This window comes from Corvus cornix, chromosome 3 (assembly GCF_000738735.6).
Source record: "Corvus cornix cornix isolate S_Up_H32 chromosome 3, ASM73873v5, whole genome shotgun sequence".
In the NCBI taxonomy this organism is placed as follows: domain Eukaryota; kingdom Metazoa; phylum Chordata; class Aves; order Passeriformes; family Corvidae; genus Corvus; species Corvus cornix.
The window spans coordinates 90646576-90790754 of NC_047056.1; the positions used below are offsets into that span (position 1 = coordinate 90646576).

At 38.3% G+C, this 144179-nt stretch overlaps 1 protein-coding gene across 3 annotated transcripts; it reads right to left on the reverse strand.

Moving 5' to 3' along the window:
* Positions 1 to 30658: 30658 nt before the first annotated feature.
* Positions 30659 to 87317, reverse strand: FAM83B (family with sequence similarity 83 member B). 3 transcript variants are annotated; one of them, XM_039569338.1, is made up of 5 exons: positions 87060 to 87317; positions 81904 to 82407; positions 51676 to 51840; positions 42113 to 42237; positions 30659 to 40043 (listed from the first exon to the last, which is right to left on the reverse strand). In XM_039569338.1, exons 2-5 carry the CDS (start codon positions 82345 to 82347, stop codon positions 37685 to 37687), a joined length of 3093 nt encoding a protein of 1030 aa, XP_039425272.1. In that variant the 5' UTR covers positions 82348 to 82407; positions 87060 to 87317; the 3' UTR covers positions 30659 to 37684. The 3 variants fall into 3 exon arrangements, with proteins under 3 accessions (XP_039425272.1, XP_039425273.1, XP_010404427.1); XM_039569339.1 differs by having other exon boundaries at positions 87056 to 87317; XM_010406125.4 differs by lacking the exon at positions 87060 to 87317 and adding an exon at positions 82757 to 82875.
* Between the last annotated feature and the right edge of the window lie 56862 nt (positions 87318 to 144179).

Genomic DNA, 144179 nt, shown 5'->3' on the forward strand with positions numbered 1-144179 from the left:
TAACTTTGCATTTAATATCCCTATTAAAAATGGAATATAATTTTAATTTACTTAATGAAACTTGCCTCTAAACTTGCAAACTAAAAAGTTATGAGATTCCAAGGCTAGCATATGCATGCTATTTATTAAAAGTCACCATCTTCTGGAAAGGAGGTTTGGACTAGACTAAATCCCAAATTTTGGGAAGTACTTGGGAGAGTATTATTGGTTGAGGCTGCCAGGTACAGTTATAACAACTAAATAGCATAGGCAGTCGAGTTGCCATCCTGTTCCTTTTACCATTACCTAATTTACTAATATAGAGGTAGCAAAAGGGTTGAATAGTCCCAGCAAAGTAAATCCCAGTAGGTAACATGGCAAAAGGAAGTGTTTAAAAAATTTTTAAAAAAAGAAAATCTGTAGCCCAGCACAACTTCTGAGGTGTAAAATCTTTACATTTATATGTAGAAAAGAATTTTTTATTTATTTGTGTTTTATGAACTATAAAAGTGTTCTGGCACGATGCAACAGTTTCAGGTCATGACATCATGTGACCCAGACAAATTACACCTAATGGCCTTAAAGAAAGGAGCCAGAAGGCTCATATAGTTTAATGATTTATATATTAGGATTTAATCTTTGAATATGGAAAAAAAACCCTCTGGAACACATCTGCTCTTATATTTCCAATATTTAGATATGATAAAGAGTGGAGCATCTCTTCTAAACAACATAATAGCTACTTCAGGGCCAGCAACAGTGACTTTGCACATAACTGACCAACATAGAGTGACTGACTATATACTCACATTTCAACCCTTGTGAGGAGTTCAAAGCACAGTCTTAAAAGAGGGCAGATTCAGAAAAAAAAAGGAGCCTTGTGATGCAAAACTTGCAAAGCACACTCTATCCAGCTATTCAGAGAGAAGCTATGGGCTATGGGGGTTACTTGTCCATAACAATTAATGTATGCTTGTAATTCCCATTGTAGGAGAAATAGAGAAATATTTCAGACCTACAGAAAAGAGCATGGGCTAGCACAGCTGCTGGAAGTTGAAGTCAGGCCACTTCCCTGAGGATGAAAATTAAATGTTGGAACAGTTCATGAGAAGAGGTGAGAGAATGTTAAGCTCTTGCAGAGATATTGAATTGTGTTTTAAAAGCCAGCCGTTGATCCCTCTCCTGGGAGCAATCCTGTAGTCAGTGTTCAGAACAAGCCTGTACAGATCACCATGTGGTCCCATGGCATCACCTGAGTTTCTCTGTGCTGAGCTGCCCTGATATAATGCCATGACACATCAGACTGGGTCAGAGTCCTCAGTGCATGTCCTGTCATGTGCTATGCCCAGATCTTGGCTGGGAGTCCAGTATGGACCAATCTCTCGGGAGTGACCAGAGCAAGCTGAGTCCCACCTCGGGACTCTATGCACTGTGAGTCTCAGCCCTGCAGGGGGGATAATTCCAGCCTGTTTCAAACTCTTCATTTGGAACCACTGTAGGCTTGTTTTGAATTTCCTCCTATCACTGTTGTTCACATTAGTGTTTGGACAAAAGGACCTCTCAGATTGAGAACCTCACTCAAATCTCCCACTGCATACATGGTAAAATGATAACTGCTCAAATTAAATGTTAAAAGCAAGAGACCCCTTCTACCCTGTACTGACAGAATGCTTTTGCAGAGTTTTCATGACTGACTGTTGGAAGGCAGCTGAAAATACTCCTCCTGTGGCTGTGAAAGGAGAATTAAACCCAACACTTTAATGATAATTAGGAAGATTAGACAACAATAACAAGGAATAATTAGCAATAATTTAAAGGGCTTGTTGCTATGAAATGTAATTCCCAAATCCTGTTCTCTTTCCTCTATTTTGAAGCAATAAATATTTTCTGGCTGTCCATGCCTAAGCTTCCCACCAGCTCCCAGCACATTGCGGCTATGCTGGGACATTATTGATACCATTAACAATCTGTTAGTCGAGGTTCCTGGCAAATGGTTTTGGCAAACCTAGGGGTTGATAACATGGACAGACTGACATTGCATGCACTGAAGGCCAGCCAAAACACATAGTTCAGTCCGTATCTCCATAAACCCAGGAGATGGACACATTTGAACTACACTGTGATGGATCTATGGCATGCACTGATTCCTGAGCTGGGGCTGGGACATTGCTGTTACACCCTGCTATTTCAGGCTCAATGATGAGAAATGGATGTTGAGGAAAATACTGCTTGGGTCTGTCCTCTAGCCTCTTTAAAGAAATAAATGCAAATGTAGGTGTAGGCAGGATATCTCAGCAGCACTACACTAAGAGCATCAACACAGCTCTACTAAATTACGCTGCTATGAAAATATCCAGCGTGACTTTGGACTTGAATTCTGTGGGTTCAAGAGAGGACCAAAACTTAAAATGTTATTCTGGACAGAAGCCTTATTATGAGGGAAATATGTGTTGTGAACATAATGGCAGTGCTACCCAGCTGTTCCTTTTGCCTTCATCTTCCATTCTGTAAGTGGTTATATAGTAATATAACACCATAAAATACATGAGAAATAGCTTAAGAGTGTGACTGGTAAAAGAGTATGCCAATACACCAATTTTCGATAGTAGAGGAAGGCCAGAAATAAGAAAAAGAAACAGAAGGCTAAGCAGAGATTTTTTGACAGTAGAGCCCATGCTGCCCTATCAAAACCAAGAAGTGAAATATTATTTTGGTTTAGGTGCCTTTTAAATAAAATAATTTCTGGGATACTGAAAACCTGGGATGTCCAAACAATTGCATGCCTAAATGAGTAGAAAAACGGTAAAGGATTCAGCCAAAACCACATGCAAGCAAACTCTGAACAAGGACATGTGAAGTAATTTCCTACAGCTCAGGAATCACAAAATAAAAGCAGAACATATTGACATGTCTCTGTGATTATTTCTGTCTACCATCCTGTTCCAGTTTGGCCAAATTTAGAAATATATCCTCTGAGAGAAGGCAGGTCACCACCCCTCCCCCACCAGGCTTGGGAGAAATAGATTTTCCTCAAAGGAAAGTGAAGGAGATAAAAACTATTTATTGAACAAACACACAGAGAAGGAAAATAATGCTAAATAATAAAATCTTTCACTGTGGAGAAAAAACCTGGGAAAGCGTTAGAGGCCTCCCTTTGGTCTCCTTGGACCTGGGGCTTGGCCCAGGGCCAGGCCCTCTGTGCTCGGTGGAAAGTCCTCCCAATGTGCTCTGATGTTGAAGCAGTCCAGTAGAAAAGGGAGAAAATCTGAAATTCCAGGGAAGGAAAAAAAGTTTGACTCTCTGTCTCTCTCTGGAGAAAAAGAAACTGAAACAACTGACCAGAAACTGACTGGGCAGTAGCAAGCCTGGTGCTTCCTTGCTCCCCTGCTGCAGATAGGAAAAAAAAAGTCTCTATCTCTGTGTGACCTTGAACAAGCTGCAAACTGCTTTGAAAAAGTTTTGCTCAGTTTTTCCTTCCCCCTCTCAGGCTCAATTTAATGGCATAGAAAGGCACAAAGTTAATTTCTGGGCGTAGAGCAGCGATAGGGGATACACATCATAAAGTCACCCCAAGACACATCCCCAAAGACTAATCAGCCTATGAATACCTCACATGCTCATCCCAGACAAAGATTTCAACCACAATAAATATGAAAATCAGCTTGAGATGGTGTGAAGGTTTAACACCAGCTGGAAATTAGACTCCAAATAAGCCACTCCCCTTTCCCCTGCCCCTTCCGATAAGAGAGGGACAAATGCAGAGACTATGGGTTGAGATAACAACTTACTGAAAGCAAGCAGCCTTGGAATAAGGAACACACAGTAATGGCAGCAATATTAATAACAAAAGTATACAAAAAGAGAAGGTGCTTTACACACAAAAGCTGTTCATCACCTTGACTTAGTTCTGTGTCTCTGCCGGGACAAAGGCAGAATGGTGGATGCTGCCTGTAAGTTGAGTCCGCATGGCCCCCAGGAAAAAGACAGGATGGCAGCTGTTCCCATACAACACCACATGGTTTCCCCAGATAAAGACAAATGGCAGGCGCTCCCCACAGGTGATTTTCCCATCCCTGAGCCCAAGACAATGACAAAAAATGATGGACAAACCCCCAAAAAGCTGGACTGTGTGTGCTGTGCCACCTGTTGTTTCCCGGACCGCTGTGCTCCGCTGGTTCAATTCCACACAGTGCCATTGCTTTGCACCGCTCTGCCCCACTCCACCTGGCTCTGTGTGGCTCCTTTCAGCTGGGCTGGGATCAGGCTCACCTCTGCTGCTCTGTCGTCCATGGATACTTCCCATACCAGAGCCACTTTTCAACATCACTCCTTGGAGCTGTGTCTTAGAGGAATGGGAAGGGTATAGGCAGTGACAGAGGACAAGGTCCACAGGGCTGATCCTGAAAACCTCCCTGATGGAGAGAGGGAGGCAAAACATCGCACTTCCAGTGGTACATTTGCCATTTTTTTCCCCCAAAAACCACTCCCCCAGCGATGATGTGGGTATCATAGAATAGCACCCTGGCAATGCCCCCTCTCTGCACCCAGAACAGGTGGGTATCTATGCAGTGATACAGTCTAAGATGAAGATATCTAAATTAATAGGTGTCTGTAGGCACATCAAGTGTCTCATTCTTTGTCAGGGTCCATGGAGGTAGAGCTGTAGAGAAAGCAGCTCATCCTTCAGCAGTGACCTACAATGAAATTCAGCTGCCTAGATATTAATGTCAAGAATTGTCTCAGCTGGTATATAGTACAATACCTGCTCCCAGTTGCCTTTTCAGAGAGATGAAAGTATCATGTAATCTGTGTCCCTCAGCAGGTATAATGCACTTCCCAGTGTGTCTGAACTGGCACTAGAGGACTACACAGAGGCAGCTGACTCCTGTCTATATTACTTGTTAAACTAACTCACTCCGCTTGCTGCAAAGCAAACTTCAGCACATACAGCAAACCTAAATACCTAAATGGGAGGCTTGAACAGAATCCTTCCCCCAAAAGCTGTTACAGGAACTCTGTATGTGATAAGAAGCATGTGCTGTACAATAGACTCTTTGCTATTACCTGACATGGTAGATGAATTATAAAATTACATTATTTCAGCTGAAAGATTAAGACTAACTGAGATGCAAATGCATAAATAGTCGTATTTGGGATATATCCCATGTTTTATTTTAGGTGTTAGAGGCTTTAGGTGTTCAGAAGCTTTTAGATTAAATAGAGTTGATGTAGTAGAACAAAGTAGGATAACTGAGGTTGGAGAGATCTCAGGAGTCTATAGTCTCATATTCTGCAGGTCAACTGAGGTCTGACCAGGTTACTCATTCCATTATTTCGTCCAGGTCTTGAAAATCTCCAGGGATGGAGGCTGCTCAATCTTTTTGGACAATCTGTTCCAAATGAAATATAACTGCAAGCAGAACTCGCATACTTTGTGTGCACCTTTGAGAATGTTATTTAGAGCTTAATTTTCAGGACCATGTAGACATTGCATGCAGTTCTGAAGAGGCTGAGTAAGAGGAAGAAAAGGATTTAATTAGACATCCACAGAAACTGGCAATTTATGAGCAGTTTTGCAGTAAGTATCATTAATAAGATCACTCTGGACGCTGTGTTCCTGTTTCAGGACAAGAGATGAGAACAACCTCACAACAGATCACTATATGTACAGTGATCAGTACATGACACCAGAGTCCACCTTTGCTCCATAAGCAAAGGTTAGGACTGCATGGTGTCCATCCAGCTGCTCTCAAGAAATTAGGTTGCAGATACAGAGAAGTAACTTGGGGTTAGAAGAGTGAGAAGGAGGAAACTAAACACAGAAAGAGGAAACTAAATTCAAAAGATCTTACCAACAATATTTAAACCAGACTGCATCTTGGACTCTCTAGAGCCAACTAACACAATCCATTTAGCAAAGAAGGCACTATACCATAACTGGAGAACACATGTGGATTTACAGTGATGTCCTCTTTAATCATCTGCAGGTGTATTAGATCTTTTTTATTCCCAGTAGGTTTGATTAAAAATGTTTGAGATGTGTTTTCAACAAGGACAGTGACACTTAACCACTACCAAAAGGCTTTCTGAGAGAGAAACCGGTAGCTCCTATCTCATCATATACCTGTCGTGTTTAATTCGCTCATTTATGAGGTCAGAGCAGTATATGCATAAAAGCCCCCAGTACCAAGAAATTATACTCACATGCATCAAAGTAGTTTAGCCAGTTAATGAATTGTGGAGATGTGTTCACGACCAAATAACAAGGAACTTTAGAAGTAATTTAGTCAGTTTGAGAAACAAATTGTGTTTGGTACTTTACACAATTGCGTAATGGAATGTTTAATTAAAAATTAAGCAACTTGTCCAACCTTTGTATTTCCTGGCTCTGATTTAGCTAGGTTTGTTATATAACCTTTCCTTTATGAGAGCAAATTACATTCTGTCTACTGAACTGTGGAAACTTTTCCCACATCAGCTGTGAAGACAGAAGCAAGGTCACCATCCCCTACCCTTTCCTAATGGCCAAGTGTCAAAGGAACATGGAAAACATAAAAACCCCCAGGTCATAATCCTTTCTCATCTGCTACAACACCTTAGAAAATGAAGGAATTTTTTAGTTGAAAAATTGGGGGAACGTTTGTGTAGAGCATGATAATTGTCAACATTCAGTAGAAATACATTTCTTCTTAATCCCTTAAATCATACACAAGACTCTCAATTCATTAAATCTGATCTTATGACTTGCAAAGTAAGCTACAAATATTCAGATCAATGTGGAATCAGCAGCTATTAGTTCTTAGAACAGTAATTAGCATTCGTACTAGAATTTCCAACAGGAAGAATATTGTTGCTGTTTACCATTTGGGATCAGTGGATTTTAAGTTAATTTTCATATGAAGTGATGCAGTACCTTGCTGCAGGCAATACTGATTCAGTACACTAGAGTTTCTTTAAAGCTGTCAATCTTCAGAGCACAGAAAACACACCTCTAATTGAGATACAAGCAAGCATTGATTTTGGACATTAGTTCTTGATTTCATAGCTGAATTTGTTAGCTGAAGTAAATGAGGAAGAGCAAAGAGAGAAAAGGGGGATAAGAGCTAGGGATAATGATAATAATATGATAAAAAGCATCTTTTAAAATTAAGTTTACTATTATTATATGAAAACGGCAGCTGGCAAATACAATCAGCCCACAACACAAAATGAATATGGAATGGGAAACTGTTCCTCCAAAAGGTGCAGCATCTGTTTTCTCATCATCCATTCTCAACTACCAGCTGGAGCAGAGAGGTGTTGCAGCTTGCTTCCTGCCACTGTAAGTCTTCGGGCATTATAAAAGTTTGTGTACCCCTACAACTCCAGCAGTGAGTGCCTCCTTAGAGATGCTGTACCTACTTTTGTTACTTTCAGGCTGCATTTTAGTGCACCCAGACCAGGCCTTAGGACCCAACAGAGGTGACTGGGAAGAAGAGGGATTAGGTGAAATAACCTAACTCGTATGAGAGATTAAAATACAAACAAATAAAGAATTGCTCACCGTGTCTTCCAATGAAAGAATAAGGGCAATCAAATAAACCTAGAGGGTGGCTGGTCACCCCAAAAAAGTAGGTAGTTCTTCTCAGTGCAGGTGTAAGCTGTGTTCATAAAATACATATCCACCTCTTTATCAAGAGATTTTTGACGTGCAGGGTGCTGAACATTCAAAGAGTATCCTGATGTCCTGGTAATCTGGACATCTCCCAGTGGCCAGCGGTGACAACGTGATGCAGCATCAGATGGACCAGTACAGTCATCCTTTCTATTCTCCTTGCCTGTGTTTCCTTCATGTTAAAAATTGCTAACAGCCTTTGGATTTCCTCCTTAACAGTCAGATAGGTGATCCCTAGTAAGTAGCAGAAGATGAAGAGCAAATATACCTCCTGATTCTAATTTTCCACTGTAGCTGCCAATAGGAGACACAATATGGCCCAGTATTTCTCCCTTAAGAGTAAGCAAAAAAAAATGGACACTCTGATGAGATACATTCTCCTGAAAGCAGAGAGCTTCAGGGCTTGAATGAATACTGATGAACGCTGAAATGTTCCCTGAAATCAGCTGACTTTTCCTGGGGAAAATATCCTGGGATCTTCTATGGGAATGAAAACAAAGAGATCATGGCAACCATGAATGCATGCAACTAAGTGAAAAACATTGAATTTGAAGAAAGTTTAGCCATTTAAGCATCAGCATAGCACTCTCAAATAACTTTGTGATGCCTTGAGAAGCCTCCTAGAAACAGAGACTAGACAGGAGTAAGGCAATAAAAGTAGGTATTTATTTGAAAGGCCTTCAAAAGTACACCCTGGGGAGCCAGAGGCTATTGACAAGATGGACCCCAAGATGGACGACAGGTCACGAGGTTTATAGGTTTGGTTCACTTGCATATCAGGGTTAATTCTCCAATTAAAGCCTCCCTTTAATGATGTAATTCCCCTCAGCTTACCCTCCCTTAGAGGCTCTTTGGTTTACATTTTGGGCCTAGGACAGTCTGGGTGTCCTTGAAGAGCAGGCCCAGAGAGGCTTTGTTACATCTACCTAGCATGAGAGAGCAGAAATTAACAGGCTACAAGAAACTTCAGAGTTACACACTAAGCAGTACAGAATTTGAAAAATATAAAAGTTAAAACCTAAGGCATCATTTGAATGAAATCTTCAAATATTTTTCTGAATATTTTCAGTAAAGATTTCAGTCATATCATGGAGACAGCTAAACCTTAGCACACACGCTATCAAACAACAACTGAAATGTATCTAGTAAACTCAATCAAATCTAACAAATGTGAAAAATCCCAGGTGGAAAAAATACATTTATGCAAATGTTCCAAAACAAGATGATTTTGCACAAAATGTAAAGATATAATTATGGTTTTATAAGTACAGTACCCCATTGAAGAAATCTTTGTACTTGGTAAATATGTTCCAGTAAATTGGATCATTTTCAGCATATGGATAGTTACATGTGAGATCCTACTGCATTAATTTAAAGGTCTTGGCTTCAGCAGAGAAGTGATTTCTCAGCATGTGTCCTCTGCCCTTGACTTTATTATGGTTTGCTCATTCTTAATATATCTGTTTATCAGTTTGGTATCCTTGCTGGCTACATCATGCATTTTTACAGCAAACATTACAAGTGAAAGGATAATTCTTCAGAAATGAAAATCTGAAAGTTTGAAAGATTTATTGACTAAGGAAAAAAAAAATCACTAAATATAAATTAAAGGGTATCTGGCTATTACTATTTAAATGTGTTTGCTTATATCTAGCTGTAGGTTGAATCTGGTTAGAATATTTCATTTGGCCTTGACTAATTTTTCATAACTCTCTCCTTCACAGAAACACATGAGAACTGTATTTATAAAGATTTAATCTTCTGATCCAACAAGTAAAGTAGCAATCATGAGAAAGAAAAAAGCAGCTATTTACACAAAACATAAGAGCATCTTAGTCTGTTGTGTACCTGCATTTTTAAGGATATTGATATTAAAAGTACATAATGTAACTTTTAAAAATGTCAACCTCTATAGCATGTAAGTCAAAAACCAATAAAGATATTTGCACCAGTCTCAGAGAAAAAAGCAAGTGAGGGAAGACAACAAAGGTATATTGTCACATTTTTAATAATAAGCCCTTTTTATTCTCTAGATATTGGTGGGCTGAAAACTTTAAGGCAAGGCCTCTACTTTTTCTTTTTTTTTAATAAATCAAGAGATATAGTTAAATCTCTGCTACTCCTTTTATAATTGTATATTTTGGAATAAAAAGTGTACCAGAGCGGTACTTCCCACTTCTGTTATAAATTGATGTGAAGAGGTCTTATTGTTATAAACTGATGTAAATTTTAATGGTTACAGGGAGAAGAAATTTATGTGGTTATATGGCGTTTTATGCAATTTTGTGACAAAACCAAAACTGAACAAACTTACCGGATTTCACCTGGTACTTTCATTCTGCAAATGGTTTAGGGCAACGGAAAGGAAAAGCAAGCAGACAGAAACAGTTCTTAAAATTAGACAGCTCCTTAAATCCCTATTTAATTTGGGAATTACATTTTGACTCTATGTGTGTATATAGAATGCATGATATGAAGAATGATAATAAATTGGGTAGTCTAGACTGAACCGTTATATAAAATGCACTAGGCAGAAGGTGGTTACATTCCTATTTCTGCCTCTGAGTTTAGTCTTAGAAGTCATGTATTACATTTTATTAAGATGTCAGAAAACTGCAGACATGCTTCTAGGCTTGCCAAAAAACTGCAATTTGGATTAGCTCACCAAAGAGCTTAAGTGAAAAGAACTGGAGATGCTCTGTGGTCTTTTTTAAAGCTCATAAAAAGTTGCAAGATGAAGGTTCTGTTAAGCAGGAAAAAATAATGAAAAATGGACAATCAGTTAACTGTAAAAGGAACAGACAGTACTTGTAGGTGGAAAGTGTGTAGGAAGAAGGAAGAGGGAAGACTACCATAAAAGTGGGAGATTAAGTTCATGATATACTGACTAGATTGATTAATTGTCATACAAAAAATGAAAAAAGGTTGTTGATGGTCAGAAGACATTCACACAGCTACTACATCAGGCAGGTAAAAATCCACCATTCCTTTGTACTGACACTTCAGCGCTAAAATAAATAAACAATAAAAATGAAAAATATAATCTATTTGTAGGAGTGAATTTGCTCAGTTTGAACCAACTATCTCCAATGTCCCTTCCAACCCAAACCAATCTATGATTCTGATTCTTTGAGACTCCTATTAACTGGGAAGAAGTGGATTACCTTCTGAGTAAAGTGAGAGAGGGTGTTTTGGAGGCTGATGTTTTGGGGGCTGACTTCATCTCTATACTTGATTTTCTGTGTGACCTTGAATGAGGTATCCAGGTTCAAATGTACTTCTTACTCTTCATTCACTGTTTTCATTAAAATGTGTCTTTCCCTTCAGTAAGGTAACGAGATTTGTTTTCCCCTTTTTCAGGCATTAATTCGTTTGGTTGAAATAACTTTTTATTTTCTATTAGCTCCATTATCTTAACTAAGTTATATAAAATGTAAACTTAGATGCTGCTAGGCTGGGCAAAATTTGGCTCTCTGCATTGCAGAATTTCATGCACAAAAATGATGGCAGAAATGGCAGTCTGACTGGGAGAGATGCAGCAAGACTAATTCATTGGAGCCATTAAAATGCAGTTTAGAAATGAGAAAAACCTGCTGGATCTGGTTTCAGGTAGATACAGTAATAGTCTCTTTGCCTCCTAGATGGAGCTAAAAGCACTTGTCTCCTGTATCTTGGCTTGTGGGATGGAGGAGAGCAAGTAACATGACAAACATAATTACCTGCAATTTTTACATTCCTAAAGAACACATTTTACAGAATAAAAATTAAAAAGCTTGGTCTCCATTTTGCAAGGACAATCTTTTGTGAGTCAAGATAAAGTTTACAGAGCCATTTTCTGCTTCTCTGCAGGCAGAGACAGTGCTGCTCACTAGACACATGCTTCAGCAAGCACTGCCAGGTACCCAGTTCAGCTTCCTGAAAGATTAATGTTCAGTTTTCTTCCCCCTAGTCCTCATGAAGGATAGATAGGGGACTTCTGCCCCTAGGACAGACTGAACATACAGCCTAGATGAGACCTCCTCAGTGTTTATAAAGGAAGAGATGCCACAGTGTTGAAAGGGAGGAATTTGAAAATAGAACCCACAAAACAAGGTACCATCATGAGCTGAGTATAGACACAAAAGCAAAGCAAACCTTGCAGCTTTTTTAAATATGTGAAATGTGAACAAACACAATTCTAATAAAACATTGCAAAAACCCCACAGGAGTGAATGCAACAGTGCCATTCAAATCTATATATTCTGTTTCTGGAAAGGTCATACCATGTTAGGAAAAGGATATTCCTCTCAGAGTTCTAGTAAAACTTAAGTCATGAGCACATACATAGGTCTCTGTGTCTGTCTATGCAATTCAGTACCAATCAGTATACTGAGCCATTTAATTTTCACAGCCTCATTTGTGGTGAGTATCAGCAACTCAGTCTTCCTACCCACATTTTGGGGTGATGAGACCAAAAGAAGAAATGGAGGAGGCATATCAAAACAACTACAGGGTGAAAGTGGAAAGGGAATAGGAAAAAACACTTCACACTGTACAGAAATACAGAAGACTCACAACAAATATGATCAGTCTAAGAATATTACAAAATAAAACCACCATACCTAAAGAAGACTTTTAGGTTTAAAAAGAGGAAGAGGATGAAGATGTGGCTGGTGTCCAGTGCCCTAGCTGCAGCTCAGTGTCAACTAGCCTCTGGGAAAAAGAGCCTGGCTATCTGGAATACAAGGTGATTAGTGAAACTGCTATAGTAAGTTGGCAAAGCAGAGCCATTGCAGAAGAGAAGGTCAGACCCTTTCCTCTGGGTTACTGGGCTGCTGTCCATGCTTTTGGACTCAGGAAACAAGCAGATCTGAAGTGCAGCCAAATAGCCACTGCCGAATCTTTCTGCCTGGCATCTGGCCTGTCTGCATTGCTTATGATTTTAATGGCATTAATTTATTGCAATATCTTATGATGGTTGTAAATTATTTAATTTGATGCGTGAGGTAATTATTAATTATTTAATTTGTATTTGTTCCCTTATGTTGCTGCCTGTAATAATCTATGACACTGATCCTATAATGACTTCCTTATTGGTGTACCTCTTTTCTACTGTGGACCTGCATAAAAGGTCTATGCATATGACAAGGAATTTTCTCACTTCTTGTAATTAAACAATAATTATTTATAAAAAACTCTATTTTTATTTTATTCTACATCTTATTCACAATCCATCTAGAAACCATTGGAAAACAGGTTATTTTAATAATTTTTGACCGCTAATTATTACTAGAATCTGGTCCTTGAGCCTGTTCTTTCAGAGCAATGTGCTCTACACAGTATGTTTGTTAAGTTAATACATCTGCTTTAAAACCAGACCAGACTGATATTTGGAGACTGAGGCCACAAGACATAGGATTTTCCTGTAAGAGTCATACCTTACTCAACTCCAGACCTCCTAGTTGAATGTTATTATGTTATAAAACAGCATCATGTGAAAGTTGGGCTCCCCTTCACTTTTCAATATTTTTACTTCTCCAGGATGCCTAAGTGTTGCAAATGCACAACACTGATTAACAGCCACATTCTGTAACAGCACCACAGTTTATATACTGTGGAACTCTCTGAAAAGTTACTTATCAAATATGCAAATATCCCATGGCCTCAGAAACATGTTAATGTTCTGTAATTGGGTATTTTATGTTTTGGCATGGGATAGAGTATAAAGCAGACTAAACTAAGGAGTATTATGTAAGTCTTTAAAGAATATCTACATAGGCCCCATTTTGTCATCCTCCTCTGGCAAAATCACTACTGAATTCTTGGCCCAGTTCTCAAACACAGCAAATGCAGTTCATACCATCTCACAGACCTGGTAACACAGCTGAGAAAAACTCTTTTAAGTTGTACCCTCATGTTTACATCTCTCCCAAGATCTGTGCTTATGTATGCCCAGATGTGCCTGAAGGATTAAAATCGCATTAGTGCATTGTATTCATTGGCATTCAAACAACTTACATGAAGAGATATTTTGTCCCTGTGCATTGACAGAGCTGCCATGGAACCAGTTTACACTCAGGAGTGTCACGGCAGGTTGAAGGCTCAGCTAGGAAACCAAGCTCATGTCTAATCTATCGCTGAGCACAGCTGTAAACAGATGTTCATTAAACTGCAATTACTTCAAAACAAGACTTGAATGTCAATTGAAGATAGACGGGAACAATATGAAACTGATGGCCTGGATCATTGAACTATCCAGCCATAATGTCCCAAGGATACAGAGCCAACTGGCTTTGGTATTACTGCAGCCTCTGTGAACTAGAGCATCAAAATCCTAATGGAGGCAAAAGTAAGAGGATATTCAGAGGCTTTTCTTCATGACTGTTACTTGAACTTAAGCTGTAGCAAATTGACATTTAAATAACACATCTGTTCTCATGCTGAAAGGGATTCCTCATGTGCTATTAGCTAGCTGTTAGGCATCACACATTTTAGCTAGACCTGCAAAAAAGGAAGTGTGATCCATGAGGAAGCCAGACAGCTTTGAGAAGCAGAGAAAATAGACAGATTGCAGGAAATGAGATCAGTGAGAATACTGGTTTTTCTGATTAAAATGCTGCATGATCTTGTGAGCTACAAACCCTTCTGGGAACACAGATATGCCCATGGAAGATAGAAATCAGCAAATTAAGTTTAAAAAAGTAAGTAACATTTTAGAATCTCAGGAATGATGCTAGGAACACTGTAACAGTGCTAAAAGTGTTTGATGAGAGAGACTGTAGAGAGATAATTGGGTGAATGTTTTGCTTTATCTTTTAAAACTAAAACCAAGAATCAGCAGGGACAGTAGATATGCTGCAGACTTGGGCAATCTGGTATCCACATTGAAAATCAAGGAGAAAATCTTAATAATAGGCTTATTTTGTGAGGTATAGTAGTCTAGTTTGTAGGACAGTCTGTTGACAAAAAGTGAGCTGTGCCTCCAAATGTTAAAGAGAATTGGCAGGAAAAGATCAAAACCATGGTCAAAATTATGATGCTGTTAAAACACAGGAAAAATATATAAGGTCAAATGTGAAAAAAATCCAGGACTAGAAGACAAGAAAACTATATTGTATTCAGTGAAAAAAATAATAAATATTTAAGGTCAATATGAAAATATTTTCAGAATTTTTTTGGCCCCTTTTTTTTTCTTTTTAATAAAAGAGGCATTTTCTAACTGCGTCAGTCACAGAGGGGACTGACGAAAGAAGTGCTTTTGGAATAGGACAGTTCCACCAGCTCACAGTGAAGACAGACAACTTAGTCACAGACTGCCAAAGGAGAAAAGAAGAGCTCTTAAATAATTTTTGCTGAATACAAGGACATGAATATGAGGCCTAATTCTATACATCATAACATACTGTGAACAGCATTAATTAATAAACTGCATTGTATTTTTACCTTTGATGAGCAGTTCCATGCAACACTAAGAAGATGTGGTATGACACACAGTAAAATAATTCCCAAACTCCAGAGCTGGCCAGAACCTAAGATATAATAATCACATGAAGTTGCTTTCTTCTGTCAACAAAGTGCTGCACTATGGGTGGAAAAGTGTATCTTTAAAAGGATCCAGACAGTAATAATATCAAATTTAAGAGGTGACAACATTTAATTGATGTATATTTCATGCCTAGAGATAAAATAATGTCTAAAAGGAAGGAGACAAGCACCTTGCATTTTGTCATGAACACCCATACAGGTAAAAATACAAAGTGTGTAGAGAATACTTTGGTCACTCATAAAAGCAAACTTTTCAAACTTGAGAAATCACAGCCTGTTTTTTAGAAAAGGTTGTGATAGACCTTTACAGTTTTAAGGTCAAGAACTACAAGGTCACAATTATCAGCCTCTGAGAGCTAAATCATGCCAGCAAGAACTATGATAAGTATCGACAGCAGATTCTGCAAGTTGTAACATGCTGTTGTTTAGCATATGAATTAAAGGGTCACAGTACATGCCAGCATATTCAAATGTATTTAGTACATAACTGGATTTGAAAAACAACTTATGACCACTCAGGTTTCCCTATCAGCATCAGTGGTCCAAACTATAGACTAGTGTTCTGAAATGTGTATGAAACTTACTGGCTTCCTTCAGGTTCCCATGATGCAACAAGTCCTAGTTAGGCTTGACCCCAGGAAGCACTATGGAGTCTGCAATCAAATAAAGGACAGGAAAGGTGTAGAAAAACTGGATCCTGGAGGGAAGAACACAAACTGCAGAAAGGAAGAGGCTGGAAGTGTCACTATGACATCAATATGAGTACACAGGGCTAATGGGAACCTACCTGCATCCACACCTTAATTTGATTTTACAAGCACTGACTCCTCTGATGTTATTATTCCCTGTGCAGCACATGAAACAGGAACACTCTGCCCACGTACAGAGAGACAAGGAAGTCCAAATAGGATACAAAGATCTGCGACCTGGCCCCGATAGGGAAAAAGAACTGGATATGAACAAAAGTTCATTTTCATCATTGAGATGGAAGACAATGGCTTCTGAGGTACAGTGGCTTCACAATAAATACAGTGGTGATCCAGCTCAAATGGTAAGATTTTCATAAGTGCCTTAGTGAATACAATATATAAAAAGTCCCAGATTAGCCCTAAGTGTTTGCTATATAAAAACAGTGCACATAGGGCAGCAGGGATGTACCAATTACATGTCAAAAATTTCTATAGCTGCGTTTGCTCCACACTGCATCCTAGCAAGTAAATACATTCAATAAGGCTAGTGCATACTGCCTTCATGCATGTGTCATTCTTCCAGCCCTGGAGCTGGCCCAGCCATTTCTAGCTTGAATTCACTTAATTCACTTTCAGAACAAACTTTACATTTCTAAAATCCTTGTATCTTTCCTTTAAGAATTATTGGGGCAGACTTTCTCATAGCTATGTCATGTAAGAAATGCTAAAAACTGAGTGAAATAGTAAATGTACCTGTTTTTTGTAAGAAAAGGATATTGTGTTTTCATGAAAGATGATACATCATTCTCCTCTGCCGATTCATTATTGAGAAAGAATCTTATTCTTATGTATTGCCCTATGTAGACATTAGATTTTGGCACATATTTAATGGGAAATATAATAGTAGACTACAGTGATTACAATGATTAGAATCCTAGAAAAGGGTTTGGTATCTCCAGGCTCTAGGCCACAAAGCACTAACCTAACATGAGACTATTTGAGCAAAACCTTCAGAAATCAACAGCAACATTAAGAACCCTTCCTTTCTAGGCAATTTATAGGACAGGGCAGTGCTACACCACGGCATAGAACAGTATATGCACATTGCAACAGCAGATCCAAATGGCACGTGTCATAACCAAAATGCTGATGGTCACGTGAAATACCGTTAGACAGATAACAAGAAGCACTCACATATTAGATGTGAGCACCTATTAAAGAGAGATTATTTTACATTCTGACCTACAGTCTTCTTCTGGTGTCATAAAGGAATTAAAATAATTTTTGACAAATTTCACTGATGTGAATTGGCTTTAAGGGCTTTTCTCCTTACTGCATTAGTGGTGAGAGAAAATAGGTAAGTGATTTGAGAGAGGGCCACTCACCACATTGGGACATGTACCTTTTCTGCATCAGTGAGCATTTGAGTTTGAAAAATACAGATCTTTAGACTCTTGAATCTTTGTGAAAACTGCCACATGAATCCAAATTTTTAGCTTGAAGAGAATTATTTTATTTCGTGGCAGTTAAGTTGGTGTAAGGTAAGCAGGAAATGTCCTTCAAACCCATCAGGTGACTGTTAGATACTTCTGCATTGTTCTGATTTTGAAAATTGATCTCCAGATTGCAGTGAGAGCACTTGTTATTTCAATGTCATCTTCTACTTTTCTGTTCTGAATCAGTGTGTCCTTTGTTTCTGCCCATCCTACACATACTAGTTATATATATATGTATCTACAGAATTCCAAACACTGTAACACAGACAACTATTAAAAGAATCTCTTGATTTTGCCTAGAAGTTTCCTGAAGTTGATGGCATGCTATTTGAATGCCCCTGTTAGCACATTATGTTCTAGAAAGGACCTTGTTTCAAGAGGTGATTAAATTAAACTCCAGATATTTTCTATTGAAAGGGCATTTTGATTCATCTAGGTATCTTTCTGGAAGAAAGGAAATATTCAAGAATGGGCAAAGAAGGAGCTTATCTGGAACAAGTATAGTATAACAAAACAAGTAAAGGGGCTTAGGACTTCAGTCTGCTCTAAAAGGTTTCAGCTATCCCTTTTAACTGTGATATCTGGAGTGTCAGACGTAGATCATAAACAGAAAGAGACACACAGAGATAAAGGATATGTCTATATCCATACAAGCCAAGTTTCAGCCATGTTACATTTAATATTTCCTGACCGCAAACAGGTTTTTTGAGCCCAAATTCATAGGTACGTACACAGATTGTCTCAACTCCAGAGATCTCTGAAAAGTGAAAAGCTGAGGACACTTGGCACCCCATCACATATCTATTATTTCCCTTTGTAAATACATGGATAAAGCACAGGCAAAGTCATCAGCTTTTCTGCCAGCATCTACCCAAAATCAGCTCTTCATAGGCATAATGATGGTTGTCTGACTAACATAGGAGCTAGTCAAGAAGATATATGAAGCTGAAAACATGCTCACACATGAGTAGTAGGACTGTTGTTACATGGTGAACATCTCTTCCCACCCCTCCTTTCTTAACCCCCACAACTTCTGTATCTGTACAAGATGATTTTTTTAAAAGAAAAAAATATGTATTTTCAGATTTTTTATTCATGTTAGCTTGCTCATTTCTTAAATTAACTGACAAATGGCTTAACAAGCAAGTTGTATGTCATTTCAGTGGCACAAACACTGAATGGAATGGCCTGAACTTATGTCAGGGGAGCTGTAGGTTGGATACTAGAAAAAGCTTCTTCACCCAGAGAGTGTTTGGGCATGGGAACAGGCTCCCCAGGAAAGTGGTCACAGCACCAATCCTGACAGTGTTCAAGAAGCATTAGGACAATGCTCTCAGGCACATGCTGTGACTCTTGGAGTGTCCTGTGCAGGGCCAGGAATATGATTTTGATGATTCTAGTAGGTCCTCTCCAGCTCAGAATATTCTGTGATTCTGTATGATGGTAATCAGTCTTCATTTTACTAGAGCATTCATCATTTCAGAGATTCCACTTTAAAAGTCACCTTGATTCTTTAATCAGTAAGACAAGAAATGTTATGGCTTATCTCTTTGTGTTATCCTCATGACACACCTTGGCTTGAGTTTTATGGGCTGATGAGTTAATAAATCAAATGAAGAACTGTTCAATGCCTATCTGTGTTGTTTTAGAATCTTGCTGCTGTATTGCATTATATCTTTCCTTTTTACAAGCAGAGCTGGAATGAGCTATCACACCAGACAGGGCAACCTTGTCTCCAATTTGGTTGCTACTTAGAGTACAGCTTTCTCTAAGTTGGGAATAATACAGTTTGGGAACAATTTAATTATAATTAAGGATGGTATTTACACATTCCTTCCTGAGGTAGAACTGGAGATGAACACAGTCAAGAAACAGCATGTGCTAAGTTCAAGAAGACCTTTAGTAAGGGACTAAAACTTTTAATATTCATGAAGGACTATGTATTTTCCCGTGACATCAGAAAATAAACTCCCTTCTTTGGCAGAGCAGGCTTGCAGGTAGGGAGAGATACACATATGCCAATGAATTACAGTTCTTTCATCTTCAGTAATAAACATGCCTGAGAAGTATTGCAAAGAGCTAACTTAGGTTAGATTTCATACCTCATGACTTAATTGAAGGCCTGTTTTTCATTCTGCACTAATCTTACATCTATTTCCATGGAGATGAAGGTTTTGAATGCATGCATCCCTGAATGACTTCCACTTCTTTGTTATTAGGCAGGTGTGCAGCATGCAAGACAATTACCCCAGAGAAATTCTGCCTGTTCACTTTGCTCCAATGAATATGAGCCTTTCAGGACATTTTGTAAGCTGCACTTTCAGGTGAGTCAACAGGGAGTATGCTTAAGTGGATAGTCATACCCATAATCAAGAGGCTTGACTTACAGACCTCAGAGTCCCCATTGGGTGTGACATCTCTGAGGAGAGCCTAAGAAAGTTCAGAGCAGATGAATAAAAAATGTAAATGTAAAATTTTATTTTCTGCAGTCAAACGTTTTCTGTAGCTGTGTTGGTGTCATTACTGTGGGCATGTTCTTGATTCTTCCTCTCCTTAGAGCTAAACATTTTGCAGTGCGGAAACCTCCAGGTCCCACTTTCTGTTGTGAATATAGAAATCTACTAGGTCATTTCAGGGTAGATTCAGAGAAGAAATTTTAGAAAAGAATTGAGCAATATCCACTTTGACATAATTTGCATTCCTTTAAGAGTTTATCTTACAGATTAGTTATTTATTAGACTTTACTGATATTTGCAGTTCAGATCTGAGCTAGTTGTTTCTAAGAGAAGTACTGTGATTCAAATAAATCAGTTCAGCACTTTATAAAAAAGATCAAAGCATGTATTGAGTGTCTGTTCATAAACATGAAGATGTTATTACAGAGTACACAAAATTTCCCAGACAGATGTGACAAAATGAAGACTCCCAGCACACAATAAGCCATATTTTCTCTAGGGTTGAGATATTCATGACTGAGAGAACAGCAAGAGGGTATCTAGGTTAGCTGTAATTCAGAGGGAAACATGAAATAAAAGCTAGATCAGTGGTGCTCTGGTCTCTGCTCCCTCCCCAGACATCCATACTGGAAGGTGACCAAATTGAAGTAGAAGCTGATACTGCTGAGAGTAGAAGGAACACCAAGGAAATGCTCAGTTTGCCATTTGTAGCCGATTACCTGGGACAAAACAGATGTCTAAGGCCTAAATCTTTTCTGTTGGCCCAACTGAGTCCTCTGAAGTATTGGTAGGACTCACCAGCTGATAGCTCTAAGGCATCTCACCTTTACTCCTTTAAAACCACCTCACTGCTACACATTCGACAGCTATACCTTAAGAATACTGAGTAGCATTTTAATTGTGAATATTAAATAATTACAACTTCACACAAAATAAGAACATTAACAGCAGTAAAAGCATATTTATGGATTATGGCTGTGAGTAATGACTTCAGTGTGGGTGATCCTGACTTACACAATGGTACAGGAAATTTGTAAGGCACAAACACACATGAGACTTCTGTCCAATTTCACATCACAGAAAGTCAGGAAAATCACTCTGAAGGACAGTGGATTTGTTCAGATGCAAAAACTAGTAGGAAGAGAAGCAGTTTTCTCCAGATCCTGTGATAATAATTAATATGCAATATTCACAAACAATGCCTGGCAAACTTTGCATAACTGTTGCACGTTTAAATATAATAAAACACTTGTCTTCACTATTTGTCTTCTTTCCTGCATGCTGTTTCTAAGAGGTTCTGAAGGGTTAACCACACAGTCCAAGGCAAGGAGATGCAGGGAAATGTAGCCAGCTGTTGAATGAAGCATCAAGACATGAACAGGACAATTACTTGAGGCAGTTTTCCTGCCTAAAACAACAGGAAGCCTCATCTAATGGATATGAATTTTTAAAGGAGACCTTTGAAGTGACTTCAAAGGCATCATGTGATTAAAACAGATAAAGGGAGCAAAGGGAGAGGCTGACCCTGTGCCATAGGAGAGGCTGGGATGCAGGGAGGAATGGGCTGGGGTTTGCACACAGAAGCCTGGCCAGCTGACATGCTCTCCAGCTAATACCATGGACTAACACACCAGCCTCCCTCCGGGACAGTACTATCCACTGCTTTCAGGCAACAAGTACACACTGCTTTGTTTCATAGAGAAATATGTTCTCAGCTGCTGATGGTCTTGATCTCGTGAAAGTGAGCACCCTGACTTGCCCTGCTCTGAGGCCACAGGGTGAAGGAAGGATCCCAAGGCTCTATTAAAACCAGGTTTAAGAGAGCTTGCTCATCCACTGGAACTGCATCTGGGGCTAACTACAAGTTTTCTCTGAGGATGCATTCATAAGACACTAGCTGAAAGCAAAAGTATCCTTCGGGATAAGTGCACAACACCTACCCTTCACATCCCCTAAAAGTTATTCTAAGACATCTTTCCACAGGATGTTCTTAACATTGACCTGGAAAGGAGCAATATTTTCCTTCTATTTCAGACGACAAACTTTAATACAGCTGCTGTATCATAACTGGTTATTACAAAAACATTAGAGATAAAATTAAAGGAATTTTCTGAAGGTTTCATCCATTACCTCACAAACTTGTGAAAAATATCATTATTAGCCTATTTGGTATTATCAAGCTAAACTTTTGAAAAAAACACTGCTTAGAAATTTTAAATGCCCAACTTGGGACTATGTTGTGGCTGGAATATCACTGAAGTGCAAAAAGACTTTCAAACTATCTAAAACTAAATGCAAAATAATTTTGTTTAACTGGCACGTCCAATAAGTTATTTTGTTAAAGGACTGTACTATTTGCAGAGAAAAAGGAAGGACTAATTCATAAAGTTCCAGCACAAAATTATTCTTTTCAACACAGAACAGCAGCGTAAACTTTAAGTCCTCATTTATTATTTGATTTCACTCATGCTGCTTCGCTTTGTACCTGACTACACAGGAGGGCTTTTTGTAGGATCTTTTCTGGGGTGGGAATGAAGGAGAGTCTGAAATAATTTTGTAGAACACCTGTGATGTTCTGTGGAGCAACAGCAATTCACATGTCACAAGCGGAATAATGCTAAACTAAATTAGGAAACACTGAATCTGTTAAAAAAAGATCCCAGAGCAAACTTGTACCCACAGAGATGGCTTATGTCGACATAGCCTGCAGATGATCAAAGAGAGTTATAAAACCCACAGTGCAGCTTGCACATTAAACCCAAAGGTTACAATAAATAAATACTGTGCGTCCCTTGAGGATACTCTCTCAAGGAAAAATGATTGCCACGTGAGAAGAACAGCAAGAGCTCCACGTGCAGCAGCAGTTTCAGGCTTCATGTAGGAAGGGGGAAACAGGTTTCCCTCTACCCAGACTGCATGACACCTTTGTGACTCCTGTATGACATGCCAGGGACATACCCAACGTGGGGGTTGCAGGCAGGAGTGAGAATGGGACACAACACACTGTGTTGCTGCACAGAAGTGCAATTTACAAAGCTCCAACAGAGCCAGAATCATGCTGGGCTGCCATACAACAGTCAGCTGTTGTAAAATATCCCAAATCACAGAACAACAGACAAGAGATGGGACCATCTCAAGATGATACTTAGAAAGTCATTCCAGTCCATCACATTTGGCTGTTGTTTATATTTACCCTTTTGTACATGCTGTCTTCTTTGAAAGTAAGTGCTCCTTTTTGAACAGGTTGGGCTGGAATTTCCAGAATGACTTAATGCAGTGGTTAAGCTGCTTTTGAAAAGTTTCTCTAAATATTTTCAAGTCTAAAAATTCATAGAAATAGCTCACTCTGAAGGGGCAAAATGAAAATGAGAAACAACAATGAGGAACAAAATCCTCCTTAAAACATTGGGAGCTACTGACAGAGATTTGGGGATTAATTTTATATCTTCTACCCTCCTTGCTGGGTGGTTGGTCCAGTAGCCCCCATCATCCTGCTTAATTCCATGGGAATCACCAGCAGCCTTCTTCCTCCCTACAGCACTTGAGGAGAAGCAGACACACAGATGCGTAGCATTTGTCAGCTCATTTTTCCATCTCAGCAGTAAATTGTGAGAAAAAAAAATAAACAGAGTGGAATTAATTCTACAGTTGTTAAGTAATGTTACCTTAAAAAGCAACAAATTTAGAATTGTTGTTTTGTTGCCATGGTAGATTTCTTAAACCAAAATCAAACATTCTAGTTTAAGAGAACCATTGAAACAAATACAGTTATTGCAAAACAAGTCATGTAGAAAACTTCTTAGTAAAAATTTCAGAAATACACATATTTATTCATAGCTATACTGCTGCAAATGCTGCAAATTGCAATGATCAATATTAAAGATATTTACACAGCACAGTTGTTTCTGTCTTTTTCACAAAGCTGTAAAGTTACACCCAAACTATTCAAATAAACCTAGTTGTAAGTTACAGAAGTAGATTCACCTAGTGAAGAAGCAGGAGAAACTTATTCATCACTCTCTTCTGAAGGTTATAATGAGTATAATGGGCAGAAAATTTTAAAAAGGGATACATTAAGGAGCAATTTAGGATTTTTTATTGTCTAGACAGAAAAGATATGAGATTGCAGCAGCCAACTGTACCATGGGCACAGGAGATGTATTGCATTTTGTCCCTGGTATGATGCAGACAGGTAAAGGCAAGAGAGTTTTGGTTTTTAGTGGTGTTTTGGTTTTTAGAGGTGTTTTGGTTTTTGTTGTTGGGGTTTTTTTGGGTGTTTTTTTTTTTTTTTTTGTCTGTTTTGTTTTGCTTTTGTCTTTTTTTCTTTTCTTTTTACAGTGTAGTTGCTATGTACAGGGAAGGGCAAAAATGGACCAGAAACTATACCAACTAAAGTACCTCCAGCATAACACCCATTTTACTCACATTGATCTAAATTATTAAGCCTCAAAAGCCAGCCTGGTTTCTTCCAGACTAGAAAGTCACTGCAGACACATAAGCTGTCAGTATTACAGTTTTCTGACCACCTAAATTCTGCTTTAGTCACCCCTAATGGGCCCAGATCTTGCTGGCAGAGAGACAGTCACCTCACCTTTCTCACATCTCTGCATTTAAAGTTTCTCAGTTAAGCTTTTCTCCTTGTTTTGCATTCAAGGTACCTGATTCATCCATCTATGCCTGGTCTTTGTCCCTGGTTGATACAGAAAGTCTGCATGGAGCCGAGGGAGAACTAGTAGCTCCCCCTGGATTACCCCTGTAGGAGCACCACTGATGAAGATGAGCAATCCGGTAGTAAAACAGGTAAGGACAAGAAAAGAGGTGTCTGTTGATTGAGAAATTAGGTCAATGAAAGAAGGAATCCTGCCTTTGGTCTTTGTGTCTGTCTCTGCTTCTTTATTTTAGAGGACAAACAAAAGACAGAAAAATAGGGTTGCATAATGTGTTTCGAAATCAAATCCTACTTGGCTACGTAGGAAACCTGTGTAAGAGCTGCTGAATCCTTATCTCCCACGTGCTAGTCCAGTACTTAATTTAAAAATATTGCCCATCCTGAAAATCAGGACTTGGAACTGCCCTCTCTCAGGTGTAAATCAGCATGGAAATTGTCTCAGTGTTACTTAGATGTAGCAGCTGTGGGCTATAGTATTAGCTGGAAATAATGAATATATTATTGACTATGTTTTACAGCAAGCAGAATGCATTCATTCACACTACTTTTACTTTATGATTGGTTTTCAGTTCTTCATCTATACAGGGAATATGCATCATGTACACAAAAAGAAAATCCAAACTAAAAGCAAAACCAAAAAGATGCTTGAAAAACTGTGTCATCAGGTTGTGGTTTTCCGTACCCATTTTTCTGGTGCTGATCCTTTTACATCTGCATCACCACCATACTGAAAGCAAATTAACGGCGTGTTTCCTAAGTATCATTTCCTGTAATTGATTACTAGCTAAAGTAAACCTCAAAGAACACTCCATTCTTACTTGAAGGTCAGTAAGGAACCATCTGCAAAATCAGGCCTGTTTAATAATATGCACTTTATTCTGGGCCATTTTACTACCTTGTTAGATCGAACAAATCAGTATTAAGTATTGACTGATTATTCATTTAATGATATAAATATGATATGTATAAAATATCATGAGATATAATCGCTTATCATATGAAGACTACTGTCACACTGGGACATTGACACTGAACCTCAGAAAGTGGGGGTGGTTTAAATGCCAGCTTTGTCATCTCTTCAGTAACTGTGTCTATACTTTTGCCAATGCTAAAGAGCAGAGATATCTGAGCAGGCCGCGAACTGTGGCACTTCAGATACTTTAGCAGTCTCATTATACCTGCAAAATTGACTGTAGCTTGCATATTTCTCTGGAGTATCACTATGCATTGATGCTGATGCTGTGCTGGACCCATAAATGCATGGGTAGCAGTGTAAGGAGAGAAGAAATTTCTTTCAGGAAATGAGGGAAAAACTGAAGACCAGGTCCTTTATTGTGATTGTGTGTTTTTGATCTGTGAAATTTTCATCAGACAAGGAACACCACAGAACAGACCTGCTTGAGATTTCTCAGAAGTGCTTACAGGAATAGGTATTAACTCAGTGTACTGATGAGGTCAGATTCCTGCTTCTTTTGGTTTTGTGTCACTTTGTGTGCTTTCCAACAGAGTAGTAACAAATCACATCACTGGCTCCTGCTCTGGCCTCCTCAGCACTTCTCCCTGCCACAACAGTCTGCTTCCACACGAAAAGGAACATAAAAAATATTGATGAGAGAGACTTTTTTTGCTTTTCCCTTTTTGTGATATTCAGGAAGATTGTTTCAGTTTCTCGAACAGCCTCCCTGCCAGTAACAGCAATCTTGCTGAAGCCTGGTGTGGTCATTCATCAGCACCAAGAGAAAAGATTTTGGGACTGAATTTTCTAAATGTTTAACTTGACAGTGCGTGAGTCAGAACAGGATACGGGTCTCCTATCTCCAGGTTTGAGCTTCACACTCAAATTAAACATTAATACCAATTATAGGGAGGGTAGGGGATACATACAGAGCATTTTGACAGGAGTTCATGCAGTTACTGGGAAACACTAAAAATGCCAGGTGAGGTACTCCATCGCACTGTGTGCTGAGCACCCTGCTGGGACAGGCTCTGCCCCATCTCTGCTGCTCAGTGTGGGCAAACTCTGCTCTCTGCTCATGAAAATAACAGGTCTAGCTTTTGTAATTTTCTAAGATTCATGCTTAAAGACTAGAGGCACAGGTAAGTGAAGCGCTCTGTGTGAAATGGTAGCCTGGGCTTTATGAGATTTTTAGTTGTGACCTTGTTTTGTTTGTCACTTTGAAGCACTGCTAATTTGGCTTGCTGCTGGCAGGGAATTAAAATATGCCAATGTACATTTTGGCTGCCTCAAGCAAATGGAGGGACTAACATCTCTTTCTGCCCTATGATTCTTTTTCACATTTAATTAAGAGATTTACAGACAAGTATTATGATAGAAATGCATTGACCCACATTTCCTCTCACATTAAAAGTATTTCTAAAGAATTCAAGGGCATAATGGCTCTTGTTTCTCAATAAGAGGAGAAAGCATTCCATTATTTGTGAAGGAGCATGCTAAAATATGCTTAATGATATTCCCCTTGAAACTTCAGGTACATAAAATTTGCAAAGTCATGTCTCTTGTGTTTCTATAATTTTGGAACCCAAGACAGTCATGGTATTGGAGTGAGTTATTTAAAATTCAAAGGAAGAAGATCTATTAATTAATAAAATACTTTTGATTTTAGGAAATTAAAAACTAAAAGTAAAAAAATTAGGATTTTATTTACAAAAAAATAAAGAAACATACAATACTTCTTGCTCAGGGAAATGCAGGTGAAGTAAATGTTGTTTGAATTTAAACTGCCAGCTATAAACTTCATTTATTATTAATCTCTCAAGGTCATGAGATTAACATTGTTATAAATAAGTGATCTGAAAAATAATCCAAACAAATTACTGGCTTGTTGACTGAATAAAATATTCCCTATTAACCTAAAGATTATAGACTGTAAATTTTTACCTACTGAGAAAGTAATCTCTTTTGAATTACAGACCATTGTTGAATAAACTTGTCTATAGAACTGATTGAGATGGAAAACAAGCTCATGTGAGGATGTATGCATGGATGTATAGAAAACTCTCAAAATAATAGCTCTGTAACAAGTAATACTCCTCAGAAAAAATATATTCCCATGTAGAAAACGCTTTTCTCAGAAGGGTGAAAGAATATGATAAAAGCAGTACTAAACAAGTCTGTGAAAAGTGGGTTTGACGGGCAGTGTAAGAGGAGCTACATGAGCCCACAGGTTTGCAGCAGAGGCATAAATTCAATAGATAGCACAGAAGTCCTGTTAGGAAAAAGTATGAGCAAGTATGAGATATAAAGGTGCCTTCTGGTTTACTCTTATTTTCATGGCTTTTTTTCTCTCTGGCCACATTTGTGGTGCGGTGGGGAAAAAAATGTACAAAAATGCTTCAGGCAAAACCTTAATTCTGCTTATAATCTCCTAAAGTTCAACACTTTATTGTTTGAGAAGTTTTATTGCTTGAAGTCTGCACATTGTGCATGAAAAAAAAGGAAATTCAGTTAAAAAAAAAATCTAGATTGCAGAACATCTGTTCTTGAAACCTGCAGAGCAAAACAAGCTTCCCTTTCACAGCTGACATCTTCCCAGCAAGTGAGAAGGATACTATTCTAGATCCATGATTTGTGATCCTGTCTCTGCCCAATCATGTGAAGCACCAAGGACGATGGCACAATCTCTTGGACAATGGCGTGATCCCTTGGACAATGGCAGAGAGACACCACTGTAAGTAACCCGGCTGAAAAGAGGCTGTATACAATGACATTTCTCCAGAATATTCCTCCCACCACTAAGAATTTGCAGGGACTGTATACGCCTGAAATGGGTGTCAACGAAGTAACTAAAACCCAGCAGGTTACTTCTTCAAGTGTCAAGTAACCAGTGACAGATGCTGTCCTCCTAAAGGCTTTTTATGTGGCGTAAGAAAAAAAATCTGCTGCCAAACAGGCTTCTGATCTTCCCAGATCGCTTTTCCTCCAGTTCTTGCGTTTTTTCCCCCAAACCTCTGCTCTGATCAGAGGAGGAGGAGCAGAGGATATGAATCTTGAGATGTGCATGACATCTTTACAGCACTTCTCTGGCTGTTACAAGTGTGAGAATAAGCATATGGCAACCATCTGCTTCCCTACGGCCTGTATTGATTGCTGTAATGTTCTTGATTAGGGAAACAATCATGAGGGGGTTCTAAGAACATCCTGACTCCAAGGCCCATCTGCCCCATTGACATCCACTCACAGGCTGAGTCCTCTGCATCACTTTGCTGTAGGCACACATGGACTTGAACAGACTTAAGAGCCAACTGCCTGTCCTACCTTAGAAAGCACCGAGATAATTTTGTTTTGATAAGCAAGTTAAGTAGAACAATTGTGAAGACCATGGCTAACTGATTTGAAATGGGCCACTGCACACACAGAGTAATGGTTAATCGTTTTTGTTGTTTAAGGGTTGTCTACTTACTGGCATTTATCACAATAGAGTGCTCCAAGTACTACTAGTCACTACTTCAAGATAAAAATACCTGTGTGTCACAAATACAGTGTGAAAGTTTGTAATTTTTGAGATACATGGGGAAAGGCCATTTAGTATATACGAAAAGATCTGCCATTTTACAGGCACTTAATAGAATCACAGAATCAGTTAGGTTGAAAAAACCTCTGAGATAATTGAGTCCAACATATGGATACAGACTTTAGCAACATTTTAGTTTGTAATGTGCTTGTGCTAAACAAGACCCAATTTGCACACCTGGAAATGGACTCTCCAAGTCACCATATTACTGGTAAATTCAAGGCAGTGGAACTGAATGGAAGTAAAACAAGGAGACACCCATGTCTGCACCCACAGCTGCTCTGGCACGCAAGAGCAGTGAAGCCTTGGGCTTCCCATCTGCCAAAACGGGATGACAGCTCTTACTCAGCTACAAGGCATTCTTGGATAATCAAGTAATTCTGCCATAACTCTAAATATTCTCATTTTCAAATAAGTTTTGTCGAAAAGTGTCACATTTTAACTTTCAGTAATGACTGGCATGCAAGTACTTTCCTGCCAGAAATCCCCTATTCATACATCCATCAGTCTTGTCCTCATTAGGATATAGGCACACCTCCCTTCTCAACCCAATTGATATGCCCCAAAAATGAAAAAGGTTTTGTTTTGTTTTTTATATATTTACCTAGCAATGCTGAAATGCTGCATGCAGACTTGCTGGCAGGGTAAGTTTGTATTTGTCCTAAGTGAGGAAAGGAGACGAGGTAGTAATTATTATAATGACTTTTGTGTGTGGCAACTGAGAAAAGACTTGAGCTCAATGAACCACGATGAGTTTTACTTAAATTACAATGTAAGTGGAAGTTCCTGTACAAGTAGGAGCCTCAGTATTATGCACACAGGTATGTGCATGGGTGCCTGCAGACACCACAGCCCCACAAACTCTTCATATGTGGTAAATGAGTAATCACCTCAATGTTCTATAACCTTTTATAACTGAAAAAGTTAAAACTTCTCTTTCTCTTCATCTCCTTCGTCCATTAAGTCTAAATATAGATCATAAGCTGTTCAGAAAGGCTACTATGTTTTCTACTGCACTGAGCAAATATTCAGGATTCAAAATCGATTTCTCATGAGCTATCCCATTGTACAACTCATGCATGCAGTTGTCAGAAGTTAATTCTCACGAGCCGTGTGATGCAAATTATTTTTTCAGTAGCAAGTACAATGCAATAGATAGGCAAACAGATTTCTGAAGGATGTTTCATTTAAATAGGGAAGAGGAAATTAAGGCAGAGCTAGGAGGAAACAAAAAACACTATTGAACCTGACACTACTGGCAAGGCAGAATTAACAGGAAGGCAAACAAACCCAAAATATTAGAGCAAGGAAGTGATAGAAGGCTCTGAAAGAAAACATGGACACTAACACTGTGGACCTTACCCTCCTACATTTTTGATTCCACTTACTTTCATTATATTACAGCAATATTTTATTCCAGATATTTTATTTTAGTGATAGCTTTGGTCCTTTCTCTGTGGTTTGTGTGAGCTCCAGGTCCCATAGAAGGCGCAACACTTCTGCAGAGAGGATGCTACCACAAACCAGCTTTGAGACCTCAATTTGTAACATTTCACTCAACATTTCTGATGTCAGCATTTTTAAAAAGATGTTCTATATTTTGAATGAGAAATGTTAGTAACAGTATGAGTCAATGAAGAATTGAACACAGAAATGAGCTGCGCTTTAAAAGAAACATTTTATTTGGTAAAAAGTAAAAGTAATAAATTATGTCAAGGCAATTTTTGGGCTGTATTTTTACATACACAGTATATCCATAACATAGCTGCTATGTAATACAGGAATTCCATCTTAGGAAAAAAAAACCTTTACATATCAAGTAGTTTTAAATGAAACCAGCACAGTCCTTTACATCTGTCAGTATCGAAACCAATTTGATGGAATTCCTTTCCCATGCTCCCCACCCCCCCAAAAATTACTCAGGAAAATCCATTCTGGGTCTTGTGTATTTGTAGCATCCCTCATTCTTCTTTTGCATTATCTAGATTAGTGTCTCTCAGCTTTTTTTAATCAGAGAGCATCTGATAATTGTGTTTCCTGCCATGTTGGTGCACCAGCTTTCATTTTCAACTGGTAAAATGTTCAACTGGTAAAACATTATGAATATTTACTTGTGATTTCATCTTCTGATTTTACTTGTTTCTTTTGCTGTATGTGAAGATATCTGCATATACTTTTTAGTTTTGTCTGTTTTTTTAGTAATTCGAATTCACATCCATATCCTCTTTTGAAATCTTATGGATCATCACAGATCCACACACTCTGCTTTAGATTAATCTAAACTCTGAAATCAGAGTAATATTTTCATACCAGCACATGTGACATTTGAAAGAAACATATCAGACATGATGCCTAAAAGTGGTGTTGCCATGGGTCAATATTACACATGACCCAAACAAAAAAATGAAACTACACAGTCATCAGTTACCCACACTACATCAGCTGGGATTGCTCTGAGTTTCACACCAAAATCTAACAAAACACATATGCCTGGTACGCTTTATCCTGGGATAGCCTAGTTTAAAAATCTAAGCATGTTTTTAATGCCTCATTGGAATAGTTCTTCAGAGTAATATTCAAGAGCTTGGGAAGCTTTAGACGATCAGTCTGAATTTTGAGTACGGTGATTGCTAAATGAGGAAAGAACAGACGTAGAACAGACATGTAGGAGTCCAGTGTTTGAATGCTAATTAACTAGTTGCATTCATTTCTCAAACAGAATAAAATATTCTCACTGGTGCTCAGTCTTTCAAATATTTCTACTTCAACTATGTTCTGGAAAGAAAAGAAGTAATTTTTCTCTCAGCTGTACTTACACATGGAAGCAACACTGTCAAAATAAGCATGTATCATGGCCCCTGTATCAGAAATTATTAGTTTTCCCTGCAACTATCTTTTGCACTTAACCATTGAATTTTTAGATACTTTAACATATATGGTAAAAGATGCATAGCCTTCACAGAAGCTTCTTGTGAAGGGATGTCAAGTAATTTTTAGCAAACCAGATTCTCCTCCAGAAACACACAGAGAGATTTTGAAAAAATCCGCAAAGATATATATGACAAAAAAAATTAAAAAAAAAAAGCATTATGTCTTTTGGAAGAAGGGACAGGCAACTCAGGACAACTACAAGGATATTGTGAAGCTTTGCAGGGAGAAAAGTAGAAGGGCCAAAGCCCATCTGGAACTTAACCTGGCCACTGCCATAAAAGACAATAAAAAAGCTTTCTATAAACACCTCAGCAACAGGAATGTTGAGAAGAATCGCTATCCTTTCTTGGGTGTGGGGGGGAAACATAGTCACAAAGAATGAAGAAAACGCTGAGGTACCTAATGCCTTCTTTGCCTCAGTTTTTACTAGTAAGTCCAGTTGCTCTCTGGGTACCAGCCCCCTGAGTTGGAAGACAGCGATGAGGAGCAGAATGAAACCCCCATAATCCAAGAGGAGATGGTGAGATACCTGATACACACACATGTCTATGGGGCTGGATTGAATCTACCCAGGGGTACAGAGGGAGCTGGCAGAAGTGCTCACCAAGCCCCTGTCATTTACCAGCAGTCTGGTTAACTGGGAAGATCCCAGGTGACTGGAAGTCGGCAAATGTGAAGTCAACCTACAAGGACCAGAGGAGGATGCAGGAAACTACAGGACTCTCCACTCTGACCTTGGTGCCAGCGACACCATTTCCCACAACACTCCCCTGGGGAAACTGGGTGCTCATGGCTTGGATGGGTGCACTGTTCCTGTGGTAAAAAACTGGCTGGATGGTCTGGTGACGAATGGAATTAATTCCCATTGGCAGTCTGCACAATGGTGTTCCTCAGGGCTCAGTGTAGGGGCAAGTCCTGCTTAATATCTTTATTGACGATCTGCATGATGGGATCACATGGACCCTCAGACAATTTGCAGATGATGCCAAGTTGGCTGGGAGCGTTGATCTGCTGGAGGGTAAGAAGGTTCTGCAGAGGGATCTGGACAGGCTGGATCAGCAATAGTGCAGCCAACAGGACCAGGGCAGCGATTGTGCTCCTGTGCTTGGCGAGGTGAGGCCACACTTTGAACACCTGTGTTCAGTTCTGGGCCTCTCACTACAAGAAAGTCATTGAGGTGCTGGAGAGTGTCCAGAGAAGGGCAATGGAGCTGGTGAAGGGTCTGGAGCACAAGTTTTATGACTTAAATTAGTCAACATCACAAAAGCAAAAATCAGAACTACTAGGTTTGCTTAACAGCAAAGGAGCCCTGTTCTGAGCTCTCCAAGAGCAAATGTTTTCTTCCATCCTGTTTCCAAGTACAGAAAAGCATTCTCAGAACATGCAACATCTTCAGCATCATATCAAAATGTGAAAACCGTAGACCTAACTGTAACTCTTAGAGTTGAAAATTATGAAAGATTTCAGACCCTATATAAAGGTACCCAGACATCTCTGTAAGCACCTCTCTGAGATAGGAATGAAATGGCATGACAGTCTTTTGATCATTGCAGTCTCCTCTCTTGTCACTGGGGTTCCAATGGAATATGTACTTACGCAAGTGAAGACAAAATGGGAGGAACATGCTTCAATTACCCATGAATTACTGCAGCTCTATATTGCTCTAACTATCCTGACTTAGATGAAAACAAACTAAAAAACCCCTAAGTACTGTACTGTGCAATACAACATTGATATAGGGAATAAATTACACTGAGTACCATAGTAACCCTACAGATCCCTCTGCATTACAGTTGCAAAGCTACTTGTTGGCTGTAAAACTTACCCCACATAATGTTACAAATGAAAAAAGATATGTATTTATCATACAGCTTAGTAGAGTCAATCTAAATTCTATTTTTATACTGCCCTGCAACAGGTTTTGGTATTATTTTTTTATAATGTCTTATAAGCCACAACATTTTTAAATACATTTCAGAAAGCTGAAAAATGATCAAACAGTTGTTGTCTTTGAATAGCAATTTTTCACCTATGCGCAAACATGCAGTGCCTGATAAGCTTTTTGTTTCTCTCAAGGTTTGTCACAAGTACTACTCCCCTCATTTATTAGACAGCTGGCAACTTACTTCTTCTTGATTTATAACCTTTCTTCACATCTAGTTCGTGTTTGTTAGCATGAATAAAGAGTGCAGTGCAAGGTCATTAATAAGAGAACAACCAACAATTTTGCAATCTGAGAAGCAGTAAAAGCTGTTTATTAGGAGGCTGAAGAAATGAAGCAAGTTATTCACTGTGTATTATGACTGTATGCAGGGGTGGTTTATTTATGACAGAAACTGAATGAGCACTGTATGAAGAGCCTGCATCTCCCAGCTGCATTTCCCTCTGCTCCCGACAGTGCTCCTGAGGGCCACTGTCAGCACTGCCTAACTCTGACCAGCTTTCACAGAGCTGCCCTCAGAGATGTGTGACAGTGCTAATGGAGTTTTATTTAATGTGGGAATGACTCGACATTTCTTCTGGATTTCACAACTCCCAAGCCATGTGGCCAAGTGGCCGTCATGCATGGCAACAGCTATTACTTCACAGCCTTACAAAACTGGGAGTGCATTGGGTGTGTGCAGGGTGGAAAATTTTAACATGCAAAGCACATTTAGGACACACTGAATGAAATGCATCTCCTTGGAAAGGCAGAAACATCAAGACAAGCTTTGGGAAAAAGAAGTTCAAAAAAGCAAACTCCAACTTTTCCCTCCAGAAATCTGCACATCCTTTTTCTTTGCAGATACAACGCGTTTTTTGACCCCTATATTTTCCTTTTAATTTGACAGACAACTGGGTTCCCATGGAGACGTGAGGCAAATCAGACAGTACTGGTGAACATTTTCCCACAAACACAGGTTCTGGAGGGAACAAATGAACACTTGGTCCTTGCAGCACCTGTGGAGCTCCCCAGTGGGCTTCCCAACCTTCAAAGCTGTAGCTGCAGGCAGGGCATCAGGCTGCTCTTCCCATGGTGTCAAGCAGAGCCTTATCCTCCCCAAGCAGCACTGGGTCTTGTAACATTTCTAAAATAGTGATGTCCGTACATTAAGTGTCTGATCCTACTTCCCCTGAGGTCTGTGGAATTCATGTCAATTAACCTCGGATCAAGCCTTAATGCAGACCATTCCTATGTGGGAACTCTGAGAAGAGATCTGAAAATGGAAAAAAGCTAGTTCTACCAAGATTTTTTTTTGCACTATCAAGTCTACAAGCAGGCTCTTCACTGAAGGCTCTAAATCTTCTGTGCAGATAAAAACCAGCAGTATATATCTACAAACACAGATGACTTGGTAAATTAAAATATCTGCCTTATCAGGACACTTCAATTAGCAATCTACTTTGAAAAATACAGTAAAATATTTCCAAATTGCATCAGTATAGATTTCCCAAAGTTTATGACAATATGGAAAGCACCGTCACTTCAAAACTCGTCCCAAGACCCTTGTTCTCCCTCTCATTTCCTTCCCAAATACAGGTTTGCCTACAAGTGTATGTCAGAATAGGAAGGAAAACGAAAGATCTTCCTAAAACTACTCCTATCATTTTTAGCACCACTTGCACTTCAATTCAGATACTATCCTGGACAAATGTCTGACTGACTAAAAATTATTAAGTGTTTTAAAAAGTACAGTATGGCATTGCTGTTGGCTGCGTAGCTGTGGAGGTACGTGTGCCTATGTTGAAAACATGCCTCAAGTACTAAGACACTCCTTGTCTTGGCTATGAACATGCTACCTCTGTTGGAACAGAATATTTAAGTATAAATGTTCATTTGGGAAAAATACTAACTATGGCATTTCATCAAGAAGTGAACAGTTACCAGTGTTCACCAAGAAATTTATAACATCTTTTGTGATCACAGGTAACGGAAAGACCTAAACTTTCAGCAGAGGATTGACATGCAAGTCTTTGTCACTCTCATAAATAATAAGCACCCCCACAATGAAACAGTTACTGCTATGATGCATGAACCCTAATAAAGTTGCCTGAGAAAGAATAAAAAGCTGCTTAGTTGAAATCACCGATAATAACCACGGTGACTTCATGGGAACCAGAGCAGATTCTCAGCGAGAAGTAGATTTCCATGTACAATCCATTCCCAGGGCCACAGGTGGATAAGACAAACGAACTTCATCCAACTGGTGCATGAAATGCCTTTTTGGTATTTCTTTCTAAAGAATGCCAAGCCTTCATGGTGGACTCCTCCATAGAACACTGTGGGACCTTTCAGATCTAAGACTGAACTTGTCTCCTAAAACATTCTCCTGAAACATGAAGATCTGTATAAGAATTCTAAGCTTTCAGCAGTGAAATTTCAAAAAATTCTGAATTTGGAACAAAACTGTCACAGAGAATCTTGCAGCTAAATGATTATGGAGTCCTTCTATGACACAAAATTCATACCCAGGATGGGGTAAGCCAGTTGGATGTTCCGTACACTGCAGATGAGACGTGGATGCCATGCTGCTGCCCAAACACATCACCACATCTGTTTTTATAAGCACTAACATGCAGTCACCTATTCTCGAGAAATTTTTTATGACACAGAGGATCAGATAAACCAAACGTGTCCCTTAGAATGCAGTTAGGTGTCTCAATCCCATCACTTAAGTTTAACATTTTCTATCACCCTTCACTGATACTCTCTTTGGCTTAGGAAAGGTGCCTTGTTTGATGTGGTGATTATTACAAATCTTACTTTTAGCTGCCTAATTCCTTGTGGGCTTGTAAAAGTCATCCTGACATAAGGCCTTTAAAGCCAGAGTTGCAAACAGATCTGGCAACATTTAAAACATTTAAAACTGCTGCATGTGAAACTCAAAAACTTACCTGAGAAGCGGAAGTCCATAGAAATTTTTTTTTAAACACCAAATAGAAAAATGTAATAAAAAAGCTTTTTTAAAGAAGACATTACAGAATACTGGCACGCTGTACAAATGTAATTAATCCACTGAAATTTAAACTAATTGTAGGTTATGTTCAAGGCACTTTTTTTTATAAATCATTTTTTTAATGTTCATTCTACATTCACACTAGTTTAACCATGTAAACAAGTCTGTGAAAACTCAGATTAAGGTCACTTTCAAATCTGTATGCCAAATACTTCAGAAAAATATCATATTACACGGAAAATTCAATAAAGTAAGATAGATCCATCTGCTGCCCAAACAGTTCAATAGCTGCTATGAGGTAAACTATTAACAAGATGAAACCCAAAAGAGGTTTTCAATTAAAGATAAGAAACATGCAATGCATTAACACTTGTGTTTATCATTTGAAAGTGTACATAAATGCTGAAAAATACAATTCACTATTCCTAGTGCTATCCTATTTTTGAAGGGAAATCTTTGGAAACAGTATTATCTGCAGTTTAAAAACATCCCCCATCTTTTTTACCCCATGCTTATTAATCTTACAATATGCTAGAATGTATTTTCTTCACAAGGAAAATGTATAAAATAAATCTTACAATATCAACACTATAAACAACTGCCTTGAGACATCTTCTGGACACAGAATTTCTGGAAACATTTAAGTATAACAATTCTAGAATAATTATTTTTAAAAATATCTACATCCATTCCAAAGTCCTAGACCGAAGAAGAAATCCAAGTAAGCTCTCCAAAAGTTAGCCACAAGTCTTTGTCCAGTTAAGATCATGGCCAGCTTTGCCAGTCTTGCTGTATTTCAATATAATCAACAAAATTTTTACTTGTTTTTGTGTAGGAAGTTCCCAAACTTTTGCATAAATCCTCTCAGCTTATTTTCATTAGGCTGCAATGGGTGGTAAGCAGTTGAGTTGTAGGTGACCATGTGATTACTCCTGCCATAATTATTCCCTAAGGTCTTGCTTTTGATATCTGCTAGATGTGAACTGCTGTTGGCTGCATTTCCTGCAGGTGGGCTGGCATTTTCCATCTTACAGAATGGCTCAAAGCGACTATAAACACGCCTCTCACTCAAACGAGATCTCAGCTCCTCTTGGTGTTTTGAGCCTGCCAGCTGTGATGTCATTGAACTTGCTCTTTGAAGAGCAGAAACAGGAGCACTTTCAGAAGTAGTATTCATGGATATTTCCTTTGCATCTTGATACTGAATCTGTTCTGTATTAAATCTTGGGGTAGATGCATCTCCTGCAGTTTCTATGAACTTACTTTCAAGGGGGCACAAGAGAGGACACTTTTTATTGCTCTCCTCAGATGGAGGTTTTGGAGATTTTGGCGATTTTGGAGACTTCGGAGATTTTGTTGGACTCCCGGTGACATCTTCTTTACTTCTGTTCAAACTACCTTGAGAATTTGATGATGAATTTCTTTTTCTCCTTGGGGAAGAATCTGCCTTATTTTCAGAAATCTTTGGTTTTTGATTCTCATCTTCAGAAACCAATGTGTCAGAACTACTACACATTCTGTAAAAGGCAGGGCCTTTGTTTTTTGACAAGTTTTCCTTCTTGTCTGGCGTGAGATTAAGAAGCGACCGCAGTTTCTGGGATCCTTTCTTCAGAAAACTTGGGGAATTCTTACTTTCTTTCTTCGATGTGCAATCCTTACTAGACTCCTCCCTGCTGGCTTCAGTGAGAGCCGCCATGGAGATTGCCTTGCTAGCAGTCGGGCTAATCTTTAGCTCTCCTTTCATGTCCTTTTCCTCCTGTGGCAAGTGGTTGGTCATACTATGCAAACTTTTAGCACTCTTCAGCATTTCTCCTGGAAGTTTTGGACTAACTGGCTGCTTAAGTCTATGCCTAGTCAATGTGCTGTAAACATAATTGGATGCATGTTTGTTGGTACCAGGATCCAATATGGACTTTGAATTAAACATGGGAAAACTTCTCCTTTTGAGCATATTTTCATTTTGAAGGTTCTTCAAATTTTCTGCATGTTTGTCTGTGCAGAGTGTTGTGTACAGATACAGTGATGAGTCACCAGCTGCATTTGAATTTACACTAGGTTTTGTGTTGTCTGCAATCTGAATTCCGTGGGGTTTTGGTGCATCTGATTTAAGAGGAAAGTTTGTGCTAAGATCCTCTAAAATATTATCCACTCCATTTTCCACACTTGGGGCATGGTTAGATGTCCCTTTAGGCGTTGCACTTCCTTCTGACCCAATTATAGTTGAATTTGAAGAACTTGCACAGCTGCTTACTTCCTGCTGTTCAGGTAAAGTTGGCTGAAACACCAACGATGATCGCAAGCGAGAATGAGAGTACAGTGCATGAGCTTTAATATTTTCAGCTGTGTCGTAGCTATCATACCTGTCACCCAAGGCTGACCCATTAGACTCTACTGGATAATCTGACTGATCATTCAAATATGACTTTATTCGCCAGTTACGTAGGAATGATTTTGTTGTGTGCTCAAGGGTTGGCATCCTCTGCTGCAGATGGCGGATATGATTATCTGTCCCATTAAAAGACCTCCGCACAATTGAATTTCTCTCTGCAAGATTTACCTTTGGTCGTGAGAACTGATCAGCAAAACTTTGCTGGGGCATATTGTAGTTATTTGCATATCCTCCTCGTAATGATGACACAATACTAAGGCTATCAGATGGCATCTTCCAAGTATTTGGTAAATTGTTGGTTCTGTTAATAGCTCTGTTGAGCAATAGGTAAGGTGTCCTTTCTGGCTTCTCCCCAGCATAACTATGTCTCTTCCAGTGCTCATTTTTTTCACTAGGTTGATACTGCTGGATTGGATTTTGAACATTAAAACCTGGATTAAATGGTTGCTTATTATAGGCTTGATTTCTCAAGCCATATTTATCTATTTCATTTACTGCATATCTTCCACGAGTTTTCCAAACAGGATCTATTTTGAGAACCTTGTCTTGCCTACCAAAAAGGTTTCTTTGGCTAGAAACTGAAGCCAAGGAAGACACTGAGTGTTGGTATGTATCATTATCCCAGAGTGTCTTGCGACTGTTTACTCGCAGTAATTCTGGGGCAAATGAGCTAGGAACAGAAGAACGGGCATACAGTGTCCTGAACTCTTCATCAAAGGATTCCACAAGCTGTCCTGTGATAACTTGAACCATACTGAGGTTGGTTTTTTCAAATGACCACATGAAGCTGAAAGAAAAATAAATGACCATTAGATACAGTTCTTTTGAGCTGAAGTATCACACTAGTCCTTCTTGATAAGAAAGCTTTCACACAAACCTTGGGTTTGTAAAAATACCTTCTAAATAAATAAGTTGTGGGCATGATTCATGTAATTTGGACTCAGAAGGTCTAATCTAATACCAGTTAAACTCAGCTGGAGATTTTCCACTGATTTCAGTGGGAGCGGGAATGAGTCTATAACTACTCTTATAACTGCCCTTATAAAAAGTATCCTAAAAAAGTATTCACAAATGTAGAACAGTAAAGTACAAATACCTAATGGAACAAAATCACTTCTACAAAGACTACGGCAGGACTAACTATACCCACTGTATTTACTCTTCAGTCAGAGAATGTTACTGTGTGATTATGTTGTGATAACATGCAGGAGTGCTTCAGCAATTTTGAATGCACTTCATTCTAAACACTTTCAGAAAGATCAGCTCAGAATTTTTAAAAAGTTTACATTTTCTAGTATGCAAACTGGATTGGATATGAAAATTTCTTTTAATTGCAATGATAATGCTTTGATGAAGAAAATGTTTCTCTTTCCTGCCGTAAAAGACTGAACACAAGGTCAAAGCTAAGTAGATGGAATTATTTTACAGCTACAAAATGAGATAAATTAATATGTACATTAAGGATGCTGAAACAAGACTAATATCATGGTGTGTAAAGCATACAATTTGTAGATTACAACAAAGAAAAAATCTGTTTTGAAATCCTATTTTCATAAAAAAAGGAAAAAATCAATGAATTTATTCATTTGCATTTTTCTTCTAGATGTTAGAAAATAGGTTTGTTTTGTTCACAAAACCAGCTTGCTGATTAAGGGGTTTTTTTGCTGTCTTTGTATTTTTCAGGAAGTTATAGTGTATCAAGATTAAATCAAATTGTGCTGCGAATGTTTTTTTTCCTATTAATTCTCACAATTAAGAATAACACATAATATTTGAAAAAAACCCTGAACTTAATTTTGAGTTCAGTGACAGAGTTCAGAAAGACTTGTTTTTCCGGTTACAAATCACTAGATTCTTCCACAAAGAAAGCCTGATTTCTACAGAAATTGATGATTCCAGCCCCTGTGGTGCAAGGTGTTCAAGCAGTGTTGTTTTTCAAAATGGAATGAGAAAACCTATCACATTCTCACAGATCATAACACTGGGTGCAGATGTCAAAGCATGCAGGCCGTCCCTGCAGTTGCTTAACCTGATTCATTTATGAACTTGTCACTTACCTCACTACCATTTATATGTGTCAGTCTGAATTTAGGGCTGGCTGAGTCTCGGAGGAAATAAAGGGTCAGATTTTCAAAAGCTTACGGTGGTGGTAATCTAGAAAGGCAGTAGCTGTGGATCTGGCACCCAGGCACTATGCTGGCAGAAACTAACTCAGTAGGACAAATGGGAAAAGTGTAGCATGAAAATAAGAAAAACATTTAATAATGTGTGAGTTAAGACTGTCTCTGCTTTAACTTAGGTTTTTTCCAGCTCTGCAAGGCTGTAAGTTCTTCCAGCCTATGTCTTGCACACATATACTAGAAATATAAAGGAAAGCAGAATAAAGAAACTTAGCCATACATAGAGAGAGACTTAACTTGGGCAATTTTGAATTTGACATCGTATACTAGAGAGACACAGAATCAGTCTCTAACGTTACCTTTATAAGATTTATTAGATGGAGGAACTATCCAAGACAGTTTATGAAATAATTTTGACAGCCTTTTCTGGAGTGAATATTAAACAAGAATAATTCAGACAATATAAGACAAATCAGGATTTTTTTCTTTTTAGCAACTCTCCAGCTGTAGCAAAACCTATATCCTTTATTTCTTCTTTGTGAAAAATGAACAGAGGACCTCTTAGGCTAGTTAGCAATAAGTATCTATTAAAAACCTGTTAAATTACAGAAAACATAATCAAATTTACCCATGTGCTTCCCTAGAAGAATTTTCACAAATAGAAAACCCCCAAATTTGCTATAGCAAATACCTGAGATGACAGGTTTGCTACAGACACTTCAGTGATTGATCTTACCTGTAAGAACCATATATGACTTTCTTACAGTCAACAAGAATAAATTTTTGTTCCATTTTTCCATGGAATTTTGCTCCTGTTTTAGAATAGTAATCTTGTCCTTTCACTGTCCGCACCCTCATATTCTGAAAAAGACAATCAAAATACTTTACTTGGTCTACTATAGTCCATGTTTAGCATCCAGGAGGCTAAAATTCAGAGGAACAGTAGAAGAAAAGTTACATTATTGCATATTAATAAATTCTGCAGTGAATGAAATGCTTGTCAAACTTGTCACCTAGGGACCCAAAATGGCCAGTTACTGTTGTCTTCAAGACTGATGAGATTCCCTAGGCCACAGAAAATGAAACTCCACTTTTCCACAGCCACCACTTCAGAAATGAGGTTCTGACACAAGATGTCTTCAACAAGGGAAAGAGGTTTATTACTGTAAAAAAAAAATTCATTCCATTATCTGATGCGCATGTTTGTAAGATTTCCAAGTATCTCAGCTAATCATAGAGAACACTAAAAGAGCCAGGATCGCTTTTATTTTAATTGAACAAGGCTCCTGTGTCTACAAATACATATACCATACTCTGAGATGATCCACTGAATGATACCACTTGGTGCCAGAATCCCTTGCAGTTCTACCACCAGTAAGATTTTTCTATCAGCTTTGCATCATGAGATCAATCACATTTTTAAATTCAGAGACGCTAACACCACGTGCATAGGTAGCACGAACTCAGTGCAGCAGTTAATTCTGAATTCTATTAAGCTTTGTGTTTTATTCATGCAAACTCAGTAAATGGCACTTGGGAAATTTTCCATGTTGGATCTCAAAAATGTGGTCAATTTTTATCCCAGACTGTTCGGGAAGATGAAACAGGAAAGCCTTATAAATATGATTGCCTGACAAAAGATTTTGGGAATATGAAAACTACAGGCAACATCGAAATGAAAGCCACTTTTGAAATACCAAGTCTTAGTTACTGAACAACTGGAAAACAATGGTATGGCCGACTGAAGGTAATCCCCTCTTGATGGAACAATACCCTTTGATTGCAAGCAGGTCCAAGGGTCAGAGCAGACCCTACTAGCTCAGCAGAAGGGGTCCAAAGAGGAGTTTTTAGAAGTTAAGATGTAACACTCTATGGTAATATAAGAACTCTTATAGGCTGTATGTAAATGCTATAGGATTTGTATCTTGTATTAGATTGGTTAGTGACAATTAGAATATTCAGTACAGAAGATGATTTATTGTATTGTAACCAGGACTTCAGACTCTCTTGCTCTTACTTCCACTCTTGCTCTTACACTCTCTCTCTCTCTCTCTCTCTCACCCGCTTACTCTCTTGCTCTCTTGGGCCTGCTCAGAGCTGAGTCTGGCAGCTCTGAGCAGTGCCCCTGTACCCACGCCCTTTGCAATAAACCGCCTGTGTCCCAAGACCTGCCTATAGAGATCTCTCGTCACCGTCCGTCCGAACCCGTCCGAAACCTACACCAGACTACTGATGAAACAGATTCAGCTAAGTCAGCATCTTGTATTTTTTCTCTCCCCACTGTCCCTTGTTTTTTTATGCTCATAGAAATAAAAAAATTCAAAGAAGTTGTTACAACACCTTATGGACTGTACTAGTAACAATTTTCAGAAAGTTCTTATGGGGATATAGAAAAAAAAGCACATTTAACAGAAATTGTTACACAAAAGGTGCTTACTTATAGAAAAACTAAAATTTATACTCAAAGTAAACCAACCTACAAGCATCTACCTCATTTAACTGTGAGACACAAAATGCTTCACAAGACATAAAAGTAGCTTGGAATATAACTGTGAATAATCAAAATATTTACTGTGGTTTCTAGCCTTGGAATAGTTTTTCTACCAACCCTAGGTTTTCCAGTGGGAGTGAAATCCATAATTTAGCATTGGCAGTAAACAACAAGAATCTCTATGATTATTACATACTCTGTACATATGGAAATGGTGGAATGTAAGAGCTGTAAAGAGACAAGAATGTCTTGCTTCGCAGGGCTGGTACACGGCCAGGTTGCAGATCACAGCAGACTTGCTCTGTAAAGGTCAGCTATAGGTTGAAGGGCTGTCCATGAAGCAAACGGAAAAGACTGTGCACATGGAAAATCCAGCAGAATCAGGAGGATCAAATAAATAGGAAAGGATGCGATAGGATAGGATAGGATAGGGTAGGATAGGATAGGATAGGATAGGATAGGATAGGATAGGATAGGACAGGACAGGATATGATAGGATAGGATAGGACTGCTTCAGATGGAAAGGATGTACAGTGATCATCTAGTCCAACTACCTGACAAATTCAGGACTGACCAAAAGTTAAAGCAAATTATTAAGAGTATTGTCCAAATACCGCTCAAGCACTGGCAGGCTTGGGGCATCGACCACTTCCCTAGGAAGCCTGTTCCATTGTTTAACAACTGCCTCAGTAAAGAAATGCTTCCTGATGTCCAGTCGAAACCTCCTGTGGTGGGGCTTTCAACCACTCCCATGCACCGTGTCACTGGGTAACAGGGGGAAGAGACCAGCATCTCTTTCTTCACTTCCATCCTCAGGAAGCTGTAGAGATGTTTAAACTTACAAATTCATTTAAAATTCCAGTCTATAAAGTATGACTGAGTTTGCAATACAGTGACATAAGCATTCATTATCTATGGGAGCACGTCTACATTTACCTAAAACATACAAAGTTCTAATAGATAGAGCTTTAAGGATAGAGCAGTAGTTTTAAGGATAAGATCTACTACAATCCAATGAACTTTTATCTTTCCAAACAGAAAATTCAAAAACTTAGGAGAAAATATCCATGAAATGAAAGCACATTTCCAAATAACACATGCTTTCTAAATCAGTGCATATTTAAATGTTGGTATCTTGAAACTTTTATCAAATGAGTTACACTTAGAAGTTGCAGAGTTGGCAAATTATGGTTTGACTGAAGCTATTCAAGTTCTTTAAATTTCATTCACTGTTAGGTGAGTTTTTACTTACCATTTTTGTCAAGCTGTGTTCAAACACAAATTCAACTTAGTTAAAATGTACGAAGGCAGCATTTAAGAATTACTTTTGTTTGTGAGCTATCTGCCTAGCAAATGTGCTAAAAACATAAAACATAAAGTTTATCTCTTAATTAGATAAATAAAAGAACTATTATCTAGAAGTCCTGTAAAATTTTGAAAGGCAAAAATTTTAAAAGTGAAAACACAGGTGGATGCTTGGGTCTATTTTCAGAGCAGCTACAAAAGAATTAGTAACAACCCAATTTGCATTACTGAATGCCAGGTTAACATAAATTTGCACCTCTAACTGCTAATCACTTTTGCTAACCTAATGTTCAGTCTTTAAGTTTTCTGCATTCCAATTAGAAGTTTTCTTATTGATGAAAGTCAATTTTTGTGCTTTTCCAAAGTGATTTTGTTGAACTTTTAACAAGTCCACTGAAGAAAATAATTTTTTCACCAGCAGCTATTCAAGTTTTAACTAATTATATTAAAAGCTTTTATTTGAAAGATAAACACCATGGAAATAGTAATTCCTGAAGAAGAAGAAAAGAAAATACTAAAATTTACCCATTCTAAAGATAATCATAATATTATCTCCTTATTTTAAAACAAATCTTGTGAATTAATAATGAAATTTGCATTTACTTTGATGACTGTTTTGCCCAGTTCTATATACCACATAATTATATGTGTATCTCAGACTTATATTTAATTATATTTAATCATATTTATGTCATTATAATTTGAAAAAGGTAACTTGAGAGCAGCTTACACATTTTCAAGTAACCGTAACAGTTGGCCTAAAGACATGCCAGTTGAACACATCAAATCTTACTGAGATAAGGTCTGACTGGCATTGGACAGGATATCACTTGGGAATCAATGCTGGAGGCAGAACCAAGTCTAACGGCTTGCAAATTACCATACTATACACAAAAAAAAAAAGCTTTGCCTTAGGTACACATAAGTTGAAATATAACTTTAAATAGGCATTATGTAAAAAAGGAAGAAGATGATTTACATTAAATTCCTGGGGGTGTTTAAAAAAATTGTAGTCACTAGAGTCACTCTGTTCTCCTTTTTTGTTTTCCCTCTCTTCAGTATTTTTCCTCCTGAAACTTTTCCATCCTATTCCCTGATCCTGAACTCTTTTCGTCCCTTGGTGGGTCATCCATTACCAGATGGGACCATGACAAGTACCAGAGATCATGCCCACCTTTCTCACACAACATTTCCTTTTCCTGTGCAGTTCATCCAGCATTCTTCATCAGCTTCAAAGCCTCAAATTAAGGTGCCAGGAATGCACACTTTTAATAATCACCCAAAATACAAACCATATTTGAGGATATATGGCAACAATGCATTCCACTTGGGGTTAGAAGCAGTAAACATATACATACTGAATTACAAGCCCCATCTGGTATGAAATGCTGGGCTTCACCCTCCTGCTGGGTTTCATCTTCAGGCTATAGGACTCTCCTCCTAACAGCAGTGCGCCACTCATGTCTGCATCACTGCAGGTAAAGCAATCATTCATTTATGAATGGAGGGTTTCAAAGTCAAACAGATGATCTCTCTTGTCCAAGAGGAGTTTACAGGACACTCTGGAACATTTAAAACATCCAGTGGCTGCAGTTTAATGACAGCCATCAGTGCTATCCAGTTAAATGACACCCAATAATGAACAGGAAACAAGCTCTAACCTCTTTTTATGTACATTTTCTGTATATTTGCATTCCAGAGAGTGCCACATGACCATGATTTAAAATTCTGAAGTATTATTCACCACTACACATTTATTTTCATTAGTAAAATCTCTCCAATATGATAGGTAAGTACAGTGAGTATACCGGTCTCAAACTTTTCATTTCAGCACTTTTTATTCGTAGGCTTTTATCAGTGTTCCATTACTCGTCCCATACTTGCTGTCAAGAATATGCACAAACAAGAAAATGGATGTCCACCTAACAGTTAGCCTAACAGTTTTAAAGGAAAAATAGTCACATTTCTCATATTGTTCCTCATTATTAATATTATTTATTATCCTGGGCCTCTCTTCTCTAGTAAGATAAAATAGGTCATAGAATCATAGAATACCAGATTGGACCTCGAGGATCATCTGATCCAACCTTTCTTGGCAAAAGCACAGTCTGGTCAAGACGGCCCAGCACCTGTCCACTTGAGTCTTAAAAGTGTCCAGTGTTGAGGAATTCACCACTACCCTGGGGAAATTATTTCAATGGCTGATTGTTCACTGTGACAAAATTTCCTCTTGGAATCTCTCCAGAAGTAACTTGTTCTCAAGACCCTTTGTTCTTTCCATGGGACTCCTTGTAAAAAATGAGTTGCCATCCTCTTTGTAGCCTCCCTTTCCATACTAGAACACAGTGACAAGGTCTCCCTTTCTGTTCTCAAAGCTGAAAAAACTCAATTCTCTCAGCCTTTCCTCATATGGCAGCTTTCCAGTCCTCAGATCATCTTTGTGGTCCTTCTCTGGACCATCTCCAGCCTGTCCACATCTCTTTTAAGTAGTGGGGATGAAAACTGAACACACTATTCCAAGTGTGGCCTGACAAGTGCTGAGTAGAGTGACTTCCTTATCTCTGCCGGTGATGCCCTTGCTGATGCAGCCCAGCAGCCTGTTGGCTTTCCCTGCAGGAGCAGCACACTGCTTGCTCACAATGAGCTTGATATTGACAGAGCCTTAGATCCCTTTCCACAGAGATGCTCCCCAGCTGGCTACATCCCAGCCTGTGCTGCATTCCTGGATTATGCTTTCCCAGGTGCAAGACTTTACCCTTGTCCTTGCTGAACTTCACAAGTGTCTTGTTAGTGCACTCTTACAGCTAATCCAGGTCCTCCTGCAGGGTGGCTCTCCTTTCCAAAGTGTCCACTTATTCACTCCGTCTGCTATCACCAGCAAACTTTGTCAGGGTACACTTGATCCTCTCATCCAGATCACTTATGAGGATATTAAACAGCACTGGGCCCAGTATTGATCCCTGGATGACTTCAATTGTGACAGACTGTCAATTTAAAAAGTAGTCATTGACTACATATGTGCTGTAGGAATGCTAAGTAGTTTTCAAGTTTGTTTCTATTCTGACTTTGAATGTGATTCAACAACCACTCAAGACTTGACTGGAGTCTGATCCTTATCACAGAAGTTTGCTCACAGATACAACATCATGCTGTGCATGGCTATTCAATAACCAAATTTGCCTTAGATGTGGAAGTACTGGAAAACTTTAGATGATTTTGCTAACACTGGTAAGAAAAAAAAGGCTGCCAGCAGGTCTCAAGAGCAGCTCCTACTATGCATTTAAACATGCATATCTGGGAGTAGACTTCACTGAAGGAAACTAAAATCAATTCATTAGTGGTTTAATATTCTCTTTCCTGCAATTCATTAAAAATACTGAGAGGATTATCAAGTAATAAACAGGTCCTGCCAAATTGCTTTCAATATCCTCCTGTAGCAAAATGATTCTTCATTATTAACAGAGGAGTAAAAAAGAAGTTTCTCCAGAGCATAGAACCTCTACCATGTCTCACCTCATATCAAATAAAATACAAAGATCTGTGTCAGATCTTTGTCAGGAGCTTGGTTGCCTTCTTGGGCATTAAATAACATTGCCTACAACATCAGTTTTTTATTTCTAATCCAAAATGCATTGAGCATTCTGGTGACTCTGGGGATTGTTGTCTTGCTGCTGCATTCTGCAGTGCAAATCTGTTTCACAGTTTGCTGAGGCATCTGTCAGTAGCAGGAAAAAATGTCAAAAAATTTACCTATCAGTTTCTGAAAAATCACCTGAAGAAATAGTTTGAATCTGTAACAACTCTTCATCTTTCTATGCAAAGGAATTTTTGACCAAGCAAGTCAGATCAGTGACAAAACTAATCAAAAGAAGCTTAGGTAGAGCAAAAAAAAAAAAAAAAGAAACATATTAATTACTGAGGACAAATGTACAGTCAGAAAACTAATGAAACTGGAAAAGAGAAAAGGGAAAGTATAGGAAAGGAAATTTGAGTTCCACTGATGGATGTGATGTCAAGATGAATATTAAGTAAGACAACAACCCACATGAAAAGATGCTGCAGGAAAGACTAAAAATAATCCTAGTAACCCCCTGATTTCATAGTTTCCTATATAGAATTCACAAAATAACGACAGAATATATAGTCCATCCATTTTTTCAGTTATATGTTTCAATAAAGAGGGAAACGCCCTGATTTGGAGTCAGACTACAGATGAGAAAAACTGTCTGCACAGACATTTAATGAAGATTTATGAACAAAATCCTCTTTTTTTTTCCATACAGAAGACTACTTAGTTGTAAATCTGAATTAAAAAATACAGTTTTGTTCATCATTGCATCTTGTTTTTTTTACTGATTCAAAGGGAGAGAAAAAGAGACAGAGGTGTTGAGTCTTAGAAGCTTTACAGAAAACTCATCCCGAGTGTATGGACTAAGAAGCATCATCCATACTCCAACAAGACTGAACCAAATCATGCCAGAAAATAACAAGACCAATGCTGCTGGTGCTACATCTTCAGGAAAAGAAACAGACTCATACAACTCTGTTCTCTTCTTGCCTTCACTGAACAGAAGGGCAAGACCAGAAGCCAAAAGTACAAAAAGTTGAAGATGTTTATTTTTTTTCTGAACCTTGAGTGATGGGGAAAAGGGAAAGGGAGAAAACATCTTCAAAATACTGGCTGTTCTTTCATAGTCACCTGCATTTCCCTTTCACCTCTAAAAAGGCAGAGGAGTTAATGCAGGAGTAGTAAACTGCTATTCTCAGAGCAACAGTCACTGGGAGTAGCCCTTGGATGAGAAGACCATCAATTTGAACAGCTTTATTACAAGCTAAACTGGAAACTCAGCACACCACAGGATTAGTGCTTACCTCTTTGGCATATATTTTATTTTCTGATAACACTCAAAGTATTCTAAGCTAACCTTGCAGAGTGAAGATGTATTTTATTTCTCCTACCAAAACCCAGAAATGTATAAAACACAATGTCACTGAACAGGCCGCATCCAAACCTCTCCAATCCACACTAATCCATGCAAAATCCACTCTAATCTATGTATGTTAATTCTTTCAACCACAGTATAAATACCTACAGGTCTGTAAAACTGCATTAAAAAGACAACCTTGAATCCCAAGAAGGTAAGCTTTTGAAACAGCTGTGGGTACACACTGCGTGGAATTAATTTGAAAATGCATATGGCGCTTTTAAAATATCACTTGAAAGGCATGGTCCTAATTGTTTTTATTTTGGAAGGACAAAACTCATTCCATATATAGACACAGGCCATTTTTGGCAACGTCTATGGTATAATTAACCTAACTAATCAGCAAATGGTGGTATCTCAGGTTCCAGAGTATGGAAGTATTGCCAAATACTGACTTCATGAAAGCAGTCACTACCAGTGTTTATAGAATCACACCACAGTTTTGGTGTCTTTTCCCAGAAGTTCCCGCAGATCTGTATGTTAGGACACCAGACAGTGATCCCACACACACTCATACACAAGAAACAAGCATGGAAAGTGGAGTGGGAATACTTTTAAGGACTTAAGTCAACACTCCAGAGTAAAAATGGGTATAAAACAGAGTTTCCTTCAAACAACTACCAAAAAATCCTCTTTATCCTCACAAATACATCACATCTCTATCTGATTCTTGGACTGGGTTCTTAAAAGAGGCGCTGCTAAGAAGAGCTTTTATAATACTTTTGTCTGGCATGAACATAGCTTAACTAGTTACAGAGGCAAGGAATTTCAAATGGAGTTATGAGCTAAGGCAGCGCTCAGAACTTTGCAAAGAGACTTCGACAACATCCTTGGAACTTCTTTAGAACAGCAGACAGTAGAGTAAATCTATCAGTATTTATGAAGCATTTATGTCAGTTCAGTGCAGCTCGTGGTTTATATTCTAATCCCTGATAAACATTTGGGCAGTGCAGGAAATCTTGTGAAGACATAAATGGTAGTCATCTTGTTATCTCTCTTACAAGATAAAATTACATATTTAATGTCTAAAAGCAATAGGATGAAGTACAGACATGATAATATGGATTTTCAGGAAAACACTAATAAAATAGAATCTTGGGCCTCTTAAAAGTATTTTAATTCATAACCTTAAAGAAGATCATAAAATAAAGTACACACCTTATTAATTTATCTAAGTTTTATGACTTTATTTACAGGCAACTATAAGAGAAAGGGAAAAAAAAGCTTAGTTTTGCAAACATGCTGTATTCCTATACATACAATAATGGAAAATTATTTTATAAATAATATATGAAAATTGTCATTCTATCAAATACTCTTGTTCTGACACTTGAAAAAGGTGCTTTTAAAAAAATGTATCCGTAGAGAAAGTTCTGCTGAGAGCTTACCTATTTACACCCGATTGTTAATTTCAAAAATCAGTATTCAATAATCACGTTTTCAGTAACAGTCGCTTTTCAGTGGGCTGTGGAGGAGTAAGCAGTGAATGTTCATGCAAAGGAAGACAGGATGCCTTACCCTGAGCCTCTGAACTTGACAGCCTTGTTTCTCTGTCATCTTCAGAAAGTGACTGAAGTTCGACTCATCAAGCAGGATATACACTGCGATCCCTCTAGCAGATGCCTCCACGATTTCTCTAAAAATATCCACGTCTGTAAACATGTCCATAACAATGGCAATGACCTGAATCAAACAGAAAAGACACAAATCATTGTATTGTATAAACTCATACACAGAACTCTTCACTGAAGCCTGCACCGAGCCCCTAACACATTAATATTTTTTACACATTAAAAGGTTCTATTTCCTATGTTGTTCCACTTAAACTGGAAGGCTTTTCAAGACCACCAGATGACCCATTATATGGGTGTGTGTAGTGATTAGTTTTATGAGGAAAAGGAAGTCCAGTAAAGAGAGAGGGAGGAAAAACAAGCAATATAAATGCAGTGGAAAAACCCATCAAAATAGAACTGAAGTACGCATAAAAAAAATTCAGATGAAAGTTTTTGTACAAGGGGCTTCTTAATCTCTCATCATTTTCTCTAAAGCTAATGGCTCAAGAGCTTGAAGTAGCCAATAGGCAGACACTGAAGAGCTGGAGGCACTCTTACTGGGACAACACTTCCTCAGCTCGTGAGAGCTTGGCTCAAGAAGATCAGAGTGCTGAATACCAGCTACCAACACCCTTCAATCCACAGGGATAAAGTAAGTATGTCTGATTTGGAAAAGCAATGTCCCTCTAGTGGTATTTTGGAGAGATCTATATATATGGAAATGTTGTACTGTTGACATATCATTAGTAATTTGGGAAGAACTACTGTTGAAATGTGAAAGGAAGTAAGTAGAAGAACCAGTGTCTGTGTAACTTCTAATGATAGTATTTTTATCCACTAGAGGTCTCATGAAAAGTTCCAGTGAGATGTCTCAGGTTCAAATTCAAACCAAATAAAACCTTTCACAGGTATCAAAGCAGGTTTTACCATTTTCACTAGTCTTTAAACTACCTGTCCATCAACTTTATAGGTGTAATTGTTAAGTTGCAAGCACTCATCTTATTCTGGAACTGAAATATTTACCTCACTCACAAAATTTGGTAAATGCTGTTGTACACACCCAAGTAAAAGTTATGTCTCCTGTCAGTTGCATGAATTACCTTTTTTGAATCCCACCTGCTTAGAACTAAAAGCTTAATTTATGCCAAACACGTATTTAAATCACTAGAAATATAAATGAGATGACTTACATAAAATAAAATAACAATGAAAACAATTAGAAAAGGTAAAAAGACAGTTCCTGAAAAAGAAAAAAGGAACAAACTTGGCCTCTTCATTACATGTCACCTGGCAATAAACAGTCTTTACAAACCCACCAGCCAGAGAGGAACTAAATAGCATCAAAGAATTCAATTCTTTCAAAAATCTTAGGTAATATGCCAATGCACTACCTCATTTTCTTTATTCATTTTTTTGAAAGTAAAACCTAAATGTGTTTTTCTTCAGTACGGAATATATTTCTTTATCTAAAGATTGAAAACACAAATGTTTATCTTGACTCCATGGAACTCATCACTTTCAGACTGCACCTTCTGCTTGGTCTTGACATACACAATGTTAACTGAACATGGCAGCCCTATTTATCCACCTGTCTTGTTTCACTTGCTCCTGAGAAGAAAACTGCCAAGACAGATCAAGTACAGTAGGTAAAAAGACCAAAAAATAATCTGTTCTCAAATAGTCTGTTTCATTACCTGTGTCCCCACCCCTCTGAACTCCCTAATTTATTCCTAGACTTTCCTTTTCTTCAGATCTTCAAGAAATGGGTGCTCATTACGTTCTAGAATCAATTCAAATATAAGAGAAAAATCCTGAATGGATTCATTAGTGTACACTGATACGAATACATGAAATATTCAAAACCCACAGTACAGCCTTCAAAACTCATTCTAACACTTTCCTATGGCAGATATCTAAGATACTCACACATTTGCAGCATTTTGTGGTTGCAAAGACTGCTAAACTGGAAAGATGCAGAAAAAACCCCACAAGAACATGTAATAAAAACTAAAACCCAACACTGACTAGAATGGCCATATCTATCTTTATGAAGAGGAAGGTAGAGAAATAAACAAATAAGCAAGCAGGCCAGTAAGCTGGTGATTTTAGAACTATGCATGTGAACTACTGTGAAGATATTTCACTTGGGGATGAACAGGGGACCCTCTTTGTCCTCACTAGCAGAATTGTTCTTAAACCATTTAGCTTATTAAATCTGGAGTAATTCTGCAAAGCATCAAGTAGTCTTTCAAGAAAATGTAGGTTTCATTTCCAGAGTTGGAATAGGGATTATATTTTGAAACCTGAAACTTGTGCTGTCTGAAAAGTCCTTACCAGAATTTGAGTACATACATGCAAAGCCATAGTCATGATTTGACAACCAACTAGGTATCCCTTTTTGTGTTCCCTACAGACCAGAGGCGACTCTTGTTGAACATCCTCATTAGGCTGCCCATTTACTCTTAGCGACACTCAACTGATCTATTAAACACAAACATAATTAGGCTCGTTTGCTGGATAAGAGTGCCAAATTTGAACAATGAATATGATATACATGATACATACAATATGTAACAAGTCATTAAAAGTGGTAAGGTAATTTTTGCATACCGATTGCCATAAAGCAAAAGAGATGTCTGACCATAAATTAAAGATTTTGATTCAGAAAGAGTGGATTCCATAAACGTCATGGAATATTCTGGCCTTTAACTTCCTTTTTTTTTCTCCTTTTAATTGGCATGTGTGTACATTTCCCCAGTTTGCCTCCTTTGCAGCAGAAGGGAGTATTGCACATGGGAAAAGACAAAGCAAATATGGTATTCAGGGTCCCAAGTTTTGATTAATTAAGAAGACCAAGATTTCGAAATTACTTAAGTGAGGTATTCCATAATGTGTACCAACCTTTAATTAAAGCTGCAACAACAGCTGCAGGATTAGTTACTTGCTGCATCACTGCGGAAGGAAAAGACTTCATGACCGTGTTTTTACATTTGTTTTTGCAATTGCAGAGCTAATTTCCGCCCTGGTACTTACAAGACGAATTCAACAGTCAATTCCAGCAAGGAAGAAAAACTGATACAATTCAAACTGCAGAAAGAGATCAGAAAATTGCCTATCCCATAAATTCTGTTTCTTTTGGGCATAACAATACTATCCTGAGCCAAGAAAACCTCCTCAAGGCAGAAAGCTCTAGTGTCATACAGAAGGCTTCCTTAAAAACTGACATTTTCTTTCCATAACGTATTTGTTTTCCACAATGCAAAGGTCTTTTTAAAAGCAACCACACATGCTTTTGAAGCAAATACAATGGCCTTCCAACCATTCTGGGAAAACTGGATGGGTACAGCAGTTTTTTGATGACAACACCAGAATTTTGGGAGAACTTTCCAAACCTTGGCAAACTGGTTATCACCCTGATCAAAAATGACCCTCATTTGAGAATAAATAATTAAGCATGTTACACTTTCCGGGAGGAGAAAATAGTTGGTAGAGCAGACACTTGCTGTGCATAATATCATGTAACACTGAAATTATGCAAGAGGGAACTACCACCACCTGGATGGGTATTATATAGAAGAGCACATTTCAATGATCAACTAAAAGTGAAGACAGCGCAGAAAACAGTTTTTATGCTAGTTTTCTTCTCCCAAAATTAAACTTAAATAATCTTTGATTGTCACTACTAGTATTTTTATCTTATCTACCCATTCTTTTTTTTTTAAGTGATGAATATTTTTAAGCTTAAAATTTGGCTTCAATGACATCCTTACAGAAGAAGAAAATCTGCTGGAGTCAATATGCACAAAATTACTCCTAATAAATCTCACAGTATGCTCACCTGAACTGAAGGCAGCAGTAGAGCCATATGCAATCATTCTCCTTACTGTCTTGACACTAAGACTATGCTTTGCAACAGAAAAGTAAACTACACACACTACCTCGGCATTTAAAAACATGTAAGTACAGACAGGAAAGTATAATTTTGTTGAATAGCACTACTTTTACGCAAATATTCTAAACTATATTTTTCAGTAAGCTGATTTATTTATTTTGCACATTAGTGAGGAAAGTACAATTTAAAAACTCATCTCTAAACTATCACCACTTTAATACGGAGTTCTTTTCATTCTTTCAAAGTTCTTAATCTTCAAGTTTGGTAAATGACTGACTCCTACACAAAGTACCAGTGACAAGGTTCATATATACACATACACAGACACATACACATTTGTTCTGAAGGTTAAAAAAAACAGCCATAGCTGAAATATCCTGCATACTCTTGCTAAACAGGAGATTAAGTACACAGTCACATGGCAACACAGTGGATATTACGAGACTGTAAATGGAGGCCAATGTCCAGTTCTGTCGCATCTATTATGTCACAGGGTAAGTTACTGCTGGTTTGGGCCCATTCATGTGCATTGTATTTGCTTTGATGGTTCTCACTTTCAGAAACTAACTCTATTCAGAGGCTTATCTAGAAAGAAGTTGCCAATCCAAACACTTACACTTATCACTAAACATCTCCTGAGCATGTCCAGGGGAGGGCCACCAAGAGGGCACTTGCCCTGTGCAGAGTACATGAAGGAGCTGGGTTGTTCAGTCTGGAGCAAAGATGGCTTCAGGGAATCTTACAGCAGTTCCTGGCACTTTACAGGGAAGTTCTCAAGGAGACAAAGTCATGTTCTTTGCAATGGTGGCAGGACAAAAGACAATTGGTTGCAGACCAAGGCTGCAACTCAATGATTCAGAGATCTTCACTCCCATCATTGTCAAAATGAAAGCAAATTTTGCCATGTTTGGTAGTAATTATAAACTTTGCTGTGAGGCTTAAAGAAAACAAAGACTATAAAAAGAGAACACTGAGAAATAAAGGAGTTTTTCTGCTTTACTTCTCCCATTTTTGATACAAAAAAAATAAGCGGACTTTAATCTTCATATGAGTTTTAGGACATCAAAATCAACCTTTTAATGGGTTTGTGCTGAAATTCGAGCATAAGTGTAACGAAAGGTCTTTACTGCTAGTGCTCAGTAAGTCTATTTTGTGAACCCCTGACAGTTTCACTATCTCAGCATTATCACTTCTTTCACAAATACAAATTATGATTCTCTAGGTTATATATAGCAGTGTGTGTCATTTAACAACTCCTTTGCTATAAACAGTAAAAATACAGCAGTCCTCTACTAAAACTGCTTCCTTAGGGCAGGCTTTACTAGAGACACCTACCAATATCAATAACTTAGTAAGGAACGATGTTGAAGACCTATCCTACACTGCAAGAGTATTGATTTCTTGTAACCTACATGCGGCTTACTTTGGGCATTATATGACAAAAATCCATACTGCTGTGCAGTGCTTTTGAATGTCACCACCCTTTCTCACCCCAAGAACAAAAGACCGCATCTCTGACAGAATTATTAACTCTATTTTCATTGACCTTTTCTCTGGTACTCCAGTCCTCTTTTTGCAGATCTCTGTTTTGGGGAGGATCTCCTTGTGGCACAGGCTCAGTGCTATCTGAGTCTGGCCTTTCTCAGACAGCAGGCAATTGCAACAGTGCAGAAGGAGGATGCAGTGCTGTGTACCATGCTGTTAGGAACTGGAGGCAGGCAGCAAACTGACTGGATGAGTTTCCGGCATCGTAAGAGACAAATTTTGTGATCAATGCAGACAACCCTCCCTCTAGTAAGCTATATAATGTGTCCCACAAATTACTGTGGCTTTTTTCAATTAAAATATGTTGGTTTTTATGGTTGAGGGTTTAGATCCAGCTTATGTTTGCTGCAATTCATATTAACAGCTCTGTAAGAAATCATCTGTTATCCTTACTTTCTGGCACTGTTGCTCTCACCAGAGTGCTTCTAAGATGAAAGTTCATTAATTTGGTATTAATTTTCAAAATTGAAGACAGCCCTGAAATGCTTTGCACAACACATCCTTTCATCGCAATGTGTACTTTGAAACCACTGTGAGTTGCACCTGAATATGCTGGGTCACCTTTGTGCTGGATGAATTGCAGAAACAGATGATAAGTCTTGCAATAAAGTGCCAAAGAGCAATATAATGAGGGGAGCCCTGCTCTGTAAACACAGCCTAATACAATAATATAAATAGTAATCAACCATCTGGGTATTATCCATTTTCGAACAATTTCTATGGCAATATAATGAACAAATACTGAGATGATTTATACCTATGCAACATTCATGAAATTAATGTCACTACTTGTTGCATTGTCACTACTTGTATTATCATCATAATTGACCCCCTGAGATCTTATTTAATATATTTAATTTGGCTCTACAGACACAGAGCAATAGCCAATAACTATGCAGTGTACTTGGAAATGTTCTTCCATTATTGCATTCTTTAAAAGCAATTTAATTAACTACAGAGTGAAGTCTGGCACTTCATTATTACTGGCAGCTACACCACCTCAGAATCAGCTCTCCTAACCCTCACTACCCTCTTTTCCTCCTCTTGCTCCAAAATATTTCTACCATTTATTCTGAGGATAGAAAAACAGAGGCTCTCAGAACCAACTACACCTTCTGTTCTGATCACCAAGCCTCATTTTGTCATGTCACGTACCACCTATAAAACCTAAGAATTTTAAAGTAAAAACTAAGTTTATATGGAATAAAAATTAACTTCCAACATGTACATTAGCAGTCTTCAATAACCTCAACAGCTTCTCTCTGCAACAGGACATCAGACAAGTTCAACACCAACAAAAAATACATATAAGTTCACTGCCCAGAAAACATATACTAAACTTCTAGCTATCTCCTGCAATACAACAAGAAAAACCAATGCAAACTATTAGAAAATTATGAAGGCAGGTAACCACATAAGGCAAATTGTTTTATCTGTGTTTACCTCTGCAGTCCACATGGTAAAGCCTTATCTGTTCTGTCCAAGAAACACACACTGAAGATGTGCAGGAGGGGAACTTTCTAGCTATCAGTAACAGGGGAAAATGTTCTGATTCTGTCAGCAAAGAATAATACGACAGTCATAACAGGAGCTCTGAAGAAAGATGCAGTTTTACTTTGAAAAACCCTGGGAAGATCAATTTTTTACAATGAACAACCTTCTTGAAACTACATGAGAATTCTGCCTTTTGCTCAATTTGGCAACTTTTGTATAGCTCATGACTACAAAAACAGATCAGAAAACCAGCACTAGCTCCTCAACAGGTGAAACTAAAACCAACACAAAAGTAAAGCTCTCTGAAATGTAAATACGACTGTTTTCTCTGAGAAGTGAATGTACAGTAGCCTTCTGCATTACTTTTCAGAAAGCTATTGCAGACCAAGCTAGCAAGCCATACACACACCATCTTGAAGTGACGCCTTCTGTGTTACCTCTTCAAATTCACACAACTGGGATTTTTATCTTGCAAAACTTATGGGATTGAGATACATTAATTCTATAAATATGATCTTTATCTATGGATTTGGTAGTTGTTATTCTGGCTGAAGGATTAGTAAGAACTCATCTTGAGCTGACCAAATGACAGGAGACACCACCTCACTCCAGCCAGCAGCAAAGGCAATAATTCCTCTGAAGCTTCACTTCCACACATGCAGAATTGAGTGTCAGCAAGTCATGGCAACGAGAAGATGGAAGGGGATATTCCAGGAATTCTTCATGGGGACTTTCCAGAAAGCATTTACAAACCTAATCCTTGGAATGAAGGATTTGCAAAGAAACAGCTGCTGCTCAGTGCTGGCACACCATAGACAAGAAAACATTTACCTAAATTTGCAAAGAACTGTCATGTATGGTTAAAACAACAAGCGTTTACAATGCTCAGTTTTAACACTTTCCTTCCTGCTTGTAATGCTCCCATCAATAACTAAAATGCTTTTGGTATTCAGCAAGCAAGCTGTGTTCCGTCACTGAGAACAGAAGCAGGCAGAGGCCCTACAGAGAAGCACATAAGGCAGCACAGAGAATCCTTGGCACGACGGAGGGAATGCATTAGGGACCTTACTCTGCCCTTTCTTCTCTTGCCATTGATATTGCTGCTGTATTCCCAGTGCCAGGTGGGCTGCAGCTGGTTGGGTAGCAAGATTCTAATATTTGTATTTAGCTCTTCAGAATGTTCATATTCAGTTGTTATGTTCAGAAGCTGCCAAGCTTTTCCTGAAGAAAGCAAACAGAAAGGAAATGGCAGGATTTCTGATGGCCTATGACTCTGCTATACCACAATGGAAAGTCATGACAGAAATAAAAGGTACTTCTCTAGCCTCCGGCTTTCTCTATGATGAATTTCAAAGACTTGCTGCTTGGGAAATATTTTTTTGATTTAAAAGAGAATTAACAGCTTTAATATGTGGGTTGTCATGGGATCCTTTAATATTTAGGGAATGATTGGGCTACTTGAATTAATATTATAATGTTATACTTTTTATTTTAAATTTGTTTATAAGTAGAAGCACTTGTTTATTCATGTGTGCAATATTTAGTGACTGCACAAAAACAAACAATGCGCAACAGTGTGATAAGCCTTAATTATTTTATTTAGAAGTGCCAGTAGTATGAGTTGACCACTGCAAGGTTAAAAACTCTTTCAATACCTGAAATTATTAACTCACACCTGAGAACAAGGGAAAGGGACACCTCAAACGCAGGGGGGTGAGGGGAAGGCAAAGGAACAAAAACATTTTTTAAAATGTACTAAAATTGTCATTTCAAATTGCTCCTGTTTAAAAATGCTCCTCATGCCATGGTAGATTGGACACTAATACTTCTACGGACTCTTTCTGTGATTTCTTTCAAGAAATATTAAATCAATTGACTGCTTATCAAAGAGTCAAAGTAAATGTATGAGATTTCAGCTAACCTAGGTAAAAATTCTAGAGAATATTTTGGGGGTTTGCCACCTTTAACAGTACATTTTGGTGGGTTTCTTAGATCGGGAATGGACTGATGTTCTGAGTCAGTCTGCCTTCCCACTGCTTCACTTGGTTTCCTCAGGAATCCCGTATAAACACATTTTCAACACTAAACCCCCTCTTCCTGAGAGCTTATATATGGAAAAACACTTGACAGTGTATGAAACCCCACAATATTAATGAACACTTACAGGCTGTAAATTTTAACTTACATGACAAAAGCATTTCTTAAAGTACAGAACTTTGTTGGCATTTGTTAATTAGACACTTGGAAACAATGAAAGATTCTCTTTGTCAAAGGCAGGTTTATAGGAAGAAGAGATGGTTCAGACTGACTTTTCTAGACCAGGAACGATAATTTTGCTTTTAGGTTTGCTTATGCAAGAGCTGTGTACTGTTTTGAGATCTTAATAGCAAACTCCAGAGTAAACTTAATAGTAAATAGTTTCTGAAACTAAATGAAATAGGAAGAGCTGAATATCTAATATTCATATTTTATAAATAAGCTACATATTTAAAATATCCTGCATGAGTTTCAATGCTTCTGCTAGTATATATGTATGTTTTAGACAAAAAAAAATTCCAGTAAAACATAACTATGTAGTTCAATTCTATAATACTGCCTGAAATTCCTTGCTCTTACTTACAAGAATAAGTAGGTACAACAGTTACAATTTGCACAAAAGAAGAGAATCAAAAAAGAAAGGCAGGTACATAACACAGGGATGGAAACAGTGCTGACTGACTCCATAGTAGATGCCGGAAAAGAATGGAGTTAGATATAAGTAAGTGTCTCAAAAGCAGGAAACACTTATTTTTGCATTTCTATGCATGTGAAAATTTTGGTGGATCTAAGTCCGCAGACAAACCCAGTATGTTTCAGAGTGGCTTATGATTTGGAAAGATGGACTTTGGAATGCCTATATGCAGTACGTTAAGCACAGTCCGCACGGATGGCCTATCAACATTTTTAGCATGTGGAAAAATAAAAGCATACAGTTCTGGAAGACTTGTAAGCCATGCACTGTTAAGTCCATGAGTCTTATACCACGGTAACCTTGCATCAAGTAAACACAAACTAATATGAAGGCTAATATTTTCTAACATGAAAGACATTGCATCCAAGAGAAAACAAATGTATTTTCATAGGCAGTGCCCAATTAAAAAAAAAAAGTTAAATCAGCAAATTTCAAATCAGTGAAAGCTTACAGACCAGTGAGCATGACCTGATGATATAACTGACTTAATCACCTTAATACTGAGAAACAAGTCCTAATTAGTTCATTAATTGTTGCAGGTTAGTCCTCTATAGACAGTCGAAACTTCTACCAAAATGTAGACTGCATAATCCGAAGGAACACTGCTAGAGAAAGTGTTTCGGAGACAAATGTAGAAGAAAAAGAGAAATAAAATACTGGGAGTCCTTGCAGAAGACATTGTTATATATCCATAGAACACCAACTAAGAACTGAACCAATTCTGGTTAAAAAACCTCCTCTAGTTCATGGTCTAGAGAAGGTAATATCGAAGTGAAGAAAGGAAGCTTCAACAGAGGCTCCAGTTATTCTTTGGAAAGTAGCAATAATTTCTTTAGGTTAAGAAGGTTAAGAGGAACATTACAGTCTACTTCAATAGACTATACTTGTTGCAGCTACAATTAGCAGACCTGGATAGTTTAAATCACATATTTAGGGAAGGGTAAATTGGAAAACACCTTTTCAAATATTGCTTATTTCATCCTTTTTCAAAATACAGCTTTCGTATTCAGCTTCAAACGTGACTGAGAGTCAGTAATAGACACACGAGGTACACACTTAAGGACTGGTCATTGGCTAGATGTTTAAAGCAGTTGTCCAGTGAAAACATTTTGATTGCACGTATTTCTAGCACCTTTTAAGGCTCAATGTTATTAAAGATTTTTATACTGCTGTCACAAAAGTGGAAGCAAACCCACTATAATTTACAGACTATTATGGCCTACTTCTGTTACCACCTTCCCTTCCTTCTGTGACTGCCTTTGCCTCACTTCCCTCTTCCCCCTCCTTCTCCTCTACCACTTCACTCCCTTAATTCTTGCTTTCTCCCTTCCTGACCCTTCTTCCCTCTTTCAAGGGAGGAACTCCAAAATCATTTAAATTTGCGACTGCAAAAAAACCCTGATATTGGATACCGAATGTGGGCTTAAAATGGGTTCCTGCACATTTTATACAAGCTTAAAAATACCTCCCTTTTTATTACACATTTTATGACTATACCCTTATGATATTCACAATAAAGCTTTTGCTTCCTGCTACAACTACTATTTGCTTAAATGCCACTAATTTCAATTTTTATAGATGTACCTAAATATGTTTAAGGAGGTCAACTCAAGCAGTAATATGGTTAGGGTAAACCAGAAAAATACAGAATGCAGGCTGTTTAAAATTACTGGTCACAGGTCAGTGATGGGTCACTATAGAGGAAGGCCAGTGATCCTCTGGTATAAATACAAGAGGATGAATAATAAAAAGTTTCTGCAGGTATTAGTTCTGCCAGATTCTCTGTTCACATTTAAAATTTTTCCAGTTTAGCTACATGACATAGTAAAATGCATTTATAAGTAAAAATAGCATGCCTGGACAACACCTGTAGTAACATTTATGTTGCAAAAAAAAGCAACAGCAATGATGTCAGATCAGTATTCTGAAACATATACTAGAGACATAATGTATGCCTACATAAGTCCATATGGCACATAGTTACATCTGAATGCCAGTAAACAACCCAATCAGATGATTTAAACTATTTACTTTTTAAACATGCTGCCAATTGAGCAGGAACCTTCCCTGATACTCATGAGAAGCAGATTACACCACCTGCTCACAGAGCAGCCACAGCGACTTGTGCAACATACTGCTAATGACTGTGTGCTGGCAGACTGCATTTCAATTTCACCTATTTTAAAGACAGGTTTTGAAACTAATTAATTAATTGTTGTCTGCAAATCATGTTCAGATCCTCAGGTGAAATCCATTACCCTGGCATGCTAGATTATTTACTATAGATTAAACGAAAAAATAATTGCAGACTAGTTTGAAAGCATCAGCAGAACGTCCTAAAGATAAGAATAGATTAATCTTGTTAATAAGTAATTATGTGCAGCTTTTCAGGAAGAAAACAGATTCACATTTTTATGCACATTAACATATGGAGCAAGATGTCTGAAATAGTAGGGAAGCAATTATAAAAACCCAGCTCAAACCTCCTGTGAAGCAGACTGAAATGAAAAAGATAAGTAATGCTGCAATTCTTGTAGCCCCAGCGGAGTGAACAGTGAATTGGAACTAAACAAGGTACTAAACAGAATTTAATTCCTGAATCAAATGCAGCACTTAAAAAATAAAACAATAAAAGAATTACAAGTAAAATTATTACTAAAGAGTTATAATTTCAGTACCAATGCTATGCTTTAAAAGCATCATATTTATAAAAATTATTTCAATTTTTAAACCCTCTAAAAGCTTTTAAAGTGAAACCTGACAACTGTTGTTCAAGCGTGAATCTTCCACAGGTAGTGAGGTATTTGAGGGAGTGCAAGTCAAGGGATAAGAAACGGAATTAAAAGACAGAAGTTAAAAAAATTTAAAGAAACATTTCTTTCTTATTCGTTTCTGCCAGGTTTTTGCTCAACTGATCTTTTGCCTCTGTGTGAGCTGACTTTTGCATAACCATCTTTGTCAAGCAAGAAGTCATACAGCTTAAAAATTATCTTGGTGACACTATTATTTTGTAAATGCCGTTAGCATCAGCTTCCACTGATCTGCGTACAGCTCTTCCACAAGAGCACAGAGGTATTAATTCATCACTTGCAATTTGATACTGCAATTACGCAAAATCAGAGAATGATTATTTGATCTTCGCGATAAAGTCTGATCAGGTATTTATAATACTCCATCTTTGCTATTTAATACTCTTTCCATTTAAATGTAAAAGTTTATTTTTAATGGTTAAAAGCTTACTAAGTGTATTCATAATGTTTTCTTAAATCAGAGCCCTATGCCACTTCCAGGACACATCTGGGGAGGAGCAGACACACAGCCAGGCTGCAAGACTTCCTTCCACGATCCAGATTCCATCTGCCTCAGCCACAGATGGGCACTGTCATCCCATGCTCCCCTGCTCCTCTCATTTTTCTCATTCTCACAAGGACAGGATGCATAATGAAGCACTCATTCAAGAATCATTAAAATGAACAATTATTCAAATAAATGAGTTATCACTGTGCAAGCAACTGAACCCTTTATATTCAACTGAGCTAGTGACCAACATGGCAAGTTAATAGGGGTTTTTTAATGAGTAGAAAAGAAACATGTTATCACAAATCTTCCACTGTACAGCTCCATGTATGTGAGAGCATTCCCCTTTCCACAAAATATTCCTCCTGATGTGCATTGCATGCCAGTTCACACACACACCTAACCTCCATTTGGGTAATGATAATCAGAGATCTAATCAGGAAGCCTGCTGAACATCTGCAAGAAATGCAAAACCCCTTGCTAGAGCAAGGCAGTATCCTCCAAAACATCACAGCAGATACCTGGATTTAAGAATGGAGGAAGAAGAAAATCAGTCTCAGGGGCACTTACTGCAGCTCTTCACTAGCTTTCTTTGCGAGAATCACGGCCTATTTGTGTCAGTGAATTCCCTGCAGCCACAAAACATTCCTGTGTTGAAAAACTATGTACCTCAAAATTACATATGCTAGGAAACATGAGGGGCGGAGAGGAAAATTCACTTTTTTGCCATCAAAAGCAGAACCTTCTCATAATAAGGAGCAAAAGCAGAAACACCACTGACCAAACCACCCATGGATTTACATTAAGCTACATTCTGTTGGCAAATTGGCTCTGTTGGAAAATGTGCCAAGCATGCTAACAGCTAAATATACTAGATAACTTTAGTTGCTTGAAATAAGAATGGAGATGAGAACCTGCAATACGTAGAGGAGAGGTAAACATTTTATTCCAAGAACATTTTGTAAACTGTTGCTTTTTGATTCAAACTAGTGCCTTTCAAATAAATATTTGTTCTTACGAAGTACCTCTCAGATCTCAGGAAACATCTTCCCTTCAGTAAGCTCCCCACTCCGTGTTAATGCCAGAAAGCCTCTCCCCATCCCAGACTGCTATGCTCCCTGTGCATGTCTGCATGCCTGGAATCCACGCTTCTCTGTAGCACAGTGTGTACATGTGCATGTAGAGGATTGCACGCACATGCACACACATTGACTGAAAAAACGAAATTTTATTATTTGCCTCTTTCCTTTGGATAAAAAGTTTCAAACCAGCATTGCATTGATAAAAAAAAAAGAGTAATCATTTCAGATGTAATAACAAGACACCTTTTATCCTTTTTACTTGCTCACTTAAAAAGGTGCACATCTTTTCTCAATCTTCAGAGTCTTTCCCTGTAATTCTGAATCTGCTTTCAGATGTTGGTGCAGTACGCACTCACATGAGATTTGAGGTACAGCCATCAGGAAGGAATTTTTCAGAGAGTTTATTATAATTTTTGGTTAACTGTGACCAGCAGTTGGTAATTAAAAGATACTCCAGTCTCTTTTCAATCTTAGAAATGCAATATACATAATTTTCACTGACATAGGAACAATTTTTGCAATGAAACAAGAGTCAGGTATGCAAAGGTAAGATTTTCATGACACTTCTGTGGGTGACTGTTTGCTGAAATGCGACCTAAATTAGAAACACTATTTCAAGTGAACAACAAAAAGGTTATTTTCTTGTTTCTCAGTATGCATAGAGGAACATTGTGAGAAAAAACTAACATCAGAACATTGGCAGGTAATGGAGAAGCAAACAACTCTGTTTCATATTTGGATATTACTGAAATATTTCTGCTTGAATGCTCTATAGCAAACAAACAATCTTATGGACAAAACAAATACACAAAAGGTTGATGCAAAACATAAAGTTTTAAATCATTGCAAGCACCTAAAAAAGGGAGATTTCCCTTAAGCTCTTGAAACTGTGTTCCCTACCCCTAGCACGAGTACCCCAAACTATGTATATGTGTTCACAAATTACTCTGAGATAATATTCATATTTATAGGTGAGGAGTCTATGTTCTACAAGCAATTTGTATACAAGTCTTCCAAGTCCTAGACCAATGTATTTAATCACAAAACTTTTATATTCAGCAAAAACATACAAACAAAAAAAAATTTTAAAGGATGTAAAAGACCTTTGAATGCATACAAATGCAGGAACTAGAGAAACATGTAAATCACTCCCATTTTATCCAGTTCTAGAAGATATTAGCATAGAAATATATTTTTAATAGAGTAATGTTATTTACAACCTCCTGAATCATCCCTGGCACAATTAAAAAACCAAAAACTTACTGAAGTCTGCTTCTACTACTTCTCTGTCATAAAAGACTCCGGAAGAATTACCAGAAAAAATAAGCATCTTTTTAAATTCCTCATAAATTAACATTTAAATGCACACAGAGAGCTCATCTCTGTAAAGCACAAAGCATTCCATAAATGTGGGAACATAGCACCTATTTTTATCTGGGAAACTGAACATACACAGGGCATGTGTATGTGCATGTCATGCTGCTGTCCTGTGCAGGGACACCTGAGTCAGCCCATTGCTAATGAGCTTTGCTACTGGAAACAGTCTAGTCACGCTAAGGTGATGCTCCAAGGAGGTGAAGACACCCTGCTCCTCAGGAGTGTCCTTGTGCACTGATCCCTGCTGCGTGAGCAGATTCTCAGAGGCCAACAGCCAGTGCTTGTGGAGAGGCTGAGCATCCCAAGGTCCCTATGAAAGCAACCCCTGCAGCTACGAAGCAGCCCGAGCCTCACCTCACCCTCCAGTCCTGCATTTAGAAGTCTCTGCACCTTCTCTTTTGGCTGACTGTCATGTTGAGTGATGAGATACAAGCAGGCTTGGTCTGGGCTTGTAATACGGGTTTCCTCAAGCAAATTCCATCATTTAGAGAAATGTGGTTGTCCTAAGAAAAAATTATCTCCTGAGCAATTACAAATTAGTTACCCAGAAGTGTTGACGGTAAGACTAGCACCCACGTGTTTTAAGGTCAGATTTATTCTTAACATCAGCTCTTCGAAGATGCAACACCATCAGGCTTGTGTTGTGCAGGGAGTCAGATGTCATCATCATAAGGGTCCCTTCTGACATTGAAACCTGTGAATCTCTCAGTTTTATCAGCCTCTGCTGATTCTGCAGTCCAGAAATGGCTACAAAGGTGAATAGGGAGAGGCCAAAAAAGCTCCAAGTTTTTAAAGGATACAAACACTCATCACAGGCTCATGTTTACCCAGCTCTTTTTCAAAACAATTCTCAGTAAAATCAACTAGAAAATCGTATCTGGAAAGGAAAGCAATGACAAGGCTCATGAAGAAGACACATGAACACAGTACAAGCAGCAGCATATAATCAAGAAGGACAGAAGATTGCTTTATAGAAAAAAATTGCATTTATTAAAATACCAGAATAACTGCTGGTCTTGAGGGGAGACTGTGTTTCTATGAATGAGTTCAAAACTAAAGCCCTGCCACTGGGATTTTGGGGGAATGAACCTGGAGCATAGGAATTCTCACTAGACACAGTGCAATGAGCAACTCACTTCAAATTCCCAGGCACAGAGAACCCCAAATCATGCCTAAAAAAACCCAAGGAAGCACAAACTGCAGATTCTTTGAAACACCAAGGAATATTTTACAACTTGAAAACAAATGAAACATTTAAATTGAGATTTTCTTGGTTTTGTGGTTTTGAACAAATTTGAGAAAGGAAGGAAAAAGGAGTGTACAGTTTTATTACCATTAAAATCCTTCCTGGATAACCCGCTGACCTTCAAGAACCAACCATGACTTTGAAATTAATTAAAATGTCCTAAGTAAAACACCATTCTCAATTTTCATAATGCATTCATTTAGTTAACTATGTTCATAATTACAATTAAAGATTTTTGGCATACATCATATTTACAGGTGTTTTGCATTTCAGCCTGTGGCAGCTGCTGACAGCCAGCTATTCAGTGAAATTCCAGTGTGTGTGTCTGTGTATTTATTTATATAAATATTTTGTAACCTGTTAATACAGATTATTGAAAAATATTTAATGTCAGTTTTTTCTTCTTTTTTTCAACAGGCAAAGAGATTTCTCCTATTTGGTATATATATTTGATAATCATAAAATTGATCCAAAGAGGATGCTTTACATTTTTACTGTTTCAGGCCAAAATCCAATTTAGAGCCACAGATCAGCAATTTAAAAACAAAACCAGAACAGTTCAATGCTTATTACTTACACTGTAATGGCTTCATTCATAGCTGTTGAAAAAGAAAAAATACAAGCCAGTGTATTTTTACTGTAATTTATGACAGTCAGTGGAAGTCACTAAATCAAAAAAACCAACAACAACAACAACAACAAAACAAAACAACAAATTACTGGATTATTTTTAATTTTTATGTTACGATGCCTTCTATATTTCCACATTTCTACTCACTAGAGAAGTAGCTTAAATTCTGGTCAAAGTGATTTCTTTCATAATCTCCAAACACGAATATATTTAGCGTAATTATCAGAAACATCTCCGCTGTTAGGCCAGCAATGCCTCCAATAGGCAATGATAAGAAGCTTTTTTGTACCATATCAGGGATTTCTTTTCTTTGGGGAAAATTTCAGATTTTTGATACACAGTCAGTCAAGACTGATCAAAGAGACTGCCCAAATTTATATCTACTGAGCAAGGAAAAATTATGCTTAAACCTATGTCTGTTTCTTTTTGCATGCACTATATGTATTATGAATCCCCCCACACTCTATATAACAACAAGCAGCTCTGACCAAGTTCCGTTTGAGTTTTTAAAACTAGAAAGTCTGTGTGAACATCGGGGTGAAATGAAAGGCAGCCAACAATGCCACTGTTACTTCTTTGAAACAAGCCAGAAAGATTTCTGTATTTGGAATTAAAATGCCACAGCTTTTGGTTTCTCATTCAGCATCATATTTCCACAACAGATAACTATAACTGTGCTCCTAGAATGTTTCAACAAATGTACCTAGCTGAAAATCCCCAAAAATCTTTAAACACCTACCTTTTTGTGGTATTTTGAAACTAATTACATTCTGTGGAAAAAAGTTTGACAAGATCATCTTCTAATGATGCTTTCAGATAGAGTACTCAGCTTTTTAACTTCATTAAAAAAGCCTGCATTAAAATATTATTATTACATATTTCAGAAATTAGATCTTTTTCCCTTTTCAAATTATATGTATTTTTGTTATGTGCAGTCTACTACCTTAAAAATAGATAGCTGGGTTATGAACTAAACAGTAAACCATTAAACTGAAATGCTTTCTTCTTTTACTTTTTATCTCAAAGGACTACTTTGTATAATTAAATTCAGACAAAATGAGCAATGTCTCTCCACAGAATTTAGCAGATTATAAAGTTCTGATCCCTAGAATTTTTTGAAACACCGCTAAGAAAATTCAAAATAGGTACACCTGTGTACACACTATATTGTATCAACATGTCATAACTGTCCATTTCTTGAGGTGATTGTTTTAATTTAAGAATACAGAGCATTAAAAACCAAAATCCATAAACTATTTTGGACAGTTCTACCACAATAACTAAATTCCAGATGTTCACTTCTTACTGGCTTTTCTTTTGTTTTTCTTACTTCCATGCCAGCATGCATGACAAAGTGCACGTGTGCTTTTTGCAAAACATTTTGAAATCATTTTTAAAGCCTTAAGAGTACAAATTGAGAAACTTTTCCATGGAATTTTCCTTGCAGTGTACATAAGCTCAGTAAACGTGTAATGTTGGCAGAATATAGTAAGGCCTGTATCCCCGGTATAAACTGTTAGGGTTAGCTAGCAGAGGACTTAATCATTTTGGTTGAGGCCTTTTACAGCAAACTATGGAATAAAATGTTCTTTGACAGACATTCTATATTTGCAAAATCTGATCTTGCTCTTTATGTATCAACATGGTAAGTCTCGCTCTTGTATTTCTTTTGAAAGGACCAGCCTATCTTCTGTAACATTCATATGTGCATCCATCCTGCTTCTGCAGGACCTGGGCCTGAATGCAAGGATCAGTAAAGGGATAGAATAGCATCTGGGGAAAGGAAAACATTCCATTGGTTTCATGGCTTAGCTTGGCTTTCAGATATTCAATTATTCACCACAGTTTTTATTTAGAATAAAAGAATTACAGCAATCTGATTGGACACACATTATTCTTTTTTTAGTTGCTAACAATGAATGCAATCACCTGAAGATGTAGCTCATTTTGTACTACGAATGTACTGTGGCATGATTTACGAGAAAGAGATTAATTAAACATTCAAAATCAGATCCTTAATGATATATGGCCATATCCCTAGGCATCAATCCTGCAAACATATGCATGTGAAGTTAATGGAACCTCTCATGGGCACAAATTACAGTATTTAAATCCTCCCAGAATAAGGGATCTAATTTTGCTTGAAGAAAAAAAGTGTCTTCTTTGAGCAGATATTATATTTCTGTCTCTCTGCCCTTTACTAAATATACCCCCCAAAAATTCTTGTCAAGTTTTATTAGATGTATTGTTTGTTAAAATGAGATGAAAATCAAGTGTGTATAGAAATCACGGTTGTAATTCAATAGCCTACTGTCATTTCTGATACACAAGTGCTCGATCTCTAAACTTCGTCATTTTTGCCAAAAACATCAGTAAGACAGTCCTGTTCAGAAAATCTACCGCCCCAATATTTAATGTCAGATATGCAATTTATAATAAAAATCAGAAACCTGGCAATGAATTTGATTTGACTAGCAATTCAAAAGCATTGCTGTGTTTCTAACATCATGTTGGTGTTTTGTAAGTTCTCACTGGAAGTGACAGAGGATGGGGAAAAGACACAAACACTGTACTGCAAGCACTGTCTTCAGGGATGCTGACTGGCATCGTCCAGGGCAGCCACATTTCTTTATTGACCTAAGAGGGAGATTATTACTCCCAGATGTCACACCTGGAACTGCCTTCCAGAAAGATGCCAGAAGTGTCTAGAGCAGGCAGCAAATGTTCACCTCTGTCTGAGGTGCAGAATGAAAGGAGAAAAGACAGAGGAGATAGGGCTGTCCAAAGGATAGAGCTGGAGACGGGGACAAAGAGGGAGGGAAAGGAAAGAAGAACTAAGACCAAAAATGTATGTATGATGGTTTCCTATCATACTGTAAGTATGGTCACTTCAGTATGCACAACTTTTGTGCCTTACTCCCACTCCTTTGATACAGATTCTCAGGGAGTTACTTCTGATCAATGCTCCCCACCACAGAGTAGAGCCCAGCTGATTCAAACATTGATCCATCTGTATCTCTTAAGCTGTCCCCTTCCACATGATGTTCTAAGACTCCAGTAACCTCAAGCTGCCAACATTTTCACCCTGGGTGCAGGCTCCAGAGTGTTATGGTCCCTCAGAAGGTCTAAACAGTGTTTAGTTGCTGCACTGGTTTCTATTAAGAATCAACTGAAAGGACTGCCAGGGATCCCTGCTCCTCCGACATGCCTTTCTCAATACCCAAGAACAGCAAATCTTTTCCTTCATTTTCCTTCCTCCAAAAAGCACCTGGAGCTCTGGCTTTGAAAGGCTCTGACATGTACACACAAGAGCTTCCTGAGCTCTAAAGAACTCATTGCAAAGACACTGTTTAACTCCTCTAACTTCAAGACAAAGTACAGAGCCTTTACTTGGGACAGAAATCCTGTAACAGGAGATTGCAGTATTTTATCATGGCACTTCAGATCTGGACTGAACTTTCATCATTAAACTTATGCATAAGAAATCAAATCATCTGACTAATGAGATTTCTGGCACAAGTGGCTTACTGATATTCCATACTCTAGAGTTCATTAACAGAATAGATGATGATATTACTGCAATCGTATCATGCATCATAAAATCCATTAGAAAATACAGTGATATTACTGGTGCTCATGTTATGCTAAAACATGAAATAGGGTGATAGCAAATAAACAAATAGAAGAATCAGTCATAGTTCCCAGTTTCACCACTATGCTTGGTCTTCTCATTCCAAAAGTATATATCCTTTGAGCAAAATAACATAGTTTTTGTTACATTTTAAAGCAACTTTCTGTAGACTTGTTAAGAGTACATACTGCTGTAAGAATTAGACCTTTAGATGGCTATATTTTTAGGCCCATCCTCAGAAAACACAAGTTACTGATCTGTATCAAACATACTCCATGCAGCCACAGAAGCCTTCCTCTTACTTAAAAAAACCCCATGCCCTTAACAGGGCTTTTCAGGCAATTACTGCGTGCCTGAGCTAATCCACCATTAGTCAGTGACAGTAAATTATCAGAACAGCAGACAGCTTCAGATATTACTGTGCTCTGTCATGCTGGATGGAGACCTAGTTGCTTTAACAAGCAGTATCTCCCTGGCATTTGAAGCAAATCAGTTTTGCTGGCTTGACACTGTAACTTCTGTTTGCTGCCTCTGATGCCTCTTATCTGAAGGCAGAGCTCACTAGCAGGGAATTCAGCACAGCTTAAGAAGAGCTTAGTCCCTTAGTGGGCATTTCTTGAGAAAGGTCCCACTGGGAATCATAATTTTCTTCTGCGCTGGTTATTTCATCTCATCCTCAATATTATTTCTGGCTTATCAAGCATCAAAAGCCTAAAGAAAAACACTAACTACAATTCTGAGTGGGCTGATGCCACTCAGAGTCACCTGAATTCAAAGGTGACGTCTTAGTGCTTTACCTAGTGCTTAAGCCATAAAGGGAGTTTATTGAGCTGAAGTGCAGCCTTCTTGGCAAAGAGTGCCTGCAGCTCCAGGAAACAGCAGGAAAATAAGGCTGAGATGTTCTATCTGCCATTTGAACTGAAGGCACACCTATTTGGCCACCTGAACACACAATCCTGTGCTACTGTTCAAGCCTGATTGCTAGTGGATGATGCAGATCTCAAAGTTTTCTTTTCATCTCTAAGAGATATGGTGCATAACTTCTCCTATTATCCTATCACCCAGCTTCGTCTCTGACAGAAGGATCACTGGCAGATGCGAAAAGGCCTGAGGAGATCTGGTGCTGCAGTTAGCAAAAATCCCCGGTAAAAAGAAGCACCAGAAAGTTTTTTGAAGGCGGTTACAAGCCCACATGCCTTGCTGGGGAAAGCAGCGATCATCATGGACCCTGTTTTTGAGGAATCTGTTCTGGTTCCCTCACACCATACATCTTCTGGGCAGTCAGCACAAGCACTCCAGACCAAGAGACAGAACTGGTTAAGATAACCTGCTCCGAGATAAGGTATGAGAACACCCTGTATACATCTTAAAGATACACCCTCCTTATCTGAAGCTAAGAAATGCTTCATGCTTTTACAAACATATTTGAAAAGTAAGCATTACAAAGCTATGGTTTGCAGCTTTTATCTGGGAAGTACTGATGTTCGTCAGAAATTGGCCTGCATAACTACAAATGCACAACTGTAATTTTTATCATCAATAAAACCACAGAGGCAAGAAAATAAAAAATGGCCCCTACTTGTTCTGAGTACTGTTTGCTAATGTATAATACTCTCAGGCTTTTTGATTTATATTCATTTAATACTCAATGTGTCTCAGTAGTCTCATCTACAAAACTGCACACACTTTGGCTATGTTCTTTGCTAGCTAAGAATAAAGGAGAGCATATCAATTCTGAATCTCCTGTTCATATTTTAGTAGTGGTATGTCTGTACTGACTGGCACCAATCAGGAAGACTATGACACCAGTAACATGTATGATATATAGACAGGCAGCAAAACATAATAATGTTTATTGCTTCAGAAAAAAAACACCTAAGATATTGGAAAAGATGACAAACAAGGGCAAGGAAAGCAGACATAGCCAGTTTGGTTGCTTATAATTCTGTATTTATAATGCAAATAACACTACTATAAACTCAGCTGGCTTACTGATCAGTGGACTGTATACTGAAAAATTATTTAACTGTTGATCAAGCAAGCCACGGCCAGATCTTGCATTTATTTATTTTGAACAGTTCTATTGAGGTGAGTCATTTTATGGATGTCCGCAGATCCTACGGTAAAGTAGCAAGCTCAGCACCAGTTACACCCTGTTATGGTTGTGATGGCCAACGCTTTCTTCCTTCCAAAGGTAAATTACCGTTGGGTTTTACAGAGCAAAAGCCCTCTGAGGTCTCAGGCATGCTGACAGCACTTCTGAAAATGTGGACTTTAACTTCTCTTACAATTTTGTTGTATCTTTATTAAAAAGTGGTTATAGACATACTCTATTATCAGGCTAAAATGGAAGGCATGATTACACAGCTATCTGTGGCGAGGTCTGCACTTCTTTTAAGAGGTAAATAAGAGAAGTGTACTTTGACCCTTCTATTATCTGTACTGGAATACCTGCAGTACTCCTCAAGGAAAATAATGCAGCGTTAAGCAAATTGTTCTGAAATAATTACAAGTGAAGTAGATGCTTGCACTAAGATCTGATATATGAGAAAACTTAATACATGTAACTCACTGGCATGCAATCCCACTCCTTCCAAACAGAAGAATGGGAAATTTTGAACTTCTTTTGTTTTGTCAGTACTTCTCCACTTTCTATGTAGATCCTATCACACCGTGTTACACAAATACTGCTGCAGTATTGCAGGCATCTGCACACCACGCTATGTTCATTTAAAATTCTACCACATATAATATAATATTTTATTTTCCAAATTCAATATATAACAAATTCAAAGTTTAAAATCACCCTAAATGTGTCCCCTCAGAGCATCACTGGCTATGTTGGAAAGCTATCATGAGTTCAAAAGCTACGCTAAAACTGCAAAAGATGAAAAAAGGCTTATGGATTTATGAATGTGAAGTGATTAAGGCTATAGTTCTTCAGGCAAGATTGTTTCCTGGCTGAAAAAAAATATAGAAAAATGGAGATCTCTCCAGGAGAGGAATTCAGATGAACAAAAATAGCATTTCAACATTATCTGTATTTTTTTGACAAGCAAGAAAAGGAAAGGGACAGAACCCAAAGACACTAGTCTGGGCACTGAAAGAAGCATTCTGCCTGGGCAAAATTATTTTAAATCAACAGTCCTATATGTATAGCATATTTTGATCTGTAATTGCTTCAGCATAATGTAGTACAAAGTTACTGTTGAATATGATAAAGAACACTTTAATCTAGTGAATGTGCAAAAAGCGTAAATGACTTCTTAATGGCACTTTTGTTTTGACTGACAGAGATTAATGTCAATGACAGAAAATGCTTTAATGAAAGGAACTGCTACAACGCATATGTGTACGCTTACTTCTCATATGTATGTGAATGAGACAGACATTAATAAAGAAATACAGCTGCCTGCAATATCTGGCCTTTAATCTTCCCTATTCCATTTTTAAATTCATCATGGAGTGTGGTACTTTGATAACACATTAGCACAGCTATGACATAAAAATGGCAATACCTATAAATTATTTAATTACATCTTCTAATATGAGTATTGAAGATGTCAAAAGTCTTGCAAAGATAGAAACCAATGAATAAAAAACTACCACAACTAATTAAAAATTATGTTCTCAAAGATTCCCACTCCTCAGGCTCTGCACTGTGCTTGCTTTTCAGTTTTGGATCCTTCCCACGTAACAGGAGCACTAGCAGGAAAAATTGCCGGTTTCATGTTTAGAGCAACTGCACGTAAGAATTGCATTTCACAAAAGCCCCAGGTTTTCCAGATTATAAAACTGCTTGCAGATGTGTCCCATCGATGGCAGTCCTCTCTGCCTGCACTGTGAGTGCTCTGCTGTGCCTGCTCTAGGACTACCCTTACATGGGGAGAACAGGACAGCAGGGAGAGAAGAGGACAGGCACACAAAATAGTGTGAAGACTCTGCAGGCAAATCCAAGCAGAGAAAATGCCTGAAATAATTACTTATTGTGAGCAGCACTACTTTGTGATGACAAAAAATTGATACTGGGTCACACGAGTAAGACAAGTCCTCTCCCAACGCATGGCATGTACTCTTGAGTGATTAGAAAAGCTGGGACACGATCTCACTTTCTGAAATAAATCTATCACAAACTAAAAACTATGTTTCACCTGGGAATCATACACATGGCTGCCATGCTGATTTTCAACTATCGGGAAGTCTTTTAACAGAAGCTGAGAGGAAGTTAATGATGAATTCACCCTTCAGCAGAGCACCCGAACCAAAAGGCACCTTCTGAAATCCTTGTGGGGCAGAGTATCTTGGCAGGGAAAATGCTGCCTATATGTTTTCAGCTGGAAACTGAGTACTTCTATGTCTTACTCTCATCTTAAAAAAAGATATCTACTGATTATCAAACACTTTATAGATAGTACAAAAAATGTCTGCGTGGGAAAACTACTGCATTTATCTATTCTGTCTCCCTGAATTCAGCAGATTGCTCTGGTTTTTAAGTGCAGTCCCTCTCTCATCTGCCTGAACTGATGCAATTAGTGAACTAAGACAAGTATTGCCACAAGCACAATTCATTATCATTGTTCCAGTCTGTGTTCAAATTATATTTAAAATAGCTGGCAAAGAGCATTGTTGAAAGAGTAATAAAAGATTGCTCAACATATCCATATTCTACAAGTTTTTTCTGTATAGGAACATCACTCTTCATGTAAGTATGTAAGAATTTGATTTTCTTTCATACTAGACTGCAGCCAGTACTAGACTATTATTATTGTATTATACACATGACCAAATGAGATCAACAGTAAATAATAGTGAATTAATAATGAACAAAAATACTAATTAATAGCCAATAATAATGAATTAATCATGAAAAATTTTTTTCTGTTTCAGAAAACACATTTTACTCTTGCCTGAAACAATACAAAATAAAATTAAAAAAAAAAAGTAAAAGAAAATATTTTCCTTTTTATATATTTTTAAAATGAGTCAACTGTTTTTATTTGACTAGGTCCACTGCTTTAGAAAACAACGCAGGCATTACATTTAGTACATAACTCTCTCTCACAAGAATTCAAAGGAAGACATTTTGAGTAGGTGCTTACCTACAGTGTGTCCAGCAAGACTAATAACAAGTTACACTCATTCACAGTGTATAACATAATTCTTTCCCAAGGGTCCAAGTTTTGCAACTTTTCTCATTAAAAACCCCAATCATGAGTATTTCAGCAAACAAACCTTTTCAGCAAACAAACAAAGCCTTTTTTAATTGTCCGAAATGGTAATACACTAACCATCTAAATTTTTATTTAAGCTTCTAAGCAATTATATTTTTAAAAAATTCTTACAAATGTCACTGACTTCATGAACCCAGGCTTATGACTGCTAGTCTATCTGAATAAAATAAAATCAGTGAAAAGTATTGTGTATATTGTGAATAATGTGTAACTTCAAACATTCCATCATAAATCCCAAAAGTATGTCAGGAAAGTCTTTAAGTGTTTTCTGGCCTGTGCTACAAACCAGTAACCCTTGGGGTGTCTATACAACATGGTTCTTTAAAAAACAGGTTTTAATTCTCTCTAGGAAGAGCAGATCCTTATTTGGATATTAGTCTGAACTGTGCCTTTTTTCTAAAACTGTGTAGGAACGTCTCCATGGTCGAAAGAGGAATTTAATTACTGTATAAGAGAAAACTACACTGCCAGAAGGTCCCTTTGGTACTCTGTCCTGTCCTTTCCCTGTTGCCTCACCCTGTCAATCACACCTGAGAAAACAGTACAAGGTATTTCTTGCACACATGTACAAGCCTCATGACTGATGGTTTTGAGGCAACTCTTATGAAAAGTCACAGAGGGAGAGAACACCTAATTACTGATGTCTCTGTGTTACTCTGTACTAAAAGAAGGAAGTTTCATGTTAACCAGCATCTACCCACTACAACCTGACACAGATGAGTAATGATCTTGATAAAATTTCCCAGATGAATAATCTTCTCAGTAAAAACTGCTAAACATTATCAGTTGCTGTTCAGACAGCCCAGCCATGATGAGTCAGGCTGTAGGAGCACCTGAAGCTTCAGAGAAGCCGGAAACCTGCAAGTGATTAAAGGCAGAAACCTCCAAAACATAAGAGAAATAAGGTTACCAGCTTGTTTACAAAAGTCTCCATCATTAAGGTCAGGCAGACCTTGCAGTGCTTTTTGCTCACATGCTTATATCAACATGCGAAAAAGACTCATGTCTCCCCAGTCGACACAGTCACGCCACACAGCTTCCTTGTGTGAGCACAGGTTATGTTGACAGAGGAGGGTGGCTGGCAAGCTGTATCATTTAGAGATGAGGTCTAGTTACACCAACTGTAAGCCCATTTTGTTGACATCTTGGTTTGACCTAAGGCACTCTGCTAACATCACATCTATCCCACAAAAGTGCTGTAGTATATAGATGACAATGTAATGCCATGCTGTGTACAATAGTTTCTCTGCTCTAACATAACTTCAGAAACATGTATCACAAGCATGGATTCATCTCTTTTAAACGGTTCGCTCATTTTTCTAGGATTTAACAGTCTTGATCCTTTTCTGTAAGAATTCCATTATTATATTGTACTTTACAATGTACTTTACAATGAAGGCGATGTCTGTAATTTTTATGCTGATTACATATGCAAGAAATATGTGACAAGATTTTATTACAACACTTTTCTATAGTCACAGGTTTTAGTCTAGTGTAGCATGGTCTTACAAATTATTTTCCTCTTTAGTCAGGAAAAAATTCAGTCAGCAACCAAGTTGCTTAATGTTGTTTACAACATCTTCTTAAGGTCAAAATTAACATAGGTAATAATCATTTTAAGGAGTGACACTGTGATGCATCAAGCATGAAAGAGGTCAAGACAAAGTCCACTAATAGTGTCATCTTATCCTTATAGATCTCCCAGTATTCAAAAGCATCTAGGTTTCAAGTGGCTCAGTCTCCTTCATGAATTTTTGGGATAGTTTATACATATAAATACACATCAAATGGGTTCCTTCACGGAGTGAATCAGTGCAGAAACATTCTCTGCCTTGCCCTGATAGGAGCTGGTTTTCTACTACACTGAGCTCTCAGGTAGCCCAGGGAAATCAATGCCTGAACTCAGCCACTCAGGTTTGGAGCTTAAATTTAGGTGGTATGAATATGCCCACCTCCAACAGCCTGTTTATTTTCACACAGAAGTTTGCTGAAATTACCATAGATTTGGCTTAGAGATGTGTTGGCTGAACATGATTTGCTGATTTATTCTTTAAAGCTTTCTGTTTTCCATGTGTAACATTATCCTATTGTCTTTCAGTATTCTTAAGACTACACATCTCCACTACTACATAACAAAGAACCCTGGTTAATATAACTACATTTTTTAAGTGGCTTACGAGAAGTGTGCTAGGCTGTTTACAAAGTGCTTCCCTACTGTAAGTATGTTTTAGATACTTCACTTCCTTACTTAGAAATACTTTAAATTTTCTATGCATCTGCAGACAGAAGAGGCTGAACAACACTACATCTCTTAGATTTAATTGCTGGTCCCTGAAGCAACCAACCTGTATCACTTGTATCAAAAGTGTTATGGTTGTTGAGGTTGTGCTGATCAACTAAACAAACCTTTCAGCTGTCAGATTTGACAGTGACACACATAAAACATCCTCTTTATAATGTGGAAGCACCACAAGCACATCAGGGAGCCAATATACTATGCATTCAACTTTCTTCCAAAGCAAAGCAAGCCACCAGAAATTCCAGGCATCAGATAGGGCCAATCTAAGTCACACCTAATTTTTTTCTATAGCTGCATTCCAAGGAGCAAGTAAGGGGGAATGGCCTAAATTCATGGTATTTCAAGACCTTGTAGCAAAACTGAACTAGCCTTCTCAATAGAGTTAACAGTGGTTTTGTTGTTTCCCTTACAGCGGATACATTGGTAGGTCAGGAGCTGCCATTGACAGAGTTATTTTGGGTAATTCAGTCAAGTCTCACTGCATACCAAAACAGAAAACACCAAATCTCACTCAGAAAGGGACAAAGAGGGAGGGAATTAATTAACTCTTCCTTGAGCATACAGTCATACCAAATCATAAACTGTAGGATAAAAGGCTTAGTGATAACTCTATTATGGCAACAAATTGTACGCGTTATCTAAATATAGCAGAGACATTGTAAAAAGAGGCCATCCTTCCCTGCCCTGCCCTGTTCAGTCCATTTCTACTGCACACATTTACACGCATATTTCAGCCCCTGAAGTGTTTACATATGTATGTGAGCTAGAGCCCATTCTACCAATTTAAAGCTCATAGAGTCATGCAGAACACAATTGTATTTCATGGGGAAAATTTGTGAGTTTGACATACTTGCTAGAAATACTTCTGAAACTCTGTTATACCTGTTAAAGAGGTATTATGCCCCTGTGTCAAACAGATCTGCATATTAATACATTTTTTGATATTTTTAAATGACATTGTTTTAAAACTTAAGATGTTTTAAACCGACACACTGAAAGCAAAAGCGGTTTGTACATACAACATTCTGCCACTAAGGTGTACACTGGGTGTGCTGTAGGAAACTCAAGACATAAGTCCCCTTAAATGGAGACAAATATATTTGGAAAAATGTCCAAATCTCTAATCATTAATCAGAAATGAAGGCAAGATACACAAGTAAAATCTATTTCCTTCTTTCCTAAGTCTAGTTCGTTTTTTTCATTCTGAGTTTGCTTCGATTTCTGCAAGGACATACAAAAATCACAAAACCTGACTCTCAAAATACGTGAGTCAGATGTACACCGAGGTGTTGTTTCCTTGTAACTGTCTGCCATGCCAAACCAATGCATGCTCCCACTGATGCAAGAGAGAAACATTAGAATAAATCCTGAAGTTATACAGAATTGTATCACTTGATGTATATTCAACTGAAGGCAAAGAAGAGGTGTGCTCATTATCTACAAAATTCTCATGCACTGGTCAGCATTACAGTAAAAGGTAATTATTCATTATAATGGTAGTATTAATTAATCCCTCCAATTAACCCCTGATCCCTCTGAATTAAGGTGAATAACACTGGTGCATGTGACACCAAAGGACTGATCTCAGTCTGGGAAAACTTTTCTGACCGAATTGTGAGCAACCAGGTAATTTTTTCCTGCCAGGGCAAAAATAAAAGTAAAAATCCCCCTGTAATAAAACATGAACTAGATTATTATTATTGCCACTTTTTTCCCAATATGCTTTTTCATGTTTACCTTTCTTGCATCTCGTATCATCTTCCGAACAGTTTCCTTTATGGTGTAAGGCTGTGCTCGTGGTGGATGAAAAAGCAGATCAATATTTGTTCCACCAGAAATTCCAGGCATCAGATAGGGCCAACCTAAGTCAAGATTTGGAGCTTCCACATCTGATTCAATGGGCCAGTAGGTTCCCGAGGAAGAGGTGTCATCAATGGAATGGTTAGAGGAATAAATTGTGTTTTGGGGAAGTTTGTGAACATTGTTCAAAATATAATCAATTTCCTCATCTGCTAGGAATTCTGAGCATCTCTCTTTGGAAAGAAATTCTTTGTAGGCTTCTAAACCTCCTTCAATCAGAGCATCAATAGCTATTCGGTACCACTCCTTGTAATGAGGTTCAATATAGTTGTCTGATCTGCATTCATCATGTAAGGATGATAGCAAAGATGAAGTTTCCATTTTCACGTATATTTTGTATAAAGTCTTCTAAGCTTCCATTAATGAGCTGACGAAATATATCTGCAAAGAGAAAGTAAGTAAGAAAACAATCAGAATATTTCTAGATATCTATGATACACACACAGTTATTAACTAAAATACTTTTCTGGCAAAGTTGCTCAAGTTTTTCTAGCATCTTCCAAGAATTTAAAAACATTTTGAAAAGGCTCAGGGACTAGTATTACCAAATACTAAATATTAAAGAGATAAATATTAAATAGAAAGACAATATATTAGAGAGATAGCCAACGAGCTTTTACATAAAGTAAACTGAACACATAATTCAGTGATTTTAATAAGTTCTGATATTACAAGCTATGTCAGAGCTCATAGTACACCGAACACCTGTACCAGTAACACCAATACATACCCAATGCATGTTCCAGTACACTATCATAGGCCGTGTTCCAAAACCCCCTTTGTAACAACTGAGTACTGTTCAAACAAACACTTCAGAAACCAATTAAATTTCCTACTTTTTGATGCATTACTGTCTCTGCAACACATCTCTTTTCTTTGGCTTCCTTGAAACCACAATCATTCAGGTACTTCTCCTTATCTATCTGTTCTCCCATGCTGATCTAATCCATTTGTTGCTCCCAAGCAGGACCAGCCTACCTCATTTCAGTGAGTTATGAGGAACTCCAGAAAGATTTATCCTCCCACATCTGGGATCAAACTCTGAATCAGCAATTTGATGTCTAGTTTCCACCCTGCTCATTCCTTCTGCCAAAAGGAGCGGCTGCTTTAATCTTAATTTTTTTTTCAAAACATTAATAACAAGCTGTTTACTGCTGATGTTTTATAAACTCATACTTTTTTTATTTCATTTAACAGGGTCTGAGAGGGTTGCTTTGTGCTGCACATTTGGGATTTAAGATATAGGGAGAACAAATAGCCAGTGTTTCTTCCTTCATGTTTCTGCAACCCTCAGTAAGTCACCAGACAACGGTGGGGAGGTGTTTCCTGACAGCAGCATCAGCATAGCCATGTAAAATAGAAAGATGGGCTTCCATCTGTCAGGGCTAGGGCATGAAGCTTAAGAAAAAGACTGCAGAAGTAGGAAGAACATGCAATGAAGGCAGAATAGCTAGAAAAACCTTGACAGCTTGAAAGTTAACGTTGGGTTTCCCTACAAGCCTAATTAATAGTATAGAAGTATAACAGCAAATAGTCATAGGAAGTCCTGATTTCGTTTACTGGCATATAAATGTAACTTAATTCCCTCTTCCCATCAAGACCTTCCTGATATTTTTGCAAACAGTGCAATTGCTTTCCACTGTCGGGAACAGTTTAAATCTTCCCAAAAGGAAATGTAAATTAGCTGTATTAACCTAAAGGAATGACAATAAAAATCTCCCTAACTACTCATACTTCAAAAACCAATTAAATGTTCAATTAAACCAAGATTTATAGGAAACTTGGGGAGTCTGAGGTTAAAAAAAAAGACCAAGAAACACAAATCCAGATCTGAAGCTGGCATCAGCATGTCATATGGAATAATTCCATTTGAATCCTGTCTCTCAGCCAAGTAGCAGGGCAGATCTTCCCAGATAGGATTGCTTTCGAGCCTGGGGGAAAGGAGTGTTCCTGGCTGCTCCAAGAGTAGCTCTTTGTGGTGAACTGGAAAGCAGAACACGAAAGGGATCTGACTGCTCTCCCCCCAACTGAGAACTACATGTATTCCTCTGACAGCCACTCAGGGCTTTGCTCTACACTGCTCTCACTAACAGAAGTGAAATGTTATAAAACAGGAGTGATACCATTTCCCTTCTTACAGATGCAGATACAGCCTGTGGCGGAAGGTGATCGAGAACTTAGCACACAGTACAGGCAAGACAGACAAAGATTAAACTCTTAACATACTGTAAAATTAAAACAGTCACACATCAGGACTGGCCCAATCATCTGGACCAGGTTTTCAAGACATTTTAGATAAAGAATGAAGAACAACCGAGAGTACAAAATGCAGGTACTCAGCTGAGTTGTTCTGAAGAGTCTGAATGCTAATACAGGTGATTTACTGAGATTCCAATACAACCTTCTTTTAGGGCCCTCCAGGACAAGTAATTCTCTAGTCACTGTGTAGTAACACAGTCAGTCTTAAAAGTCAGTCTTATTATGATATTTAAGAATAAATATGATTTTACAAAGACAAGTGAAAGATATTTCTAAAATTCTTACTACTTTGGAATGGAAATACTTCTAAAATAGAATTTTTTCCACTGACTGCATATATACTGCTGAGAAAGATGTGTTTATTTCAAAAGCCTGTCTGAATTCATTTTTTCTTTTTCCCATTCTGTTCTTTGAAAATAACTTAAGGGAACAGGACTATACTTAATATGTAACATTGTGCAATATCAAATATTGAATGCTATGAATAAATAAAAGGCTAAAAATGATTGCATGTGTGTTCTGCCTCACATGCATTTCTTTTATTTGGTTTGGTTCTTTCATTTGTTTTTCACAACAGTACAGTACATTGCTTGACTTTTCATTGAATATAATGAATTAATTAATTGTGGCAGAGGTCAAATACAGCAACTTATGCTCAGACTTATCCTGAAAGTAGTGTATACATATAAGTAACCATGGAAAGGTGAGACTTCTGGTGCAGCATCTTCCAAACAAGAAGTCATTTTACAGTGAACGTCTTTGAAGTTGATGTTTGATTTACAAGTGCTGTTTACAAAAAAGCTTAAAGCAGTGCACATTAATTTAAGAAAGTAAATGTAAAATTTGCCAGCATGGAAATAAATCACAGAACACTTGAGACAAATGAAAAAATTTTAATCCTGTTTTTTGAAATTAAGGACATCAGCATGAGATACATTAATACAAAACAAAAGAGAACTCCCAAACTAAAACAATGGCTTCAGATATATTTGACAAAAGCTCTAGATGTCTTGACATAGGTATTTTCCTCCTTAAAAGGTAAGAGCTACTTTGTAGAAACTGAAGCTATGAAACCATATTACTTTGCATAAAGAGGCAGAGATTTAGACAAAACTCTTAAATAAACTTTTTGGTGTTTTCTTCAACTATGTATTGTGATTTCTGCATAATAAACTTGATTCTTCAAAGGTCCTCCTCAGGTCAACAATTATATTAGCAAGGTTGTGCAGAATGAGGCCCATCTCTGGAGGCTTAAAGATCTTTATCACACTTTATGTACATGATTACAAATTTTACCAGCACCAGGAAAGTTGTTGTTTAGCCTCTGAGAAATAACCTTAGCTGTTAATGCCAGCCCAGCATATCAGCCATCTTCTCTGTTTGAACACAGGGTTCAATCACATAAAACTTTTTTAGTAAGTGCCATTAATGGGCTTAAATTGAATTTGAACTCCAATGGAGCTGCTAAAACTGAAACTTCTGCTGAAGTACACAAATTCTGAACCCGGCATTGATGTGATCATCTTGTCCTTCTATTAACAACATGCTCAGACCTTTCTAATGCCATTGCCAGGAACCTAGCAAGAGAAGACCTTTTTTTATGAGAAAGATGTAACTGTGCCTTTATACAGAAAGATCTGGAGAGTATCCCAGACTTCACAAATGCAGCAGATGACAAATGTCCACTAAAGAAAATTATACAACATTCTACAAGGGTTCCAGGCTAGTACTAGAGACAAGGAACTTCCCTGCCATACTAATATTCACAGGATTTGAAAAATTTCCTATTCAGCAACTTTAGGGAGCAGCTCTAACCTCAGGCTCGTACAGCCAGTCCTTGGCAAGGGCCTGGTCATGGTGCTCTCCTCAGGATGTCCTTATCTCTTTTCCAGTGGAAAGATGGTAACTTTGACAGTTTCTACATAAAGTTTCAACCTTGCCATGAAATTTAAACCTCGGGAACACCTTGCTGCAAGCTGTTGCGTACTCTCAGGTATCGTTTTTGGGACATCCACCTGAGCACGTCTGGCCCACAGCTCTGTCAAGGAGCCTCCCCACGGCTTAAGGGCCTGGCATGACCAACCTTTAAGAGAACAAACAGGCGTTTTATGACACCTGCCTTCCACCAACCTATTAAAGAATTGTATCAAGAATAAATAATAATTACCTTACATTAAGCAGTGACAGGCAATTATTTAATTATTAACGAAATTACATTTTCTGTGAATACAAAGGCCATCAAATCCAAGTGAAAAACAACACCGCAAGCGTTCCTGCTGCTTTCCTTCTTTTTCTGTTTTTGTTTGTTTGCTTGTTTTGTGGCGCGTTTGTTTTTTTTGGGTTTGTTTTTTTTTTTTTTTTTTTTTGGGGGGGGGATGCCTTTGTTCGTTCAACCAGGAAGTTAACTTTCCAGCCCAAACAAGGGCAGCGGGCGCTCCGCTGGGCAACACCACACGTGTGGCGCCCCCGGCCCGGCGGGCGGGGGCCGCTTGCGCAGGGCGGCCCCGGGAGGGAGCGCGGCGTGGGAGCCGCGGGAGCCGCGCCCGCGGGCCGCCCACCGCGCCCGGCCCCCGCCCGCCGCCGGCCCCCGCGCCCGCGGCCGAGCCGGAGCGCCCCCGCCGTCGCCTGCGCCCCGCGACCCGCGCGCCCCCGTTCCAAGCGCCCCGCGGCGCCGAGCGGCATGTTGGAGGGGCGGGGGACTGCCCTGCCCTGCCCTGTCCCGTCCCGTCCCGTCCCGTCCCGTCCCGTCGGAGACTGAAGGGAGACCCACTTACTGCGCCGGTGCCCCGCGTGGGGTCTCGCCTCCGGAGCGGCGGGGCGGCTCGACCGGGCTGCTGCGAGCGCGGCGGCGGCGAGTCACGGCGGCGCAGCGCTCATCGCAGGTACTTCCCGTCGCTCTCAGGCGCGGTGGGTGTGGAAACCAGTTACAACATGTCAGGACGGTGTCGCACCAAACCCGCCGCCGCGGGAGCGGGGCAAGGACTTGTCTGAACTGGGGAAGCCCGGCCCTCTCGCGCGGAGCGAAGGGCAGCGCCTTCCCCGGGCCGCGCCGGGTCCCCCGCCCCAGCCCTGCCCTCCGGGCCGGCCGGCAGCCGCGGGAGCCCGCGGGGCAGGGGCGGCCCGAGCCGAGGCATCGGCAGCCCCGCGGCGGGCCCGGGAGCGGGGTGTGCGTGGGAGATTAAACTCAAAAGTAAACGTTGGCTTCAAGAAAAAACAAACCCGTCAGCCTCGAGTCACGGTTTCCAGGTTAACTCCGGTGGAGCGAGTCCCGGCAAGGGAGCGATACCCGTTTGAGACCTTCAAAGTAGGATATATGGACAAGCCCCCTTTCCATAGCTAGGTGGCTTTGAGAAGCTTTTCTTCTTTTGCTCTTGACGTCTCGGGTGAGAGAAACGGACCTGAATGTAGAGCCCCCATCCCGGCTGCAATGCATCTGGGCCTTCCTGCTTCATTCTTTCCAGCAGCAGGCTGGGCACGCCGCATGGCAATCCACGCGTTGAAACCTTGGAGAGCCCTCCCTGAAAGGCTCTTTGAAAACGCGATCATCTCTGCAGCAGGATCTTGCAACCACCAACAGATCAGCGCATCACATGTGCATAACAAGCACACTTGAGAGGGTTTTGTAATTTTAAACTTTTTATAGGCTTTATCCATATCTACTTTGTGGTCCCTAACTAAAGGCAGCTTTTTCTTCAGGTGTTTAAGACAATGCAGTGTAACCCTGGCAGTTTGTGCTTAAAGCCAGACTGGATAAGTTATTGCTGATAAAGCCTAAGTCGTTTTCCTAACCTTTACTGCCTAATAGTGTGGGATATATCCTGTTTCTGAAGTTAAGCATGGCTCTACTGTGACATCCTGATGATGGTCTCTGAGAAGAAAACAGTAAAAAAAAATGCAATATCTGCACAGCAATATTTGTATATTTATGTGTATATAGATGTATAAGTCTGGCCATCAGGGAGTGATTTTTTCCTGTGCAGTTAATTCAGGTAGTGGAATGCACAAGAGGAAATAGTTGGTGTTAATATACTCATGGACTACCCTTTACAGACAAAGGAGCATCTGGATTAAATGATTAGACCCTTCTCACACTCAAAAAAAGAATTTCCCTGGTTTTGATGAAAAATACAGGGTGAAAACTGCTTTAAAAACAAACAAAATATTAAAAGGTACATAGAACTTTATAACTAGTATACAGCACTTTCTATCCCATGAAAATACATAGTCAGGAAGGAGAACATGTTTCTGTAGAAACTTATCCATAAGAAGGTGAGGCTATTTTTAAAAGAGCAGATCTATTTTCTAAAATTATTTATTATTTCTAAATTATTTATTATTTTCTAAAATTATTTATTATTTCTAAAATTATTTATGAAAGGGTAGGAAGGTAGATGAATGGTCACAAAACCTCTTTTGACCTTGACTGAATTGGTTGGACATTTATTACACAAAATTTACAAGCCTGTGTCTTCTAGAGAAGTTAAGTGGTTGAGTACAGGTTTAGCATAAACAGAAAACTGTAATGAGACCAGTCATAGGTTTCTAAATAAGGAAATCTGCATGAAGGAAAGGATCTAGGGTTTTTTGCTACAGTAGTATCTGTACAAGAAAAGGGTTTTTTCTCCTCCCTTACAGTGCCCTTACAGCTCCCTTACAATTTATCAATTGAAGCCCTCCAGTACCTATACCAGACCAGACACTTCATAAAACACAGCTTGGGTAATATATTTTGGAAACTGTTAACTGTCTAAATAAAGAACATTTTTACCTAGCAGTTAGCAAACTTCTGTGCCTTGCAGCCACAGGCATCAGTGGAAGCAGACAGTATGAGCAAGCTTAATAAGCAGTAAGACAAATTCTTAAACAATAGGTATAAAACTGCATTGTAAAAGTATGAGGCAGGAGTATGTGCTTCAGTGTCCTTACTCCTAGAGTTGTGGAACTGCAGCAGTATGAGGGGAAGGGACTGCAGAAATTGTCCAGCCCTCATTGGCCTAAACGGCCTTTCCTTTTGCCATTGAAAATGTGGCATTGAGCAGCATCAGTTTAAGCATCCTATTGATTGGAATTGTTTTACTGTAATCCAACTGATTCATAAGGCCTCAAAATGACAGAAGTTCTTAGACATAGCTTGTTCATAAACTACATGGGATAGAAGGATCAACTCAGTATGTTTGATACCCCCATCTTTAGAATGATTGTCTTAAGTGACCTGGGTACTCAATAGATGATAGTGCTGATGGATGATCATCCGTGTGACTTCCATCCATTTCCAGTTCTGAGACTTTTTTTTGTATGGACAGATCATCTTGCCCTGTACAGGTCTAGCTGAATGCAAGCAGAAGATAAAAGATTATTATCACATATTCAATGACACCAGTCCAGAAGTTTATGATATGGATGATTATTAAGGAGAAATATTTATATGAATTATATTTATATGCCTACTGCCTGCTTACTAAGATTTCATTTAGATTTACTAAAGGGAACATTGATTTGGAAGCAGTGGATGTTTATACAATTCATTACACCTATGAGTTGAGCTTTTATTAGATTTTAAACAGATGAAGAAAAAATACAGTCCTGAAGATTCATACTATTTACAAATCAATGGCCATCTAAGCTAAAGCATAAGCACAGAGACTTCACACACTAATATTAAAATTAAGGGAAATGTGTTGCTACAGATATGAGTATAAAAGGAGCTGCACTGCATTTATACAAAGCTTGATGAGTAGTGATACAAAATCCACACTTTTCATAAAGTAGCAGAGAGAAAAATGAGACAGAAAACTACAAATTAATATGGAAAAGCAGGTGTCCTACTCTCAGTAGACCTTTTTCAAATTAAATAATCATAACCTACTCTATTTGGTATCATATTCTTAAATCAAGAATGCATTAATTTGGTCCTTCTAATGCTAAGAAAATATTTGGCAATGTCCAAACACTGGCTAGTTTGCCAATTACTTTCACAGCTTCTATCAAGAAATGGCCAGTAGTCAAAATACAAAGTATTAAAGCCAAGATCTTTTACTGAGAGGGTTCCTAACCCATATATTGGGGCCTGGGTATATGTGCTGTGTACTATATGGTAGGTTTTTGTTGTAGGTCAGGTCCCGTGTCAAAGGCTTGTACAAACCTACTGAAATTACTTTAGGAAGTTCAATTGTGTGAAGAGCATCCGTGTGCTTCCTTTGAGAAATTTATGGTAAGAGATGAATAAAATTATGCAAAGCATATTATTTTTGTGGCACAAGTAAATAAATAAAAATCCACCAGTCTTTATTTTCTGCCGCCAGCATGACTAGCTAAGAGAGAGGGTAAAAGAGCAGAGTGAGAGGAATGATCAAAGGTGAAGAAGAGTTGCCATCTGAGGAAGAGTCACACAGGCTGCGACTCTTCAGAATGGAATGGAGTTGGTGATTGAGGCTTCCTGGTGTGGTTCATTACATGACATGTAGCTCCAGTGTACAACAGGCCTGAATACAGAGAAGGAAACTCCTCTGATGTCAGCTTTAATATGAAGCCAATATCTCTTGCTCAGGCAGTTCCAAGACAAGAAGTTTCAAACTGATGGAGGTTGACAAAGTATTCTCTGCTCCTATTCTTTGTTCCTCTCACTTTCCTCTTTGCCACTTGTTTACATGTCATTAAAGAGCTACACAGATCTTTGTTCTGAATTCGTACAACTGTTCTTATTCCTTCAGAGCATGCTAAGTTCAATATAAAGAAGTAGAAGCACAGATTTCTACTTCCGATTAACTTCCTTCTCTATGGATCAGAGAGGTAGCTCCTCTTGGTCTTCTTACAGGTTTTAGGTATCAGTGAGTGCCATTAAACATGGTTCCACCCCTGCCCTTGGGGAAGAGAGCTGCACAACGAGCAGCAGGTTTCTCTGAGATTTTATGTCTTCTGCGATTTTAAGTGTCCTTGTTATTCAGAGTCCTCGAAATCTTTTTGCCCAGGCAGTATCCATATTTTTGTTGCAGCTTCCAAGACACATACTTCAGGATGATTCTTGTAGTTGTTTTTCATTTGCCCTTACTTTAACATCCACCTTTGACTTACTTTGGAAATAGAACTCATTGTACTATTACTACTACAAGCAGGCAGTAATACAAATCTTGCCAGAAAAATAAAGCAAAAAGTTAAATGCATCTTATTTTTCAGTTGGTTGGAACACTTTCTTGTATCTTGCTGTCCACCGGCTCACTTTACCAGTGAACTTTCTGGGATATCTTCCTTACTGGACTTAGCCTGTTCTCCTCATCAGATCTTCCCGAGGCCTGGTGCACTGCCGGCGTTTGAATGACAAAATCTTAACCATATATTTTGCAATCCAGATTCAGGGCTTAAGGGTTTAGAGGTTAGGAATGAATGCACTTGTGTCTTCAAGTCAGACATACTTTAGGGTAATGTGAAAATGAAAATTTTATACTAATTTAGTAGAAGGTAAACCTATGGTAATTGTTTAAAGTATTCGCATTTAATATTATAGAAACTACTATGTACAAATTCACATTGTATATAAGAATCAAATTCTTAAACATAACCATACACCAGTTGGTCCAAGATTTTGAGTACGTTAAAGTCCAGTTTGCTGTTTATCCATTAGTAATGGAAAATATCTCTTACTGTTTAAGCTGTTTCTCCTCAGTACAGATTCCATGAATGTTCAGCCCCATGTAGGAAGGGAGAATAATTCCCTTATGGAATGGCAAGTTGTCTGCTGTTGATCTTAATATTTTAATGATCTGCAGATCCAGATCTTGCATTAGGCCATCACCAAAACCCCAGAACAAGTACAGCGTGTTCATAGAATCATGGAATGTTCAGGTATTGGAATGGGCCTTAAAGATCTAGTCCAAAGCCTTCTGCCATGGGCAGGGATACCTCTCACTAGACCAGGTTGCTCAGAGCCTTGTCCAGCCTGGCCTTGGACACTGCCCTGGAAGAGGCATCCACAACCTCCCTGGGAAACCTGTTACAGTGTCTTATGCCTTAGTAACTACAAAGTAAAAGGTTTCTTCATAATACATAACCTAGATTTCCACTCTTACCATTTGTACCCATTACTCTTTGTTCTGTCACTACAGTTCCTGACGAAGAGTTCATCTCCAGCTTTCCTTAGACCCCTTGAGATACTGGAAGGTGGTTGTGAGGTCTCCACACAATCTTCTGCAGGCTGAACAGTCCCAACTTTCTCACACTGTCTTTATAGGTGAGGTGCTCCAGTCCTCTTACCAACTTCATGGCCTCTTCTGGACTTGTTCCCACAGTTTCATGTCCTTTTTATGCTGGGGACACAGAATTGGTTGCAGCACTCCAAGTGCAGTCTTGTTGGGGAAGATGAAACAGGAAGGCCTGGTGGATATGATTGCCTGACAAAAGATTTTGGGAATATGAAAACTACAGGCAACATCGAAATGAAAGCCACTTTTGAAATACCAAGTCTTAGTTACTGAACAACTGGAAAACAATGGTATGGCCGACTGAAGTAATCCCCTCTTGATGGAACAATACCCTCTGCTTGCAAACAGGTCCAAGGGTCAGAGCAGACCCTACTAGCTCAGCAGAAGGGGTCCAAAGAGTAGTTTTTAGAAGTTAAGATGTAACACTCTATGGTAATATAAGAACTCTTATAGGCTGTATGTAAATGCTATAGGATTTGTATCTTGTATTAGATTGGTTAGTGACAATTAGAATATTCAATACAGAAGATGATTTATTGTATTGTAACCAGGACTTCAGACATTCTCACTTCAATTCTCACTTCCATTCTCTCTTCTCTTCCACTCCTTTCCTTTCCTTCCTTACTTCCACTCTTGCTCTTACACCCTCTCTCTCTCTCTCACCTGCTTACTCTCTTGGGCCTGCTCAGAGCTGAGTCTGGCAGCTCTGAGCAGTGCCCCTATACCCACGCCTTTACAATAAACCGACTGTGTCCCAAGACCTGCCTATAGAGATCTCTCCGTCTCCGTCCCGCCCGTAACCTACACAGTCTCATGAGAGTGGAGGTGTAGAATCACCTCTCTTGCCCTGCTGGCCATGCTGCTTTGAATGCAGCCCAGGGCACAGCTGGTTTTCTGGGCTGTGAGCTCACCACTGGCTCACATTGAGTTTTCATCAGCCATCACCCCCAAGTCCTTCTCCACAGGGCTGCTCTCAATTCCTTCTCTGCCCAACCTGTAAGGGTGCCTGGGATTGCCTTGACCCAGGTGTAGGACTTCACATTTCTCTTGGTTGAACTTCATGGACTTTGCATAGGCCCATGTCTCAAGCCTCTCAAGGTCCCTCTGGATGGCATCCCCTCCCTTCATGTAGACTCTTGCTACATAGCCATAAGGATCTTCAAGTCAAAAGGAGAATTCACAGCTCCTAGGTTTCTTCTGACTGGGAAAAAAGGTGAGTCCTGCAAATAAATTCATAAAAAGAGAAAACTGAGACAGGGCTAGAAGGAACAAATCGTTGCTTGATTTGCACATTTTATTTTCAAATCTGTAACCACTTTGACAGTGGGTTGGTACTTACAAGGACCCAATTTTGGCCTAGTATTTACCTCTCTGCTTGGAGGTGACGCTGGCAAAAGGATGAAAGGACTTTGTCTCCTTCCAATCCCAGAAGTGCCTGAAGCTAGTTTTCCTAGAGCTGGTTACTTGAAGCCTTCGATGTTACCCTGATGTTTGCTTGGGTGCTCGTGGTCCTCATGAACTTTATCCACCCAAGCCAGTCTTCTAAACTTTTTCTTATTCTAAAATTTGGGAAGGATTAAAGGTTTCACAGTGCCTTTGGGAGTTCTCTGGCTGTCAAAAGTAATACTGGCAGAAGGGGAAAATAAACCAGGGAATGGAGCAGCCTATATCAAATAATGAAATCACATTGAAGTCTCAACAACAAAGGAAGTTGTTAGTGTCTATAGTACCAACATCCTAAATCTTAATGCAGCTACTAGAAATGGCAGGTTTATTCTTTCCTGGGTAGATTCACAAACTGCCAATGAAGTTACAGCCAAGGAAGTTATTATCAATGGCATAAGTAGTAAAAAAGTGCCAGAAATATTCTGTCCTCAAATACAAGGTTTTCTTAAGTGTCCACATACCTGCCCAGAAAACAAAAATGCCCTTTGATTAGGGAATGTTTATTGGCTGAATGGTACACAGCAAATGCTGGAGTACACTTATGAGTACTATGAGCTCAGCAAATGTTTTCCCATGAATTTGGTGCTTTATAATCAGTGTGAAATTGTTAATTTACATGTGCAATTAATGAAATAAACATAATTTGTTCTAAATTTATCAAGGTGTCTTGAAAATTAATGTAGTAGTGTAGTGATGACCATGATAAACTAAGAATATCTATGATTCAGATTTTTAAGAATAGATAAATCTTCCATCAAATCAGCTAATGCTGTTGTGGAAAGCAGACAAGCTTATGGTCACTGAAACTTCTCCAAACCTGGAACAGACACAGCAAACTTCAAATACAAGTACAAATTGTGAACAACTGCTCTGGGTTAAACTGGAGATGTTTCAACTACAGAAGAGGAGTAGCTATATTAGATCCATCTAATTCTACATCATGTCTTTGATAGTAACTGGTTAGAACAAAGCATTTGGGTGAGTATGTGGTCTCCCATCTTCACCTCTCAGCTCTTTCAGAGGCATATGAGAGTTGGGAATGATGGATCCCCATCATCATCACCCCCAAAGTGAGCTGAAAACCTGAACATATCTGGATTCCAGGTAGATAAAATATAGAGTCTATTGTTTCAATCTGGTTCTTGCTGTGAGGTTGTGGGAGGAAGGGGATATATTGTAATGGCACTTAGGCAGTGCTCTCTGTGACAATGAGACAACAAGACGCAAGTATCACAAGTTGCAGCAAGAGAAATTCTAATTGGGAACCGGAAAATTCTTCACTGTGGGGGTGGTTAAGCACTGGGATGTGCTTCCTGGACAGCATGGGATCCACCTCTGTGGAGATTTTCAAAACATGACTGAACAAGTCCTTGGACATCCTCATTTATATTTTCAGTTAAACTGACTTGAAGCAGAAGGTTGAACTAGATGACTTCCAGAAACCCTTTCCAGCATAATTTTTGTCTGATACTGTGATTGTGTCCTTATTTTCCTTCCAGTAACAGCTGCAGTTCTGGTAGAGGTTATTCCATCCTTAGAATGGTAAAAATTCTTACCAGAGTTTTGTGAAATGCAGTCTTTCTTTATGGTTCTCTATTGTGTGTTAGATTATAATCCCCAGTCTTTAACTGGAATTACCTGATGATTATCAAAATTTTGGGTTTATAACTTTAACAGTTTTACATTATCAACACTTAAGACCACTGAAGAAATTACCTCTAGTAAATGGAGGAGGTTTGCCAATTCTTGTGAGAATCAACTGAGAAACAGCAAGAAATAATAGCTTGAGGTTATGAAATAATGTTATTTTCTGATTGTGCCTACAGATTTTATCAATAATGGAATGGCTAACTTCTCTGATACTTAAATTGGCCTTGGAGATAAAACAACAAGAGTAATGGAGACTGTTCACTCCCAACACTGGAGTCTTCAGCTAGCTGTTAATGTCCTTAAGGTCTGTCTTGAAATCCTGAAACTGATAAATACATAATATTTCTAAACACCATCTTAGGTCTATTTCTATTTCTATTAGGTCTTAGGTGTATTTCTTATGTATGCAGTATACACAACTATCACTTATGAAACTTCAAGCAAAACAAATACTGTCAGATTTTATTGGTAATTGGTAAACTATCCGACACCAGAGAGAAGTTCTATGTCAAAGGTTTACAAACAAACAAGATGAAAAGTTTTTGTACTCTATCAATAACATTGATATGGCTGCAAGAGATCATGTTTCACTGTGAAATAATGCTTTGAGTCCTCTATGATATGTGATGGTTAATCTGAAATAATCTTAGACAAAACATACTCCTAAATTCAAATGTTTGTGTGTTCTTTCAATTCCCTTTAACTACCTGAAATGGAAAAACTGTGATGAAGATGGGTTTGAGCTGTCATCATATGTTTGCCAATTATGAGACGTCATGTGCTCACAATTCATTTTGATCAAACAAATACATTAACATCTAAGTAGCAATCTTAACCTGACTAGTAAATAAATAAGGGTAGTTCAACTCAGGGCAAAAAAAAATACATAGACTAAGGAGTAATTGAGTAAAAGTGGCTGGGTTAGGAACATGGAAATTGGCAGTTGCCCTTGCCAAGAATTAAACTTGTTTTTAAATGGAGTCATTTATACAGAAAAAAGAAAGTGTTTATAAACTAGAAAATATCTTAAGTTCAGTCATGCTGAACTATTAATATATGGCAAGCTAGAATGAGGCAGACTGTCATAAAAATGTTAGCCACCATAAAAATCTTCTCCAAATGAAGTAAATACTATCCTTTCATTTCTTTATCAAAGCCTAAGGAATTCCTGGATGAAGTAGCCAATATAATTTCAACTGTAACAAGGGGCTTTGATGACTAACATAGGATTTCAGGCTCCTGTGTTGAAAATTGCTCATCAAATAAGCTCTTCTCAACTGTTATTTAAACTGGCTCCAGAGAATCTTATTTTTCCATTTTAAAACTCTATCGTGCCTGTTGCTCTGTGCTTGTGTATACAAGAACCTTGGCCCTTATGTGCACCTTCACACCTAACTCATAAGCCTGATCAACAGCTAGCTTTGAATTCCTCCTCTCACATCCCACATGATGATCAGATCAAAAGGTTCTCAGGTACTTAAGTTCTCTGTTGGCTCTAATCCTCTCAACTACATTTCAGACATTTCGGTTTTATTTACTGTGATTTGCAGTGAAATGATAGAAAAATGCTCCCAATTTAACGTGCTTTAATCAGCTTCAGTTCAGGCTCTTAACAAACAGCACAAATCTCAACAGAGACATGAGCAGAGCTCACCAGAGGAGGCTGGTGCACAGGCTGCAGTGAGTAAGGAAGGCTTCCGGTGACCTCAGAAACGTGAAGGGCTGGTGACCTTCTACATCATGAACCAGAATGCAGCATGTCCACACCCACAGGAAGAGCAACAAATGCAAGGTTATGTCCAGTTGTTATTATGCATATCCTACTAGTAGGCAGCAATAAAAGAACAGGGGAGCTGGAAGACAAGTAAACAATAGCACTTAGATTTTGATCAATAACCTCCAAATTGGCAGTTACATTAGGCATTTAGTTCCTGTATTATTCACAGTAGAAGCAGTTTTTTCATGAAGGAGGGTTGTAATGAATCATGGTCTGAGTTTGGGAAACTACTGCCTATGTCAAAAGTAACACAGAGTGAGAGACAAAAGGATTAGTGAGAAATACCAAAACAAGTGATTGAGATGTGATAAGAATAGAAGTATTCCTTAAGGGCTAGTTTATAGGAAAATAACATAATAGCTTCCTCTGTAGTCTCACTTACCCCTTACTGAATGTGCACATACATACTGTTTTAATGTACCTTCTCAACAATGTAGTTTTCACGGACAGAATTTTGTTCTTTTCCTTGTCATCCTGCAGTTTCCTGATAAAACCTGCTCTTCCTGAAAAAAAAATTCATTCTTCTTTCTTCTGTTTTTTCATTACTATTGCAAAATGCTCCGCCATAGCCTAATAAAGTGCAAAAATAGCTCCATAGAATGTCTGTAAGTTTTGATTTTAATTAATTTCAAATTGGGCATTGCAGAAAGCCAGATACAACAAACAATGTATAATAATCAAGAATATTTATGGTAAGAAGTACCTGAGTGACTATGAGTTTGACTGAATTGTTCTTACTCCATTGCCAGGTAGAAAATAGCACAGCGGAGGTGATCATGTTTCAGCAGACACGCAGGAGTCACGCTATCCATAGAAGAAGCCTTGAGAGGTTTCTGAAAATGCCTGGCAGTAAGGGTGATCTTGGCTTTGAAAATGGAAATATGAATATAGGGAGAAAGGAGATTCATACAACATTTAATTCTATGTAGTGTAAAATTAAATTCTAGTTCAGTGTTACTATTCTTAACAGCAACTGGAAACTGTTTTGATGGTGCATTCTGGACATGTATTAACCAGGATGCTGAGAAATGCAGGTGAGTGACTGGCAACTTTGAGGAGAGCTGTCACAGTGGAACTGAGGAGATTATTCCAATGAATTTCTGGCATCACAATAAATGGAAATACAGATGAAAATACAAATAATCCATGTGGAGTTTAAAATATCCAGACAGCAAATGCAACACAAAAATGAATTATATAGCATATTTATTGAAAATGAAGGATTAAAAATAAAATTAGATGAAAGTGATGATTTATTTAATAAGAAAAAGTAATTTATGCATAGAACTAAACACATTTGTCCAGAATATGCTGATGCTCATACTTGGAAAATAGCTCTTCTTCAAGTTAAGATTAGTTATTAGGAGGAGAAATAAAGATGTTAATGCAGGAAAGGTTGTCATGAATTCAGGTCAGTATTTTTCTATATTTGGACATTTATTGTGTATTTACAGTGGACAACTTTATACTTCAGATATTGTACCATGATTGTGTTGTAATATCTGATGTTGAATGACTTTTAGTGCTGGTAAACTTATTTAAGTGTGAATTCATATGTACTACAGTCTGCATTTAACATTCTTAAATAAAAAGTATGTTACAATCAATACTAATTTCATAGCTTATCCTTCATTATTTCCTCCATCACCCCACAAAGTTTTGGCTAAGCCTTGTCAATGGTTCATGAAACAGCAGATACAGTTCCATCTGTTCCTTTTTCTCCAGAAGGAAAGTTGTTTACTTTTTATATTGCTTGGTTTTGTAGGATTTTATAGGAATAGTTCAGGGATTTAAAAAACAAGCAAACAAATAAAGCTGACAAACAAATACCTGATATGTCTTAGCAGGAAAATTTAAGACTGAAGAGGCATGCATTGCATCTGAAATGCAAATTGCTAAACATGCAATGGTTATTATTTTCTGTCAAAAATAATTTTACACTTCCTGGAGTGACCTACAAAAAATTCCTTCTCTTGGAGACTCACTTTACCCTTAGGCAGAGAGTTGGACTTCTGTACACATAAATTCATAAGAGCATTGTCTTGAACAACGAATCACACTTACAGCTTTTTTGGTACCAGTTGGATCTTTTTTGAATGAAAGGTGTTCTTTCAATAATGTCAGAATTTTATTTTTCCATGAATTTAATTGATTCTACCTGCTTTGTGCATTATGTAATGAACTGCCAAACTTCCCGATAAGATTTCAGCAACAGTAATGAAAGCAATAAATTATTTTATCATAATAGAAAAATACTTACAAAGAAATCAGAAATACATGCAGAAAATAAAAAGGACTATCAAAATAATTTTATTGACATCATGTGAAAACCAGAACTTTCAATCTTTTGAACTATTTTATGCAATAAACTCTTATAATTAAAGTTGCCTACAGGGATAAACCATACCAAAACAGTGATTGGAAAGTGAGGTACTTTAAATGTGAGGAATGTAAAAAAAAAGGCTTCCTGTGCAAATTTCAATCTGCCTTTTTTATGTATCCACATCATCAGATAGCTTTTAATTACATGATTGTATCAGTATTGTTTCTTCACATTTGGAAATCCTGCCTTATTCAGTAAAGGGGTAGTTATTCCATATTTCTTCTTCCTCCAGTATTTGATATCAGATCTTACTCAACATCCAACAGGCAGATCCTGCATCAAATTTAAAATTATCTAATATCTTCATAGATGATTATGCTGTGCTCTTGCCATGGCATGTAAGTGCTTCATAAAATTACTTAATCTGTGGTTCCCTACAAAATTAAGTGCCACTATTATCCTCATTTTATAACTGAGAAATTGAGACACATAAAGATTAAGGTCAGAATTGTCAAAAACATTCCCTAATTTTGGTTGCTGAGCATGAGATGTTTCATGCTTCATTTTCAAAGCACATGATACTTTTATCACGCTTTTTATCTTCAAAGCACAGCGCTAAACAACTTGAAGTTGATCAACTTTAAGAACAGTATTGTAGTTGTGTCTCTGCCTGGAGAGACTGTGATTGGGTGTTTAGCAAATGGATTTATTAGCTCTATCTGAGAGATGGGGTACACTGAGTGTTGCAAATAGGCCTTGCCAGAAGAGGAAAATGGTGCTTTGCTGCAGTTTTAGGCTTTGGAAGGGACCATGCTCTGATACTTTAGGGCACACATTTGTATGGAGTGGATTATAGAGATAATAAGGAGTACCACTTGAGCTGAAATGTCCACATGATGCTATGCTTGTTTGGAAATGCAAGTACAGTTCCTGTGCTGTCAGGTAAGTGGTGTCTTTATATCAGCATGGTGACACACCTCTACTAACAAGCCCCAGTTTTCAGAGGGATGAATTAGCTCACACACAGTAACTTAATGGCAATAGTTACCTTGTTTGGGAGCCAGCTCACTTGTCTCACTCTGCAAACAGGGTAGGCTGCCCACAGAAATATATGTGCCTGCTTACCCTAATCATGACTGATGCCACTCTGTTTACCCGTTTTGTTGCAACAGAGCATTTGTATTCCTGCCTCCTAGTTTTCCATCAGTCCCAGAAATCATGCCCCTTTCTACCCTTACAGGTGCTCAGAGTCCTATCAAGGTTATCTTCTCTCAGTATGACTTAGGTCCTTTCTGTTTGGTGTTTAGCGCATCAGTAGTGAGACCAGAAACTGTGCGTAGGATAGACAAAAAATGGTCTCAGGCATTTTGCAAAGTAACTCTCTGGTATTTCAAAATCCATTTATTTCTATGAATCAAAAACAAGGCTTCTTATTCCTTATGAATGACTCTTGGAGAGCAATTTTCTTGCAACTCTAATTTTTTTTAGTGGCTATGTGTCCCAGGTCAAGCTCCTTACATACGTCCTGTGTACAGCTCCATCTTATGCAATAATCTCATCTCCTTTCTTGAGGTCTGCCCAAAATCTAGGATTTGTAGATAGATACTTGCCGGCATGTTTTAAGTGCTCAGTAGTGAAGTGTAGTCACACTAAAGAATGGGAAATCTACTAATGAAAGGGGGAAAAAAAGCCAACTTTTTAAAACTTTTTTTTTTAATTGAAGCAGTATTTTGGGAAATTCCTGCTAAGGAAATGTGCAGGTAAATGGAGAATCCTTTCTGAATAAATTAGTATGGAACTTAATGACAATGCCTATGTTTTAATGTTTTTGGGACTTTTAATGGAAACCAAAGTAACTGATCTTAAAGAAGACGATCTGTTGATAACTACTGTCCAACTAATCTTACCTTGAGACAGACATTCTTGATCATGCTAGCACATGAACAGACTCAGTTATTTTAGATGTTACACCTTACTGCTGTAGAAGACACTGATACCTCTTTGCAGCTTTTAAAATTTTCCCGGAAGCAGTCTTCTCTATAGCAGATCTGTTCACAGGAAAGATTTTATTACAAGGTAAAGTGATAGCAACATATTCTGGCAACTGAAAACACCAAGAAAAAAATTATCTCTTGAATTCAGGAATTGAATACAAGCTTAAGTATTTTCATTCAGTTATTAGTTTCTTTATTTCCTTTCAAGATAAGCAGTAAGAAGCCCTGCATCTTCTTACTGTGGTACTTTAAAAAAATGGTTTATCACTTTCAGGTGTTACTAGTTTTACTTTCCTTTATTTCCCTTACATTTCTTTTGCTTAGAATTCTGTACTAGTAGCTGTATTAAATCTGTGTCTGTCATTCTTACATCTTGCCATTCCGTATGTTTATTTTACATCTTTAAAGGTCTTTTAGATGGATAAATGTGCATTTTGTGACTTTTTTCCATATTTTTATTTCACTCACACTTCCCATTAAATTTTGTAGATATTTAGCATGTTTATCAATGACTTAAACTTTCTTGCAATTTCTTATTCTTTCTATCTTTGTAACATAGCATTGTGTTCCTGCATAAAATAATCCTAGTTTTATTTGTTTCTTCTCCAAATAATTTGACTAAATGGTGCTTTTGACAGCTTACCAGGACAGGGGCTATATTGAAACATACCACCTCAGGAAAAGCAGGATGAAGGACTTTGCTGCCTTCTTTCAAGGATGGTTCTTTTTAATAAAAGGGAATGTCATACTACATATTAGACACATAATAACAAGTCTATTTCTTGTACCCTATTTAAAACACCAGAATAATTTTGTGCGATTGGTGACTGTTGAATCTTTTGCAGGCAACAGATGCTTTGCCATGGTCAGAAACATTAATTGTGTCCAGGTTGTTGACGTATAGGACATGCTGGAACTTGGAGTTCATTTCTGGAATATGAGGCTGTTGGAACTTAACATTGACATATTCTTACTCATTTTGCCAAAGAAGAGTAATTTGTAAACAAGATAGAACTTGGAAAAATATTTAGAGCTACTGGAGCCACCCCTGTGCAGTGGATTGTCCTGGAGATCTGGGCTGATTATCACAATCCAAGCCTTTTAACAGGGCTTTAGTAAAAATGATGAAGATTTAATTTCTGTGTGAATTTCTTTCTTTGTCAGCTGCTTTAAATTCCTGCACTTGGGTCTGGTCTCTGAGATATACTGTGGCGCAGGTTTTTGTAGTTAAAATAAGACTGTACAGGTCTATAGCTGTACAATACCATTACATTCTTAATATGTTGACAGAAAGCTTATTTTACCTCCAACTGCCAAGCACAGGCTTGTTGAAACATTTTGTATTGCCAGCAGGTTTGGTCATTCAGCACCAGTGTCAAGCTTTCTGCTTGGCTGCTTCTAATAACATAATTCATTAACAGCAATTGATGATCTCCATCAGTGAGTAAACTGAGCCTGTATGTTAGTGTCAGCAGATAACCAGCTGGTACTATATTCAGCCACAGACTTTGCCCATTATCCATATAGCCTTTGTCCTATTGTGAAATGAACACTTTGGGAATTCAGGAGTTTTGGAAAATGGTTCAAAATCTCAGTGCACATTAAAAAGAAACTTGTATTTTATCCCACTTTGGGCAGATACTTTGATTTACACCAGTACTGGTAAAAGCTGAAATAGGGCTGCAATAAAAAGGAACTTCAAATATTATATGAATGTTTTACATTTATTCAAAGATTTTTTTCTGGTGGTTTTGCAGTGCTGAAGTGCTGCTATTTTTTGTTTTGAAAATATAAAATTTTGATATCTTTTTTGTTTTCTCAGTTCTTACAAGGTCCCAAGGATATAAAGACATTACCTGCCTAAGCAAGGTGAACATTCCCATTAACTTCAAATTAAATCAAGGCAAATAAGAGCTGGTTTTAAGTGCAGAGATTTGTGAAACTTTGCTTTAGTTGACTATGATGATATAGAAATGAAAAGACACTAGTATTTGATAAATAGACCCCATGGTGTATGGAATTTAATTCACCATAAGTTATCATTTGTCTCCCTGTAGCTGGTATCAAATCAGTGCACCATGTCTTGTGGCTGCCTGCCCATTCATCCTCTGCAGTGTGATTGTGTACCCCTGTGTGACCCAGGACGAGTCTGTCTAGTTCAGGGATGTGGTCATGCATGGCTGAGATTAGGAATGGTGAAATCAAAGCCTTGGCTTGTGCTCTCTTGTGTAAATACTGAGTAGCCTTAAATTCCATTTTGCCCAACATTGCAAACTAAGAAACAAGCTTAATTTGAGATGGAAGAAACAGCTCTAAATTGGCAGTCTGTTTAAGCTCAAGGATATTAATCAAAGCATAAAGTATTTGAAGGGCAAATTGTCCAAAGGCTGTTAGATGTCTTTGGGAGTTTAGAACTATTTTTATAAATGGTGGTAAAAGTGATAAGAAGTGCTCTTTGCTGACCCTTTGATGGGATGTGAAAAGACATATTGTTTTAGATATAATAGATGAGTGAGATTTCATATATCTACAAAGGTAAATCTGTGACTGCTTCAATGACAGAGTGAGGCTAAAAGACTTTTAGTTTTAAATTGTCAGTAACGCACTTGGCCTTCACTGCTTGTATTAGGCTGAAATTGTGTTTGGATGTTACTAATCCATTAAGAAATAAGTTTAATTTGCAAGTGACATTTGTATGAGTAAAGAACAGGGAATTAATACTTCTGGCAGACAGTGTTTCCCAGTTGACATTGCTGTTTGATGGAATTATGTAAAGCTGGCAAAGACAACACTTGGCGTAGCTTTTCTCTGAAATCAGAAAACAACTAGCTACCATTTTTCTTGGGCTCTGAAATGACCATCCGTGCTTTCTATGTTTTGTGCTTTCAGTAGTATGAAATAAGCCAGAAGAAAAATCTCTATTAAATGTTTCTAGACAAAGAATGAAATTCCCTACAAATCCATATTTTTAATATTACAGGTCAAGGAGGAAGGTAGATGCTCATCAAAGTCATAGACATAGATGGCTGACTGTAATAAGGTCCCTATAAACTATGATTGCAAAAGACTGGCAATGTAAATGGAATATTTTTATTTGAAGTTGTGTAATTTAATCCACTGATCAAACTAAAATAATAAATTATTTGGAATACTAGCTGAGATCTATTGAACACTAATAATCTCAGCATCAATGTCAGATCAATCTCATTGCAGTTAGGTCATAAAATATAAATGACTGGTTTGGTTTGGTTTTCAGTATGCAGGGATTTGCAACTTCAGTCTAACATCTATGGAATGGCCTAATTCTTCCTCTGCTTCTTTTTTTTTTTTTTGATGAACCTTAACTGCTGTTTGACAGGCTGCAGTCTCAGGAGTGCCTGTCACTGTTGCACTGAGATCACCAAGCTCATGGGTGAGTTAGTCCCCGAATCATTTGTACTTCCTCCAGAGGTGGACCTGACATGCACCCTCTGAAGGCTGGCTGCAGACTCAAAAGCCCTATCTAAGCTAGTTTTAAATGGATGAGATGGGGATTGGCACTCAGGTCCTCACAGTGCAGTGCAGCAGAGTGAAGCAGTGTGTGTTTGTTGATTTCTAAACTATTTGTTCAGCTTTCCTGGTGGATTTTGCAGCCTTGCTCAGGTATGTTGGCACCATCTGCAGTCACAGAAAAACCAACAGTGTAAATATATTCCCAACCTGAAATTCTGTCCTGCAGCCACTAATGCCAGGTAGGCAACAGGGTAATAATTCATGTACAAACAACTGGAGGTTTAACTTCGGTAACTTCAGTTGAATACTAACAATTTCATAGTAGTGAACAAGGGCTTCCAGGACATATTACACTTTTTATGAGACATTGTATAAGTCACTCCAATCAGGAAAATTCAACTTATATAGAAACATTAGAATATTTTAGAGCAGCCCTATAGTCAAACATAGACAGTAATAAAGATTTAAAATGCCTTCACTGATGTGTTGAAGACCTTGCTGCCTCCAAAAACACAGAAATCCTCATCTTAAAAAATACCAAAAGTTTGGAGTAAAGTTAAGCACACTGATAATAGAATTAAGCTGAAAATTACTAAATTGAAATTACAGTCTTTTGACTGAGATATAATTTCATTTATTTTAATAGTTTTTCTAACAGTAACTTGGCAAATGTCTACTTTTATAACAATTGTTCTGTATTTGAAAGAGGAAACATGACATTCTCATATATTATTAAAATAGAACCTGGGTTAAATGGAAATTGCATACCAAGTAAACAAATATTATCTTTCAAGTTCTTTTATTTTAAATCCTCTGTATTCACAAATTTTCCCGTCAATTGTATTATATAGGCCTTCTTCATATACCTATAACTGCCCTTAAAATCTAAAAGCCATAAGGTTCAACTAAAAATTAACCTGAGAATTGCAGAACTGTACAGTAGTTAAAATAAATAGACCCGGACTCTGTGATACCAATAAGCCTAATTGAACTCTTGGTTCATAAACAGGGGTACAAAAACAGTCAAAACCACTGAATTCTGACAGTAGGTGACCCCTACTGAAATCACAGGTCTTATGATGTTGCTACATTAGCAAGAACATTTTAACAGCATGTTAAAGTGAACACTGTTTTGCTATGGACAGCATAATTTTATTTATAAGCCTTTTATGCAGCTTTTAATCCACGTGCTGCTCCAGATACTAACCCAATGACATGACACTACTTGAGCAAGATGATGCAATGCTAGTCAAATCTTCTGGCAGAGCACAGAGAAGAGATGGGTAATAAGAGATGGTAAAACACTACTTAAAAGAAACCTATAAATTTCTGTTCTCAGGCATTTACATGAAACCTGTTGAACATGCAGGATGACAGAGCAGGCTGCAGTGCCCATGGTTTATAGATGTATTTGCCATTTTTAGTACTGTAGCCACTATCGCTGAAAAGATACCACAAAACCTTCAAGAAATTATTTCCTCAAAGAAGAGTAACTGTCTGAATCTGAAATTGTCCTCATTTTTTAACTTTTATTAATGCAATTTTTAGAAATGTTAGAATGAAATCACTGCCTTCCTATCTTCTAGAACCAAACTCTTCACTGTTGTCAGTCATTAGACCAATTTTGCAATTTCTGGAAGAGATATCTCATGGTTCTGCATCTTTAACTTGCTTGGAGATGGAGTTATCTGCCACATATCTTTTCCTGATCTCCAAATAGATATTATGGACATATTCAAACCTTCCAAACAAGCAGTGAGGCTGTCCAATGGAACCAGTATCTGACACAGGTTAAAATAAGAGCCCTTTTGCTCCTGGAGTAATTCCTCCCAATGTCTACTGCCTCAATTCTTATTCAGGCCAGTTAAACAGAATTTAGCCACCATCACTTCTAAGCCTGCCAAACTGCAACAAATCTGGGATAGGAGAGAGAATGAGGATGTGATATTATCTCCCTTGCTGCTGGTGTTGTGGTAATTGAGCCGATGCACATAATGAAGGGAAGTAGCGGCTTGACAGTACTTGTAATCAGTGTGATAGACAGCCCACTACAATTGCTAGAAAAGTTCTAAAGCTGGGGAAGATACAGCAACAGTATAGAATACCAACACCTTCAACATGCTTCTTTTCAGTGCATGAAAGGCATACACCAGACTGATCCCATTTTAAGCCCTCCCTGTAGCAAAATGTCTGGAAATGAGCCAAGGGTCCGAAGGGCTGGAACAACTAACAATCTACCCTCACCTTACCTGTGCAAACTCATCCAGCAGGATAATTTTATTTGGTAGTGAGTCAGCAGGACAGTGACATTGAGGATAGTGCTGTATTTGTATGTCTTGGAGAGAAGTGCAAACCCAGGTCAAGTGTGAGAGGATTTATTAGATTAATTATACACTGTACATATTGATCAAGACCCATGAAATATGTCAGAGTGCGAGAAGCTGACCATCTCTATTTACACTTTATTTTCCTTTTTTTGGGAGCCACAAAATACGTATTTTAAATGAGGCAGGAGTCTTTTGGGAGGGATATTACCTTTTCATGCAATCTCATTCTCTATTAGATTGCATGGATACAGTAGATCAGGAAAAATTTTTGCAGTGCAAGATCACCCTGCTGCAAAGAACACATGCACTAACAGTACAAATGGAGCTCTTGGAGTTGTAAGCATCTGATTAAATGCTCCTAGGATTAAAATGTGTAGGTGCTTAGTTGTGGCTATCACACCCCCTTTCAACCATTATATCTACACATATGTGTCTTTGCTTAGATGGCTGTGTACACCCACGTGAATGTGTGCTTGTGTTAACATTCACCACACTCATTTATGTAAGCTTTCAAGTACCTTTTTAGATTTTACTGCATATCCATGCAGCCAGAATGGTGAATTCTTGCTCAAGGTTTCTGCTTCTAGCAGTTGACTTTCCCCACACTTGGGTCCTGTCACTGGTCACCAGAGAGAAGAGCTCAGTGCCTGCCCCTCTGTTTCCCCTCATGAGGAAGTGTATGTGTTGACCCTGGCTGGACACCAAAGCCTCTCTGTCACTCCCCTCTGCAGCTAGAAAGGGGAGAGAAAATATAATGAAGGGTTCATGATTTGATATAAGGATTGGGACCAAATACTGTCCCAAACACTCACCAAAATACTGTCAGGAGCAAAACAGGCTCAAATTAGAGATACAAATTGAATTTATTACTAACAAAATCAGACCAAGATAATGAGAAGTAAAATAAGACCTTAACCTTGCCCCACCCTTCCCTTCTTCCCAGCTCGACCTCCTCCTCCATCAGCACAGTGAGGCAGGGAATGGGGGTTATGGTCAGTTCATCACAAGTTGTTTCTGCCGCTGCTCAGGGAGAGGAGTCCTTCCCTGACTCCAGTGTGAGGTCCCTCCCACAGGTGATAGACTCTCCAATGTGAGTCCATCCCGCAGGCAATAGTCCCCCCAAAACTGCTGCAGCATGGGTCACTTCCATAGGGTGCGGTCCTTCAAGGACAGGCTGCTCCAGCGTGAGCTCCTCTCTCCATGGGCTTACCACAGGGTCACAGCCTCCTCTCAGGCATCCACCCAATACAGGAAGCTAATACTATGAGGTCTCTCCTCAGTCTCCAAGTCCATTGTTGTGATTCATTACCTGCTGGTATCCTGCCACCAGCTGACCCCCAGAGCAAGATGGGTTTGACTACTAAACCAAAAAGAAAACTCTTACCCAAACATTAATATCTGCAGCCCTGAGTATACATGAAAGCAGTGCCTCTCAAACACCACTCTCTGACTTTATCTCTGCAGTTCTCTAACCACCCAAAGACCTCACAGGATGACACTTACATGGGCTGTGTCATGCTGTGTACCAGCAGTGCACTCCTATATTTTTTGATGACAGCTAGGTTCTTAGTAACAGCACTAGACTGGAAATAAAGTGGGAAGTGCACACATTAGAGGTGTAAACCTGTAGTTATTTACACACCAAGCTTCAGGACAGCATATAGGCCTACTAATAATCAATGTGATGTCTCCTGTTAGTAAGTTCAGTGTGTATATAAATTGCTGCTCAGCTGAGGGTTGTATCTGATTTAGACTGAAAGTTAATTTGATGTGGATTTTATATGCCTTTATATTAGTGAAATGGAGTGCATATCTACGGGACTATCAGGTAGTGTAAGTGATCTGTGTGTGAAAAGAAGGTGTGGATAAGTTTTGTACACATCAGGGTGTGTTTTTAATTTTATAAGTGTCTGAGTAGAATTTTGCATATCTCATCACCTCGCCCCTGCTTTTATCTTTCTTCTCTTGTTTTTTTGTTCTTCCCAATCCTTTAATTTTCCTGCTGCTTTTATCTGCTTTGCTTCCTTCCTTCTATCCTGCTAGACATCTTTTCTGCTTTCATCTATGAGGTCCTCTTCTCTCTCACTCTGCTGTCCTCAAACATATATCTCCAAACTAACTCTCTTCTTTCTAATCCACAGTACTAATCTCACACCTTTACTTAGTTTGGCCTTTAATCCTATGTTTTCACATGCTGCAATAGAGCTGTAGGTTCTTTGAGACAAGGAAAACATGTTACATGTTAGTGCAGTACTGCTCACAATCCGCTACAAATACTTTGGAAAAACTGCAACAAAGTGCAAATTGATTCTGCACTTTTTATTTTTGGTATTTTAATCTTGTACTTGTCTGTTCTGTTTCTTAAGATCACGTGCTCTGAACTCGTATAGTTATTTTTAAAACCAACTGTTACTCAAGAAACTACTCAGATGTTAGTAGATGAGGAAGACAGCTCATTTTTGTTTCTGTCAGAAATACTGTATTTCTGTTAAAAAAATTATGAGCTTGCTTCTTCATGAAATCATCTCTAATGGCTCTGCTCAGAGAGAAAAAAATGGGTGTGCCTATCACAAGCAGAGTCTGTAAGTCTCACCTGTGGGAAGTAATCAAAGACAGTTTATCCAAACTTTTGTGGTTAGAGTGCTTTGTATGGCAGAAGTGACACAAAACATGTTTGGAAAACTAATCTTTTCTTCATGTTGATTTGTCAGCCTCTGTGATACAATCATCTTAAAAATGTTATAATAAGTGAACATCCAGAGCTACTTTTGACTTTGTAAATCCTTTTTAATATGCTCAGGTACTTGACAAGGAAATCAGTTGGCATAATTTAGCAAAATTCAGATAGGTTATGCCTATCAAGTTTAATATTAGTCAGAAATTACTGCAACTAATCTTCTGACTACTTCTGAAAACTACAATCAAAGCTACATGTATGATTTACAGTGTTAACTTAGATACTTTATATCCATCTCAGTTTAGAAACAGAGGAGAAATAGAAAGTTACAAAAGTCCTCCAGTAGTCTACATATTTACTTATATGAAGAACATGTAAAATGCTTTATACAGGACAATATTACAAGTTATGATCAATAATAGCTCTCTTCTTCAAGAAAATAAATTAAAATAAAATCCTGATATTTACTGTAGACCTATTTGAAAGACTTCAGTTGAATTTTGAAGATAGTTTTCTCAAAAAACCAGTATTACCTGCATGAATGTCAATATTTCCATGTTTTACTCAGACCATGAAAATATCTTCAGATCTCAGCAGCTGAAATCTGATTTCTCTTACCTCCCCCTTCCTTCACAACTGGGACTTTAATATTTCAGCAGAAGCAAATTCTTGAAAAAAATTTCCAACAACAATGTCTTTCCTATTTTTTTAAACTTCTTAAAACATTATTATTTCTACTTGGCTGTGGTGAACAGAAATAACAAAAAGGAAGAATGTCAGGAAAATCATTTTATTACGCAGGCAGGTGACAATATCTTTGGACATAATTGCTGTCAGTTCAATCTGATCTTGAATTTTTTTTCCTGAACAGACATCCCTCTGCCATCAGACTCAGGTGGAAATAGAAACTTCCTTATCTTCTGTGCCCATGTGAAAATAAAGCTAAATTCTCCTACTTTCTAATAGATGATCTCTTTGACAGATGATACGTCCTTTTCTGGGAAACACTGCAGTGGCACTAAGCCTATATAAGCTTTTAGACTACAGCAGCAGCCACAGGCTGGGTTTGAATATTCTGCCCAGCCTCTGTTACTCACACAGTAGGAAATTGCACCATAGTTCAGCTACCTCTCAACCCCCAGGTTTGAATGTGGAATTCATATCGGCTTTCTCACTTCTAGCCTCAAGTAGGAAGTCTTCAGAGACCACAGAAATCCTTAAAATGGCTGAAGAGTCCTCATCATTGGAGGAAAGCCCTAGGCACTTGGTGTATTTGAGGTAGGAATGCAAATGCAAAACAACCCAAGCACGAGGAAAAAACGTTCCAACTTGCCATGTGTTCTAATGTAGGCTGCCACAAAGCTTTGGGCTGGCTCTAATACTTTAATGAGAGCTCACCTTGCATTTGTGCTATTTATACAGTATCATTATATTCATTTAAGACAATTTAATGTAAATAATGCTGTTTTCTTAGAATGCATAGGACGAATGTGAAATTGTCTCTATTTCAGAGAAAGAAAAACAATTGTGAAGAATCTGCATGACACAAAGAGATTTATTTGCTGCCAGCCATCAGCTAGTGCTGAAAGAACAGACTTCTGCTAAAGATGAGAACTGCGAAGTGGTGCATTTGTTCTGGCTGCTGTTGGCCATTCATCTGAGGTTGTCTGATTCTGAGTCTGATTCATACACCTCTATCCTGCCCTTCCAAACAGCCACTTGTAGAGGGCTGAGATTTATTAGGGAAGATTACACTTGTCACTTGTACAGTGTCCTTAAGGATAAGACGTCATCTAAAGACAGTGGAACATAAGGACAGTCAAAGTTACTACTTTCAATCCCTTTGCCACTTTCTACCTGATTCTTGAAGCCCCATATGGGTCCAGTTCAAACATGGTGTGGAAATGCACGTGCAGCTGAGTTTCCTAGGCATTTAGCAACAGCAGTTGTGGATACAAAAATGCTGCTAGCAAGGATTTTCTTGCTATTTTCTAAGCCCGTGAGAGACTTTTCTCTCTCACAGAAGATAGTAGCAGAGTTCTATAAACAATGAAACACCTGCAACCTTGAGAAGCCTTGTTTATAGTACAGGAGAAAAATATTTTGACAATGGATGTTTTAGGATTTTAGCCAATCACCCCCAAGGGGTGGCTGATCCCTTGTCCAATTAGACTATGAAGAAAAAAGTCTATAAAAGAGTTTGTAAAATAATTAAATAAATCAATCTTGTTGCACGATTCCTGCCTGCTGGATCTTCTTTCCTCCTCCCTACAGCTCTGGGACATGGTAATATTTTATGGCATTAATAAGCAGTAACCATTTTCTAAATACTTTTTTTTTGTGATAAATATATGGCTTTCTTGGAGTGATATGAGCAATCAATTCTTAGCAGCCATTGTAGGTTTGAGAAAGAAACACCTTCTCCGTATCAGCAACGGGGTCTTCAGAGGCTTGGGTTGGTAAGTTCTGTTCTTACTTGCAGTCTCAGAATGAGCAATAGATTTTGTTGATGCCTAAAATTAGATTGAAGTAGCCCAAATTAGTGTCAAAGAATATGCAAATGGAAATAAATTACCAGGTCATCTTGTCACCTTCCAGGTAAGTAGTTTTATCAGTAAAAACTCCTCACAAGTAGTTTTATCAGTAAAACTATCATGGCCAATTTTAAATGTGCTAAGAAACATAGTTTTCCTTCTCCTCCATAATCTTCTTCCATATATACTTTTGTTGGGATTCTTCTGGCAAAATGTCTAAATTTCCTTTTCCACCATTTTTCCCCATTTTTCTGATAAAAGTTTAATATGCTTCTCCATTTTACTTTCGCAGTTCATCTGTGGACAGTGAGGCTGATGCACCTGGCCTACATCTCCCAAGTGGCTCATGCAGATTGAAACTGGAGCACAGCATTTTGTGAAGGAGGCCAGAGAGACATTTTCACGTAGTAACTGTGTAAGGATACAGCTGCTTGGTTGAGGTGCAGCATCTATTTGCCCTCAGTGCTGTCAGCACATCAGCAGGGAAACAGGAAGCAAGAGTTTAGGAGACATGGTCTCTTGGCAAATCTAATACCATACTGATAATGTGTTATTTGTTTATAACTTCTGAGTGCTTTCAGCCCGTTATGTTCTTTACTCTTCTTTATAACATCTCAGTAAAAACAAATCTCCTCCCATTTCTTTGAACCATTTCTTGCTAAGGAATCTCTTTTTTCAAAGGGGTGTGAACTTCAGTGGGTGTAACACTACAGTTGTAATCTCCATTGCAAACACAATTACTATACTTCACTGCTGCAGGCACCATTCTCTGACACCTCCAGGCTCCAGGAAGCTCAGCTGATTCTAACAGGACTATTCAGATGACCAGTGCACATCCATATGTGCAGACTTCAACTGCTTTACATTTACAAATTTTACACGTCCTCTGCAGCATAGCTGACTGTTTATACAGAATGAAATGCTGCAAGGGCCTGTAAGTTCTAATGTAAGTATGGTTCACTCTGAAGTCTTTATGTTTCTCTGGGATAAAAAATATCACTTTTTTTTTAATCTAAGGAACTACAGATATACTGCTGCTTTGCACAAAATCACAACAGGTATCTAAATAACAAAGGGGAAATTATTTTTTTCTTCCTTTTTGTCTCTGTTTCATCATTCACCTTTGCTTTATCTTTCCACACTCATTTCCCAAGGGGATTTCCCATTCTATCAATGTGTCTGGTGAAGTTTCTGTGACATGTGTGACAACAGGAAAGAGAATTTGCTTTGATGCACACCTCATGGCCTTGATAAAGACCTCCAGTATAGCATATGGCTATCATTAGTACTTAATAAAAACCTACCTTGACACAGAACTCTCCAAAAAATTGTATAAACAGACACAAATAGCTTATACCCTATACCGGTTTGGCCAAATTTAGAAATATATCCTCTGAGAGAAGGCAGGTCACAAACCACCCCTCCCCCACCAGGTTCGGGGGAAAAAAAAACTTTTTCCTTGAAGGAAAGTGAAAGAGATAAAAACTATTTATTTAACAAGCACATGGGGAAAGGATAATAATGCTAAATAATAAAAATCTCTTGCTGTGGAGAAAAAACCTGGGAAAATGTTAGAGTCCTCCCCTTGGTCTCCCTCCTCCTCTGAGCTGGGACTTGGCCCAGGGCCAGGCCCTCTGTGCTCGGTGGAAAGTCCTCCTGATGTGTTCTGATATTGAAGCAGTCCAGCAGAAAAAGGGAAAAAAATCCGAAATTCCCGGGGAAAAAAAGTTCAACTCTCTGGAGGAAAAAAACCTGAAAAATGGCTGAACAAGCAAGCAGGGTGCTTTCTCCGCTCCCGCTCTCTCAGCAGCAGAACGCAGAAGCCCAAAAAAAAAATGCAGAGAACAAGTGTGTGTTTTCTCTGTCTGTGTCCTTGAGGGTTTTTTTTCTTCTCTCTCCACTCAGGCTCAAGTTTAAAAGCATAGAAAGGTATATATACTAATTTCTGGGCATAGTGCAGCAATAGGGAATACAACATCAAGTCACCCCAAGACATACCCCAATACATCCAAGGCCAAAATCTGGTTCAAGTCATTCAAAAACCTAAGACTGTAAGACTTTGTGTATGCTGATCAAACTAATGATTTCTGAGCATCCCTCTGCACAGTCTTATGTCCATGGGTACATAGCTAACCCTTCCAAGATTACTTCAGTGAACATGAATCAAAAGCTGTAAGGTATCAATGCTCCTTTTAATCCTTATCAGGAATGGAAATCTCTCTAAGACCAGTGAAATTGGAACTTTCCTGCTGTTCTTACAAGGTTTTGGTATCTAGAAATTGTACCCTGTTCCCTGCTATGTAGGGCTTGTGTCCCACAGATTGAAATTACACTGTTCACCTCTATGTGTTGTTCTGATACATGGCAAGTTGAATTGAGTGCTTAAAAAACCATGTGTAGAGACATGGCCACACAGCTTAGGCATGGACTTGGCCACTTAATACTGTTGGATTTCGGTGGTTTGGATTATAGATATCTAAAAAAATCTATCCCTTATTAATTGATAAAGACTTGTTTAGGATCTGTTTTATTTCTAATTGCAGAATATTTAGTTACCAATAGGAAAATGTTAAGCTGCACAGTTGCAGGTGGTTTTATTGCCAAGTGCAAAGTTTGATGTGTTCAATTATACTACGACGACACCTGACACATTCCAAAATTCCAGGCAATGCTGGCAGGAAGGCAGGCAAACAGAGTGGTAGGTTGTCACACTACAGAGAAACACAGAAGAGTTTTGATTATCATAGCTGTTTTTATATCAGCACCCAATCACTCCCTGGATAACCACAGTGTTCTAAGGTTGAAAGAGACACAGATAAAGGGGATGACAAGGAATAGAAACAATACTAAGAACAACATCTTCAAGCAAGCATATATATTTTGACAACCAGGGCCAATAAAAGTGTCAGATTTAGCAGGTCTTTATTGGTGTAAAACATCAAAATATGTTTAAGTGTCACACAGTTTTATTTAAAGACCCTTTGCTATTTTTCTTCTCTTTGACTGCTCAGAAGAAATATCAACATTTAAGCATCCTGTGCTTGTCAGTGAGTGGGGTGGAATGCAGATAAAAATCCACGGTGTTTTAGCTTTCAGGTTCAGCATTTGCCATTCTGGATCAAGGAACATGAGCTATATCTGTCGGCAGAGGTGTATGCTGTGGTACTCTGCCAGTCACATCAGGGGCAGTATAGAGGCTGGTTATCATGGGGCTTCTCTATGAACTGTGCTGCTGGCTCTTTATCTGCATCTTCTGGGATATAGAGACTGTGGACCAGTGCTTCCTCAACAGCTTCACATAGCCCCAGCGTAAGGTGACAGTAGTGGTATATTTGCCCTTAGGTACTACAGAGAATGTGCCATGTCCTTGCTTTGGGATTCAGAGCATCCTCTTAATCATTCGCGTTTAGATGAATTTGTCATTATACTATCTTACACGTAAGGAAAGGAGTTAAATTTAGTCATATTTCAAGCTGCTGTCTTCTTGCAATTGGAAAACAAGCAGACAAACCGGTTTACAAATTTATCTGCAGGCTTTGAATTGACATTGGAATTTTTGGGAAAGGGACAGAAAAACAGGAATTAATCTGTATGCAAATGTCAGGTTGATTCTGAGTTGAATCACTTGAAATAATAACAATTTTAAGACTCATTCTTTTCATTTTTAGATTCCTAAAGTTTACAATCCCCTATAACTAATTAAAGCATTTTGGAAGCAAGTTACTTTTAAATCTGTGCTTAGTCAAAATTATGTATTCTTCACTGTTTTTTTCACTTAGCTGACTGAACAGCAGCAAAAGCAGATAGATGTAAGCATTGGAGTAAGATCAGACGAGATAAAGGTTTAAGAAGTAAAGTGTGCAATGGCCTGATGCAAGAAATACATAGGAGCTACTAGTGAAGAGACAGAAGCCCTGGCTTAGAAGCAGCCTTGTGTGTCAGTCACTGCTATTGTGAATTAATCCCTCTTTATACCAGTGCTAATAGCTTTCTGGAACACCCAGAAAAATAAAAAAGAATGAGAGGTAATTATGTGAAGATGTTGAGTTTCTCATTTAAGGTATTGTGTCTCAGTTTACATATAAATGTATTCAGAATCAACAGTTTCTGGTCAGTCATTTCCAGAACTGCATAGGGTTACACAGGGCTACATTGGTTGAAAGTCATGCAGTTACCCTGAGCAGATGTGTGAGAAGATACATTCTAAATTCTAGATTTAGTGGTGAGCCACTCTTTTCAGTGTGGCTTGTAGGAAAGGGTTTCATGTGTCACAAAAGAACATGGAAGTACAGTTTATGGATTGTCTGTGTCAGAATCTCCAACTAGCAGATTTGAACAAGGAGAGTTCACCATTGCTTATTCATGGCATTGTGGGCAATATCTCTGAAGAGGACTGCAACAGTGGGTTTTTGGGGCTAGAAGCCTGAGCAATATGAAATTAATATTGACAGAAATGCACAAATTCCAACCCTTTTGTGCCAGCTACAGAAATTTGAAGGGATTTTCTCTGAAAACAGATCTCAGAGTTAGAAGCAGCTTTGGACTGCATGAAAATCAAACATATTTCTGTCAAAAAAAAAAAAAATCCATGTTACCCTTGAATTGCCAGTTCATACAATACATAAGGTTCTTGCCATCCCTTTGTACGTGTTATACGTGTTGCTCAATTAAAAAAAAATGACAACAACAAAATTATTAGAAATGGTGTGTCCTCAAAAACAATGCCAACATAGTTGAGCATTTAAAGAAATAGATATTACCAATACTGCACCCACAATTATGTGATGCAATCCCTGGTATATTTTGTAACTGGATCTTACTGAACTCTGCAAACACAGTCACTAAGCTTGTGTTTTTACTGTGGTTTCAACAGTGTTGTTTTTCTACAACAGCAGAGACCCAACAGGTGTACCAAGCAACATGAGAAGGGTACCCCTAAAATATTACTAATGGAATTATTTCAGTTATTGTTTGTTAGGAACATTAGGTCAATCTTAATTATGTATTTTTCTAATACTAACAATTGGAAAACATTCTTTTTCTTGAACAATATTTACAGATACTAATTCATATTTTAAAGTTTATATTTTCACTCCTGTCAGTCCAAAAGTGTGAAAAAACATTCAAGAATACTGTACAAACCATGGATGCTGCATGCTACGGGTAAGTTATTCTAGAGTTCTTGCCAGTACAAAATGTTATCACAAGGTATAAGTACTCAAGTCAATGTCAGAGGATCACAGGAGAATTCAGGTGTGAGGGAAACTCAAGGGGTCTCTAGTCAGGCTTCCTGCTCAAACCAGGATCAGATGTGGTCAGAACAGGTTGCTCAGGGCTTTATACCCAGGTGAGTCTGAAAACTTCAGAGGCAAGAGACTGCACAAACTTTTTCTGGGCAACTTGCTCTTCTGCTGGGCTATCCTTATTGTGATAAAATTTCTCCTATCCACTCCAAACTTCCCATTTCAGCTTTCAATTTGCTCTCAACGTTCTGTGATACGCCATTGGGAAAATCCTGACTCTACCTCCCAAATAACTTCCCTACAGGTCTCCCCTGGAGCTCTGCCTTCTCCTGTCTGAACAAGCCCATCTCCCTCAGCCTCACCTCAAAGGCAAGCGCTCCAGCACTGATGGTCTTGGTCCACTTTCCAAAATCACTCCAGCTGATCAGTGTTTGGTGTTTCAGAGGGGGGCACAATGCTGGATGCATGTTTTATATGCAGTCTCATGAGTGCTAAATGGAGGGAAATTAACCTCTCCCTGATCTTCTGGCCATGCTCTGTTAACACAGCCTCAGGTGCTGTTGGTCACTCCAGCTGCCAGGACTCACTTCTGGCACAGGCTCATCTCGGTGTCCACCAGGACTGCCAGGGTGTCCTCAGGAGAGCTGCCCCTCAGGCAGCCAGACCCCAGCCTGGATCACTGTCAGAGGTTACGTGCCTTTGTCTGTCCTTGTTGAATTTCACAATTTGTTCTCAAGGTGTGAGTTAAAGGAGTCACCATGTTTGGTACCATTCCAAGCCCTACACACGACTGGGAATCAGACAAACTCACATGAACCAGGAGAATAGCAACCATTCCTCTTTCTGCTTTTTACCCTTGGGCAAAACATGTCACCTCTCTGTTTTAATGTTGTCATCTAAAAAGGCATTTGGCATTTATTGGTATATTTATTTCCCTTTGCAGAGCACTCGTGGCCAGGTTTATCAGCAATATTTGATTTCTTTCTCCTGACACAAAGACGATGAAGACAGACAGGGATTGAATCCAGGTTTTCACCTACAGAGTCATTTAGGAACAGCTGCTCAACAAATAGATAAACTCAATATATAATTACAAATATATGTGTCTGGCAGTGAACTAAGTGTAAAAGTAATTTTGCTTAAAACCTATTTCTCAAAAATATTTAGATTTGAACAAAAGCACAAGCTTAATTTTCATCAAAAGCATCCCAGCAGAATTCTGAGTGCAGTGCTTGCAGGTTAACTCCAAAGCTGCTAAAATAGAACTGTGTGATTCTTAAGTAATTTTGTCTTTGCTTTTTTTATGTTTTATCTTTTAGCTCATTTTTCCAGCCTCTGCTATAGATGGTCAGTCATCTGCCGATACTCTTCCCTTGATAGAGTGCTAAATAGGCACTTTATAATGTTGCAAAGTTTGGCTTGGGATTTACTAATTGTGAGAGTAACACCCTAAAGGCAATGTTTCCTGATAAGCTGGACATTGCAGAAAAAAAAGGGAATCTACTCCTTGGGTTGTTCCCAAGTAAAGTTTGCACATAATTTTTTCAACTACTGTGGGACATCTGCACTCTGCAAAAAAAAAATCCAGGCCAAACTTTCAAATTGTGTTTCTGTCTGTGATTCATGCTGCACACCCTATGCAGCAGGGTGTGACTCTACGTGTTGGGGACATGTTTGTACAGATCCTCCCTGGATACCTGTAAAACACAATGGTTATTTCTGACAGAGAAGCAAACTTGCTTGGTAAGTAGAAAATGCTGCTCAGCTATCAACTTTCACACTACATTTTTTGTTTTAAAAGTTCCAGCACTGGCAGCCACTTGCAGGCAGTACTTTGGAGGTGTCCATTCAAGGTCGGGTGTTCATTTCATGAGAAACACACCAGAAAGTATTGATTCCTTTTACCAGTCCATCTGTCAGGCTGTTAGCAGGAAAAGCAGCTGCCCTCTAGAAATGGTTTAAAAGGTAATAACTGAAGTGACACTGTTCTCCCATGGGATATCTTGGCTGTCTGTTATTCCTCCCACCACACGGATCATGGCACAGGTAGCTCTAATACAATCTTTTGTCTGTAGACTTAGAAGACGCAATGTGTCTTCTTTATGTGATGTCTCCTTTTGACAGTAAGATCTCATACCAAGACCACAGTCCTTCATTAAAGCTGTATGAGCCCTGGTGTCAAAGAAACAGTCAAATGGCACAATGAGGCCTAGATACCCACCCAGGTTTTCCCTGTGGATAATAAAAGACATCTAGATGCAAGAAGTTCCAACTCTTTCTTATCCACAAACACTAACTTCTTTCATATATATAAATACATGAAGAAAGAAGGATTTGGAATCCTTCCACAAAATCCCTCTGGAGAAGTTGTCCACAGTAGGTGTTTTGCAAATGCTATTACCATGAATATTCTGATTTGAAAGAAAAAGAGCACACTCAGTGAAAACATAACATTAGACATTAACCCTGAAAAAGAAGAGCTCGTGAAGGAAATGTTTCTTGGCTGCATTTTCTCTCCCACACCAAGATGTGCTGTACTGACATTTTATAAATGCTGTAGGTGTGGTCAACAGTAAATCATGACTCTTCTGGGGAGTTCACTCCCCAGCAGCTTCAGCTGTATTATGCCTTGAGGGTGGCTGTCTCACAGCATACTCATGTGCAACTCAGTACTTAGGCAAAGAATCTTCACATTCATGTTACAACATGGGAAAAATATTTCTGTAACATTGGTACTTTTCCAATTGCATTTTCTCATACCTGATGATCATCCTCATGCTTAAGGGCTCTTGAAAAAAAGTGTCTTGGCTGTGTACACAGCTAGAGCCTTTAGGGTTCTGGCTTTTCTCAGGAAAATGATGTTTACCTTTCTGACAGAGTGCCAAGCATTAAAAAACTCCTTCCTGCAGTATCACAGTTAAAGAAGGCAAGTTTAAAGGGAAAAATAAAATTAAAGCCAACAAGACAACCCCGCCTTATCCATTATCACAGTTTGTGAGCTTGGAAGAAGATAGAAAGCAGCAAATTGCCAAAATAGAAGCTGACAACTTGTGCAATTTGGTATTTCAGTTAACAGAAATAAGTACTTGGGTACCTAATCTCAGTGGTATCTGTGCAATATTATAGTGCTATAGCTTTTAGGTCTGACCCAGCAACATATCTAGTCATTACTGAAATGCAACTGTATGACTAACACAGCTGAGTTAGTTTCATTCTTTTTAATGTGCCTTGCTTTGTTAGAGATTTGTGTGCTCCTCTGATTGCCTTCTGTCCTTTGACTATAACATATTCTGCATCATGCAGCATTTGGCTCTGTTTTAAGAAAATGGATTTGAAAATTGACACACACAGAAAGTCTCATCAATTCGTCCAGTAGGAAAAATGAAACAGACCACAATGGCTATTCGGCAAGAAACTGTGAGGAATAAAACTACATTAAGTATTTGTGTTGAAGATACAGCTCTACCTTTGGTCATTTTGGCTATTAACCAACAATTTTAAAAAAGCTGATTAACACCATATGCTAATAATATTTTCTACATTTAAAATCAAACCCACAAACCAAATGGAGCAGTACAGTTATATTCTGACTATATACTGTCATATAATCTTGTTGTTGTTCTTGTCATCATACTATGCATATTGAACTGTTTTAACTACAACTGACAATTCTTTTTTTCAACCATAAATTGAGAATGAGGCACTTTTACAAACAAAACAATGTGACAGTTGAAGTTCCATGAAAAGCTTCAAGTTTCTAGCATTTAAATCAAACAAAATATGTTCCTTCATCCACTGAGTAAAGACTGAAAGATTTTTGTTGTTTTCAAGTCAATAAAATCTAATTCACGAGTTAATTTCAACTATTTAGGATTTTTTTAAGAGACACAATAAAATTAATTCTCTATTAATTTTAATTATTAATTATCATGTAAAAATATGATATAGTATTTTAATGTACAAGTACCAGTAATGGAATAGGATATTTATAATTTCTGTAATTTTTGGTTACTTTCAGTCTGTTTGCATCAACCCCAAGTACATGGCTGGTTTTTCTTATTCTCCTTCTGATCCTTTCTCTTTCAAGAAACAAACAGAAAAGGAGTGAGAACTGCTTTCTGCACAAAGTCTCATGTTTGTTCCAAATCTAGGCTGAGGGTTTGGAAATTGTGCAGTGTAGTGTGGTATTTCCTCACTCCTTTTCTTACTAAATGTCTGCCCTTCCCACTTTGTCCTCCCTTCCCCACCCCTAGTCCTGGCCATACCCTCGGGTTCTCCCTATTGGTTCCAGTACCCCAGCTCTGCCCATGTACCGCCCCTGTGCCCTGAGACCATAAGTCCATGTGCTCTCTCCGCCCCTCCTGTCCCCATATAAAACCCCGCCTCCCTGACTATGTGGTCTCTCTGCCTCTGGGAACTGGCTGCTCTTCATGTGGATAGGTTCCTCTGAGGTGCCCATGCAGAGACTCTTCTCGCCTCCTTTATTGCCACCATGTTGAGGAGCCGACGGCCAGCCAGAGCAGGGCGTGGGGCTGTCCAGAAGGGCTGCGGGAAGCGGAACAGCCGCTCTCCCCAAAGCAGCCCCGCAGTGCTCTCCAGGAAAGTTTGCAGCTTGCTAAACCAACGTAGGAAACCACACACCGCAACAGTGCAGGGTTCTTCAGAAGTCTCCTGCATTAGCTAGAGGATCTTGTTTGCTCTTTGCTCATTTTCTTTTTGGCTTATATACCATGAAAGCCCCAAGAGCTTCATCAGCAGGCTAGTAAATCCTATAGCCAAGCTCAAGTGTAATCCTGCATTTCCCTGATAAAAAACCAAACCAACCAACCAACAACAACAATAAAACAAACAACAACAACAACAGCAAAAAAATAAAACAGAGAAAAAAAAAACCAAACACATACAGAAACCCCCCCAAGGAAATCTTGAAAAGTTAACCTCTCAGCAATATTTTCTTGCCTTAAGTTTCTGTTTTCAGTGACGTACAGGGAAAAGGCTGAGAGACGTGCCACCTCCAAGGGTTTGCCTGCCTTTTTGTGATGAGAAAGACAAAATACTTCAAAGTTAAGTAAGGAATATAAAATTTGAAAGTGCTCAGGACTTTTCGAAGTGTTACTTAAAAGGACTGGGATACTGACTGCAGTATCTCTTATTTGCATCTGTCTGAATTTGAAAAAAAAAATGTTCTTGTCATGAGGCTATGAGGGAAAAAAGTCAGTTTAATTATTCTCCCCTAGAGTTATGCTTTTGCCGGTGAGGAAATTTCTTTTTTAAATTTATGCAGTACCTAGCTGTGTAGTATAATATTAATGGATAATTTTTAGTACTGTTATGATAGAAAGAGGAAATCCAAGAGAACCAGGATTTCACACTGTAGGTTTGGGGGCTTTTTAAATAAATTTTTGCTTTTGTACCAGCAAAATAGGAATCAATGTTTTGTATTTAATATTGCAAATAATATTGACATTTTAGTTTTCACAAGAATGAGATTTCATTTTAGATTAGAACATTCAACCAGACTTGTAGCACCCTGAATGTTCAACAAAGTTTAATGCTCTGTCATTATCTTCAAGTTACATATGGATTAGTCATAGTGTGGTAGACACGAGGTAAATCACAATGACTCTTATTAGGACCTGATAACTTCAGATCTCATGCACTACTCATAACGAAACCAAGTATGGACCTCTTTTAGACCTCTAAAAGATGCCTAAGGCAATCACCTTAAAATCTTTTTATACTGCCAACAGAATGAAGGTTTGTAAAGTTAATGTCTTCCTGGAAATGCATGTCAAGGCATCGGTGGAATTGTTCCAGGAGTAGCTCAGCTGTCTGGCTGGTGCGGACCCAGCGCAGTTTGACACAGAGGGCTGTGGGAGACAATGAGACAGCATTGCTCTGCTCACCCAGCAGTAGTTCACTTGTTATGTGGAACTCCCCATTATATAGGTGTGGGAGGTTTTGTCATCATGTACCCCTCTCCTTACTTTCATCACCAACCTCATGTCAGCTTCAGCTTCAATCTCCATCAGCAATTAATGTTTGAAATAATTTCTTCCCAATAAACTCTTCACAAGCATTCGTCTTTACTCCAGGTGGGTGTACTGAGTTCTAAATTGAACCTTTTGTGTTACCAGTAGAAAAATGTAATAAATTGCCAATAGGAGAAGGAAATATTTCAGCAATGGCCGGACTGCTTTGTTTTGATTTGCATTTGGTTTGGTTTTGGCTTTTTTTTTTTTTTTCCCCTGTCTGAAGATATCTAGGCAAACAACAAAACGGAGCTTATTATTTCTTGCATTTCTGTTTAAGCATTAACTGCTTGGAGCCAAAAACTAAATTGTAACACAGCAAAATAAAATGTTCTTACATTGTAATGCTTCCTGTATTAAAAAGACTTTTCCATTGCTCCTTCAACCTTTAATAAAGGGAAAAACTTTACCTTTCTGCGTTAGCTTTTCACTAGAAAAATCAGTCGCACGGGGTTTCAGGCGGATACAATTCATGTGAGATACCATGTTGCAGCTATCATCCCTCAAAGAGATGGGTGTGAGAGCCGACAAAAGTGAAATAATACTGATTCTTATACAACAGTTATAGTACCCCAAATGTAAAAAAAAGAAAAATTGTAAAATGGACAACAAATATTGTTGAAGTTTTTGGTCATTTTTTATGAATCATTGTGAAGTCATAAACAGGATAAAAAAAAAAAAAGTTACTGTTTTGCAGATAATCCTCCCGAATAGCCTTGGTTATTAGACGTACAGTCAGTTACATTCCAGAGAAATACAAATTTACCCTTATTTTTCATAGAAATTGAATGGAAATAAAATCATAAAAGGATACATGTTTACATATCTAAAATATCGTCAAAAGCCAAGTTATATACATCATGAAGGAGTTATACTAGAGACTGATAAGAGAAAGATAGTGTTGGAGGTAGGTAGTAATTTCATTATTCAAAAGAGAGATGGGCAGCGTCATATTCCTCAAATCCTGGTGGAGTTGTAACAGTAAGCAAGAGGGGGATCTCCATGGCAGAGTGTCTTTTCTGGAAAAAGTCAAATAAAAACAAATGCAGTAAGCTGAACATCTATATTGTTCTTTACCTGAAGTCATACTCGCTGAAGAAGGTGAGTTCTCTCAATGATCTTCCCCTGTCACAGGTTATACTCAGCCTGTAGGACCATTTGGGAAAGTGTTGTTTTCCCACCTGGCCGCAGGGTGTCTGGTTCAGGCACAGGTCTATTGGAAGCAAAATTACTTTAAATTTTTCTCCTTTCAGGCACTACCAGGCAGAGGGTCACTTTGTAGTCACACTAACCAGCTGTGGGCACATGGCTGCTAAGCCCTCCTGGGACTTCCTTCCTCAGAGACAGCAGGTCTGCCTGGCCAAGTGTCTTTCTCACAGTGTATTCTGATTAGCCTTTTGTCGTGTACTGTGGTCTAAAGGGCCTCTTCACAAAATGTAGAAATACATGTATTTTTTTTCTTCAGAAATCCTATTTTATCTGGTTTGTGTCAGTCAAATTTTTGCTGAAGCAAATCATGGCATTATCCACCACAGAAATGGACTTTATAATTTACTCCAATGAAATCTGAAAGTTTTTCAGAAGCTACAGCTTCTTACTGCTGTTCAGTGACCCAGCAGCTAGCATGGATGGAAGAAAATAGGCTGTATCTTAATTTGCTCTAAAGTGGCTACTTCTGCAACACGGTATTCAGTGTGATACCCTAAAATGCCTGTTTGCCTGTATAGTCTGTCTGTTCAGCTTCTCCAGCTGGCTCCTTTACCCTGCTTTCCTCCTGTAGTTGTTGCACTGGATGCTGACACTGGAAGTCACGAACGCTTCAACTGCGATGGAGTGAAGGCACAGCATCCCTGTGGAGCATTCTGCTGCTAGAGATAAGCTTGTCCTTGAACCTAAAGGAGCATTCAAAACCAGACCACTTTCTATAGGTGCCTTACTAGTGACAGAGTTGCTCCTGGGAGCCTGTTGGGGGATACACTGTGCTGTGGATTATTTCCTCTTGAGATGAAAGCAAGCAAGTTCCTCTGTAATGAAGGATTTGATATTTGTACTTCATTGGTGTTGCCTACATACTGTAATAACTGATGTCTTTAAAACACAAAAAATCTTGCAAACAATAGAACATTATTAAGGTTGCAGAGTCAAGTACTCAAAACATAGGAAATGCCAGGACTAAGATTTCCCAGGAAACCTTAATTCAGCCATCTTTTGCTGAATGTACTATGACACTTTAGTTACATAGGTCACCTGCTTCATTAAGCGTGAAGAGAGACAGTGCTCCAACAGTGAGCAGTTGTATATTGTATTTGCTTCCCACCATTCACTGTATACCCCATGGCCTTATTTGCCTCACATTATTCAAACACTGCTGTAAGGCAGAATTATTCATTTCCTCTAGGGTGTCAGAGTGTTTCACAAACATTAATTAATTCAGTCCCACAAAACTCAAATTAATTAATTTTTTTGCAAGAAAACCAATACAGAGGTTGTTTAGGGTCAAAGGTTTCTATTAGGTTGAGGTGTCAGTCAAGGTGATCAAAGCCAGGAGCATTCAGACTACTTTGGACTACATCTTCAGGAAGAGTCTCTGTTGACTTTAACTGCAACTCTTACTTATTTTATATGTCATGAAAGGGCTTTTTTGTAAACAGAGTTTACACATATGCATAAATATAACGTACCTAACTCTGTACATTATAATAATGTGTTTCTGGTCTATTGTGCTCTGAGAGATATTTTGAGTCTGTATTTTCTAATTCAGTGCTCATTGAGTCAGTGCTCATGTGCATTTGTCATTGGAGACTGCATACTGGCATCATTAATACCAGAGATGCCTTCAAAATGCCTTGAAGACTGTCTATAATGTAACATTTTAAAGGAGTAGATTTGGCAAAGGGATCTATCATAAAGATACTACCTTGGACCTTCACCGTGACATTATTCATTATCTAAATCAATTGTGTTTAACCTTTCCTGAACCTCCATTTAAATTAAATGCTTATTAAATACATGTACAGCAATTGAACTTTTTAATGCTCTCAATATTTTAAGAAAATTTTATTCCCCATCTACACAGATAGAGCATAAGCTGCTTTATTATGTGAATTCACCCATTCTACATATGAAGTTCTGCTCTAAATTTTAGTAAGAGAGGAGTTTCCTGGCATTTATAAACCCTATTCTAAAACGTATTTGCCTGTTCTTATATTATGGGATATTTGATGTCTGCTTTATCCATATTATATTCCAGCATATCTGTGCTGGAATAAGAAAAATAAAATAAGAAAATTTTAAGAAAACAAAAGAGGAGAGTGCAAATACACCTTTGCACAGCTGCACAGTTCACAGTGTATTACCATGAAAATATATTTGGCTTTCAAAGACATGGTGAAATGACTCAGATGTTTGCTGAGCAACACAACAGTCTAACCATAGCTGTGTCAGATTTACTGTTAAAAAACAAAGAGGTTTTGCAACAGAGCTCTGAAGTGCTCATGCTAATAACAAAGTTTTATGCTTGGTTTAGAGACTAAACTGAGAGCTGGACAGTTGAGAAAGGACCCTAACAAGACTTTATTATATGTTGAAAATGTTTCAGCCTTTTTTTGTGATGAACGACCTATTGAAATAAGTCTGTGGAAATATCTCCAGGATGAAGTTGCTTCATCAGCAAGAAAAGAAGATGGAACTAAAACCCTCAGAGTCACATGAAAACATAAAAGTGAAGGTTATTTCTCTCTGGTTTGCATATTGGCAATGTTAATTGAAAAAAATTATTAGGTGCCCTGTAGGGACCTAATTTGAATTCTTTTTTGATTTTAATGGAAATTGTATGAGGTACCTAGTTCATAAATCTACCAGTGAGGTATAAAGGAGTATAGAGATTTATTTGTTCCATATCAGTATAAACTTTCTGTTGTTCTTTTTTGTTCAATTATGAACACACAAATTTGGATACACACGTTAAGATGTATGCGGCTAGATTCAAAACTCTCTGATACAGTCACATTTTTGACTGTGACAGATTTCTGAAACATTATTCTAATAATTTTTAACTTTATCCATTACTAAAACATCTTTTTCATAACTTCTATATTTAGTTTTGTTCATTTTAGATGTACTGTCAGAGTTCATTTCCTGCAGCTTTTTTTGGCAGTCCATATAATCCATGCTTTGTCTGTTATAGTCTACTCATAACTACCCTTCGTTTGGTATATTATATATGTAGATATACCAAACAGTACTGGGTTCAGTATTGTTTACTCTTTCATCAGTGACTTGGATGAAAGGGCAGAGGCCTCCCCAGCAAGTTGCCTGAGGACACAAAGCTGTAAGAACTGGCTGATACCCCAGAGGGCTGTGCAGCTCTTCAGAAGGACTTCAACAGGATGGAGAGATGGGCAGAGAAGTGTCTGAAACTCAAAAACAGCAAATGCAGGCTCCTGCACCTGGGGAAGAATAACCCCAGGCACCAGCACAGGCGTGGTCTGATCTGCTGAACAGAAGCTCTGCAGAGAACCACCTGGGGGTCCTGGTGGACAACAAGTTGTCCATGAGGCAGCAGTGTGCCCAGAAGGCTAGCAGTATCCTGGGGTGCATTGGAGCATTGCAGGCAGGTCGGTGGAGGTGATCCTGCCCCTCTACTCAGCCCTGGTTAATCTAGGGTGCTGCGTCCAGTTCTGGCTCCTCAGGATGAGAGAGATGGGGAGCTCCTGGAGTAGGTCGAGCAGATGTGGCAAAGATGATTTGGGGACTGGAGTATCTTATGAGGAAAGGCTGAGGGATCTGGGACTGTTCAGCCTCAAGAGAGAGGACCTCATCAATTTCTATCAGTATCTGAATATGGATATGAAGATAAGACAATGGAGCCAGGCTCTTGGTGGTGCCAAGCAACAGAACAAGGGATAAAGGGCAGAAACTGATGCTCGGGAAGTTCCTGTGCATATGAATATGATGCCTGAATATGACGAAGAATGTCTTCACTGTGCAGGTGACCGAGCAATGGCACAGATTGCCCAGAGAAGTTTTGGAGTCTCCCACAGTGGAGATATCCAGAAACCATCTGGACACAATCCTGTGCAATGTGTTCTAGATGACCCACTCTGGTCCCTTCCAACATGCTCTGTGATTCTGTGATATCCTTTGTGATTTACGCTCCTTTAAAAGACAGTTTTAAAAGTGGAAAATCTGTTCTTAACTCCTACAACTGAGCTCCATGCTGGAACAGGGAGCTGTGAATCTGAGTCAAGGGCAACTGTTGGGCACTCAGAAGAGATTCTGCCTGCTTAGAAGCTGCGTAGCAGTGGCCAAAAAGTAATACATGCCATGAAAGCATCTGGTTTTCATTTCCACTAGGAGGACCTGCCTAGTTGCTGCTGTGCTGATGTAACTGCTGGGGTATTAAACTCATCAGCAGGACATTAAATAATATTTATTTGCTGTGAAGTCTTTGTGTCTCGAATTTTACTCCTGTATTGAGATGCAAGGGCATATCCCAAATTCTTTATTGTCCCGATGCTACTCAAATAGCATCATCTTCACATTTTACATTATTTTTTTCATCAGGTAAGACACCTAGACCAGTGTAAGATGATCCTAGTAGAGCATCTGCTAAAGACAAACATTTATCTGTTCTTTAAATCTGGTTATTTAAATCTGCATCTAAGACTGAGGCTGTATCTTTCTTACCTATGCAGACATTTTTCTACGGTCAACTAGGAGAGGTGATTTAGCCAAACTGGAGGTGTAAATTACTTCCATAGCATTGCCAGCCCTTGGATTCACTTGGAATCAGAAAACTGTGAATGTCACCTAAAGACACTTGTTCTCTTGAGGTAGCTACACATTCAATACCACTTGGCTAATGTGGATGTGCGAGGAGGGAGAGACAGAAGAGATGGAAAGAGAGGAGGTATTCACTGAAAAACGTGATTAGAGAATAAATATTTTCACCCTTCAGCTTCAGAGCAAAATATTGCAGTCTGAGCAACTACTGTTGTATTCTCCAGGGCTCTGTAAAATATATTTACTGCAAAAGTATTTAATTGTCCTTGTACTGTATAAAACAAAAGCAATGAAATGAAGTTTCAGTCAAGTCCTTAGCTAGAGAAGTTCAAAAGGAAAACTGAATTAAGACTTAATTCAGAAGACTCAGTTCCAAAGAATACTGTCATGCTTGAGATTTTTTAACTTGTAGTATGTTTTTATCTCTACACAAAACTCTCTTTAATATAAAATGAAATATTTCATTGATTACTACAAGAGTGGTTCATTCTTGCACTGTCTTCATTCTATCTTTTTTTTTTTTTAATAAATGACATTTTACATTCTTCTTTTAAAAGATGCTATATGTTGTTTCCTCTTGAGTATTCAGGTTTTCTCCTTTTTTTTTTTTCCCCAATAGTGTTTGTAACCTCTTCAATTCAATGCTTTAAAAGCTGTTTTTTAATACTTTGCCAATGTCTCTTTTTTCTGAGTTTCATATTCTCCAGTTATGTTTGGAATCTCAAGCTATATTAATGTAAATTGTCTTCTTATTATTTTATAATGGATGATGCATTTTGTCAAAATACGCTTTGAAATAAATACTAGACTGTACAGTGCCAAATTTACTTTGTTTGAATAGACAGAGATTTCAATACACATCAGACAACTTGTCCTCGCAAACTGGTACTCAGAGAAGCTTACATTATTTGAATTTAAGGCTTTTAACGTTCTGTTCCATTCTCTCAGGCTTTTGATTTGGTTGGCCTTAGATATTTATAATGTAAGAACCAAAAAATAAAACTGCACCGGGTCTTGATACTTGATGTATTTTGATGTTAGAAAACAACTGTAAAAAGGACAACAGCACCATCTAAGAAAAGGCCCACACTGATATCAGCTCTAAAATAAGCTGAGGAAAAGCTACTTGAATTGAGTAATTTCTAAAGCATGACTTCTCAGATAAGCTGAGAATATCTGCAGGTGTTTGGGTTTGCTTTGAAGAATTTTGCTCTTTTATGCCATCATTCTGTGTTTTTGCTTAGCTTAGGGCACTCTGTACTGTCTAGTGCAAGCATTTATTAAAAAAAATAAAAAAGCCACAATAAATTTTGCAATACTTTGAAAGTTCAAAGGTGTCATCTGCTGACTTACACAGGTTTAAAAACACAAACCTCAGTTAGTTCATCAATGATTGATTCTAAAACTCCATCCCCCTCAAACAGGCAGCCAAAATGTTCTGTAAAAGTGTCTAAAGAATTTTTCAGAAGAATTCATCTACTGAAGTTCTTTGTCGTTAGAGTGAATAAATTCACCAGGTTTGATATTGTGGTAGATGTAGTGGAATTTTGGGAGAGATGTCATTTTCATACAGACACAACTTCAAAATCCTGTGTGTTTGTAGGAACAAGGACAGCATTGTAGTTACAAAAATCAGTGTAAAAACAACTGCAGTGTTTCACTTGTGCAGTTACACATTCAATTTTTAACAATTTCACTGGAGCTAGAATGGCAGAGGGAGATGCTGTGATTTTTCTCAGCATATGCCAATGTTGTTGGTAACGAAGAGATCCTTTTATTTTTGGGCTGTTTGGCGAGGCAAAAGTTGCACAGAGACCTCAGATCACAGAAGTGTTGTTTGAAAGTGACTTCTAGATAATATGTAGTCCAACCTCTTGCTCAGAGCAGCACTGACACTGCAGTCATTTAGCTATGGTTCTGTCTGAGTTTGGAAAACCTCCAAGGATGGGACAACCTGTTTTAATGTTACATTGTCTCCCAGTGGTTTTTTGGTTGGTTGGTTGGTTTTGTTGTGCTGTGTGTGTTTTCATTTCTGCCATGCACCTCTCAAGGTTCCCCGTTTCCTTTGACCTTCTTGTCACACTGATTGCCACTACTGAGAAGACTCAGCCTCTGTCATCTTTGTAGCTACCCTTCAAGTAGCTGCCACATGCTGTAAGAACTTCCTTCACCTTCACTCTGCTGTGCTGAACAAGCTCAGCTGCCTCAGCTTCTTAATTAGGCAAGGGTTTGGAAAGTAAAAAAGACTGTGGAAAAAGGCTATTCAATTTAAACCACATACAGTAGCTGATGAACAACTGAGCCTGGTATGTGTGAGAAAAACATTGACTTAATTACTATAAATACACAGTAACATAAAAAAAATTAAATTATTATATCTAATACTATAGTGTCTGAAAGTTTCTATTGGCATCAGACACTTGTTGCTTTTAGCACTATGAAAACCCGAAGTATAGTAATTCCTGATGAAACATTTTTTCAGTCTGTCTCTTTAATGCAACAGTTGTAGGAGTTATTTCCAAATTAATATTTTATAGAAGTTATGGAAAAAGATATCCAGTTTGGTCCTGTTAAGACCCACACAGACAAAAAATTTCAGAGTTAAGAGGCTCAGAAAAGTCATGAAGCAAAGAGTTTAAACTTCTTTAATCCTTTGTTCATTTTATTAATTCCTACCCTTTGGTCCCTTTTCAGCTGAGTAAAACTCTATCACGTCATATCAACAGTCCATAGAAGACACCATACTACCATAACTTAAGGTGCTACTCTGATGGAAAGCACTATCTTCCTATTTTTCTCCTGTTTCAACAGAAATATTCCCAGGGAATTAGATGGAATGGGAAAGGTGTTTTGGCCTGATAAAGATAATTCTAAGTGCATTTTCTATATGAAAAGGTGTGCAGCCATAACTGAAAAGTGGCTTCTGTGACTAAGCTACCTTTCAAAATCATTTTACACTTGAGAGGTAGATACCTCAGATTTTTTTGTTTTAATTAAAGTAAGACAGTGTCTTGTGCAGTACAACTTATCTCCTCAAAGCTGAAAGCTGATCAAATGCAAAGTTTTTAAAAGTTAAGAACACCTGACATGTAATGAAAGTTTCTCTTAGTGGAAGAAATTCTAAAACCTGAAACTTACCTTAAATTGTGATGAATGTGAGAAATAAACACAAAGGATGAAATAGATGGTTAAAATTATTTTTTCCTTTGAGGTTGTAGGAAAAAATCAGTATTATCCATTCCCATAAGACCTATTGTCAGCAGGTACAAACACTGCTGTCCTTCCTGAATATTTTAATTTTTTCAAGCAGACAGGAGCTGAGATTTATTTCTAGTAAGTGCAGATGAAAAAAAATGGAAGGACAGAAATGTCAGGACAAGCAATCATTTTGTTTCATGGCTGGAAGAAAAAAACCCCATGCTTGTCATAGTTACAGTGTCAACTCTCACAATTCAGCAAGGGAGATGGGATAATAAATGGGCAGAAAAAAATAGGGCAGAGTAAGAAGAGTGAAATAAATGACTGGAACAAGAATTGGGAAAAGACTAGATGCATAATTGAGTGAAAGACTTAATACCTCTGTCAAGAAGACTTAACGTTCAGGCTTGAAGAGTAAGTCAAATATCTCAATAAAAAGTACTGTAAGAACAGGCTGAAGTGGTAACTTTTTGAATGGAAATTTCCATTAGGCAGGTGGATATCATATTTAAACATATTTGATCACAAACATATCTTGAAAAATTTGAGTAAAGGAGGGGAAATTAGGTGAGAACTCTTCTGGAAGTACAAAGATTATATGTGCCCATTATGTTGTGAGGTATGCATAAATTTATTTTGTATAGTATATCAGGTATTATGGAAACTCAGAAAGAGCATACAAGCTGACAAAAAAATTGGAAAAACAAGTCATCTTGGTTAAATTGTGCATTAGGCATCCTGGTTTTTTGTTTCATCACAAGGTCTTTTGTCTTCTCCAACAGCATCAGTCTTAGAGAAGAGAAACTGGTAAATACACACTGATTGACAGCTTTTGCCCTTTTCAGCTTCAACTAGTGGAATTCTAAGGATGCATGAGTATGCACAGCAGGGTTGCTGATTTTCTCACAAATAACCTAGCAAAGTCCCTGCAGTGGTCTGGGAAAAGAGGGTGTGAAGAGCTGCATGCTCTGTCCTCCAGAGAAGATCCTGCAAAAAGAGACAAACAATAATGAATAATGGAATGGTTGCTTCACAACCTGCCATACATGGATATTTTTATTATACTTAAAAGCTATGTCATAGGTAAATTGGGATGTGACATATAAGGATAAAAGACCTGACTCAGCTGTCAGCAAACTTTTCTTTTTTTTGACCAAAGGTTTCTTCATCAAGGAAAGTAATTGGATTGCTATAAGCTGGACCTGGGGAGTGAACTAATGTGCATGCTGTGTAAAATGATCATTTGACTTGGCCCCAGAGTGAACAAATCAAACCAACTTGGCAGTAAAGCTGTTTTCAAGAGTGACAAAAGGTCACTTACATTTAGTTAAAACCAACATTTTCATCAACGGACAACTTATTGTTATCTCTAGAAATGAAAAAATTATTTCTATTTATTGAATATATGTTATACAAATACACTTCTCTGATATGCAATGTCATAAACATAAAACTCATATAATGAGAAATATTTGTGGCAGCGAGAGCAGCAACTATCATAGGACATGGTAACAAATATTTCTAACATATATAATATATATAATATATTTGACAGTGTTCACTTCCTCTAAATTACTCGGTATAAAGGACACTGGATGTGTCCTACCTTTACCAGTAATCAGCAGCTAGAGACAGCTCAAATTCTATGGTTAAAAATGATACATTATGATAATAGATTGCCATAGGAAGATGTCAAATTTTAGAAATTAATACACTTTTTGTATCAACTCTTTATCTTTTGGTTGAAATGGAGAATACCTTTCTTCTGAAAATAAGTAGAAATATTTTACTTTCTAACTTCATGTTAAAAAAAAACCTCTTTTGTTGAAAATCTTTCTAGTTTTCACTGACAAAAATATTCATTCTATTATTAATTTTCTGTGTTTCATCATGTAGAGAGAGGAAAATAGATTGTTTGAAGTTTTTTGCACTAAAAGCCTCTGCTAATGTCACTGTATGGGCTTAAAAGTAACTTTCAGTCTTTGATTAAATTTATTACAAACAGAATTTTAACAAAATATATTTGTCAGCACTTTTCTAATTTGTTGAATTTGTAGCCTCAGAATTTGCAATTCTCTTTCCAATTAACAGATACATTTTTTGTTTATTTTTATAGCTACAGGAGTATGGGTAGGCAAATCCAGATGGCTCTTTTCCTCTCCTGAAACATCCAGTTGCACAATGGAACACATCCTAAGAGAAGGACAGTTACTCACAATTTCCCAGAGAAGCTGTGGATGCCCCATCCCTGTCAGTGTTCAAGGTCAGTTTGGATGGGGCTCTGAGCAGCCTGGTCTAGTGGCAGGTGCCTCTCTCCATGGCAGGGGGGTGGGAACTAGGTGATCCTTGAGATCTCTCCCAGTCCAAGCCATTCTATGATTCTAAGCAAGAACCTGAAGCTAGGAATTACATCCTCTATTTTTCTTTGAGTACATTGTAAAATTGTACTAGCAAAGGTTGAGGTCTGGTGACACAATGTGCAGTATGTTGCTGTTTACAGAAAAGCAGATAAAAACTGATCAAAATAGATGAAGCACTGGGTTAGGAGCTGGGAAGAATCACAGTGGTAAGTTAAGTAAAGCATTTATTTGGCTGAAGGACAGAACAAGAGAGGGTCCAATGGTCCTAATTTAAACTTGATACTTTACCAGTTAGTAAAGCCTAAATCCAAATCAGTGGTACAAAAATCAAAGCTATAACACTTTTCATAAGGATCCATCTCTGGACCCTGAATTCTCAAGTAATTACTCAGATGACTGTAACAAACTGATTCAAGTTTTCTTAGAGTATGAGCAACATCCTTCCTAAATGCATGTTCAGACCTAGTGACACAGTCCTGCACTGGATTGCTCCATAAAGGTTGTAACCAGCATATTCACCAAATATGTGTGGTAAAAGCTAAAAGCACTATTATCATGGCAATCCTACCCCCAACCCCCACCTTAAGTCTGAAAACTCTAAATAGCATGAAACAGGAAATTTCACAATGCTTTGTTCACGTAGGTGAGATCTATTCAGGGAGGAGTACTCAACACACTAATTTGTGGGTACCTTTACCATAACTCACGAGTGTCTTATTAGGTTTAATAAAGTGCATTTCTTCTTCCTTGCCTCCTTTAAGAGCACAGCAAATCATTGCAACTGTAGAAGAAAACAGAACAACATGGGATGCAACAGTCAATTAAAATCATGTCCATAGAACCTAATTACTTGTATTTGGAATGTCTGACAAGTATAGCAGAAGTACTGAGCTAGGCAGTCTGGCAGGAGGAAACATCAACATTTCATAAATTGGCCCCATTACTGTCATACTGCAGAGCTCCAGAAAAATGTTTTTGTGAGCTTGTAGTGAGTAGGATATTCAACAAATACACAAAATAAAAATTAATATTTCCATAATGAAAAGTAAGTCTGAAGTGTAAGGCCATATGTACTGGAAAATAGTGGAATAGGCCTTCAAAAGAGAAATTCTGTTTGCAAATGAATTACATGCTACAGATCAGTTGTTGAAGCCATAGAGGCAAAATGGCAATTTATATTTAGTTGTTTTGTTTTCTGAGGGGTTTGTGGGGTTTTTTTAATGTCTCCAAAGTGACAAACAGTCCTGGATTCAAACTAGTCTTGCCACTTCGTTCCCACCTGTGCACAAAACCTGGTGTGAGCATATGTCATGGTGGTAGGATCATATTGATTCAAATCAGTATGAGTGTGAAAACACCATTTTACTTAGAGGGCTTTTTTAGTTTCTTCTTCACAGAAAAGAATAAGTTTTTGAACATACCCTGTCCCTAGTTCCTTCCAGTGCAAGTTCTCTCTAGAAAGACTGCATCCCACTTCATTCTCATGTATCCTACTAGACTCAGCTAATCCAGCTAGCTCTCCTCAGGGCCCTCTGAATGGAACTAGGAAACAGGGGCTGTGCTTTTGTATTCCTTCATGCAGAAGAGAGACCCGAGGCCCAACTTACTATCAAAGTCATAGAATGGCTTGGGTTGGAAGGGATCTTTAAAGATCATCTAGTCCAACCCTCCTGCAAGATGCAGGGACATCTTCAACTAAAACAGGTTGCTCAGAGACCCATCAAACCTGACCATGAATGTTTCCAGGGATGGGGCATCTGCCACCTTTCTGGGCAATCTGTTCCAGTGCCTCATCACCCTCATTGTAAAAATACTTCTTCCTTATGTGTAGTCAGAAGCTACCCTTTTTTAGTTTAGAAATATTACCCCTTGTCCTATTGCAACAGGCCTTGCTAAAATATTTGGCCCCATCTTTCTTATAAGCCCCTTTCAGGAGGGAAGGCTGCTCTAAGGTCTCCCTGGAGCCTTCTCTTCTCCGTGCTGAACATCCACAAGTCTCTCAGCATGTCTTCACAGTAGGGTTGCTCCAGCCCTCCAATCATCTTTGTGGCCCTGTTCTAGACCTGCTCCAAATGATCCATATCTTTCTTCTGCTGGGAACCCCAAAGCTGAACACAGCACTCCAGGTGGGGTCTCTCCAGAGCACAAGGGGAGGAGCACTTCTCTCAAACTGATGGCCACCACTGCTTTTGATATAGCCTGGGATGGAGTTGCATCTGGATGAACTGGATTAGGAGTTCAGTTGCCCAGCCCTGAGTAAGGGGCAACTCTGTGAGGAAGGACCAGCACAAGAGTGGGAAAGGTGCTGTGTCCTGAATGTAGCAATGTGCCTTTCTGCAACCAAGAATCAGTTGCTCCTCCAGGTCCTTGAGGAAGGTGAGAGTTACCTGGGTGTCTGTTTAACTTTGCTGAAGGGCACTTTATCGAACACTGAACTAGGGACTTTTTTTTCTGGTTTTGAGCTTTGATTCTCCTGTCTCAGAGGCATCCTCTCTCTTTATCTTCGGGGATCATTCCCCCATTGCAGTTAGACATCGTACTCTGTTCCAAACTTCAGTTTTTCCCACGTGTGTTTGTAAATTCTGGCATTGTCAGAGTTGTGGCTGTGATGTTAGTATTGTCCCCTGGCTATGGGCTGGAGGTAGCCAGCCCAGTGGCAAATTGGCATCAGCACCCCATGAGCCACACTGAAACCACTCGAAACTAAGCATACGCAGGCTTTTAATGAGCTTGTTTAAACTGCAATCAGGATGCCTAGAAAACATCCAGAAATCAAGACTTCCCAGGCCAGAGCCACTGATCTAGTAAGGCTAGCACTGGAGTGGTAAAAAGCACGTGTGCCTACTTCACTCTGAAAAATTTGCAGCTTAGCTTTCTAACTTAAGCTGCCAATAGACATGGATATGAGCTAAAGTATCAAAGATTTTATATGCTGACATTGGCAGAAGATTTTCATGGAGAGTCAAACACTGAGCTGTGGGTTCCAGCACACAGGAATGTACCACAGGCTTGGACACTGCCCAGCTCCTCTGCAAGTACCTCCCGGTGCACCAGGTATTTGGGATGCAGGCTCTCACAGTGATGCTGTGTGGGCCAGGCAGAGCAAAAATAACGGGATTTCCACCAAGTATCAGTAAAAGCTGGCAAATGGTCATGTCTGTAATTGAATAGTTTGCAAACTGAGAAGGAAAGGGAGAAAGTCCTAATAGGATAAAACGTGATCAGAATAACAGCCTGCCGCTAAGCAGCTAAAACACAGGCTATGCCTTCTGGGAAGTGAGAGAAAAGCTGAAAATACAGCAATTAAGACCTTTATTTAGCAGTTAACAGGAAAGTACATGCAATACTGTGTGCCTTTGCACAATCAAGTTCCAACAAGTTAAGAGATATCCTTCCAAAAAAGCAGTGCTGTACTGTACTCATTGGGATGCATGATAGGAAAGTGTTTGTTGTTCCTGTTTTTGAACAAGGGTCAATGGAACTAGATCCGTGAAATGGAATGTGACATGAGAGGAACCATCGCTCGCATGAAGGAGTTTTTTAGAGTGACATCCTAAAAACAGTCTTTTGTCAGCACAGCACTGCTTTTCATTGTTTGAGTTTTTAAATTTAATCACTGCTATGGCTGCAGATATTCATGAAAGAGCGAATCACAGAAATTACACAAATGTTTAGGATTTCATGCTTATTCACTTCATACTTATGAGAACAAAAGTAAGGCTGAATATCTGCCTGCAATACTTCCCAGCAGCTGTATTGGTGTTGCAGTGCCCCTCCTTTCAAAGGAGAAATTTGACCTGTCCCATTATTTCTGTCACTTTCTTGGTTTAGGATCTGAAAGACAAACAGTACTTGTAGGTTGTTGATCCCATCTTCTTTCAACACAATGGAAAGGTAGAATTGAAAGAATCTCAGCTAATTTCATCTCATGAAATCTTCTGGTCTTCCTAATCTCTTTCTATGACACAGGGAATGGAGAAACATGAGGGCCCTAAAATAAAGACAGGATGAGTTAAAACCCCCTCAATGTCAAAAGCAAACAAACAAAATGTGGTGACTATAAATGAAAGCAAGAAAAAAAACCAGAACAGTATAACAGCTGTTGATGTGGTTAGAAAAAAGCCAATTATTCTATGAGAAACAATTAAATCAAACAATTAAGCAGGAGGCTGGCATAAGGCAACTAGGTAAAGCCTAGGAGTATGGGAAAGCAAACGGGTTAAGCAGGTTTTGCTGCTGTCTCAATATCCCTGAGGTACCTATGGATAATACTAGGCTTGCCTTGCTCAGGTTTCATTTGAGTTACATCAGAGATGCCAAAAATTGGCGTTGTACTTAACGGAACAGCCCCCTCCCTCCCCAGGCTTCTGTTATTGATGTGAAGACAGGGAAGTCTTTAAAAAATGTTTTCTTGCTCAGATTACACATATGAGCAATGCCTAAAGAGAATTCAGTGGGAAGGCCGCTCTGAGGTTCCCCTCCTGCTTTTGGGAGAGAATCTTTACAAGTAGCTTATGTCTACTCACTTACTCATTTGGTTCAAGATTTTCATCATTGCTATGATGATTGCTACTTCCTATATTTCAGAAGGCAAGGTAGCCATACATAGTTGAAAACTATTCCACTAGAGTGTAATTTGGATTATCTAACTATTTAATATGTATGGATTTGTGAAACAAAAGCAATTCTTATGCTCATTTTTAAAAAGGCCAAACAAGAGGTTTAAAATAAATATAGATAGATATCTAATAAGGAGAATAAAAGAAACAGGATCGTTTTAAAGCGATATTTGCATACTGAATCTGTATAGAGATGAAAAATATTTACTGTGTACAGGGGAAAATAATGTCTTCTGATTATCTCTACAAATGTTAGATTATCTAAGCAACCACCTCCATTCCTCATTATATGAGAGCAGTTTACTGACTCATTTTATGTTTATAAACCCTTCTTGACTCGAGCATAATGTAGGATAAAGCACCTAATGTTTTCGTAGGATCTTCTGTTCCTTCCCAATTAGTATTTTCCTAATAATTTTAAATATTTTCTGTTATGGGTCTCATTCAGTGTTTGATTCATATAAATTAGAGAGTTATTTTACATTTACTTTCCATAGCCAAACCTGTAAAGGCTAAATAAGAAAAATGGGCAAAATACGGAATGGGCTAAAATGAAAACAAAATATGCAAGTTCTAATCAGTGTCCCTGTCCTGTAATTTGCCTACAGGTTTCATGTTGTAAAGTTAATTGTTTATGCTATTTTATTAGGGATCCATTTGTTAGTAGACGGGGCACTGGGCAAAATTTGTTGATCCCAATGTTTTTGCAGTACCATGAAAGACAATCCCTGCTGCAGATGTAGATCCCTGGTGGTTTTACTTTGTACAGTCATTAATGTTGATCATACAGGTTCTGGAAAGGCTTAGCATGGCAGGACTTGGGACAGAGTCTCCAGGTGAACTCCCTGTGGGAATTGACAGGAATTTCATCTTTTTCCTTTCTGCAGCTCTCACTTTCCTGGTGTTTGGTGACCTCCTTTAGTGTTAACCAGCTGGATTTTACTTTTTGAAAGTGAAAAAACCCAGTTGACTGTCCAATCTGAATGCAACCAGTATCCAAGAGCCATCTGGAGAAAGAAAATATAACTGTAATCCCTATTAGGATGGGGAAAATTTCTTCTGTTTCAGGGACTCAAGGGTGCTATTAACAGCTCAACAACAACTTTTCCATAATTTTGATGTTCTAGTTGTGCTGTACACCAATTTTCCCATGTTTAGAGATGAGGCAATATTTGCTGAAAGAGAGTGTTCTAGAGATAATGAATTAATGCCTATAAAGTATCATGATTTCCCAGAAGGATTACTTGTGATAAGTACTTGAGATATGTCAGGTTTCTCATGACAATGTATTTCGTTTAAAAGGTATTTTAGAATTAATTAATTTCTTCTGTCAAAGTAATATTGAATTTTAAGATAAAGCTTTCTATGATTAAACTGTTTATTTTCCAAGTTTCAACTGTTCACTTAAAAAAACCCAACAACCAAGCAATCAAAAAAAAAAAAAACAAGCCAAACTATTTGAGCAAAACATTTAAAATATTTCTTTGATCTTTTGAGAATGAACAGCCTCCCATATTATACTTGAGTTTGTAGCTCAAGGTAAGCTTGTGATACCATTAGCCTAAGGTTGCTTATGCTTATAATAAATAAAAATCATGAAAAGGTACTATTGCATGGGCCTTCAACATCAACATTGTATGTAATACACTTTTTTCTGAGACTAAGAATATTCCTGACAAGTTCTTGCCTTATCTTTCCCTAAAACTTTCCCTTTTGGTTCAACTACTTTTCAAAATTGCCAGAAATTATTGTCCTATATTTGGAAAACTTATTTAAATAATTTAATTTAATAACTTAAAAGAATGGCCTAAGGGTTTGGATGTGTGTGGGGGGGAAAAGAGAAGCAAAAAAAATACATCAAAAAAGTTGATAAGAAAGTAGATCATATTTTAGATCTCAATTTCAATCCATTTAAAAACTGGCTTATCAGATATCTTAGAAACTGCAGCACATAATAACAGAATCCTGTGACAGGAACCTTTGAAAAAAAACAACAAAAAAAAAGAACTATCATGCACATTATTCTGAAAATATCATAGAATTAAAAAAACTTTTGTAATATTAATTTGTGTTTAGGTCATATCTTAAACAGTGAAATAACTATTGGGCATGAGGTTCTGTAAAACTCTTGTCTTTTTCTATTAAGCCTCTATTTTAGAAAGAAAACTTAAATGTGAGGTTGGAACAGGAGGGTAAGGATGCAATTTAAAGACGGAATGCTCTTTTTTTCTTGCATTAGCTCTCCATTCCATTTTTATGAACCTGAAAATAGCATTGTGGTAGACCCCAAGAACAGCTGAATACTGGTATGATTTTTTTTGCAAATACAGATTAAGTTGTATTTTCTAAATGTTTGTGCAGAAACACTAAGTGAGAGATCATTCACACCCTTTATAAATTATATGGCTTGTTGTCAACTGCTGTTAATCTGAGATGAAGCTTGCCAGTAGGGGTGGAATGTGCAAGCTGTAATGGCTCTGCCAGCATCAAGTGTGTAGAAGGTGTTTAAGAAAGAGCCAGCTCTAGCAATGTTGGCACAGGGTGCCTCACTGTGTCTGTTTTTCCTTAATGATACTCTTCAAATTACTTGGAAGCTCTTCCCACATGTAATTAACCAGCACGTTCAGGACAATTAGATGAAGAGTAGTCTGTATTATGGTCCCTTACCCAAAACTGTATTTCCAAATTATAAGACTTGCCTCCTGAGCAGGACCTTGACCTTTAAGACATATGTACCTTATGCTCAACAAAATGCAAATATATGCCATGCATATTAATGTGTGAAAGGCACGTTGCTCGCCTACTTGTCTCTCATGCCACTCAAGGTGTGTCTTACTAGTTCTAGCTTGCAGGAGCGAAGAGTTTTCATTGATATGCTACAGGGTGCTCAACCAGTTCTCACTATATCTGCAAATAAACAAGTGTGAGTACAGATATAGATACATATTTTATCCAAGTGATGCCTTTTCCTGGTCTTAAAATCAAGACTCAAACACTCTTAGAAGGGAAAAAGGGATTTTACCTTGGTATTTATTTTAAGGATCCTTAGGTCCACTACATCCAGGTCGAATGCACCGAAATGCACACCACAATGCCCACCCCCAAAAGATCAATAGGTCTCACTAATTAGCATATCTATCAAAAATTCCCCAATGAGAGGCTCGAGCGAGCCCCCCTCCCCAAGGAACCTTCCCTGGATGGTTCTATCTTAGTTTGCAGAATGTGTTCTGGAGAGGACCTTGGAGTCTGGGGCACACTGATGTCTAACTACGAAGCTTCTAAAATGTTTAGTCTCTCAGCTTGACAAACAAGTCCAAGAATGTAGGCAAAAGCACTAGGAATACAGAAGCTGTAAAAAGGTATAACAGGGGTATAAAAGAAAAGGCAAAAAATCTTCATGGCATCACAAGTGGAAGCCATCCCATGATGCTAATCCTCAGAAATTACAGTCTCAACTTCTCTGCTTGCTGTGCTTTCAGAAAAATATCCACAGATCTCATTGTGTGTAGTATAGGAACATAGCTTCCATTTCACAATCAAAATGTGGCACGGAGCCTTTCCAAACTTTTATAGGAATGTGAAAACTGAACACTGGGAATTAGGAACTGCTCAGTGAGAACTCCAACTTATTACTGCCTCAGGAAAATTATGATTAACTATTCTCTTTCATACTCTGGTTAACACAGTAGCATTGTAGAGAAGTACAGAAATGCACTAGGGATGATATGACCCCAAATCTGAGGTGAACCATGGACCTAAATTCTCTTTCTGTGTCAATCAGCAGAGTTGTGTTGACTTCAAAGAGGTTCACAGTGTTTGTGCTCTCTAGGAATGCTGACAGGAGAAATGTATGCCATGGACTCTTATAGCTCCACTGGGATACAGAGCTGCAGACTGGAGGGGATCACTAACATGAGATAAACTGATCACTGTAATGCAAGTCATTGATCTTCTACAGATCCTCTTCTGATCAAGGTCTAATACAGTTCAGAATGTGTCTGAATTCAGTGGTACAGTGTACAGAATTCTGTACATAAATCCTTTATATAAAACTCCTTCCATTCCCATCAACTCTCAATTGAGAGATTTCCTATTACCTATATGGCTCCTCAAATTCTTTCTTATTTTTATTCATTACCTTTTCATGAGAGCTATGACTTAACAATACCTTCACATCCATTTAATCCAGTATTGGTCTCTCTTTTTTTTCAATGGTACCATAATTACAGCTTTCCCATTTGCA

What these genes read in the sequence shown, in the direction of transcription:
- FAM83B (XM_039569338.1), bottom strand. Translation starts at nt 82,347, where the DNA reads ATGGAAACTTCATCTTTGCTATCATCCTTACATGATGAATGCAGATCA. An exon ending in TGATACGAGATGCAAGAAAG is followed by an intron (nt 51,841 to 81,903) that starts GTAAACATGAAA and finishes TGTTTGATTCAG; the next exon opens with GTCATTGCCATTGTTATGGA. An exon ending in GTCATATATGGTTCTTACAG is followed by an intron (nt 40,044 to 42,112) that starts GTAAGATCAATC and finishes TTTTTCTTTCAG; the next exon opens with CTTCATGTGGTCATTTGAAA.